The sequence below is a fragment of the Medicago truncatula genome, chromosome 4 (assembly GCF_003473485.1).
Source record: "Medicago truncatula cultivar Jemalong A17 chromosome 4, MtrunA17r5.0-ANR, whole genome shotgun sequence".
NCBI lineage: Eukaryota > Viridiplantae > Streptophyta > Magnoliopsida > Fabales > Fabaceae > Medicago > Medicago truncatula.
In genome coordinates, this window is record NC_053045.1 from 50008653 (window position 1) to 50152351 (window position 143699).

The following is a 143699-nucleotide window of genomic DNA, read 5'->3' on the forward strand; positions in this document are numbered from 1 at the left end:
AATCAAAATTTTCAAAAGTTGCACCACCTATATTTGATGGAGAAATCTACGATCTTAGGGCAGTGAGAGTAGGGATATGCTAGGCTATAAAACAAGATTACAAAGTTTCTTCGATGCCAGAAAATCTCGCAGTGGGTCGTATAAAATTTCATAAAGATAAATCATGAAGACAAATACATGTTTGTTTGTAGGTGTCTCAAAAACTCTATCTTCATCGGAATCGTGACTCACAAAACAGTAAAAATAATTTGGAATTACATAAAGGAGAAATATGAAGGAGATGAAAGGATTTAAAGCATGAGCGTGTTGAATTTAACGAGAGAGCAAGTAACAGAGAGTGAAGGAGAATAAGACAATCCAGGAATACTTATTGAGTATTTCTAATAAAGTACATTTACTAGGAACTTAATTTGTAGATTTTTGAGGAGACCCCCAAATTCTGATCTACTAGGTTACCTATCGAACTACCATCAACATTAATTCAATATGTAGAGCGATGAATAAAAATTTATGACGAGGCTTGTCTACATATCATATATTTCATATTTTCTTGTAAAAAAAAAAATATGTATTTCATATTTTTTGCAAATACAAACAGAACAACTCATCGGATGAAAAGTAAATACATTTTTAATTTTAATATTCTTTGTATTTGTTGCACTGTGTGAACCAAATCCATCATTTATACCTCTCACTTGAGACCGAGAATAGCTCAGATCAACCTTATCATTTATACATCGCGAGAAATATTTCGCAAATGTATCCCGAATATCAAATGGCTTTGATAACAAACAAATAACACAAGTCTCACACAACATTCAGGTTGTTGCCAACAATACAGGGTTAGTGTTATTGTTGTGCCGTGGATTCCACGAATTTTCCATTTATCTTTCGCTTTATAAAGCATTTCCGTTTATATATATTGAGAAGATTATAGTTTTTTTAAAAAGTCAACTTAGTTAAAAAAAAGGTTAGGCTATACTGCAATAAAATAGATCTATTGGATTAACTTAAACAAATATGAATAATATTTATTTCATTAATAATATTATTATTATAGTACATTTAGTGTTTATTTTCAATTATAAATCTGCTAACTAATTGATGTAAAGGAAATAAAAATTCAAAAATCACCCCTTACACCTAAGAGCGAATGAAAGTTGGGTGTTGCGACAATAAATAATGTCACATCAATGTAAATTTGAGAGAAAATTTTGAGGAGTCTACACCAAACCAAAAAGAAGGTAATTATAATAAGTGATCAAAATCGCACAAAAAAGTTATATATAAAATTCAAAAATTGCATAATCACGATATAAGAACGCCAAATATATTTTTAAAACATCAAACGTTAAGGAATGTTTCCTCAAAAAGAAATTAAGAGAGATTTTTTTACTGGCTAAAAATAAATGAAGAGTTTTTTTTTTAAGGAAAATAAATGAAGAGAGTTAACAACAATGATGTGATTTTTTATATCAAAGCAATAATGCGAATTTTGGTCGACCAAAAAATATATAATATTTAAATGGCAAACAAAGACAAGAACTTTGTACATATATGATGATATTTGTATTATGTGCCCCCTTCAAAACAGAATTTCCAATTAAGTCAATAATTATATGATAAAGAAATGAGAACACCTTGTACCAAATAATATATATATATTGAGAACACCATGCCAAACAGAAATTTGGAAGAGTGCTATTATAAATGATTACCATCTCACTGCATTTTATCTTTGAACATTAGTAAAATTTACAATCACATGCCAACCACCATCTCCAGAAAATGTAACTAAAGTCTCGAAATCTAACAAGGGGCATTTGAGTGGTCCTGCAGCGTAAAATAGAGCTAAACAAGTATATAATACATTCATTAAAAAAAAAAAAGTATACTGATACTACATAGTACATAGCAAGGGTTTGCTGCGTATTTGGATATATAAATCAAGAGGAGTGTTATTTGAACAACCATTTTATGGGACAACTTGTGGGACAACCAAAATATACAAAGAAATGTGAGTCTAGGCACAAAAATCAAAGCAATGAAGAGAGAAAATGAAAATATAATGTAAGTATGAGAGAAAAAGTTGTCATAAAAGTTGTCATAAAATGGATATTAAAATATATCATTTCTCATAAATTAATTACAAGTTATAAAATTGATAGTCGACAACTTTACACCTATAGTTTGTCAAAAAAAAATAAAATTTACACCTATATATATGTATGGAATTAATATAATATTAGATAAAAAAAACAAGCATATGTATTGAATTAATAATTAATGATTGATAATGATAATGCACTTCTAATAAATAATAATACCAATCACCCTTTGCAAAAATAATATATTTGGAGAAAAACTCGAACAAAGATAAGCCCTAAAATGTGTTTATTATAAATAGTGTCAATGTTTCAAGCCATTTTTAAAAGGGAAATTCTATGGTGAAGTCATTCAATTGACTTTTTTGGTGAAGTTATCCTACATTCAATAATAATACGCCACGTGTCATGTGTGTTGATTGTTGAATGGTATGTCGTATGTACCTGTTAAATATGTTCCACCGTAGACTAGCTTTATTAGATTTTTTGAACCATCAGATTAAGCATCTCACTAGTGTTATTGTGTTGCCTTTCACACTATATTTATTTCTTTTCTCCTTTTTGACTTTTTCTTCCTTCTATTTCAAAAAATATTTAAATAAACCTTTTTATAAAAGCCACATAGGATCTTGTAAAAAAAAAAAACACCACATATCCTTTTTATAAAAAATATTTTATTATTAAAAATAAATAAATCGAGGAAGATTATGAACATCATCACCATCTTCATACCTTCATCATCTTCTTTATTGAACAAAAATCAAAATAGCTACTCAAATACACCTCCAAATAACATGAATCTCAATATTATCTTCATCTCCATTTTCTTCTCAACACAAAAGTCAATTACCCTAATTTAAATCCAACACTTGATGGACATGCGATTAGTTGCAGAATTGTACATATTGAATCAGGAGCAGCTATCCTTCTAGTTGTGAGAGCAATTGGTATAAATCGATTTTTGTACAGAATTGTACAAAAAATGATAACTTTTTCAATTTTAATTTAAAACGATTTATATAATCATTCATTTTCGACGTTCAAAATTGGTATAAATCGCCGGGTTTAAGTTCGGGTTTTGATGGTCTGAAACGGGTTTAAATGACCCGGCTGTCCATGTCAAGGATTATCTCTCTAATTTACAAGTATTTTGTTTCATTTAGAATTTGATTGTAGGATAATATATTGATTGACGGGAACATCATGAATAAGTGACTATTTTCAAAATATCAATATTAATGTCCACCGTTAAAAACTCATGACTTTTTCAAAATATCAACATTAATAAGTGTTCTTTTTTTTTTTTTTGACAAGATTAATAAGTGTTCTTATTAAATGTTTTTTTATTAAATCAGATGACTCAGTTATATAACTCGGTCTCTATAAAAAAAATATATTTGTGTTAAATTGGATTAAATCCGGGTGACTCGACATTTTTTTTAAGAAAATTACACTTATATTCAGACTTTTCTTTTGTTCGCAAAACTGCTTCCTTTAAATTTTTTAAGACTTGGACAACTCATGCTGATTGTAGACCTTTATTGTTGAATATTTGGAAAAAAGAGGTTGTGGGATCAGGTATGCACCGGTTACAGATAAAGCTGTTACGAGTAAAAGATGCTTTTCGTGTTTGGAACAAATCAGTTTTCGGTGATGTTCAAAGGCAGGTTAAGCTTGCGACAGACGAGGTGGAGCGTATCCAAGCCTTGATTGATGTTGAGGGTCTGTACACGTCCTTGCACGCTCAGGAATTACAAGTACAATTGACCCTCACGAGAGCTATGAATTCTCAAGACCAATTTTGGAGAGAGAAGGCCAGGAATCAAAGCTTTATTTTTGGTGATCGCAACACGGCTTATTTTCATAGAATGGCTCGAATAAAATCTGCTATCAAGCCTATTACTTTGCTTCAGAATGGAGATGCCCGTATTACGGATCCAGCTCAAATGGAAGCACATGTTGTTGGTTACTTCCAAGATATTTTTGGCGGTTTTAACGATTGTATTTCTAATGGGATTGTCGCGAGAGTTGTCCCGACAATAGTTTCGGAGGACGATAATATTGCTTTGACTATGATGTCGTTAATTGATGAGATTAAACAGGCGGTGTTTGGTTTGAATGTGGATGGCGCCCCTGGACCAGACGGCTTTGGGGCTCATTTTTACCAATTTTTTGGGACATTGTGGCGGTGGATGTTGTGAGTTCGGTTCAAGAATTCTTCTTTACAGGTGTTCTTGCACCGAATTTGAATGCAAATATTCTTGTTTTGATTCCAAAAATTCCCGGGGCTTCTTCCATGGGTGATTTCCGTCCTATAGCTTTGGTGAACTTTCAGTTCAAAATTGTCACGAAGATTTTAGCAGAGAGGGTGGCCGTCATTTGTATGCGTATTATTTCCCCTCAGTAGCGAGGTTTTGTTAGAGACCGTAATATATCTGATTGTATTATTTTGGCTTCGGAGGTAATTAACTTGTTACCAAAGAAGCAATTTGGGGGAAACATAGCCATAAAGGTGGATATTCGAAAGGCATTCGATACACTTGATTGGAATTTTCTATTAGATGTCCTATGGCAGTTTGGATTCTCTCACTTATTTTGTAATTGGATTCTGGAAATTTTGCACTCAGCTCATTTATCTATTTTATTTAATGGCAATGTTGTTGGTTATTTTCCTTGTAAACAAGGTGTGCGTCAGGGGGACCCTCTTTCGCCACTGCTTTTTTGTCTAGCTGAGGAAGTGCTTAGTAGAGCTCTGGAGATGGAAAGAATTTCTCATTCCTTGCAGCCTATGTCTTATTGTCGGGGTATGTCTTTGCCGACTCATATTCTATATGCGGATGACGTCTTTATTTGCTGTGTTGGTTCGAAAAGAAATATTCGGTGCCTTATGCGAGTATTTCGCGCTTATTCTGAAGCTTCCGGTCAGTTTGTTAACTTTGACAAAAGTAAAATGTTTACTGGTGCTATGACTGTTGCCCAGAGTAATATGTTGGCGCAAATGTCAGGATTTTCGGTTGGAATTTTGCCTTTCCAATATCTAGGCTGCCCCATCTTCCAAGGCAAGCCAAAGTGCATTCATTTCCAACTGATTGTAGACCGCATCAAAGTGAAGCTTGCAACATGGAAAGATGTCCTTCTATCTATTATGGGTCGGGTTCAATTGGTGAAATCAATAGTGCATGGTATGTTGGTTTATTCTTTTCACATATACCGTTGGCCTGCTCGTTTGTTACATATGCTTGATAGGTGGATTAAAAATTTTGTTTGGAGTGGGGATATTAATACTCGCAAAATTTGTACGGTTTCTTGGAACCAAGTGTGCCTTCCGTGGGACTCTGGCGGTCTTGATCTTAAGTCGACTCGGTCTATTAATGCCTCTTTGCTTTTGCATTTGAGTTGTAACCTTTTTACTCAAGAATCACAATGCTCTAGCCTTTTTAAGCACCGCTTTCTCTCTTTTGGTCTTCCGCGAAGCCGTTTTTTTAAATCTTCTATTTGGCCGGGTGTGCGGGAGTATGTGTCTACGGTGTCTGAAAATTCAATCTGGATTATTGGTAATGGTGAAAATATAAACCTTTGGTTGGATAATTGGATGGGAGTCACTCTTGCATCAGCTCTCAATTTACCGCCTCATTTGTTCCCTCATCTTACCGCCAAGCTTCAAACTGTTATTACTGATGGTCGGTGGCAGCTTCTTCCTGCTATTCTTGCTTATCCTTTGGTGGCGGACAACCTTCCTAAAATTACGCTTCCTGTCACTCCTTTGACGGATAGGCGTGCTTGGTTACATGCTCCTGACGGTAACCTCTCTGCTAAGCTGGCTTTCCAATTCCTTCATCCTCCTCCGGACAACCTTGGTTGGGCTTCTATTATTTGGCGTTCTTGCATCCCTCCGTCACACTCCTTTATTTTTTGGCGGCTCATGCTGTCCAAGCTCCCCACGGATGAGAACTTGCAAAAGCGTGGGTGCACTTTGGTATCTATATGCGGTTTGTGCTACAAGCATGCTGAGACTTCTTCTCATCTCTTCCTCTCATGTGACTTTGCGGTTGCTGTTTGGCGGTGCCTGGGCCTGAAGCTCAACCTCTCTCTGCCCCTGTCCACGCTTCAGACCTTGCTCGGCTGCATCCTTGACCTCTGCAGCTCACAAATGAAGGACGTCATGGTTGCTGCAATTATTCACGCTATTTATTGTATTTGGCTCTCTCGGAATGCTCTTCGATTCAGCTCGGCTCGTCCTTCCCTTCATGCTACTATGGCCAAAATTACATCTTTTGTTGCTATGTCGGGTATGAATTCGAATGGTAATTGTCTTCCTTTTGAGGTTGCGATTTTAAATAATTTCTTGATCCCCCCCTCTTTCCGGCGTGTCAAAGACATTGTTTCCGTGGTTTGGAAGCCTCCAACCATAACTTGGGTGAAGGCTAATATAGATGGCTCGGTTTCTAATCTTAATGCTTCTTGTGGTGGAATTTTTCGTGACTTTCGAGGGACCTTTATGGGATGCTTCGCTAGTAATGTGGGTAATGGGTCTGTTTTTGAAGCAGAGCTGATTGGTTTGATTATGGCGATGGAATTTGCTGTCTGTAATCATTGGCCCCGTTTGTGGCTGGAATGTGACTCTTCTAGTGTTGTGCATGCTTTTAAAAATGTTTCTATCATTCCTATTCGTCTCAGGAATCGTTGGCACAACTGTTTGCAGCATGGTTTGACGGTCATTTGTTCTCATGTCTTCCGAGAGGGTAATTGTTGTGCGGATAAGCTTGCTACGTTGGGTCATGAAGTGACGGATACCATTTGGTATACCACCTTGCCTTCCCCTTTGGCGGTTGATTTTACTAGGGACAGAAATGACTTGCCTTCTTACCGTTTCCCTTAGTTTTTTTTTCCTTTTTTTTTTTTTTTTTTTTCTAGCTTTATGTTTCTGAGGGTTTTGGCCTAGTCCCCCCTCTTGTATTTATTTTTCCTTTTTTTAATAATATTACGTATTGGAAAGGCGGTAGAGAATGGGGGTCTTTATTGGGTGTCAACCTAGTTGGGATGCTTCAGGGTCCCCTTGATGCATAACCTTTCTCTTGGCCTTATCAAAAAAAAAAAAAAATGTCACAAATTATTGAACTAAAAAAATGGTAGATAAATAAGAAACAGCCAACATTTTTAATTGAATATAAAATACCTTACATTTAACACTATTTTGATGAAAATGACATTATTTACACTTTATATATATATATATGTTACTATTTTTTTTTAAGTAATGTCTATTACTAATTATGTAAATATAAATATAGTAATAATTTATTCAAAAAATATATATAAAATGGTAATAATAACACTACGTTATTTCTTATGTAAAAAAAATTATACTCATAACTAGCATTAAAAATGTTTGATATGCCATAAAGAATCAATTAATGCGCAACTGGCAATCTTTAACTAAGATATTTCATATAGCATTTCTTCAAAATAAAATAAAATCATACAACATATTTAATATGCAATGATAATTTATATTAATTAATTACGATTTAAAAGCTACGTGACAATTAAATAGATTTATGACATACATTCTTATGAATTAACCTGTTGTTGTGATGGTAAAGGAATCTATTGTGGGTATAGGTGTCATCGGTTTGATTCTTGCAAACGACCAATCTATTATTTTATTTTTATTTTTTTAATGCTTCATCTTCTAGCTCCAAAGGGGTCGTAACGACCCGGTTTCAACCCATGTGACCCGAAACTAAAAAAACTTACCTTTAATTCATTTTATCACAAAAAATTCAATTCGAACACATAATCATGAACAAAACAACATATCCTTTTGATTACAAACAATTTTCTGCAACTTTAAACATTCAAAGTGAATTAAATAATTTTTATTTGAACAAAAAATACCCAAATTTGGAGAAAACGAATTTGCAAAGGAGAGGTTAACAAATCGTTGATATCATGGAATAAGAAGATTTGGTGTGTGTTTGGATGAAATAGTTCTCGTTGTTGTTGTTTTTGTGGACGTTTTGGGATGGTTGGTGAAATGAGTCAATTCTATGTTGTTGTTCTTGACATTTTGGTGTGGTGGTAGGTTCATTTTGGTGGATCTGCAACTTCATAAAACACAAAACACATTTGCAAACGAGAGATTGAAAATGAAAGTGTTTTCATGGAAATGTTATTGATTGAAATATATATATTTTTTAATTATGTAATTTCATTTATTTTTTTTAAAATTTGGGTTTTTTTCTCCTCTCATGAAGATGATGAATATGATGAAGATGTTTAAGAGTGATTTAATAAAAATATGTAAAAGAGAGTATGAAAATGAATAAATAAATAAAGATAATTAAAGAGGAGAAAGAATTGAAATTAGAAGAAAAATCATGTGTAGATGGTATACCACAATAACATAGAGATCAATTAAATCTAACCGTTAAGATCATGTCCTTCTACTTACGGTACTGTAGACCGCCTACACTGTAACATGATGCAGTTTTCTGACGTGTCTAGGATTAAAATCTGATTGACCCATTCAAACGACTGCACCGAAGAAGTCATTTTCCTGACTTCTTCATAGAAGCTCCCTTTTTAAAAAAGTAAGTTAGACTGAACATAATTTAATTATGAATATTAGGGATAAACATCTTAAAAAATAGCATTTAGTTCGGTTGACTTGGAAAATATTGAATCAAATTAATTACGCTTAGTTTTATATGTTTGGGAAGACAAAAAAATCAAGTGTCACATTGAAAAGAGATAAGGACTGAAATGAATTCATCGATAAAGACTAGAACCTCTCATTGTACTATAAATCAATGTAAATAAAACCAGACCGAACATTGAACTCTCAGAAGAATGGGTTCAAATATGTGAATATACACACACGGATGAGAGCATTTTGCCACATCTTTGTACTATGAGGTTTTGAAAGCTCTTCGTGTATTTTTATTTTTTTTTAATGCCTAATATTTGTTTACAGCACGGCCAGATTTGATGTTAATAAATTTATTTGATTTGATTTTCAGATAAAGTCACATATTGACTCTTGCTCACCCTACATGTCATAACTTGGACTACGTTAATCCGATTGAACCGTGCGAGCATGCATTGAAAAGATGAGAAACAAGGATGCAACTTTCATGTTGAATCCTAAGCCTAGAGACAGCACGTCTTGTTGGTAAAAAATGCAAATTACTGAAGTCGTAGAGTTGAGCTGACTATGCTTTTGGACTTTGGAAAGTGAGTAATTCAACAAATGGAGTGGAGGCTATTAAGTGAGCTGACTATGTTCTGGTATTGTACTGATTGCTTTTGCCATCCTAATTTTAATTTGTCTTATCTTATTAGAAAAGCATCACAAACTCATTTATTTACACTTACCAAAATACTAATACAATCATCCTTACCCAACCATTCTCACAATTGCAAATAACATTATCCACATATTTTGTGTTGTGCTTGCTTACACAACCTATTCCTAACCAACAGTTTCTACCTTATCTTAGGCTTACCTGCTTACACATTATATTGAACATATAGGGAACAAGTTTTTATTTACACAAACAGCAGAAACCAGTGATTTCGCAATTCACGAGTATTCCATCATCTGAGAGCTGCTAAGATTGTATCATGTACTGTACCACACAAAATCAAGCACTATAAACTCTGTTTGATGGATGTAATAGCTCTAATTTATACCCACCACATGCTACCATGCATGCCTTCTCCATAGAATCCTCGGAAATACCACTGTTGCAAATGTTTGCAAATGCTCGCATGTGTTTCATCCCATACTGGGTCAGTGACCCACAATGAGTTTCAAACAACCGAACCTACACAACCAAATTGAAATCAATAACATGTTAATTAATAACAATTTACAACCATTGTATGTTATATACTTATTAATAAGTTATGAAGGCAGATATTAGACGCAAGACTAATATTGACGCGTCAACACTGATTATAATTTATCAAAAAGAATAATGTAATGTATCTACATTATGTCGGATACCAGACATGCCTTCAGGTGAAAGTGTCGTGCTACAAAAGTAATAATAACAATAGAGATAAGTTTTTGTGTATACCCTTGATTTTAAGCATTCCCAATCATCAACAAGAGGTAGGCCAGTCGCTCTTACGGCCTGTAGAACTGAAGAACCTTTTGTTGGACCAAACAGTAAAACTCCAATCAATTCCACACTACCATCTAAATGATTCCTATGTTTCACCGTCTCCGCAATCTTCTCAAGGATTTCTCTTTTCTTTTCCGTTTGATGATCTAATCTCTTATACTGTAAGGAAAGTGAAGAATTGTTTATATATCCTACTACACAATTATTTGTAGGATTTGGTTGGTAATACTAATAAGTTAAAGTTGAGGAGAATACCATTTCCCACATGAATAAAATCTCTGCATCTCTTTGGTTTACAACTTCCATTTTAGATTCTAATTTGTCATTGTGTGGAGGAAGGTTCACCGTTGCAGGATCAAAACCTTGGTACAAATATAGCTTTTCATCTGTAATGTTGGTATCACCATATTGCATCACATGAGAGCCTAATGCATAGTTGTTGTAATTTGAAGTCCGTTCTTTAACCTGCACATGAAATTAAAGCATAAATTGTTTCTTCACTTTCTTGTTCTTCTCACGAAATGCTAATAGGGATACTCAACATTGCTGTAACATTTAAAAAAAAAAAAAAAAAAAAACTTACCGACTTGTATTGTTGTTTCACCGTTTCCCTTTTTAGATTGTGCGACTCACTGCATAATTCAAAACAGAGGAAATGTTGGAAATGAATAGCCAAAACATAATCACTGTAATTTGATCATATAAATTTGTTGGTTATTAATTGGGCCTGCAGATTTTTAAATAATTTGTAATTAGGTCCCTGAATTTAGGGATGCAAACACAAAATATGCATAGTATATAGGTTGAATACATGAAAAAGTGTCACATTAATTTCAAATAGTTGGCAAAATATACCTGTCTTCCATCCAAGCAACACTATACAAATCCCCAAGGCAAGTGATGTACTCTGGAGGTGGGGCAGGTTCCACCCCAGGACAGTATGTTCCCCAACTACTCTCTTGTGCATTGGATGCAGTTGTCACATAAACATTAAGATCCTTTGGCATGACACCCTCAAACATGCTACCACTTTCACAAGCTTCAATGTATACAACCTATATAACCACAAAATCACACATCAACGACCAAATATAAAGTGACATTTTTTACAAGCATCATTTACCTGAGAAATGAAATCTTACCATCTTTTTGTAACCCCCAGATGCATGTTTCTTCTTCAAAACGTCGATAAAATCCATAGCATATACATACGGCATATTTGGCATCCCTATATCAAAAAGAGAATCACTTGGCTGTTATTTCTGCCCAAGGATAAACCTAGTTCTCGTTTGGTCGAACTAAGTTTAATCATTCTCATAATTCACATCAAAATTTAATTCATACAATTAATTTCTATACCATATGTTCAATGTATATATTTCGAAATTTTTACGTGCAAGGAGTGTATTAGTCCGCAAATTGTAAAACTTGCAATTTATCAGTGACATTATTGATTTCATTGTTATAGTTTAATGTAATTCTACCCAACTGATTCGTGTTCGCAACATAAAATAAAATTAAAACTCGTGCTTAAGTGCTTAATTGACTGACCAAGAACTCCAGGGCCTCCATGGTCGGAGTAATATATGAATATCCTATCTTCGGATTTGCTGTTGATGACCTTGCCACTTCCACCCTTTACTTTACTCTTGTCTCCAAGAATAACAGCGTATAGGTTCTCAGCTGTCACGTTGTCGCCAGTGTAATCCTGCAGATAAATAAAGAATAAGCATCACACAAGTGAAATAGTGTGAAAGAAGCTTTTCTCTAGGAAGAAGTAATAGTCCCAACGACAACCTTCGCTGTTGTACCCAAAAAAAACATCTATTTCGTTTGCTTATAGTACGTCTCACCCACTAAAGTCTTTTGGAAAACCCAATTATTGCTTCATGAGACCAATTTACGTTATCAAATCGAATACTCTATCTCGAATGAGAATATAAACAAAATGATCCAAAGATCAAATGCGCTCTCTCGATATAACGTGGAGAAGTGGAGTGCTCTTGTTTGTTTGGGTATTGGCTAATGTCTTTCTGTTATGGCTTGGTTGTAACCTTGTAACTCTTGGTTTTGGAGGTAGTCACTAGGGCACACCTTGTGCGTTTGGGACTGCCTTATTGTTTATATAATTCCATTTTTTGCCTTATTGTTTATATAATTGGCTTGTTAAAAAAAAAAATCATCCTCAAATTGAATGCTCTATTTATACTATCCTCAACTATAAAATGCATGAATTACAACTCTATCCTTTAATAAACTAATATGCACTACACTTTAATATATTTTAAGCTAAATAAATATTTTTATGATATATACTAATTTTGAACCACATCTAAAAAAAAAAAATTTATCCCCGTGAACTTAGCTCACTTGGTAGAGATATTGCATTTTATATGTAGGGTCCGGGTTCGAACCCCGGACACTCCATTTTTCCACAATTAAATTGTGTGAGCTCTAGCCACCAGTCTACTCGACCAAAAAAAATGTTAATGATAATTAAATTTAATATTTTGCTATTAAATTTTTAATTTAGAGTATAAAATTGACTTTTAAATAACTGTATTTTATTGTCTTTAGTAATTTTTTATATATTTTAACTTTATTTTGAGTTGTTTCATATTGTATAGAGTAAATTACACTCCCCTCTTCAAAGATGCTTGAATTACACTCACTTCTCTTCTTATGTTATGTTAAACTATATACTTCCCTCCATTCAAAAGATGTTAGAAAATATTTCACTACCCTTCTTCAAGAAGCTTGAATTACATTCCCCTCTTTTTTCAACTTTAGTCCCTCAATATTTTTTTTATTTCTAATAATCCAGAAGAAAAAAAAATCTAACACACTTCAAATAAAAAATAGCATTGCAGATACATTTTAATATACGTAAATTTTTGAATACATATTTTTCGCTATTTTCTATTCAAACCCTATTATAAATTTAAAATATGTGAAAAATTACTAAAGTCGATTCAATATGGTTATTTAAAAAGTGAATTTTATACTCTAAATTATAAAAAAAAAAAAAAAAAAATTGAGCAAACTCTAAATTATAAAATTAATAACAAAATAATTAAATTTGATTATAATTGATATTTAAATTATAAAGAAACGAATTTAAATAATGATTCAAAATTAGTTTAGATTATAAAAATATTTATTTATATTAAAATAGATTAAAGTGTAGTGTATATTTAATTATTAAGGGAAGGGGTTTGTAATTCAAGCATCTCATAAGGAAGGGGAGTATAAAATTTATTTTTTAAAGATGGGTAGTATATATTTTGACATAAGAGGAGAGGGGAGTATAATTTAAACTTCTCTTAGGTGAGAGGAGTGTAATTTACTCTATTTTATAATAGGGTTTAAAACTATATATTAATGAAATTATGAATAAAAAATAACGAAAGTTCAAATTTTGATTATATTAAAATAGATCCGCAATACCATTTTTCGAAGTGTGTTAGATTATTATTTTTTTTTTTGCTAGATTATTAGAAATTATAAAAAATTATTGAAAGAATAAAGTGTAGATTTCAACATAAGAGGGGAGGGGATGTAATTCAAGTTTCTCTTAGGGGAGGGGAATAAAAAGTTTTCTAATATGTTTTGAATAAGAGGGGGGAGGAGTATATATTTTAACATAAGGAGTGCAATTTAAGTATCTTTGAGAGAAATGGAGCGTAATTTACTCAAATAATAATAATAATAACAATTAATGACTGAGTAAATATAACAATTTTACAATTTAGTGAAAACAAAATTAATGTGGGGTAACTTCGAATAAATTACTTAATGTTCCCTAAAAAAAACACACTTATTTTGAAACAATATTTGTTTTCCTTTCTAAAGCTACACTTTTAAAACAAATAAAAGGATTTGATGAAAATTAGACTAAACTAAATACATTTGACTTTTTGAATATTGAACTTTATTTCGGATTAGTGAGTACTATTAGACTTTAAACTTCTTATAAAAAACTATTAGACTTCAAGTTATTCAACTCTGTCTCATATTAATCGACCTATTTTAATCATGTGTATTATTCGCATAATACATTTTGACTATATTTTTCTTCTAATATATAAGACAAATTATAACATATAAATTAATGTTGAATTTGTTTCGATGAATATTTTTAAAATATCAATTTTTTATAATTTATACTAATATACTCTATCGCTTAATAAGGGACGGAAGGAGTCAATTATGATGGATACAGCAAGGGCTCCAATTCCTCTAATTAATTCCAACGCCAGCGTCAAAGAGGACCAGAGGGACAAAATATTCTTAACATAAGTAATTGGTTAGTCAACAATTAGCTTTCAAGCAAAAAGAAATTCCACTAATTAAATGCTCCAATGCACTAGCCAACAAAGACTTAAGTAGAGAATATCCATTCAAGTGCGTTTCTTTTTGCAAATTTAATATGTGGTTGTTAACTTATTAGTTGTCGTCGTACCTTTTTTTAAGTACCACACTAGTAGTTGTATTAATTGATCGAAACCATTTTTTATGTTGCAAAAAATTCAAGCCATTTTTGTTCAACATAGATATGGCCAAACAAATCTCACATAATCCTCTAAGCCACGGTGCCACCTTTTTCTTTTTCTCAAAAGTTTCCCTTCCGAATCTAAATAATACCGGGTATTAATATATATATTTTTGTCATACAGTATATAGTTTCTTAAGAAAAGGGATTAGAAAAAAAAAAAAAGGGATTAGAAAGAACTAGACAAATTCACCAAACAAAAAAAAACCAGAGAGCTAGAAAAACTGTAAAAAGGAAAGAAAACTTAAAAGTTTGACTAAAATTTCAGATATGAACTTTTTTTTGTTGACAAGTTCAGCTATGTACTATTTGTCAATTCACAAAACAATGACTATTTTGACCATACTTGTAATGTCGATTCGACCATCAATTTGGCTAGAAAATTCTTTGAACAAAAAAAATTGGTTAGAGATTTGCAAGAAACAAAATAGTACGTACTATAGCACTTTACCAACAGAAAACATAAAGTACCTTAGGAACGCCGACATAAACATTGGGTCCCTGTGGATGGTTGATGATAACTCCAGGCCTAGGATTCAACTCGTTGTTAGCTATATCATCATACATAAACACAACTATGTTTTCTTCTTTCACTCCACCTTTTATCAACAACTGGTATGCATGACAAACATCTGCCTGTAATCAAATCAACCAACAAAAAAAAAGAACAACTTGTTAAAACATAACACAACATCAATTAACTCATTAAGGTAATTTTATGAAGTAAATATCGAAATTGTTACGTCAGACTCCTCACTCATGTGTGTATAAATTTTTATCAGTATTGTTATTTTGTCTATCTAAAAAAAAATATATTATAATTAAGAAACCGATCAAACTCACTTGATGTCTGTAATTGCCGTAACCACTTGAACCAGCCACAAGAACAGCCCATCGTGTTCCAACTTCATCCACCTCAGCATCATCCACCACCTCACCCGGCAATCTAATCACAGGGTCCCACTCTAGATGGTTCGGTCTTGCAACTAAACCGTCCAGAGTGAGCAGCAACAACAACCATGACCACAAAGATAGAACAATGGAAAACATGTTTTTGCTATGAACCGCCATAACCAAAAAAACGAAAGCAGAGGGTCATAAAAACAGGGGAAGGTACGAGAAGCTTGTTAAAGAATTGACTTGGTTGTTGTTAAAGACAAAGTGCCATGCAAAACAAGAAGGTGACACGTTATATATGGTGGATTGTGGAGTGAGCGCAAGGAAGTATTGTGTATACGCGTGTATATTATGTATGTGTGATTGATACTGTGAACCTACCTAGTAATCTTTTGTATGATATTTTAATTTTATTTTATGGTTGATGTCGTTTAGTACAAGTTTTCTTTGCTTCTTATTATTATTATGGTGTTTTGTTTCTAGTTTCTTCTTTTCTTTCTTAATTGGAAAATATTCGATGAACCTGAATGAGACCTTTGTTGGATAGAATAGAACTCTGTTGCTGCCGTATGTTGGTTTAATACATAAAATTCCACAGCTACCTTTACCTTTGCTTTGGTTCCGTGAGAATTGACACAAATTGGATTATATGGGACAAATTGACCCAAAAAACAAATACATTATTAGATGGTTATTTTTCCTCTTTTTTTTTCATTTTTTTTTATTTTTTTTTATGAATAAAAGGGGCTCCCCCAATACAATAATAATTTGAGAAAACCATTAAATTGGTCTTATTTATACCAAATTCTCAAATTGGTCCTTGACTTTATTAATAACTCAAATTGATGTATATCTTTGTCAGAAGTTTTTTAGATTCCCGATTCTATTAGTTGTTTTGTATTTTGAGTGATAATGGCTCAATGTTTTTTGAATATTATTTAGTGATTAATAGCATAATGCATTTTCGATCTTATTTAGTACATTAATGACTTCAAAATACAAAACAACTAATAGAGTCGATGACCAATCTGAAAAACGTTTGACAAAGACAGACAATTTTAAGTTAAAAAATTTGGTACAAAGATTGGAACCGGTTTACTCATAAGAATTTACTAAAAATGCATTGAAGGAATTTTGAGGGAAAAAATCACAATTTTTGAGTCTTGAAATCTCAACAGCATGGTAAATTAGGATAATAAATTTAAAAAAAAATAATCAAATGGATTAATGTTAGTTAAAATGTTCTTATGTAAAGTTTTTATTTATTTAAACTATCAATGTTGGTATATTAATAGTTAATTTGTGAGTTTAATTGTGGTGGGTTGATAGGGCAAAACAATTTTGTACACACAACCAATCATAATATTTTAAATTGTCACATCAATTAAATTATTGTTCTGTTTTTAATCATAGTTGCATTATTATTAATGTTGATGACAATTGTTTAGGTAATTCCATCAGAGTTGGATTTGAAGGCTTACGTCTTCATCCTTTTGGGTCATGGATTTTCAACTTTTAAGGTTAATTACATGAAAATTGCTTTTCTGACATTGAGAACTTCACAATGACATAAGTAATTTACTAAATAGCCCCCAGCAGTAGTTAACTACCTTTCATATTGATGAGAGAGAAAAGTATCTGCACTGCAATTCACTTTCTTCATTCTTGTGGGTTTGATTCTTCACACTTGCTGTTGTTGTTGCTCTTTTTTAGGAACAAGAATGGGTTTCAATCACATAAAATAAATACAAATAAATTGAATCAATGTCAACAAAACTTGAACCCATTTTTTTTCTTTCTGTTTTTCTTCCACTGACATTTTACAACCAAAAATGGTGAATTGGTTTTTTTGTGTCTTATGCATTTCTATTCAATATTAATAATTTAAGAACATAAATCAATCCTAATAAAATCCAATTGTTAATTCTTCCATGGCAGATTGTGATTGTGCTCTTCAACAAATGTTCCTCTTTTGATGGCTTTTAAATAAAAGTTGAGATTATGTTTTTTAACAATAAAATAAATAAAAAATAATGATTTCAATTTCTAATAGAGAAAGAAATGATAAGATGAAGAAATCATCCCACAACAACAACAACACGAGGAAGAAGAAAGCTGAAGAAAGAAATTTGACTCACCCATGTGTTTCTCTTTCCTACAATGTCACAATTTTCTTTTAAGTTGTATCTTATGAACGGTAGTTAACTACCACTGGAGCCCAGTGGCTGTTAACTGCCGCCGCTTAGTCCAACGATAGTTAACTACCACTGAAGGCTATTTAATAAATTATTTGTGTCATTCTGAAGTTTTCAATGTCAGAAAAACAATTTACTAATTACATTGCAAGCATATTTGACATCCTACTTGTTGTGCTTCATGTCATTAAATAAAGGTTGTTATTAACTGAGTTGAATTTTCAAGTTGTGAGTTGAATTTTCAAGATGTTATTTGCAACAAAGGTTTCCACCATTGTGTCCATATCCTCAAGGAGCCAACTCCTATATTGCATAAATATGCTATTTTGATTTAAGACATCAACGATCTTTTCAACTTTAATTAGCTTGCTTCCATTACTCACATCCTCCATGAAAGAAATAGTTGTGCCGACTTCCTAATTAAAATTGGTGTTTCTTCTGCTTTGAAGCTCATGGTTCACACCTCTCACTTGTAGACTTATCAAACCTCCTCTTTGCAGACCGTATAAAACTTCATTCCATAGAATATTATTATTTTCTCCTCATTTTACTGTCTTTTCTTTTTGTTTCTCTTAGTTTTATAACAAAAAAAAATTTGATAATGTAAAAAAAAAAAATTACGCTTAAATATATAAATATAAAATATTATTAAAATTTCAATTGATGTTTAACTGTATATTTTATTTTCTCTAAAAAAAACTGTATATTTTATTTTATTTGTAAATTAACATTAGCTTTTTTTTTTTTTTGAAATATCAATTTATGTTTAACCGCATATTTTATTGTCTTTACATATACGACTTTTAGTACCACCTATACTTTCTCTTTTGTCTTATACACTCAAATAAATTATATTGTCTACCAATTTTTTGTTTTTGAAAGATCGATTCTCTATCAATTGTATTCTTATGCTAGCTACTTTGTGCACCAAAACTATATCATAATTGAATAATAATAGTTGATAATGGGGATTGATTGAGTAGAAACTACTAATTTAGTTGGAATATTGTTTGTGAGTTGTCCTCATCAAAAAGCTGAAAACTAAGGGGTTAACTTTTATTCAATCAGCTGAACCGATAATTAGTCACATAATCAGTAAAGATGTGAAAAAACTCTTAATTCACATAATATAGCAAAAAAAGGAAGAAAAAAATATATATTATTTGTCAAAAAAATATTGAATTTATATAAATTAAAATGAACTTGGACACAAATAAATAATTTATATGGCGATGTTTTCACAAAAAAATAATAATTAAAGAAATCAAATTAGTTCATCAAAATTACTGCATGAATAATCGAACTTGAGACCTTAAAAAGTGAACACGACAAGTTCACAAGATGTTTTCACTCTCTACTATTTTTCATCAATAAAAATATAGAAAAAGAAGTTGTCTTAAAATTTATCACAAAATATCGTACAAATATCACAACTATTTTCCCACTCTTTTAATATTGTCTTAACCCTTGTGTTTTAACTACTCGTCGATCCTTATTTTTTCAGTTGTTTCTTTTGGTTCCGTGTTTTGTAAGACTTGTGTGTTTTTTTAGTACGCTTTGTACTATAAAGAATGTATATTTGGTATTAATGTATTTCATTTTAGTTGGTTAAATTTTTTTGTCTTACACCATCTTTCAATAAATAAATATAGATACTATATTCCCTTACCCACAAAGAAACTCATAAGGTACCATACCAAGTATGTGGTATATTGACTAGTTGAAGACGTACCCCCTAAGATGCTTTAAATTTTAAATCAATAAGCTAACAGGAGTGATAGCGAATATCCGGTTCCTGTGATTGGCGTTATGTTATGGTTAATTGTATTATTATTTTCTTGTCAACAAACGTAATTATTTATCAATATCTTTAGAAACTTCTACGATACATTTAGAAATTTTAGTATACCGGTACTCTTGTTTTAAAAAACTTATAAATTAACGATCATTTTTATGAAATAAAAAATTATTTGTTTATATTTATATTTTAGAAAACGTCATATCATAAGAAAAAACATCATTTTATTATTTATAAGGATCATATTAAAAAATTTATATTTTGTCATAAAAAATAATCAATATTCATTGTTATGAGTAGTAAAAATTTGTAAAAATTAAATTTTATTTCGTCGAAGCTTTTGGTAAATAAAATTTAATTATTATAGTTGTCAATGATAGAAAATAATTATTTTTCTTAAAAAAACAACAAATTTATTGGATGTACCATAGAATTTGCCATATCTTTACCCATTGATTTTAATTCTGCGGCCTGCCAACCTTGGTTGTGTTTTGTTAAAGAATGACAGCGACAATTATTAGAGCCACAATACAAAGTCTTCTTTTCTAAGCACAATAATTTTATCAGTAATCATTCCAACAAAGACATTTTAGTATTACGACTGAATTAAAATATGTGGATTTGTCTTTGAAGTTTTAACTAAAGTCTAAACACGTCACAAGAGTAGTTAAGAGTTTTTATTTGTCAATTTGTTTCAACTTATTATTTCGTTAATAATATATTTCATTCGTTCATTTTTAATTATCGTTTTTTAAATACTTATATTTTGTTTTCAAACTTCAAAATTATATTAACTATTTTTTTTAATTGTATATGCTTGTATCTTTTGGTATTTTATATCATTATATCGTTCTCTAACATATGGTGTTTTGATAGTTGTCGGTCAAATTTAAGGATTCATATAAAAGAAATGAATTAATTCATGCGTTAAAAATTCAATTTTTAAGTTTGTTCAAATTGCATGAATCAATTCATAATTCATGCTTAATTGAGAATTTATTCATGTAAACCATTTCCTGGGTCTAATAAGATACATTAATTATTTAATAAAAACATAATAAAAAAATACTTATATTTAAGACCGAAATATTAACTTATGTGTTACAACTCAAACATAACAAACACTAAACATAAAATATATGCTGTACTATTAGCCAAACCTATCCAATATTAAAAATGGACTCCACAACGTTCAATCTTATTATTGTTTTACAATGGCTATGTTTACAAGTACTTTGGTATGAATCCCTCAAAAAAAGTATTTTGGTATGAAGAAAGTCAATCGAATATGAAACAAATAAATGTTTAATTATAGCTGAAGTCCAAACAAGTTAATAGATAAACTCATGGAATAGTGGTTGGTCTTGACTCTTGAACATGTCTTCAAATTAAATTTGAGTTTTACCGTCAGAATTGGCTAGGAGAAAGTTTAAGATTGATTTGCTTTGAAAATAAAGAGGCTATGAATTAAAATGACAAGTCCTTGTGAGCTTAGTTCAGTTGGCAGAGATATTGCATAATTTATGTAGGGGCTGGGGTTCGAATCTTGGACACTCCACTTCTCCACATTTAATTGTGTGAGCTCTACCCACTAGCTATTAGACCATAAAAAAAATGTCAGTTAATTTGAAAGAGCGTGATGGAAAAAAACTTACGTGAAGAATATATCGCAAAATGGAAAATGACTTAGAATATAATCGCAATGGTGGAACTGTTTAAGATTGATTTGCTTTTAATATATCTTTTCGAATTTAAACTTACATGAAGAACAATTTATCTTTTCGATTTTCAATTTGGAAGTCACGATCGTTACTGTTACTTTGTTGAGCGATTCGTAACAGATCATATGTTATGCGTTGTTACACATTATAACGGATAATGATGGATTAGTGCGAGGCTTAGAGCGACGAAATTCAAGAAAAGTAGTTTTTTCTTGCAATCCGAAAGACGCACGAGAAATCAATATAGAGTGGAAGGAAAAAAAAAGGTCTAATATGTATTTGATCGGTAAATGGCCCCAAATCACAAGTTGTTCACTTTACAAAAATGGATGTTGTAAAAAAAGATAGGTTACAAATTGTAGACAATGATCGGTAAACTAATAAACTAAAAACTATAAAACAAAAACAATAAACTAAAGTTCCAAAGCATTATAAAAATAGAGAATGGAGGCTTTTACTGATAGATAAACAACACATAAAAATTATATTTTCTATATGGAGGGCTGATAGGCAATGCATTCAGCAGTATTTTTGCATACATGTGAATAAAATTTAATAAGAAAACTAACTTTTAAGATTATATTATAGAAGTAAAACGTGGTGAATCTGAATCACAATCATTGGAAGCAGGAAATGTACAATTTAGTACAAATGTGTAAATAACTATGGGTTCTTAAGATGGTTCTGCAAAATCCAAGTTTAAATGCCTTACTTTCTCCCAGAAAACAAAAAAATATATATACACCAAAATTTGTCCAGAGTAACAACAGTTCATGGAAGAAAAAATGTGTTTCCTTTTTTCTTTTGAATGTTTTCTTTTGGCTAACCTTATAATAGTACAATAAAAAATACCCCCCAAAAAATAAAACAACTATATGACAATGAAACATAATGCATGTATCAAAGGGAAGATAATCCTCCTGATTAGGACACCAAGGAAATCCATTAAGCAGCAACTTCTTGTCAATAATTTGTGGTAAGTTCATTCTGAATGTTTCGAGATACCGTATCAAACCTGTCAAACTGCATTGAGTAGGATGCACGGCCCTCTGTCAGCACCCTAAGTGTACCGACATACAGAAACATCTCAGCACCTGTTTTCACAACCACCAAAAGGAAGAAAACAATATTCAGTTCTAGATGATACAACAAACACAACTGAGACATTGACATCGATAATAATTTGAAAAATGGAAGAAATTGAATGTAACTACAAGTGTCGGACACCAGATACGTCTTTCTTTAATATGAAGCATCGGTGCTGCATAGCTTTCAAATAATTAATATCTTAAAATTTAATAAATGAACATGGACGATAAGGTTTTGTGACTTACGTAGAGTTTATCTGGTTTCTCACCAACACTTATGATTTGGCCTCTTCTTCTGCTGAGATCACCAAGTACATCTTCATAATGTTCTTCAGGAGTAACAACTTCAAGTTTCATTGTAGGTTCAAGCATTAATGGTTTGGCTTTTCTCATTCCTTCCATAAAAGCTAGGCTTGCTGCCAACTGGAATGCCTTCACACTTGAATCCACATCATGGTAAGTACTATCCACAAGTACTGCGCGTACACCAACAACCGGAAAGCCGGCTAGAACACCATTGCTCATGCAATTTTCCAATCCTTTAAAAACCCCAGTATAATGAATTCTTCTGGAAGTGCTTCTTCTTTGATTTTATTCTCAAATTTGTATCCACTACTTGGGTCCATGGGTTCAAAATGTATGGTTTATTGAACACATACCTCACTTCTGTGACTTCAGAAATGCTTTCCCTATAGTTTGCTTGGGGAGCACCAACATTAGCTTCTACCTGCATTAACAAACATTAGATATGTGATCTTCACAAAATTTATGCTATGACATAAAAACATACACATTCTTACATAAAACTGATGAAGATCGGAAAGAAAAAGGAATCATCTCAAGAAAGTAATCATGTAATAGGGGTAGAAAAATAGCATCAATTTACAAATGATCATCCTTGATCGGATGACAGACATGGATTTATTCAAGGATCATAGTCATGCCTCGTAAGCATTTTTTTTTTTCATGACGAATTCATTTGAGAAAATTGAGAGAGAAAAAACACAACCATGTTAACAGATACAGAAAATTCTCATAAACGAAACAAAGAATATAACCTTAAATTCTCTTTTGAGACGATCAACAATGGTTTCAAGATGCAATTCTCCCGTTCCTTGAATGATCGTCCGGTCCTCTTTATCTTGGGATACGCGGAAAGAAGGGTCTTCCTCTGCAAGCTTGATTAAACCAGCTTCCATCTTCTCCATGTCAGCTTTAGTTTTGGGTTCAATTGCAATCTTAATAACATGAACAGGGAAGTCCATCTGATCAAGCACGAATGGACCCTTGGGGTCACACAACGTCTCACCTGCTATAGTATCTTTCAAACCAACAAGAGTAACAATATCCATCCACTAGAAAATAACTAACAAAACAGAAAAATATCAATCTCCAACAAAAAGAAATTAAAAAAGGGTCATTTCATATGTGTAAGCTGATGCATAAAATGGATTGAGATTCTTTCATGACAAGGTTATAATAAAGTAATGTATCTATATTTTGATAGGATGTTATCTATTTAATAATATATGTAGATTGAAATAAAGACATGCATGCATGCACAATAAAATTTACAAAACACAAAACACTAGAGTGAAAAATATACCCGTAGACATTGTGAAAACTGAGAAATTTCTCCTTGTTTGAGGTTCAAGCAAGTTGAGGTGAAGTGGAGATAATTCAAGTAGTCTCAAAGAACTGTGAATAATTAAAGGAAGCGAAAGAGCGAGTGTGTGGACTGAAAGCCATTATCTCTTATCCTATTTTCCATGGTTGGAGACAAAACGTGGACTACAATTTTTTGGAACTGCGATTGGAAGTTTCCAAGTCCAGGCTTGAAATTTTGGGATGACATCTAATCTAATATTAACACTAATCAGGTGTTTCAATGAAAACCTAATGATACACTTATGAATTCTAGTTTTGAAAATGATGAATTTGGACCTATTAACTTATCATTAAACGTAATACTGTTTGATAAAAATAGCGGATAGCTTATAAACTGTCTGATAGCTTATAGTTGATAGCTAATGACTGATAGCTGATAGTTTATAGTTGATAGCTGATGACCAATAAGTTAGTTGAAGTGTTTGGTAAAATTAACGGTTCAATTAGCTGCTCAGTGTAAAATGACATAAAAAAGGTTTTTTCTAGATTACCTTTAAAGAATGGTGGGTAATTTACCCACCAACCAATGAAAATGAGCAATTTGTTGGTGGGGTCAAGATAGTTCATGGATACCACTTAAAAATGTGCTTATGTGGCTAATGTGTATTGATTGGGGTAAATTACCCACCATTCTTCCATGGGTACCCTAGTTGTCACCTAAAACTATTTGTAAAAAAAATATATAAACTAGACGTGAATCTCTCTAAAAAAAATAAAACTTGATGCAAGACAAGTTTAATATAATGGGCAAAGAATTTAACCGAACAAAATAAAAATAACGCCTTTCGAAAAAAATTAACGTAACCATATACAATTAAATTATCCTTAGGAAAATGTAAAATGAAATGCATTAGTAAAAACGAAATTTTATTAAAAAAAAAGTAGATCTTTTATTTGTGAGCATTTAAAACATAGATATTTTATTTGAAATTATAAAGGGTAAAACTGAATTTTAGAATAAATATTAAGGGTAAAATTGAAAGAAAAAATGATAAGCTATAAGCTCAAACGCTACTTGAAATAGCGTCTGAAAAAAAGCTTATAAGCTCGTGAAATAAGCTATAAGTTCGTGGTGAAAAAGCTTTTTTGGTCAAACGAGTTTATAAGCTACTCGCTATAAGCTTGTTTTTTTGTCTTACCAAACAGACCCGTACATAAACACATTTTAAGTGTGTTTGCTAAAATTAGGGTAATAGTGCAGATAATATATGACATAAAAAGCTGTTGTCATAGCAATGTCTTATACATTTATATTTTATATTGATACTGATATAGATTGGAATAATGATAATACTACTAGAAACCAGAAATTAGATGAAGTAAGCCAACATCATTCAGAATGAACATCACTTCTAATCAAAACACATTACCATGTTGACAAACTACAGATGTGTAAATAACTATGGGTTCTGCAAAATCCAAGTTTAAACGCCTTACTTTCTCCCAAAAAAATAAATATACATCAAAATTTGTCCAATAACAGTTCATGGAAGAAAAACCGTGTTCCTTTTTCCTTCTGAATGCTTTTTTTTTTTTTTTTTGCTAACCTTGTATTAGTACATGAAAAAATACAATAAAAAATACCCCCCAAAAAATAAAATGACTATAGAACAATCATAATACAAGTATCAAAAGGAAGATAACCCTCGTGGTTAGGACACCAAGGAAATAAATTATGCAGAAACTTCTTGCACTTTTGTGGCAAGTTGATTCTGAATGTGTTGAGGTACCACATCAAACATGGCTAATTGCATAGAGTATGATGCACGACCCTTTGTCATCCCTCTTAGTGTACTGACATACTGAAACATCTCAGCAAGAGGTACTAATGAATCAACCACCTGTTTTCACCAAAAGGAAGAAAACAATGTTCAGTTCTAATTAGTACAGCACAAGCACTTTCATGCTATGAAGTACTGACACTAATACCGACACATTGACATCAATAACAATTTTAAAAATGGATGAAATTGAATGTAACTACAAGTATTGGACACCAGATACGTCATTAATATGAAGTGTCGTGCTACATAGCTTTCAAATCATACCTTCAAATTTAATATATGCACATGGAGAAAGGGTTTTGTGACTTACCTTGAGTCCACCTGGTTTGTCACCAAAACTATTGATTTGGCCTCTTCTTGAGTTGAGATCACCAATTACATCTCCTAAATGTTCTTCAGGAGTAACAACTTCAACTTTCATTATAGGTTCAAGCATTCTCGGTCCGGCTTTTCTTATTCCTTCCCGAAAAGCTCCTCTTGCTGCCAACTGGAAAGCCAACACACTTGAATCTACATCATGGTAAGAACCATCCACAAGTACTGCACGTACATCGACAACTGGAAATCCGGCCAGAACACCATTGCTCATACACTCTTCCAATCCTTTAACAACCCCAGGAATGTATTCTTTTGGAACTGCTCCTCCTTTGATTTCACTCTTGAATTCATATCCACTACCTGGCTCCATTGGTTCGAACCGTACGGTTATATCTGCAAACTGACCTTGTCCACCTGATTGTTTCTTGTGCACATACCTCGCTTCATGGATTTTGGAAATGCTTTCCCTGTAGTTTACTTGGGGAGCACCAACATTAGCTTCAACCTGCATAAACAAGTTTAAGATAATGTGATATTCGCAAAATTAATAATATTATATATCAACATAACAAACAAACAAAAAACACATTTTTGCATAAAACTGCTGAAGGAAGGAAAGAAAAAGGGATTATAATCCCAAGAAACTTATCATATAAAAGGGGAAGGAAAATGGTATCAATTAACAAACAATCATATGCTTGATCGGATGATAGACATGGATTTAATCAAGGATCAGAGTCATGTCTCATAAGCATATTTTTTTCATGCCTAATTCATTCCTTCTCCTTATTTTTTTATCAGGATTTGATCAACATTGGATGTTTAACTTAAAATATATGAAAGATAAATTGAGAGAAAAAACACAGCCATGTTAACAGATATTGAAAAATTCTTAAAAACCAAATAAATATATGAAAGATTAATTGAGAGAGAGAAAAACACAGCCATGTTAACAGATATCGAAAAATTCTTAAAAACCAAATAATGATTATAACCTTATATTCTCTTTTGAGACGATCAACAATGATTTCAAGATGCAATTCTCCCATTCCTTCAATCACTGTCTGATTTATCTCTTCATCACGGGAGAAGTGGAAAGAAGGGTCTTCTTGTGCAAGCTTGACTAAACCAGCTGCCATCTTGTCAATATCAGCTTTAGTTTTGGGTTCAATTGCAATCTTAATCACAGGATCAGGGAAGTCCATCCGCTCAAGCACGACCGGACTCTCGGGGTCACACAACGTTTCACCTGTTATAGTATCTTTCAAACCAGCAAGAGCAACAATATCCCCTGTTAAAGCCACTTTAACGTCTTCTCTGCTGTTTGCGTGCATTTCTAAAAGTCTACCAATTCTCTCCTTTTTCCCTTTGTTTGAATTGAGTACATAAGACCCTGCAGTTAGCTTTCCAGAGTACACCCTGACAAATGTAAGGGAGCCTACAAATGAATCACTCATGATCTTAAAAGCTAGTCCAGAAAATGGTTCATCATCACCAGCTATCCTCTCTATTGTTGCTTCTGGGTTTTCAGGATCAGTGCCCTTCATTGGTGGTACGTCAAGTGGTGATGGTAGATAATCCACTACAGCATCTAACAATGGTTGGACTCCCTTGTTTTTGAAAGCTGATCCACACATCACTGGCACAAAAGTGGCTGCTATGGATCCCTTCCTGATTAATTTTTTTATAGTTGCTTCATCTGGTTCAACTCCTTCTAGATAGTTCTCCATAGCCTCATCATCTAGCTCAACTATGGTTTCTATCATCTGAGATCTGTAATCTTGAGCCTGCTCTAGGAGATCTACAGGTATATCTTCATAAGTAAACTTGGCACCAAGTTCTTCTCCACCCCAAACTATGGCTTTCATCCTAACAAGATCAATAACTCCCTTAAAGGAATCTTCTGCACCAATTGGTAGCTGAAGTACAAGTGGTTTAGCACCCAAATTTGTCACTATCATGTCTCTTGTTCGGAAAAAGTTCGCTCCAAGGCGGTCCATTTTATTGACGAAACAAATTCGCGGGACTCCATATCTATCAGCTTGCCTCCACACAGTTTCTGATTGTGGCTCCACACCAGCAACACTGTCAAACAAGCATATAGCTCCATCCAGCACCCTAAGAGCACGCTCCACTTCTAAGGTGAAGTCAACATGACCAGGAGTATCAATGATGTTGATCCTGTGATTATCCCAGAAAGTGGTGGTTGCAGCAGAAGTAATGGTAATCCCTCTTTCTTGTTCTTGTTCCATCCAGTCCATTGTTGCCGTTCCCTCATGCACCTCTCCAATTTTGTAGTTCCTTCCAGTATAGAAGAGAATCCGTTCAGTTGTAGTTGTCTTTCCAGCGTCTATGTGAGCCATGATACCAATGTTGCGATAATCTTTCAATGGAACAGCACGCTTCGCCTCTACAAACAAAGAAAGTTAAAAAGGGTCATCACATATGTAAAAGCTGATGCATGAAATAGATTAAGATTTTCACGTAATAAGTTTATTTAAAAGTATTGTATCAACCTATGTTTCAATGAACTTTGACAGTGTTTTATCTATTTAAGACCAAAGAAGGAAGAGACAGAGATACAAAAAATCTTCATTCGAACTTGTGATGAGAAGATTCATTCACACAACCTCATAATCATTTTCAAAAGGATAAAAGCAAAACTACTTAGAGGACTAAATTAGGTAAAATTTTCCTTTTACGATGCTTGTGTCATATCCTGTTTTGTGATTCATGAATGGTTAAACTCTGAAACTGTTTAGGTTTGTTGAGCATTTGAGGGGCTTTAACAACGTGTTCATTTGGTAACTGTGTTTGATTGCATCCATTACTGAAGACAGCGCAGTTGGCTATGTAATCGAGCATTTGGGAGAGGAGCATATTCCAGGTATACGTTATGATTAGTTTAGAATATGTTAGAGTCCATCATTCTCTTTTATTGAATGATTTTCTAATACTTAACTACCTAACCTAACAAAAACACATTTAGATTATATTAATAGATTGAAACAAAGAGAAAGACATGCAAGATGAAAACAGTAAAGTGAAAGAAATACATACCATCTGGAGTGGACATGGCGAAAACTGAGAAATTTCTTCTTGTTCGAACAAGTTGGGGAGAAGTGGGTTTAATTGGAGAAGTTCGAAAGAATTGTGATAATGAAGATGAAGAGAAAGAACGGGATTGTACTGGGCGAAAACATGTGCCCATGAAACGAAGTGGAGAAAGAAGGGTAGGTTTTCGGTGAGAGCCATTAAGACTACAGAGAGAAGAAGTTGCCACTTGAAATGATTCTGCTGCCATAGTTTAAAGCTTTCTTCTATCCCTTTGGTGTTTGGGATAAAGAAGAAAGGCCTCTAGTTTTCGGTAAGGTTGTGTCCCTCAACTCCAACCCCTTTTATTGTTTTTCATTTATCCTAAATTATTATCATTATTTTTATGTATATTGTATAAGATTGATAATTATTATTAATAGTTTAATACCATTCCTTCAAAAAGTGAAAAAAATATTTATAAACAAAGTTCAATTCAATTGGTAATTGCATATATGTAAAGATGATGAAATACATTGATTTGAGTTCGAATATGAGATTTCTCACTTCTCTGTATCAAAAAAATAAAATAAATTTAAGCTTCATCGCAAATGAATTTAACAAATATTAATAATGAAAAAAAAAAAGTTCTTCTCAAAATTATTAGTGGTTCGTGGAGTAGTTAGAGCAGCATAATAAAAAAACAAAATCAGGAGGAGCAACATAATAAACTCAAAATATCTTAAAGTGATATGAAACAAAATCATATACAAAATTGAATAAAAAGCAGGATAATATCATTAACTTTTTTTTAAGGGTGTACCATTAACTTTTTTATCATTCAAACTAAATAAGGTTACATGATTTTATTAATCTGTAAGAAATTGAAATTAGTTATGTTTGCTTATAATTTCTAAATAAAAAAATAGCATTACTTATTATTGAGTTTAGAGGAAGTACGTGGTTACCTTACATTATTTGAGTTTAGAGCTATCCATTTTCCATGGTTGGAGACAAAAGGCAACGTGGACAACAATCAGCCCAACCTTTTGGAGCAGATGACTGCGATTGGAAAGTTTCCAAATCTAGGCATGAACCCTGATTTATCAATTGAAATTTTGGATTTAATATTCAACATTCATACATGTACACCATAAATTTTGCACAAACTAATAATAACTTAAAAACCTCATTTTAGATTTCACCTTAAACATCCATCAATTAGATGCGCGACCCGTGCGAGCACAATAAATTAAAAGCATGTTAAATATAATATAATTGAAACTTCATTACAACATCACATGTGATAACTAATAACATTAAACTTTTTTATGAAGCTCCATTACAAAATTATGTTCGTATAATAAATAATCAAAATATAGTTTGTGATGTTTGCAGACTTTGGTGAGCATATATTTGAAGTGAGTGTCTTTCCTACCTTTGAAGAAAGGCGTTCCAATTAAAAATAATTTGAAACACTTTGTACCATTCATAGAAAGTTTAACCGTAGGCTGAGCATGGTTATGCAAGAAGACTGGATATGGCTTTATTCGATTTCCTAGAACTGAACTAAATGTTTACTTCTCAAGAAAAAAAGTAAGTGCATGAACAATATGCAATATCAAGAAACACTGAATTGTACTCATCCGGATTCTAACACCTCAACATACTAAGTATAATTGATATTTTAGTACAAAACAGCCACTACTCATCCATTTTGGTACTCAAAATACAAAGGGAAAATATAGCAAAAACTCATCCATGTTGTGAGCGAGATAATTTGAAATTCTTAATTGATATCAGGACAAAACACCAACAACAAAAAGGACCTTGTGATGCGTGAGTAGAACAGAAAAATAACGACATCACAAAGTTCAAATAAACTCAGATTACAACTCAAAATATTAAGAAAAAGGCGTCGATTTGCAAAAATGACAGTGATCCAAGAACCAGCCAAAATCCTGTAAAAATTCTTCAAAACAGCCCAACCATCATCAAAATAAACTTTCCCGTTCCTCTTTTCCACAGCTACCTCAATCTCATTCTGGTTTGGATCACGCAATATCACAAAAGGACCAACTTGCAAACCAAACCCTCTTGCAAAGCATGCAGGCAGCCTACCCTCTCGCTATACAAACATATGTTCATGATCAAATAAGTTAGTATTGTACAAAATAAACATCAGATATATTATAGAACACTGTTTATCTTATAAATATGACAGTCATGATATGCATTTTGGCCTTAGTGCCTCTTCTACATGTTTTGCAATTTACATACAACGGTCGTGATACACTGTCTTGAAATTGAAAACACTGGTTTACATAAGTTGATTTTCAAGAAAATTCAAGGCAAAAGATTAACCATTTCGTAGACTTATTTGAGTGAGAGAGTTTTTAGAATATGAGTGCAAGCAGTTAAGGAGTACCTGCAGAAGTATTTTTAGATTATGGCAAAATTGGCTTTGTGTATTTTGATTCTCATTGAGTTTTCAGAATTAGGTTTAAAGTGGTCAATATGGTCTTGTAGGTATCTAAAGCAAATTTGATGATTACCTCATCGTCAAGTAACTGACTGCATAAGCTTAACTAAATGACAGTGTGTGGTATTCTCCTATCCAAAGTTAAACCATATAGAAAACATAAGCAACACAGAAAAGTAAACCTCATAATCTAATGATTATTTAATCTTCAAGCAACTGATGTGTTAAAAAGTATAGGATACCAAGAAACTTGCCATTCACTAAAATTTACCATCAAATTATAAAGTACATTAATCAAAACTTGAACAAAAAAAAAAACAAAGTAGTATACTTTCCAAATTAAAGATGGCATAAAGAAAATTGTGGTCACAAATTCTTACTAACTATATATACATTACCATTAGTAGTAAATACCATATATTTGTCTTAGTTAAATTGTAGTATAAAACTTTAATTAATGGATACATTACTTTCCTTTTCATAAATCTAAGTAATATATGAATTTGATATCACTAAAATACTGCTAGCTGTGTGTGGAAACCATTTTTCTAGTCAATTCACAGATATATTATTAGTCCTTTTTTCTTATACGTTAACAAAATAATACAGTAAAGTATAGTCATAAGAAGGTATAATATATTTAAGTCTATTTCACTATGTTTAATTGAATCTTGACAACATGTGCTGCAGTGGAAAAACTATAAAGCTGATGGTATAAATTTGTTTCATTTTTTTCCTACTGAAATTGGATGTAACAGCCACAGGGCAATTGATACTCATGTGCCTAATTGTAACATATGCATGAACTCAAAATTGATAGCATTTGAAGTACATAATTGAAGCACTATTTTTCTTATATGCAAAGAATTGAGAAAGTTCATAAGGGACAAATGATATTCCAAATCTCATAATTATGAGAAATGAACTCAGATGCAGGAACTCAAAATTGATAGCATAAGAAGTAACAAATAGATAGCATATCAAAGACTACTTCTACCAAAGATAATGATAATTTTTCCTTAATACCCAACCAACTTGGTAGCAGAAAAGTACATAAGGCAACTAATAAAAGGACATCTCACAATTTGTTGATTACTTAATCATCAAATCACTTAAGTGCTTAAAAGTACAACTAACCAAAACAGTACATTTCTCAACTCAAAACCGTGTTTAACAAATAGAAGAACCAAACTTTTTTTTTTGAAACGGCTAAACTTTATTAAGGAAAAAAGGCAGCCTGCGCGAGACGCACAATGCAAGCGAAAACAACATACAAAAGGCACCGGATATGAGCGGCTAACCTCAAGACAATCACCAAAAGTATAAGCCCCCTGTCAATACACACACCCTACCAATCCCAGCTGCATACCCGAAAGACCAGCAGCACAGCTGAGGGAAAAACGGAAAAACAGCAGCGAAAAAAACACAGGAAAACACCAACAGAGAGGTTCCTGAAAAAACAGAACAGATGCTGTCACAGAAAAGGGAAAACAGCTCAGTAAAACACCGATCCCGACCCAAAACTCCACAGTTATCTTAGCAAGTAATCCTTTGGATTTCAACTCCACTCATAAAATAAACATGAAGGAATCCTGACTCTATGTAAACACCACATCTACGACATCGCCTTAATCTCCTCCGCCATCTCGACAGGCCCTTTGTTATTATTATTAAAAATTAATAATGATTAGTACATTCAGAATGATTATTACAGTTAATTCTAAAAGAAAGTAAGAACTCACATGTCACTAACTTCCAGCCATAATAATATGCATAGTTATCAAGTCATTATAATTTCAGAAATTATCAAACTGTAATGGCCTTTTGTCATTATTCAGTATGAATAGAAGTAACATGGTATCACATGTAAAGATAAGTATCATAAAACAATCATGCTTAACCACCCTATATGCAACCATGCTCAATGCATCAATGCATCCAAAAACAAAAACAGATGTAGAAACTCAATTTAAAAGTGAAATACAATTAGAAACTCAATTTAAATTACTTGCAACTTGAAATAATATGAAAATGGAAGACATTATACATGTAGAACATACTGTAATAGATAATGCTTTTTCTTCCTCATTTTCCTTTGTCCCTAGAAGCCACAAACTAAGCTTAGTCGCCTTAAGGTTCTGATCATTCTCATATGTCACTCTGCCTTCATAAAGTAATGCAAATAATGAGCAAACAACTATATAGAAATGATTCCTAAAAAAGAAACTATAGAGAAATGAGAAAATATTTGTGTCTTGGTCGAAGTCAATAGAGCAGAACATAGCAAAGTAGCTTGATATAAAGTAAGCTACAATGTGATTCCATAAGTATGCCCACTTGCAAAAATAAGTAACACACTTCATATGTTCCTGCCAGATAATTAGCAACACATAATGAAAAATAATAGCAGATTCATATGTTCATTTCAAAAACCAATATCATATGTTAAATAATTAAGAGGTAATTACATGTTATCAAGCAAGATAAGATACTACAACAAATATCAGCGACAGAGGATGTACTATAGACAAAGAAGTGGAAAACAACAAAATATATACAGCTTCAAATCAAGGCAAGCCTGATGCAAACACAATGTTTCAAAAAACAGGACAGAAAAAGGAAAGAGTTAAAAGTGAAAAACATGAAGGGGAAAGAAACTTGTCAAAGCATCACCTTCTCATCAAAGCTTCACTCTCCATCATCATCTTCAACATATGAACTCAAACCTAGTCACACTAACTATAAGAGAAGTTACAGTTCCTAAAGAAACAAAAAAAATATGCTGAGTATAAATTGTGTGAGAAGGAAATAGTAAAATTGAAACAACATTAGTCGAACTTGAGATTATGAGTGCCCCTTCCCCTTCGAAAAATATCCACCGCATTAACTATATAACCATTATACAATCACAAATGAAATACCTTCAACAATATAAATAAATACATTAATGATAAAACACAATAATAAAAACACACACACAAACAAACAAAATATGATCTTGCACGACACGGTTACAGTTGCAAAAAAAACACTTCCAAGAACTAAATATAGTATTATTGGGAGAACACAAAAGGGGATACAAACCATGAACATAAAATTGAACAAATTAAACAACAAACTATCATACGGCTTATGTCACTTTTCACAAGTATATATGTAAATAGTTAACGATGCTTGGAGGCAAAGTTATTAACCAAGGCAAGTGCATTACTAGTAACTTGAGAAACACCAACAACCTTAGCACCAATTGCAGCCTTCAAATTTTGATCCATATGAGGACTAGAAAAGTTGTCAACACAAGTGTTCTGATCAGTAAGAGCAGCACTAACCCAAGTTTGAACATTATTTATATGCCAAACCAAATCCTCTCCCTTAGCCTTACCCAAAAGTCCTAGCTCCTTAACCGATTTGTTAAGACGGTCCACGCTACTATCCATGTTTGCTTTGCAATCTTGCACAGCACTATATTCCCTTGGCTTAATCCCTTTTACCTTGGAAAATTTCTTCATGAATGATGCACTTGATTGAGTCCTTGATATGCTTACTGTCAAGGCAACGATGGCTAGTTTTTGCTCGTTTTCGTTAATCATGTTTGCATAGCCCAAGAGAGTTTGAACACATACATCAGGGTAACGAGTGGCTCTACACGAGGATTTGATAAAGTTTATTGAATTTTGGTTGGATCCTTTTGTGATTGTTGATTCAGCAGTGCTAGCCATGTAAAGAACAAGGTTCATCAGGACCATCAAAGAAAGCTTGAGTAATCTTCCTTTCATGAGCCTTAGAAGATTAATTACTTGATTTTTATTATCAAATGTAATGTAAAATGGAAATGTGGAGCTTGACTTATTATATAGGTACCAATGGAGTATGAAAAGTAATTTTTATATGTATTCGTCAAGTGCTTCCATACCTAAACTTAGTGTGTCTGGATGCTAATTCGTGATCAAGCTCAATGTGTTTAAAACGATATTCCTCAAAAGTTCAATATTTAATGAATGCAAACTAAACTAAATAGTAGTCCATTAAGAAACATATCCCATGTAACACAGCCAAACTTATATAAAATAATAATAAGATGTCTTTGTGCGGAATGTTGCCTCCACGACATTATTATTGACTAACTGTGTTTTTATTGGATTAGGACCCAACAAATAGAGAAAGTGTGAAAGATTTGGTAAAAATTAATCATCGCAGTCTGCAGATGTGTGCTGTAATTTCCAAGCGTCTTATTACTTTTTCATTATGTGATTTGAAAGTGAGATTATTTATGCTGACTGGGGATAGCAGTGTAGATGTTAGTATTTTTAGTTTTTTATGCAAGACTAGATGGGTATTAAATCTTGAATTTTGCTCTTCTCCCGTTTAGAATTGCTCGTTCTCGTAGAAAAGTCGAACGTGAGTTAACTCACGTAGATACATTTTCAACGTGAGTTAACTCACATAGGTGCATTTTTCAGCGTGAGTTAACTCACGTTGGATAGGAATGAGCAAAAATAGATGGGAGAAGAGCAATTCTCTTAAATCTTTCCTTAGCATTCAACTTTTTAACTTTTCCACCAAATCAGCATCATATTTTTGGTATAGAAAATTTATCGATTCGTAGATTGCCCAATCTTTTGGTATTAAATCTTTCCATAGCATCTTCTCTCTTGCGAGGGAGAAGATGAGAATACAAGATCACAAAGTAGGAGAAGTAGACTCTAATTAATAACCTCAAATCCAGATGGATTGCAAATCCAACTGAACTTTGGTACAAATTTGCATAGTGGACCAACACCCTTTGACCATTCATGTTATCCGTACAAGATGACATAAACATTTGTATGATTTGTCACCGATGGTCTGTTTGTAAAGCACACTACAAAATCATGAACATTTATCCAGTAGATGTTAGCACCAAACTATTTGAAGAGTACTACAACAAGGGAAAACCTAATTTGTTTATGGTCCAAGTTGATGTCATGTTTTTTGGCTTTAAGGACCAGTTGGACCAGATTGATGGTCGTATCAGCCACAGAGACACAAAAAGGATGAACATTGTTGAGTATCGTCTTCCATTGGTTGACACAGATGGAAGTGTTTGGTTCACTTAGATGAAGCTTTGGAACAACAACGACTTGAGAACCATGTCCTCTATATTTAGTCAGGATAGTTCGAAGGGATCGATGGAGTTAGACGCTTCCTTGGTCAGAGCATTCCAAGATACTCAAGAAAGTTTGATTTGGCCCATAACTTACGAAGAACATTTGCACAATATATGATGTGTTTAGCACATTTTAAACGTTTTCTTTGACTTTAGTTAAAGTCTAAGAACTTTTTAATGCTATAAATAGTCTTACATTCTTCAACATTTTTATTCATTCTACAATTAACAGTTATTTAAAAAAAAAAAAAATAGAGGATGCATAAAAAGAAAGTGCCGTGAAAAAAGAAACAAACATCATTTTCTTGCCCCTTCTCTGCCTAGTAAATCCAAATATTTTCCTAAGTTCCTATTTAGTCAATAATTCACACTTTGTCCAACAACAAAAAAAATCAATGATTCACATTACTTATTCTATGGTTCACGTTAACAAGTATTGTTAAAACACTTGTTAAAAAGGCTCGAAAAAAAGTAAGTTTGTATTAAAAACAACGTTTTTTCACCAACAAATTATTCTTCTTGTTCTTTATGTTCTTTTACTGTAATAAAAACCAAAACAAAAACAAATCAAACTACCGGTGATCGATCATCAACATATAGCCTAGACCCTCTAGTTAACACAACTTACACAAGTGAGTTGCATGTCTTCAAATAAATTACTAGTAATATCTTTGTGCTTTTTTTTTTCTTTTCTATTTTGAAAATAATATTTTTCATGTGATTATGTTCAAACTTCATCGTTTTCACTTGTGTGTGTGAATTTTGATGTAACCAATGATACGACTATTTAAAGATTTGTGGGAAAGATGTAAAAAAAGAAAAAAAAATTGTTGAAGTTTTAGTTAAATGAGTAACTCAGTACTCCTTTTTCTTATATAAGAAAAGAAGCTATTCTTACCTAGTCACAAATTCAAATCAAAAGTATTTGAACACGCATACATAAATGCAGATAATTAAAAGAAAAATAAATTGGTTACGTTATTTTTTACCTTTATCTTAAAAAAAAGTATCCATATATATGTGTATAAATCATTTTTATTTGTGTTTATGACAAACTTAGACTTTCTATAAGAAAAAACTAATAGTACTCCAACTGTTTGTCGATAAACAGCACTATATTGTATTGATCATTTATTCATTTAATAGAGTTATATGATTTTCGATTTGATTGGTTTCTACTTCCACATATGTGCTTCTGGAAATTTTCTGGTGGTCAAATTCAACTACCACTTTGTAAGGAACGGATTCATATTTCAGAGTAAACAGTTGAATTGAATGGTCATCATGTAAAAGTAAGACTATACCACGAGAATTTTTCTGTTCAACGGCATATAAATAAGGGAGATGGTCTTTAAAAAAAAAATAAGGAAAATGTTAATAAGAAGTTGGGAAATGCTAATAAATATTCTAAGAATATTTGATAAGAAGTTTAAAATGAAAATTTTATTTTAGGATTTGTATATTCAATATATTGAAACATCAAAAAGTAAAAAAAAAATTACATAAAAGTTATCAATTGTTTTCATTTTTTTTATCCTTAACAAATACCATTTTTTTAATCAGTTTTTCTATTTATATTTATATGGTTTTTAATTTGGTTTTAGTATAACGGCATCAAGATGATAAGGGTTTGTTCTGGAAGAAAAAAAATTATAAGGGCTTGTTTTTTTTATCAACAAAAAAAAAAGATGATAATGATTCATTACAATTTACAATGCATTAAATGGTTATCTTGAAAAATAAGACTTGAAGGCAGGCATTTTTACTATTAATAATCAATAAAGGCATCTTGGATGTTTGTCAAAAAAAGCATCTTGTATGAGATGAAAATTCAATTTGAATCATCTAAAGGAGTAAAGTGTAAAACTAAAGAGTTCATATTTAAAGAGTTCATAACGTTTGTTCTTCAGTTCTGCACCGGCCAACTGGCGCGAGTTAACTCACGTTCAGAATACACTAGCGCAACTTAAGTCACGCTACGTGACTTAACTTAGGTTAAAAAATACACTAGCGCAACTTAAGTCACGCTACGCATGTTAACATGCGCAGGTGTATTTTGGACATTTACTTTGGAAATGAGCGATATTGTTTGAATAATGAGCGATATTGTTTGAATAATGAGCAGAATTCAATTTTTACTTGACCAAGCCTTGTAAAGATGTATCATTCGTCACCACCGATAAACCTTATTAGAATACTCCCTCCGTTCCTTTTTAAGTGTCTCTTTTGGAGAATTTTTTTGTTTCTATTTAACTATCACTTTCAAAGTTCAATGCAACATTAAATGGTGTTTTATCAATATTACCCTTAATTATTTATTGCGGAAAGAGAAATATATGAAATAAGATATTAAATGAATAAGGTCATTACAGTAAAAGTATAACTTATTGCATCAAAAGTAGTAACAATTATTGATTGTCTTGGTTTGTGTTTAATGTCAAAATGTGACAATTAAAAAAAAACGAAGGTAGTAGTTTTTTTTTTTTGAAGGACTTATTAGAACATTGTTATCAACATTCAATATAACACTTTCTTTTTAGCACTGCTCAACCTTATTAAATGCAGAGCTAGTTTTTGGTGTTCATAAATCATCTTTTATGTGGAACAAGTTGATTCTTTTAAAAGTATCTATATTTGTTTGAAGTTTATTCCTAATAGATTGTCGATAAAGGATAATCTGATTCGACGTGTCATAACTTGTTTGGGTTCTTTACTTTGCTTAAACAATTGTGGAAAGAATGAAACATTAAATCATTTGTTCTTTGATTGTGATTTTTTTTTGGAATCTTTAGAGACATCTTAAAGTGGCTAGGTGTCTCTAGCGCATTTCCTATTAATCCTCGGGTTCATATGATTCGACTTTGTAGTAGTTACTTGTTCAATAAAGAGATTTGACGTTGTTTTTATGTGATTTGGTTGGCTTGTTGTTAGACTATTTGACATAGTAACATGTTGTTTGATCGTAAGGAGATGACACTTGTGTCTTTGCTTGATAATGATTAAAATTGAATGATAACTACATTATTCATCAACAAAATATAGATATAACTACTCGGATTGAATTGACACCAATCAAAATAATTCATTCGTCTTCTACTATTATGTTATAGATATAACAAAAACAATCAAACATACATGAATCAATTTGATAAATATCAACTAAATGTGGCAACTCTATTCATCTTTTATTATTTTATTATTGTTGAGGTATAAATAAGACTTTGTAGTGTGAACACTCAATTGAACACATAGAATTGATCAATAACACGGCGTTTGACTTGACAATTAGGCAATGTAACTACTGTACGTAATAACTACACAACTATAAAATAACAAAAGTTCACACATCTCTCAAACCTCACCAAACACAAAAGAGATCCACAAACTCTAAAATCAAATTTTAGAGTTTATTCAACAACAAAAAAAAATGGCTAGTCTCAGAATCATCACTTTTGTGTCATTGATGGTGTTGTTGATGATCAACACAACAGAGGCACAATCAACAGACATCCCTTCATGTGCTACAAACCTAATCCCATGTGCTGATTACCTTAATTCAACCAAACCACCTAGTTCTTGCTGTGATCCAATCAAAAAAACAGTTGAAACTGAACTCACATGTCTTTGTAACCTCTTCTATGCTCCTGGTTTGCTTGCAACCTTTAACATCAATACTACTCAAGCTCTTGCGTTGAGTCGTAACTGTGGTGTTACCACTGATCTTACCACTTGCAAACACAGTATGTAACTAAACTCTATATTTCATTTTTTACAAATTGGTAACTTCTTTGTATGATTGTGTCGGATTTTTTTATTGGTGGTGTGTTTCAAATAATTGAAACAGTTTTCTAGATCTAGTGAGAAAAGGCTAACAACTAGACATTTCATTGTTAAATAAAATTTTGGATGCCTAATTGCTAAGAGTGTGGTGGTTAAAAATAAATGAAATTTATTAAAGTCTAATGATATAGAGTTAGATTGAAGAGTCTTTGGTACAATATGATTAACCATATAATTAAACTGCATTATCATTGTTGATACACTTTTTTTTCCATCAATTTGCTGCATCTGGTTTAAGGCTAAGAATTAAGATGTTAGGAAAAACGTTGCCATCAGTCTCATAAAAAACATCAAATGTTTGCTGGAGTAATACACGTGAAAGCATTTTTTTTTTTTTTTTTTTTAAGGGAAGGTGAGAGCATTAATTTTTATTCATTATACACATTTATTAACCTTTTACCTTTTTGTTTGAATAATTTCAGATGGGTCAGCTCCAGCTCCTACTTCCGGCGGGTCCCCACCGGGTAAGAAATTTCTTCACATCCTCCTCAACTTGATTTTCACTTCTTGCATTCACACTTTGCATCAATCATGAAGGAATAGCATCTTGTTAATTCAATATTGATTTGACTTTTCAATTCTTTTATATTAGTCTATCAATTAGGGGTGGACATCGGTCGGTTTCGGTCGGAAATCGGTTCCAAAACCTCAATCCGACCAAACCTACGGTTTGAAATCATAGATCCATTTCCGCCCAAATTCTCTATTGGTTTACTCGGTTTCGGTTAAGTCGGATTTAGCGGTGAACGGGTGGGTTTCGTCGGTTTTTTACGAGATGAAATTGAGACAAACTCAAAACTTCAAGAAATATTGCAAACGATTAAAATGATTTGTAACAGAGAAATCAAGGAGAATAGTAAAGAAAAAGAAAATTGATGATTAATAGATGCAGAATCATCTTAAAACTCAGCTGTAAAATTATTCACATGATCAAAGGAGTGGAAGGGATTGTTATTTCTGGGCTTATTAAGGATGAAGAGATGATGAGGGAAAGTTGCAGAATGAGGAATCTAGACAAAGTGATGAAGAGGGAGAGAGAAATCAAAAAACGTAGATGGATTGGATTGGAATAGGAAAGTAATTTTTTAGAGAAATACTCCTAGTTGTCTACAACTGTAAATTTAATGCCAATAAATATATTAATTACTATATTATTCTTGTTGTTGAGAGAATATTTTATTAGTTAAAGAGAGAGTAGGTAGGAAGTCTTCTCTAGGTAAGCATGTAAAGGTCTAACGTGTATTGATGTTGCACTTATTAAATTAATTAATGATAATAATATCTATGTTGGGCGGTTGGGTGTGGTTTTCGCTGGGTCATTCCAGCCAACCCGAAACCGACCACTACAGTCCACAGAAAACCGTTGTTAATGGACCGATTTACCCGAGTTACCCGTTCAACCCGAACCGACACGCTACGGGCTTATTGGGTCGGTCGGTTTGGGCCGGATTGCAATATTTTGTCCAGCCCTACTATCAATTAGTCTTTCGGTTGCTTTAAAATTAAGAGAGAGAGATAATAATAATAATAATTTACAGACCAACTTGATGAATTGAAATTAGTGTATATCACTATATTTCAATAGAATAGAGATCAAATTTGAGAGAGAATAGTAGTTTGAGCCCTTGAGGGACAAAATATATTATTTATTAAATATAAAATTTCTTAAAATTTGTTGTGTGAAAATATCAAAAACGAAATTATTCCAGTGATGTTTTTACCTTAATAAAATTGAATAAGATTAATGACTAAAAAAATAATAATAGAAGAAGATTAAAACAACTATAAACTTTAGACGGTAGGCTAATAACATTTTAACACTCTTTTCAACTACATATATGATAAATTTCACCACAATAGAATTCTTTGAATTGTGTGTCTCCCTTCATTCATCAGGACCACTATATATATATACACATTATAATCAACTGTTACAGACTGTTACATATCTACAAGCCTTAGGGATTCCAGCCATTAATCACAACTATAATCAAGCTACTCCTAAATATAAGGTAACTGCAACACTCAGTAGCACCACATTAATCTGAAATAAATAACAATAATATCACAATAATCCCAATACCCCCCCTCTGGAGCATGAAGATCTCGAATGCCTAACTTGCGAAGGAGGAACTCAAATTGTGCTTTTCCCAAGGCCTTTGTAAAAATGTCCGCTAATTGTACTGATGTAGGAACATACAGTGGACAGATAATTCCAGCCACCACGGCATCACGGACAAAGTGACAATCAGCTTCAATATGCTTTGTTCGTTCATGAAACACAGGATTTTGAGCTATATGCAACGCTGATTTACTATCACAGTATAATTGCATCCCTTGGGAATGACTAACTCCCAAATCACCAAGTAACTGCTTGAGCCATTTTAACTCACATGTAGTCATCGCCATAGAGCGATACTCAGCCTCTGCAGAAGAACGAGAGACGGTTGGCTGTTTCTTAGTTTTCCAAGACACCGGAGAAAGATCAAGTAACACCACCCATCCAGTCAAAGAACGTCTCGTAAGGGGACAACTCGCCCAATCCGAGTCACACCATCCCTCTAGTTTCAATTCACTATCAGACCGAAGTAGAATACCTTGGCCCGGGTGTTTCTTCAAGTATCTAACAACCCTTAAGGCTGCTTCCCAATGCTCTTCACATGGTTTCTGCATAAACTGAGACAAAATATGTACAGAATAGGCAAGATCTGGTCTAGTCACAGACAAGTAAATCAACCTCCCAATAAGTCTTCGATATGGTTCTGGATCTTCAAGTGGCTTACCAGAAACCAATGCTAGCTTATGGTGCTGTTCCATCGGAAAATCTGCAGGCTTGGCGCCTAATAAACCTGTTTCATCAATAATTTCCAACGCATATTTTCTCTGGCATAGATAGATTCCCTCGTGATTACGAGCTACCTCCAGCCCCAAAAAATATTTCAAGACTCCCAGATCCTTCATATGAAAGCATACACCTAAGTAAGCTTTAAAAATTTTCAAGGCTGCAATATCATTCCCTGCTATAATCAAGTCATCCACATAAACTAGCACGTTGATCTGTATTTCTCCCCTATGCAAAGTAAAGAGTGAGTAATCTGAATAGGATTGAACAAATCCATATCGCTTCAATGCCGTTACCAACTTAGCAAACCAACAACGAGGAGCTTGTTTCAAACCGTACAATGACTTTTTCAACCTGCAAACTAGATTTGGGTCAGTGTTTTTAAAACCTGGAGGAACTTTCATATACACCTCCTCTTCCAAGTCACCATGGAGAAAGGCATTGTGTACATCCATTTGATGTACTTCCCACTTTTTAATTGCTGCCACCGCCAAGAAGGTACGAACAGTGACCATTTTTGCCACCGGGGCAAATGTCTCATCATAGTCTATTCCCTCTATCTGATGGTGCCCGAATACAACAAGTCTTGCTTTCAATCGTTCTATACTCCCATCTGAGTGATGTTTTATTTTATATACCCATTTACTTCCGAGTGCTTTCTTCCCGGGCGGCAGTTTCTCCATAACCCATGTCTCATTGTCTTCCAAGGCTTGTATCTCATTGCGCATTGCATCACGCCAACCAGAATCTTTTACGGCTTCCTTAAAATTATTTGGTTCTTTCCCTGCTGTCACAGCTGCAACAAAATTTCGATGTCTAATAGAAAATCGTTCACAAGATACAAAGTAAGTAATAGGATAAGGAGTACCTGAGGCATCTTCTTGGGCAGATGAACTTTTCGATGACTTTACTTTTCGGATCGTATGAGTGACAAAATCCTTGAGTTTTATATTCGGAACTTTGTTTCTCATCCCCCTTCCCATCTCAGATGCCACGATTGCCTCCCTCTCAGCAACCACCTCTGGCTCTCCGGGCTCCACATCATCCTCCTGCATCACCACAACATCAGCCCCATCAACTTCGTGTGCGGGTTCTACCTCGCCCTCTATACCACTTACACTTAATCCCTCATTGGCTGCCACATCAGCTCCATTACAGTCTCCGTGCAACCCCCCTTGGAGCTGTGTCTGCTCATTGTCTTGCAAGGCCATGGATGCACCCCCTCCTTCAAATGATGCATCATAAGTTTCAAACCCAATATCTTCAGTAACATACTCAGAATCAATAAAAGGAGTAGAATGAGTTGTGTCTAGTTGCACATCAAATGGAAATTCATGTTCATAAAATTTCACATCTCTAGAGACAATGTATTCTTTGGATTCCAAATCATACAATTTCCATCCTTTTTTCCCATAGGGATACCCCACAAATATGCACTTGCGACTTCTACTTGCAAACTTATCCCCGTCACGTCGTTGATTATGGGCATAACATAAGCAACCAAAAATCTTCATGTTATCGAATTTAGGAACTTTACCAAATAGTTTTTCATAAGGTGTCTTATAATTCAACACACTAGACGGTGTTCGATTAATCAAATAGCACGCTGTCAACACACATTCACCCCAGAATTGCATTGGTAAATGACCCTGAAATCTAAGTGCTCGTGCCACATTCATTATATGCTGATGTTTTCGTTCAACTCTCCCATTTTGTTGTGGAGTACCCACACACGACGTCTCAAACACAATTCCGTTATTAAAAAAATAATCACGTAGACAATTAAATTCGGTGCCATTGTCACTACGTACTTTCTTTATTTTCTTATCAAATTGTCTATCAACAAATGCCACAAAATTCAGAAACATAGTCTCAATCTCAGTCTTATTGCATAACAAATAAACCCAAACAGCACGTGAATAATCATTAACAATTGTCAAGTAATATTGCGCCCCACACGACGAACGAGTTCGATAAGACCCCCATAAGTCACAATGAACTAATTCAAACAAACTCGCTGCATTATTCTCACTTAATGGAAAACTATCCCTATGTTGTTTGGCACGAGGACAAACATCACAAGGTCTATTATTCTTGCTCCTACTATGCTGACTGACATGAGGAATGAACTTTAACACCTTTTCTGACGGATGACCCAAACGTTTATGCCATAAATCCATTGCTGAATCCCCTTCCACCATCAAGGCATGCACCTTCGGAACACCCCGAAAAAAGTAAAGTCCATCGATCCGTTCACCTGCTCCAATCAACGTCCTCGTCGTCCGGTCCTGTATTACACACAATGCATTAGTAAATTGAACGATACAATTAGAGTCATCGATTAGTTGAGTAACAGAAATTAAGTTGCAAGTTAATTGAGGCACAAAAAGAACATTATTGAGCCGCAATCCACCATCCAAAATCACACTGCCCTCTTGTATAGCAGTCGCATCTTTCCCATTCGGCAAGCCCACCGGAGTGTTTGTAATTCTTTTTCCGTTAATCAGACAAGAAAAATTTCCTGTCACATGGTGTGAGGCACCCGTGTCAATAATCCAAGAAATATCATTCTTACCGTGCAGGCGATCCTTGGTTTTGGAAATATTCAAAGCGTCAAGAATTTGTTGCCATTGCGCCGGAGTAATGCCTGATATACCTGCTGCCTCACTTGAGTGTGGTGGTGCATGAGACTGTCCACTATTACCACCAATACTACGGCTACTTGTCGTGGCTTTGTTGGCTCGTGCAAGTGCGTTATAGGTGCCCCTGCCACGTCCTCCAGAACGGCCTGTTGTGTCTCTCCCTGTTGTTGCTCCGCCACGACCCGATCCACGACCACCACGAGGACGATCTCCCCACCACTCAGGGAATCCATGAATCTGAAAACATGTGCGTTCGTCGTGTCCTTCTCTGTTGCAGTGAGTACAGAATTTGTCAGAATTGTCCACAAGTTTAGATTTACCTCGTGTATCGGGAGCAACTTTAAAAGCCATGACATTATCACGGTTCTGTTGAATTGAATATTCTCCTTGCCGCAACCTCTCATCCTGTATGACTCGCTGATATGCTTGATCAATGTTTGGTAACGGATCTTGAGAAAGCAAATTTGATCGAATTGTTGCATAAGCCCCATCAAGGCCCATAAGAAAATGATGCAGATAGTCTTCAGCACTGAAATCAGTGACTTGTTTGTTGATATCACAGATGCAACCTTCACATTTGCATGTTGGCTTTTTGACATAAGTCACAAGTTCGTCCCATATACGAGACAGACGGCCAAAGTAGGCCGACACCTCTTCACCTTTGCCTTGCTTGCATTCTCCTAGCGATGCCTTTAATTGACATATACGAGCCCCATTCACAACGCAAAAGCGCTGCTTAAGATGTGTCCACAATGATTCTGCATCATCATAATAAGAAAGAGTAGAGCGCAGTGATGGCTCGATAGTGTTGAGCAACCACGCTATGAGCATCGACTGCACTGCTTTCCAGTCCTCCAATTTCTCAGGTGTCGTTGGTTTTGGGATTTTCCCTTCCACAAAACCGTATTTTCTCTTTGCTTGGAACGAGGTTCGAATTGCCCTTGACCATTCATCATAATTCAGACCACGCAATTGTATTGGTGTAATCACGTTGCCGGGATTGTCATTAGAGCCGAGAAAAAAAACCAAGTCCACCTTCTTCTCGCTGTTACTACTGTTGTCGTCAACTTTCTTCCCGCCATCACCACTGTTCTCACCCATAATCTCTTATGGTGCCTGATCTGGTATGAGAAAAAAAAATGTGATTAATTTTCCCTAGGATATTTGCTAGCTCGTGATACCATGATAAATTTCACCACAATAGAATTCTTTGAATTGTGTGTCTCCCTTCATTCATCAGGACCACTATATATATATACACATTATAATCAACTGTTACAGACTGTTACATATCTACAAGCCTTAGGGATTCCAGCCATTAATCACAACTATAATCAAGCTACTCCTAAATATAAGGTAACTGCAACACTCAGTAGCACCACATTAATCTGAAATAAATAACAATAATATCACAATAATCCCAATAATATATGAACCCTTGCCATGCACAAGAAAATATTTACCCCTTAGAATTAGGAAAAGACAAAAAAACAATCCCAAATTTTAACTTTCATAAACAATAAAATGTCAATAGAGTGAAAAATTATATTGGACTTAACTTATCATGGATAGCTTGTGAATTTCATAAAATTATTTCATACCGGTGTTATCATTATCATTGTTTTCTAATTCACATAACTTTTGAATTTTCATTCTTGACTTATTAACTTATGAAGTACTTTATTTTAAAAAAAAAAAAAAACACTTATGAAGTATATCAAAAACTTCAAATTTGCATTTGCTTGTGTGTTAATGTTTTTCGTGAATACTCCTATCCTATATTCTTACTTGGACAGCTCCAACTAACCTGGTTCAATCAGAAAAGGGAAATGATAGATAAAACGAGAAAAAAAATCCCTACAATTTTCCGATAGTAGAATTGTTCAACACCTTTCCTAAATTACATCCCATTGCCTCCATGATTTTCGTCTAATAACAAATTTAATTGGCTGAAACTTTTTCTTGATCAATTCTTGATAAAAAATTTCTAGATAAATAACAACGCTCATCAGAAAATTTGTATGTATGGGCACATCTCTTTCAAAAGTTTGCATGTGTATCGCAATATTCGTACCCATAATACATTAAATTTAATCGATATGCATTGAACCAACGCCAATATTGTTAGATTAGATAGCATGGTCCAATATATCAACTGTGTGTGTGAGTTTTAAGTAATATTTGTCACCATGTATAAAAAAATTATACATGCACCCAGTTCCATTCTAATTTTTTTATTGTACCTAGAAGTATACATGTATAATCAATTTCCTTGTGAAGTACATCTAATCATGTATCATAAATCGTTGAAGCCACCAATTGCCACTTATTATTACAATTTCTAACCTCACAAACTTGCAATTCACCATGCAGCTACAACAGGTGGTAATAAAGCAGCTGCAAGCAGAGTCTCATTCACTGGATTCTCTTTTATACTCTTATTGGCATCCATGATGTTCAATTAGAAAAGTGGCTCTTTACCCTTCTTAAACCTCTACTTTATTTATTTAATTTTTCTATGTAATTTCATACATTGATTGGCTACTGAGCCATTTCAGAGTGCGTTTACTTTTCCTTCTTCGATTTTTTTTAGTGAACTCTGATTCAATTTGGGTTAAAAATTCTTATTTAGTGAAAGTGCGTTATTCTTGTGTTGATAAATCTATCTGTGGTGTTTTTGATAGCACCGTTTATATATGATATGATGTGGATTCTCGTTCTTATCGGTGTTATTATTAATTTATTATTACCACAAACTATTCTTGAATTTTCTTTTAGGATTAATAGACTACTGAAACGGTGTGAATTTGTTTAAATTATTTCAAAATGAGTTGGCAAACACGTCGTAATAATAGAGTGCTTTTTTATTAGAGGAATAATAGGGTGCTTGATGAAAAAAACAAAAAACCAATATACTATATAATTTGTATTTGGAAGACAATGGAATGGTTGGTGCGAAAGAAGTAAAGGAAATAGCGGGCAACGTAACATCCTCTAAGTAAAATACGAAAGAAATGGATTTATCTAAAAAAAAAAAAAAAAAAATATATATATATATATATATATATATATATATGTTTCGAAATCTGTTTTGTTACTACAAGGATTCATCCCCTTTCCATTCAATTATGATTTTACATTACACTCTTCTATGCCTAGAGTGCCCACTCTACAAGATTACACACTAGTACTCGGGGTGGATCTATACATTTGATATTGGTGTAACAAAACTTTCAAAGTAATTAAATTTTTTTTTTTAATTAAAAGATGGGATGCAGAGGAGTCTCCTGCTGCAGTACCCAAAACATATATTAAACGAAAGAAAAAAGTAGAAAGAAGAGGGGGGACAAAAACCAAAATCCTCCATAAAAGCAAAAGAAAACCAAAACATAAAGAAAGCCAAAAAAGCAAACTAATGAGGCGAACGGCTGGAAGCACCCACCTTGAATCCTCTGCCCGCCTCAGGTTGCTTCTTCTTGAGTTTCTTCTTTCCAGGGACCACCAATTGAAATGGTTGACTCGTGTTTTCGTCCAAATCAACAATTTCATTGTTCCGAGCCATGTTAGCCCATGATTCGCTTAGAAAATTCACCGTTTGTTGGGCCTTCATAGGAACAATTCCTAAAACTTGCATGTCATGAATAACAGATGCATTGAAGTTTCACAAGTCTGAGTTTGTCACCACAATGGAGTTACCTCCCAAAGGAATTGTATCTAATATTGCTTCCTCTTAATGATCATCTTGACATAAAATGTCAGCTAAATCACAACTCATGTCAATATTACCCTGACCATAAAGGGGTTCTGTACCTGCTAAATCACTCAAATTCTCATTACCTTGAGCAACCATGTCTTCTGGATGCATAGAATCAACAACATTAGTACCATTAATAAATCCCAATAGAGGATTATTATCTTTTTTTTTTTGAAACAGCTTATATTAATAACACCGAAATATACAAGCGGTACACATTACAGTGGAGGCCAAGAAGCCAAAAAAGGAAAAGAGCAGGACTGCAGTTGTAACACTGCAGAAAACAACAGCCAACCAGCAACCTGAAAAAACCAAGAAACTCCCTAAAAACTGAAAACAGAACACCGGGAAGTCAGCAAGCCTAAAACAGATCCTGCTATCAAAACATACGCCAAAACACAACCTGAACCCAGCAACCAGCGACACCAAAAGTCCCGGACACCTCTAAAACTACCCCACCTGTCGGAGCAAGCATTCCTTGGGGTTCCAACACCACTCAAAAAAGAGGCAGTGAGGACTCTTAAGTCTTGTAATCGCCCAATTCCAAGAGAGCACCTTAATGTCATCAACAATTTCCCCATAATCTTTCACAATAGAATTAAAAATCCTATCATTCCTCGTTTTCCAAATCGTCCAAAGAACCGCATGCCAAATCATCCAATAACCTTTACGAAGCTTTAGTCTCCCAATCTCCCCACTCCAACACTCAAAATGTTGGAAGAGCGTTTGAGGAGTAATAAAATTAATCCCCAACCGGCAATATACCATCGACCACACTTTGAAGGACATATCACAGTGTAGAAAAAGATGAGCCGCCGTTTCTCCCACTTGATCACAAAACACACACCTAACCGAGGACTCCGTTGGGAGAATACGCCGTTTCAAAAGGTTATCCTTAGTGGGGATACGATCAAGGAGCGATTGCCACGAGAAAACCACCACTTTAAAGGGTGTCGGACTCTTCCAAACCGAACCAAACACCATAGCTTTAGTATTCTCCAAAGGCTCCGGCGGCATTTGCAATTTCACATGAAGGGAATAGGATGATGAGACCGAGCAGATCCCTCCCTCCTCCAACTTCCACCACCAAGAATCCATTGGCTCGGAAACCTCCCGCCCCTCCAACTCATCTAGGAGAATATGTATTAAACCCTCTTCCCAAACAAACAGACTTCTCCTCCACGTTAGATTCCAATCACCATCCACCCAAACCTCCCCAACCATTGCTTCTTTTTGACTAGAAATTGAGAAAAGCCTCGGGAATGTTAGATATAGTGCCTCATTTCCCACCCAATGGTCTAGCCAAAACCTAGTAGTCTCCCCATTTCCCACCTTCCTCACCATCTCCCTATTAAACCAATTTGCCCCCACCACTCCTTCCAAAGACATCAAATCTAACCACCACCTCGAAGCCAATGATGACCAAGAATTATAGATTGGGTCCAAAAGAAAATTAATGCGGCTCCCATATTTACACCGAAGGACATCCTTTCACAACGGTTGTTCCGGTTGCACCAACCTCCACCTCCACTTAGCCAAAAGGCTAATATTTACCAACTTCATATCTCGGACCCCTAAACCTCCCTTATCACGGGGTAAACACACCGTTGCCCATTTCACCCAACACACTTTCTTTCCACCGTTAACACCTCCCCATAGGAATTCTCTTTGAATTCTCACCACCCTCTTCCACACCTTTACCGGCAACTTAAAAAAAGCAAGATAAAAATTAGGAATAGCATTCAACACCGCATTAAGAAGGACCACACGCCCTCCAAGACTCACATACTTATTTCCCCAAGAATTAAGCCTTTTCTTCAAAACATCCAACAACGGCTCCCAAGTCGACAACCTTCGCGGATTTGCCCCTACCGGTAAACCCAAGTATTGAAACGGGGGAGAACCTTCCCTACAATTCATAAAATTGCACGCCGCATCCATAAACTCCCTACCAACATTCACTCCTATCAAACAACTCTTAGCAAAATTAACCTTCAACCCCGAAGCCATTTCAAAACCTCTTAACAAAGCCTTAAGTGGCATTATTTGTTACACATTCAACTGATTCCTTTCTCAAATCATTCTTCGGAACAGGCGAAGGTTTGTTCCCCATGCGTTTATGCTTCTCATTTGTGGCCACTTTTTCTTGATCCACTTTAACAAGTTTACAAGACGAAAAGCATAACCTTCTCTTTCAACCCACAACTTATTATGTCTAATGTTATCAGATAAATCAATATCAACTAAAACTCTTGCAAAATGTCCAAAAGATCTCCCGAGAGGGCACTTACTTGTTTCAGCATCCAATCGCAAAGGCGTACCAAGACAGCTAGCAATTGCAAAGATAATATTATCACTCCAATATTCTTAATGCAATTCAAGAAAATGAACCAAACATTGAATTGTTGTCTATTTGTAATTATTCGAATTAAAGTCGGGAGTCCAAGCGAAAAGTTTGAGAAAACCAGGCTTTAGGCTCCATGAAAGCACCGCACGAACACGTTGGACATAGTAAAATATTGACACTATAAACACTACAACAAATTAGTTTGGGTGAGAGCATTTTACATGACAAATTGGTTCGATTCCTTGCAATACCCTTTTTTATATTAATTTAAAAAAAAAAATTGCAACTCACCGGGAGTTGAACACACGACATGCAAATCATCCACAACAAAGCATACTGCTAGACCAAGAAAGGTGAAGTTGAAGTAAATGGCACTAGAAGGGGGGTTGAATAGTGACCCTTTAAAAATTCTTTGTACTCTTAGAGAGTTTGAACTCTCAAGACTTTGCTTGGAGTAAGATGATTAGTAAAACAATAAATAAATTTGTAATACTAAAATAAACAAAGCAGAAAGTAAAGAGTAGAGTTTAAGAGAGATCACACAGAGAAGTTATCCTGATTCCCCCAATATGGGTTAGTCCAGTCCCCACAGCTTTTGTGAGATTATCCACTAGTTCTTGGGAGTTTCTTCCTCCTCTTTGCAATGTGCAAAACAATATGTATTCTCTAAGCCTCACCAGACTTACACTAACACTTGAGCTCTTGAAGAGCTTGAGGCTATACAACTATGTATTCTCTTAGCCTCACCAGGCTTACACCACTGATATTATTTGCTTCAGCAAGCTTACAATATCACTCAAGATTTTACAGGCTTGAGGATATACAATCAAAATGAGATTTGATGTTTGGATCCAATTACAACTTTCAAACTACTAAGAGAATGAGAGATTGTAGTTTGTAATACTCTTAGAAAGATGATCCGAAAATATGATTGAGTTCTGTAAGAGTATTTTTGATATTGAGATTGATTGATGAATTTATTGCTTGTGTGTAGGCTTATGATTGTATTGGAAATTCATGCTTTCTTTGTTGAGAGAAAGCTTCTATTTATAGCCAGCCTTCATCCTTCAATATTTGCAGCTGTTCATTCTTGTGTAGACGCCCTTGTTGTTGATAGGAATTGCAAAAGTGCCATTGTCCCATCTTTTGTACGTTGAGTTTGAGCTTGTCAGCCTTGACCTCAGATTTTAACACTAAGAGCTTGAGCTTGTCTTGGACCAGGAGCGTGTGTGAACAGTGAAAAGTACATGAACAGTGAAAAAATCTTTTCTTTTTACTATTGTTTCTTACTTGTTCTCCAAGATGCATCATTGTCATCATCCTTATCTTTAGTAAATGATTAACATATGACTGAAAGACAATTTTCCCTTGCATTTGCGCATGACATTCTTCGTAATGCTTTCTTGGATTAAATCAACAATTAATCTTTCTTGATTAATAATGAACTACCATCATATTCTTCTTGAAAGCTTGAGCATAAACATCCAAGGATACATGGCTTTAACAATGTGTGAGAATTGGATTTTCCTATCCTTAATAAAATTCACTCAAGAGCACACATTAAATAACCAAATAAAATTATAATCTTAATTTTAATACAAGAGTTTGTTTATCATTTAAAAACAATTTCAAAGGAATTTTTGCTTCAACAAAAGGAACTTATATCATGCCTTATGGTGGATCCGCCCTACTAGTACCTTACCGGTGATGTGGCCCCTCATTTTCTCTCGGAATCACGACTTTTGGGCGTTATATCTTAATTTTAGCATGACTCTAAATGATGGGATCTACGAGGGATCACTACAATGGGAAGAAGCATGCACCTTCGACAATATTTATGGGACAAATGCAATAAGTCGATAATGTGAACTGCTAGCTTTGTATTGGATGCAGCTATATATGCATGTGTAAAAATTGAATCAATGATCAAATGCACCTAAATATCCATATGACACCAATTAAGTTTTTTTTTTTTTTTCCTTCATGTTTACATCCAAACCCAACCATACTAACCAAACTCGATCTTTATTGATTCTGATATCGGTTTTACAAAATTAAGATTAATCATATGAAATTTGAACGAAACCATTATGTTTTATCATTATTTCTTTTATTTTACATTACATTAGTTTTTCTACACTAATTTTTTTGGTATGTCAAGGTATCATCCGCACACAACTCAGGAGACTAATCATCTCACAGTAATTGAGATACATTTAAGATTTGTTTTTAAAGAGAATAGGAGGGTTTTGGAAGGATGAGATTAGAGGAAACAATAGAGAAATCGTTCAAATTTTTTGACTAGAGAATGATAATTAATACATATAATTAATGTATTTTTAACTCTGAAAGTATTATTTTTTTGAAGAAGAAATTTTGAAAGTATTATAACAACATAGATTGGATTTGAAAAACTTGCATGACCTCCCCAAACCCTCCAAACTCCACCTCCAATACAATTTGTTAGTTCTTTTAAATAAGAGGGATTTTGTATTACGAAAAAAACTAAACCCTCCAAAACCCTGAACTCTCATAGCCCTCCATTATTTTCACATTTTCCTTCCTTTTTTGCAAACCCTCCCCTCCCCTCCCCTAAACCTCAGAAATAGAACCTTCAGGAATTGGCCTCATCCAACAAAAGTTTTTCCATACGCACCGACCACCGAAAATTGAATCTTGATTTAAATATATTTTTGACCAAATACCTCTTTTAGTCTTTATAGTTTGATAATTCTCAAGTTAGTCCTTTAAGTCTCAAAAGTTTTAAATAAGTCCTTTTAGATAATAAACTATTTCACGGTTATCCATGTTGTCATTCTCCGTTTAACTGATGCTGATGTGGGCATTAAGTTGCTGACTTGGATCAAAACGATGCGTTTCAAAGGCTCCAGGTAGTCAGAATGTTGCGTTTAATGGTCACAAATGATCATTTATAGAGCTAGAAAAGCAACTATTGACAACAAGAGTCTTCTTTCTAGCCCTATAAATGAACATTTGAGATCATTAAACGTAGCGTTTTGACACCCTGGAGACTTAAAACACAGCGTTTTGATCCAAGTCATCAACTCAACAGTTAAATCGACATTAGTTAAACGGAGACTGACAATAGGGGTGACAATGAGATTGTTTATCAATTAAAAAGACCTATTTAAAACTTTTGAAACTTAAAGGACTAACTTAAAAATTTTGTCAAACTAAAATGACCAAAAATGGTATTTGGTCTTTTTTCTTAACAATATACATTACTTTTAACTAATTAAGAGATATGTATAATGTTATGAAAATAATTAAATTATGTATGGCCTATAAATATTTTAGAAAAGATAGTAAAAGATAAAAGAATACTTCCAGAAAAATTGATTAGAAAGGGAGAACCATGAAGTATTTCTTTAATACACGTGACCACACTACTTCCTCTGTTTTAAAATTGTTATTTAAGGTTTTTTCACGTATATTAAGAAATAAAAAAAATTGTCAAAAGGCATAACCATTTTACTAACCTGCCCGTAATAGCTATTGGTTTATTTTCCATATAAGTAAAATATATGACTTTGAATCCAGAAGCCCTAGCTCAACTGGTAAAATGTCGAAATTTTTAGGTCGGATGCCATGATCGGGGTTCGAACCCCGGTACTCCACTTGTGTGTGTGAGTTTACAATGACTTTGTCATTTCATCTATTAAAAAAAGTATATGACTTTGAAATAAATTAATGTACACAACATTAATTAGAATGTATAATTGTAAAAGTTTATATTGAAAAGTGAAAAAAATATTTTTACTAAAAAATTATTTTAAGAAACTATTGATTTATTCATTCAAAAAAATTTATTTTTACTAAAAAATACTATGGAGGGAGTAATAAATTATGTAAAATGCTACTAGAACAGCAAGTTTTTGAAAACATAGCCAACCTATTAATATTTTCCAACCTAGGGTCTGTTTGGGAAACCTCAAAAAAGAGCTTTTAGCTTTTAGCTTATAGCTTATAAGCTCGTTTGACAAAAAAAGCTCTGTTTGGTAACACTTTTTCACCATGAGCTTATAGCTTATTTCACGAGCTTATAAGCTATTTTTCAGAAGCTATTTCAAGTAGCGTTTGAGCTTATAGCTTATAGCTTCTCACTTTTTCTTCCAATTTTACCCTTATTATTTCATTTAAATTGTATTTTTATCCATTATAATTTTTATAATAAGCTATGTAATAAAGACTATTATCCCTTTATTCCAATTTTTGTATATACATCAGCTGGTTTTTTTTTTTTTTTGAAAAAGTATATACCTTCGTTTTTTTTTACGAAACAAAATACTATTATTCTATTAGTGTTACTTTTTTTTTTTTTTGAGGTAAGTGTTATTTTCTTTATTCTCTGTTATTAGTATTACTCTATTAGTGCTACCTTTTTTTTTGTTATTGAGGTAAATGTTATTTTCTTTATAAAGTGGAAACACTTAAATGATAATAAATATAAGATAAAATTTTAGTGAATAAAATTTAATTTAATTTATAATACATAGGATATATTAAATTAATAAATTTAAAGTATTTTTTTAAAGAAAAATTAGTTTACAAAATTACAAATACTTAAATTAATGATATAATTTTTATTATGAATTAAGAATACCCATTATGTCATTTTACATTTATCAGCTAGTTGAACCGCTATTTTTACCAAACACTTCAGTTAGCTTATCAGCTATCCGCTATTTTTACCAAACAGAGCCCTAACCTCCACTCCTCGATGTTGAAAGTTTGACCAAAATATTTACAAAACAACGCATACGCATTTTGTGAATTTGCCAGAAACTTCCTTCACGTACGATATATCTCAAAAATTAGAAATATAGATGCCACTTGCCATTAAATTTAGAAATTTAAAATCAAATAAACTTGTTAGCGAAAAAGGTTAACTTGTGAGTAAATGAGTCTTTATCGCTCCAACTATGTTATTTTTCCTAAAAAAAAAAATCACTTCTATTTTAAGTTCTAATGAAAAGATTTATAATAGGAGAATCTTAGTTAGCTTGTAAGCCTATCAAATTCTTTTAATATTGTATTACTTTATCAATTAGTAGAACTTATGAAATAAACCCAAATATAGAAAACAACAACCACAGGCAGCGATGATAACTCGTGTTTATTCCACACTCAAGTCAAGAGAAATTGCATAAACAACGCAATAAATTATTTGAGGCAAAACAAGAGACCAAGAAAACTTGTATTTATTTGTAAAAAAAACACTAACCCTTTCGTCACTGGAGCAGCGGTGACCGGATGGGATGCATTTGCGGAGGAAGAGGACGGAAGGACAGAGTTTTGTTGCGGTGAAGACATGGTGATGACGAAAACGGTTAGAGAAGAGAAATGAATTCAATTTTGTGTTACTTTGATAGACTTTAATTTGGATTAAATACCAGTTCAGATTGATCATATTCACCACTTTATGGATCCGCGTAACAAACAATTCACAAAGTATTTAAGGAAAAAAAGCAATTTGAACATGTGAGGAAAACCAATTACATGACCTAACTTAGATGCATTTTAGAATTTCTTATGGTTTAAGTAAGATAAAAGAAAAAATAAAAGAATACGATACGATTCATAGCTAGAGTTACTATTATTTGACCTTCTTAACTGTTATTGGTATTGTGTGTGGAATGGATTGAAATAAAATTGGGAGAGTTTAAGTAGCATTTTATGTACACGTGGTGGATGGCCATTGGATATGTTCTCTCATAGCCACAAATTGCAATTCTATTACTAGTACCACTTCCATTTATTTGTACCAAAATAATTTAAAATCAGAGAAAAATATAATTTTTATTATAAAACTCGTAGAATAATAACAAAAATAGAGAGAATAGAGAGAAATATTATTATTCTCTAGTGTACTATCAAATGTACAAATGAGCTATATTTATAGGGAAATGAAGTAGAATTTTGCTCTTCATCCAGCACATTCGTTCGCGCCCTGAATGTTTTTCAAATATAACCCTGCGTGAGTTAAGTCACGCTGCGTGACTTAACTCACACACCTCACAAGTTCTGCGTGACTTAAGTCACGCACCACTGAGCCTCTACGCGAGTTAACTTGCGCAAGTTGGCCGGTGGTAAAAACTGAAGCACAAACGTTTTTGGGACGGTGGTCAATGCTTTTGATTGGTTTTTACACGTTTTTTTTTTAGTTTTTCACACGTTTTTGGACCTCACTAAGTGCTATCTACCTTATACCACCTATAAAAACCTCACATACTTCCTCTTTTCCTCACATTTTCTCCTCCCACTCTCTCCCCCTCTTTCTCTTCTTCTTCTTCTTTGTTTCTATAGTCTCTAGGGTCTTTATACCCCTTTAGGTAAATATCGGTGGCTTTTGGGGGAAGTAGTGGTCCGTTAGGTTGGTGAAAAAGACATCATCCCTTGAGGTAAAAGTAGGTTTGCTTCCTTTTACTCCAAAAATCTTTTTACCGTGAGTAAAAAGAATCATCATGGGGGTATAAAAGGAACCAAATTTAAATTTAACTCGAGGTATCTTGATGTCGTTTTCCCCAACAGGACAGTTCACTATTTTCCCCAAGAGTTATTGGTATATACCGAAGAGGGTAAAATATATGTATTAATTATTGTAATGTTTGAATCATATTAATAAAATGAGAGTTATATTTATTAATTTTGTTTTTTATTTATATTCATTTTTGCATTTATTTTATGTTTATGATTATGTATTGAATCAATAAAATCAAATTTATTTTTTAATTTTGTATTTAATGAATAAATAAATTAGAATAAAATCGAATTTATTTTAAGTGCATAAATAAATTAGAATAAAGTGACTAAATAATTTAGAATAAAGTAAATAAAATATTTTAGAATAAAAAAATAAAGTAGTTTATGGATTAAGCTCAATAATCTAGTAGTATGACCCATTAATCCATTTGCTATTTGGACATCCACTATTAATATTTATAACATTCTCCCTTGGAAGCTCATTGAGGATATGCCTCATTAAAATCTTACTAGAGAAAAACTTAGTGGAAAAAAAAAATCCAGTAAAGGAAAAATAGTACAATAACCATTTTGTGTGTGATACTTTGATTCATTAAAAACCTTACTAGGAAAACTCAATGGGATAAAACCATGGATAAGGAAGAAGAAAAAAAGAGCAAAACACATTGATGTTTCCCCCTCATAAAGACAATCATATTTGAGAGGAAAAAAAGTCAAATAATATTTGTTATAGAAACTCAAAAGTTTTAATTGCAGTGACTTTGTTGAAAGATTTGGTTTGTCTTCTTCATATTAGCATTGCTTGAGAAGTTCTTCCTATTGAGTTGTTGCAAGAGCACCTTTAAGAAATCAACAAGTTTCTTGTATTTGTAAAATCATCATCTTTAATAAAAGATCATTCTCCACTTCATTGATTATGTTGTTTCTCTAAGATACAAAACGTATGTTTGACTTTGTTCTGATGACAAAAATAAAATACCACGATACATATAATTAACAAAATACATTAATGTCCTCGTTTGAACTAAAATATGATCTTTAGGACCGATTCAAGTAGACTTTTTTAATTTTTTTTTTTTTTAGAGAGAATGATCTAATAATTCCGAGTTCTGTAAAAATACGAAAAATGAGAGAAAAAGAAAAGTGTGGATCTATCTAGAACAAAGCCGCAAGCAAGACAAAAAAAAAGGGAAAGAAAAACACCTACCCCCAAAAATGCATCTTCTGAGTTGAAGAAGTATAAACAAATTCACAAATAAATTCCAGTAAAATGGCATTTCTAAGGTCAATAGCAACAACAGCAACTGCGATTTCAACCTTAGCTTTTTCTTCTTTATCTTCTTCTTTCTCTCACTCTCATCATTCTCCAAACACTGACTTATCTTCCAATCCCAAATCCAATAACTCCTTCCGCCTCGTCAAAACATTCGCTACATCTCCTTCACCTCTTCTAATGGACCAAAACCTCTCTTCTCAGGTACCTTAATTATTTATTATTCATTTCTCTCTTAATTACTTAATTACAGCATCTAATCATTTTTTATTTTATTTTCTTTCTTTCAGACACAAACCGATCATGATGTGTTGCCTGAGTTACTGGTTAGTTTTAATTAATTCTAATTTCTAATTTTTTGTTTAGGTTTTTTTGCTATGCTAGATTAAATACTTAGTTAATATATAATTTTTTTTTTATGTTGTAGACGGAGTATATGGTGGATATGAAATGTGAAGGTTGTGTTAATGCGGTTAAGAATAAGCTTCAAACGATTCATGGTACGTGTTTTTGTTTCAGTTTAAGTGATTATACCTGCTTATGCGATACTTCAGTTATTCGGTGAACCTAAGAAGTAAATTTTTTCTTATAATAGGAACGGAGGGAGGGTGGGAGGGAGTATTATTTAAGGTATTAGAATTTAAGCTATTAGACATTGTTTGGATAAAGATTTTAATTTTCAGCTTATGCCTTATAGCATAAGCTCATATCTTATAACCTCATATGAATAAGCTATTTCTATTACACTAGATAAAATAAAATAAAATTTGTTTCTGTATAAGCTATAAGTTGTTTTCATGAGCTATCTTGGAGAACTTGTGGAAATAAGCTGAAACAGCTTATGAACATGTCATAAGTTCTCTCAAACAGTCTCACAAATGCTTATGTGCCTATGATAGCTATGATAGTAGACAAGTTCAAGTAAACCGATCCAAATAACTTCTGCTTTCAACGTGCTTGGGATCATTAAAAACATTGAACTAAATTTTATTTATTTGATTTGATCACAAATCCTATTTATTCATTTATAGGAATCAAGAACGTGGAGGTGGATTTGAGCAATCAGGTTGTTAGGATTCTTGGTTCAACACCGGTAAAAACCATGACTGAAGCTTTGGAGCAGACTGGTAAAAAAGCTCGATTAATTGGACAAGGAGTGCCAGAAGGTTCACCATTCTTTTTTTTTTTTTTTTTGCTTTATCTTGATTTCTGGTTACAAATTCTATGATAGTAATCTTAATTTTATAGATGAATTTTGAGTATGACCATTCATTGTCTTGGCTTGCTCATGAATTTCTGCCAAATTGAAGGTTAGGACAGTAGTTTAAGGCTGGCCTCAGATATTTTAATTCTTAAATTTTATTTATTTGCATGACAATTGGAGTATAATATTGACAAGTGTGAGTATATTAGTCTGTTCATGTTCACTGTGACCACGGTCTCACTGATGCATATCTTGTTTAAAAAAATTACTTTTAAACTGAGTTTGTATTTCATACGCTCCTTTAAACAGCATCTCTGCACGATATTCATTTTCCTAGCATCCTTTTATGTATGTCACGTAGAAATTCTTTTAGTGACCCACACTATCAGTCAGACATGTTTATATTATTAGTCAGACATGTTTTCTGCATTAGTGAGACCGTATATTATTATTATGAACTAGAAATTCTACCTTATATTATTATGAAGGAATATCAAATAGATCACATTGTACCTCTCATTAACATTGAAAGTGTTCCTGCCTGGTGCTACATTATCATCAAACCTGGTTTCCTTTTTCATTTGTCTTAGCTTATTGTTTTGATTCCATTGTCTAACAAACACAACATACCCATCAGAGGCTATTACACCTAGGTTCAACAATTTTTGAATAATTTTCCACTGACCTAATTTTTTTAATGTTTGCTATATACCCTGTACTGTTACAGAGACATTATTTCTTTTGGTAAATGAATGACAGTTTGGTGATTGGAAATCATCTTATCTGGGATACTGTTGTCTTTCTATTATTTATTTCTAGCTTGCACCACCCTTATTCTTTTTTAGTCTCTTATTATTTATTCTATTTATTTTGTGGTATGTCAGTTTCTTTTTACTGAAGCAGTTGAAGACCTAATGTAGATATATTTTTTTTTAATACTTGTGATCAATTGCTAGTAATAATAGAGTAGACACAAGGAAAACTAGATTGCTATTTTCTTCAAGCCCTTGAACATTTGATCGTATTAATTTTCTTGGAATCTAATTGTTCTTCAATGAATGTGACCTATTGGGTGTTTTTATTATACAATGAAAGAAATTGCTTGGTTTTTCACAGCTGGCAGCATAGTTTGTCAGAAAAATAGAGTTGCAAATCAATGTGGTATTCAATTCATGAATTTACGATGATTTGTCCATTCACCCATCCTAATCTCAACACGTTTCCCCTTCTGTTGTTATAGGAACTTGTCTATATGCTCTCGTTATTGACCTAATATGACATGAGGTTATTTTTGCTTTGACTGCAGTAGATGCTAGATGATCTGTCAATTTTCGTTCTCCTTATAATATCTGTTTAGTTGCATGATGTGTCTTGATTTAGTTGCATTTATTTATTGTTGTAACACTCGTCAAACAACTCAAATTCAATCAATTTTTTTCATGGTTTCAGGCGTCTTATACTCCTATCTGTACTGATTTCACCGAATCTTTCTTTTGCTTTACAGACTTCTTAATATCGGCAGCTGTCTCTGAATTCAAAGGTCCGGAAATTTTTGGTGTTGTTCGCCTGGCTCAAGTAAATATGGAACTAGCTAGAATTGAAGCAAACTTCAGTGGGCTCTCACCAGGGAAGCATTCTTGGTCTATTAATGAGTTTGGTGATTTGACTAGAGGTGCGGCAAGCACCGGTAAAGTGTTCAACCCGTTAAACGAGGAAAACACTAAAGAGGTTTGCTTTTTCTATACCTTCTGGACGACTTCTGTTTTGCCGTAAAAAATTGCTTTTAAGGATTGATGTCTGGTATAAATGTTATTTATAAACGCTAAAATGGATTGGAGATTTATAAAATTGCAGAAAGTGAAACTTTTAAATCATGAAGGATATTATGAAAATTTCATATGATGTATTAACGTTTTAAACTTCTGATTTTGTTGAGTTGGATGGATTTGGTTTTAGTTTTAGGCTTTGTTTGGTAAAAATAGCGGATAGCTGATAAGCTAACTGAAGTGTTTGGTAAAAATAGCAGTTCAACTAGCTGAAAAATGTAAAATGACATAAAGGGTATTCTTAATTCATAATAAAATTTATATCAATTAATATTTAAGTATTTGTAATTTTGTAAACTAATTTTTCTTTAAAAAAATACTTTTAAATTTATTAATTTAATATATCCTATGTATTATATATTAAATTAAATTCTATTCACTAAAATTTTATTTTATATTTATTTTCATTTAAGTGTTTCCACTTTATAAAATAATTGAATGTAACAATATACAATTACCAGAAAGTATTATTATTATATGTATTATTCATGATAAATGGATGTAAATAATTTCATTTAGTTCAAAATAACGAAATTAAAATGTAACACAACTAATGGTATATTTTTGAAAGATTAATCAGAGAATAAAGAAAATATAACTGAAAGTATACTGTTTCGTCAATTTTTTTTAAGGTATATTGTATAAAGAAAATTACAAGGAAAGGCCAGAGAATAAAGAAAATAACACCTATCTCAAAAAAAAAAAAAAGTAACACTAATAGAGTAATAGTATTTTGTTCCGTTAAAAAAAAAACGAAAGTATATATTCTTTCAAAAAAAAAAAAAAGGTCAGCTGGTATATATATTAACAAGGGCCGGTAATATTTTCCCCAAAAAAAAGGATAGTAGTATTTATTACGTAACTTATTATAATAAATTGTAATGGATAAAAATGGAACTTAAATGAAATAATAAGGGTAAAATTGGAAGAAAAAGTGAGAAGCTATAAGCTATAAGCTCAAACGCTACTTGGAATAGCGTCTGAAAGATAGTTTATAAGCTCGTGGTGAAAAAACATTACCAAACATAGCTTTTTTGGTCAAACGAGCTTATAAGCTATTCGCTATAAGCTCTTTTTTTGGTCTTACGAAACAGACCCTTAATGGTTGAAATTGATATTTTGGCATTTATTAGTCTATTAACCATTTCTAAGTAAGGGTGATAAAGTTAGTGATACAAAATCAATTCAAAATCTATTTTCTAAAATGAGTTTAAAATCAGAGTTAGTTCATAAGCTATCGTTAACAATTTCAAACACAACTTAAGGAGGTTGCTTGATTGTATCTTCAGCCACTTGGTGACCTGGGAACACTAGATGTGAACGAAAAGGGTGAGGCCTTCTTCACCGGGGTCAAAGAAAAGCTAAGAGTGTCTGATCTTATTGGACGAGCTGTTGTGTTATATGCAACTGAAGATAAATCAGAACATGGTATAGCTGCTGCAGTGGTTGCTAGAAGTGCAGCAGTGGGTGAAAACTACAAAAAGCTCTGTACATGTGATGGCACCACCATATGGGAGGCAAGCGACGCAGATTTTGTTCCTAGCAAGTTCTGATGAATTAATTTACGGAAAACAGAATATTGTAATTTATTTGTCTTACTGTGGCTCTCCAGCATTTCAAATTTGGAAAAGCTCTTGTATTTGTATACCATTTTGAAAACAATGTGTCTGTCATATACTTGTTACATAAATTATACTAGTAGTTATTTTATGGACTGCATGCTATTTAAGATAGCTTATTCAACTCCCTCCATTTCTTTACAGTTATTGTTTTAGAATTTAGCTGATTCAAAATTATTTGGTAGTGAGGATACGTATTTGTTTCGATATGTCGCTACAAGATTCTCCGTAAATGAGAAATTGATTTTAATATTTCTCAATTACTTAGGAATAATATTGACCACATTCCTTGGCTTAAAATTTCTTGCGCTCCAACATTTAAAAGTTGTGATCAATCCCAAGAATATAAAATATTGGAAATTAGTTTTACACCCAATCAAATTTTAATTGCAATTGTTCCAATGCCTTTTTCAATTCCAACTTTGGAAATGACTGTTATGTTTAGCTCTTGTAAAAGATCTTGATTTATATAAGTCATGTGGTTTGTGCAACCACCGTAAATAAGTCATGCTTTTGAGAATTTGTTAGTTGTAAAAGTTGACATTGAAATAGTTTATTCCTCCTCCTCTTAATGATCAACAATGATAACATCATCTTGCTGTTTATGAGACTTGCATAGCTAGATACCGAAATGTTGAAAGAACCGTGAGCTATCAGCAATGAAAGCCATCTTTTGACGAACAAATTAACATTAAAACATATAAAATGAAAGGCAATAGTGACTTGTCGCATTCACACTATTGTTAAAGACTAACTGCTACAATAGCAAGACCTCTTCCATATGATGTGGTCTTAGAATTTGGGTTTTTCACAAGTTCACACGCTCAACACTATTGATGTGTGGATCATGCAGTGAATGATCTAATCCACATGTTCTGTATTATTTTAAATACATCTCTCGCATTCAGTAATATTTTACTTAGTGGACGATATGGTGAGTGAGTATTGCAGTTTTTTCCCAATAAGTTATAGAAACAATAAGAAGGAGCTAGACATAATAATAAAAAAATGAAAATTACATGCAACAAATCATCCAAAGCAAAGTCTCTCTCTCCAATAATCTCTCCTGTTTTTAGTCATTTTGTAAAAAGTCTTTGCTCTGCGTAGCATTACAATTAGGTTGCCAAAGAAGGCAATAATCCTTCATTCTTGGCCATTTCTAACAGTGCAACAGCCACCAGAACCTTGCAATCTGCTGTTGTGCGCCAAAGGTTCTTGTATGGTACCACACGCACCTTAATCAGCTCCCCATGTTCACGAAGGCCAGTCTCTTTACCTTGGAGATGTGTGATGATCTCTTTATCAACACGCTTTCTGCAGAGAAAGATACTGATCTCTTCGTCACATCCTCCCTAAGTACACCGAAAAAGAAAGAGAATAAGAAAAGCAATATGCACCAATTTTGACAGCTAAATGTATAATATGAGACTAGTAGTGAGATAATTTCAACAATCTAATAGTATAACTGTTAAATATTTTAGTAGTCAATTCATTTGATACAGATCTTACTTAAATCTAGAACGTAAATTTCAATTAATTCATGGGTCAGTGAAGATTTATATGCAATTCTGCATGATTTACTATTAGTACTCAGATCAGCCTAAAACGACCAGAAGTTTAACTGCGTGCTCATTGATTGTTAAATGCAATGTTTAAATGTAAACCAACAATATCATGATTCTAAACAATACTCATATTTACCATGCAGAAGTATTGCAATGCATAAGACTATTATTAGTTCTTTAATTATTATTATTTTTTTTAAAAAAAAAAAAACAACTATAAACAGAGCGTAGATCATGAAATTCGCAAAAACAAAGAATGCAATGAGGTTCGCATGCAAAAAGCTCAATATATACAGGAGAGGGGAAAACTGTGCTTCCAGTTGAAGAGTCCAGGAAAGCAGTGAGGTCAACCATGTCTTCTACATTTAGCTTGATGCCTGTCTCTTCTTCAACCTGTCAGAGTCACAACTTCACAAAGTTATGAATAGTATTGTGAATGTTGTTATTTCAATAAGGCAAATAAATATGTTTGGCTTGCAACTAAAAGGCCACTAGTGATGCAAATGAAATAGGCACTTTCATATACTGCTAGAAAGAGTAAGATAGAAATAGACCTCCCTAACTGCTGTGCCTACAATATCACCCTTGTCATCGTCCAACATTCCAGCAGGCAATTCCAAAATAATTCTTCCCACAGGAACTCTTGCCTTATAAAAATATCCAGCATAAGAATAGGCATGAAATGAAATTCTAGATATAATTGGTTTGGTTTTTTATACAGAAAATATTGTTATGGTTGTACGATATCATGTAAATATAGTGAATACCATAATATTAGTCATTTAGATTTATTGTATATCAGTGTACGCGCAATGCACATTGCTTCATTTACTTATTGTTTTTTTTTTTCTCAACATAATATCTAATGAGAGGCAACTCTGATCCTTAAAAGGTAAGCAACTTTGTCACCGACTGACCACTTACAAACAAAATATCTGGCACAATGCAATGATCGTATTGTAATATCTCTGATGAAGTATGTAATGGATATTCTAAGGGAAATGTGTTTGATGAATACTAAACTTGTTAACAATATTATAGATTCTGATCCAAAAATTCTTTGGATCAGGCGGAGTCACTTTTAGCTCCAGTGTGCTACAAAATAAACACAAACAAAATCATTTCACTGTCACCCTCTCTTATGTCTCCTTTATTTTTAGTGTGATAAGCGCCATTTTTTTATTGGCCTAGTGTAATTTGTACCTTAAAGTAAAAAAAAACGTCATGAAAAGGTCTCATCTATGATAAACAAGAGTCACAATAAATCATGGCACACTCAAATGTTGATTGGCAGACACTACTACTGCTGGGATACCCACCTCTGAGTATTGTATGTATATTCATTAGGGTAACGTTAACTGCCGGAAAAGCAATAAACAAAATGATGATGCCAAGTCAAGAACAAAATCCTAATATAGAGACATGACAACGGCTAGTTGTGAGCTGATATGCCCAACATAGTTACCGTGGGAGCTTTGATTTAAGAAGGTTGTGCAGATAACACTAATTTGAGATAATCAAGTTGTAGGGCATATCGCCTGATGTCTAGTGATTTAAGTGAGGACTAAGCAAAGTGAGATAGATTACCAATTCATTATAGAGATCATTTCATCTAAAAACATCATCACTGGTCTTATTATTTTAAATGATCAATTACCAGATGTCTAGTATGTGTGTGTGTGTGTATAACAAACTTGGTGTATATGATCTATATGTTTTGGTTTAACAGGGAAGTACTAGAAATAATGTACATTTTTTTTTTATAGCAGAAATAACGTGCATATGTTGATAGGGTAGTTACAGTAATACAGTAACATTAATATTAATCTCATTTATTGTGAGACATACGCAAACACAATAAAGCGCTGATATGCAGTACACACAGATTCAGTCACATGCGTACTCGTCTTTATCTTTCTCAACAAACATAGAAAGAAGATTGCAAGAATCCAACATATACCTGTTCAGTAAGAACAGCATAAGTCTCACCCTCTGATTCCAAAAGTATCAGCATAGCCACAGCTGGTCCTCTTGCAAATACAATACCTGGAACCTGATCATGATTTACTTTACTATAAAAAGAAAGAAATCAGCATTAGGCGTACTAAACGTAGATAAATAAACTAATAAATATATGGTATAACACATCCTGGGTTCCAAGGATTTGGATCCTATGACAGATGTTTGCAAATTTGATACATGTATAATAGACATCTCAAATCCCTCATGACTTCTAGACAGAAAAATATGTGTGGGCATGTGATGCCCTTTCAGCGTATGGAAATCACATGTCCCTGCATATGATACCCTCTTCGTTTGACATTTAAAATTTCTAAGCGCAACAAGAAGCACCAGACATTCCTGATTGTACTCAACATGGGAATCCTAAATATTTATGCATCGACTTATATCCAGGATGCCTTGAAAGGTAAGATAAATATGAATAAATTTTTCCTGAGGAATCCACTCTATATATTGTAGCACAGCAATAACCAAATAATTAAGCAGGGTTATACTAAAGCATGACGGGAAAGAACAAGAACCAATTCCACCAATCAACACCTTTATTTAAATAACTGTTTTTTTTTTTAGATTGGCAAATATTAGTGGTTAACTTGTTAGGGAGAGGGGAAAATTTTAGTAGCAGGGATTGAACTCGGAACCTCCTAGATAAAACTACTTTGGTGCCCCAACACATACCACTTGGCCGCTCCTTTGGGAAACTTTTATTCAAATAATAACAATAACCATAGTCATTGTTTAAATAACGTTGGGAGATCCGGATAGGCCAATATGTATGCGGACACGGTTCTTAGCTCAGTGAAGTGATTAAGACATGAAAATTCCTCAATAGACTAATAATGAAAACATGTTATGCAAATCATAGGAAACCTTGTTCCCTGTTTCTTTGTCAATAATCTCAGCTATGAACTTGAGAAATCCAATGCGCTTTCCAAACATGTCTACTCCCTGTTTATACCCAAAAAAATCCACCAAATTTTGTTATTATGATTGTAGGATACATGAATGAACAGACCAGGAATATCAATTGAATATCCTTTTGATTGAATAGACATGTCAACAGTTCTCGAAGCCTAAATTATCAGAAACAGTATGCTTGTTGATAGTTAGAAATCACTTAAAACTATGTTTTCTTGGTTATGTTTTTAGAAGAAAACATCGAAAGAAAATACCTATCTTGACAACATCAAATAAGTTTCGCTCGACAGTAAGGATCATTAGACGCCATAATATTGTATCATGACACGTGGCTTCATATATGATACTAAGCTATACTATACTATACCACTCTATAATTTACAATAGTTTTGTATATCAATTTTTTTTTTTCTCTTAAAGATAGAGATTATAGTATTCTACATCATATATTATAACTGAATCACCTGAATTAGAACTTGTCTCAAAGTCATTGTATCATTGGCTAGAATCCCATTCTCTGTTTGCAAATTATGCAACCACTGCTTGAATAAAGATGAATCAATAGCACTCCTACAATAGTTTTTTTTTTTTTTTAATATTCTAGTTAATTTTAAAATAACTAGGAACATGTAAATGACAGTAATGTATGGTTCAATTAACATAATAAATTTAATTTTCAAAATTATAAAGTGTAAAGTAGAAAATGTAATATGAATGACCAGAAATCAGAAGAGGAGACACCGGGAGCAGCGAGAATGTGAACGGGTTCGGATTGTTTACTCGGAAGCGTGATGGAGTGAGTCAATGACGGTGACTCGGTCGACGACGACATTTTGTAGAAGAAACCGTTCTTCTTCTTCTTAGGAATCAAATTGGGAGCGTGAAATGGTTTTAAATTTTTCAGAGCTGCAGATATAGTGCGAACTGTCACTGCCATCGAAGAAGCTTAAGCTTCTGCGTTAGCAACTATAGAAGGAGAAGAATCACTTCGTTTCTTTCGTTACACGTGTTCATGGCTTCTATTACAATTTTTTCTACTCACACCCTTTTTTTTTTGTTACACTCAAATTTACTTAAAATTGTCTTTTTATATCAAAATTTTTTAAAATTTTGATTTCATTCGTTGTTACTCTAAAATTTCATCATCTTTCACCTACAAACAATCACGAATGTTCTATCGATTTCTATAAGAGATTTAAGAGTAAATCAAAACATCTTTCATTCATACTATATTATATATAAGTAATTGAATTTCTTCTTTTTGTACAATGATATTAGAGTTTATATTTTGTTCAACGTTATGTTATGAACTCTGGTGCAGTACGCACTCGTTAACGTTAATTAACATTATTGAAGTTAACTTAAATTTAGTTTAAGTAGGTACATGTAAACGTAGTTTACATAACCTACTTAAACTGAGTTTACATGTACCTACTTAAAATAAGATTATGTATAATTATTAAACAAGGTTGAAGGGTTTAGAACAAAATTTACTTTTTAGTATGTACGTTTAAACTCAGTTTACATGACATACTTAAACTCAGCTTACATAACCTACTTAAACTGAGTTTAACATTAAATTAGAGTAGAATCAAGTATTCTCCATCATTAAAGCATGCCTTTCTTTTCCTTTAGATTTCGTTTTACTCAATTTCGATTACAGTATAATCAAGTCTTCTCCATCGAAGGGAGAAATTTTGCTTGGAGAAGTATGATTTTGGAAGAGGAAAGAAGGAAGAAGCATTTTCTGAGTTTTGGAAGAAGAAAGAAGGAAGTGACGTTAGTTTTCTATGTGAATTTGTAAATTAAATTTTATTTAATGGTAATTTTGTCATTTTGAGATGTAACCATGAATACATGGGTGTAATTAGAAAAAGACCTTAGCGGAAGTTAACTCCCCGTTGACCTTCAAAGACAGTTAATCGACGCTCGGTAAGTCTCTCAATGGCAGAAAACTACTGCTGATCTATTCCAAACAACGGCAATAGTTTTGTCGTTCTTTCAAAACAAAAATGAATTTCTCCCTCCAATCTCAATGAAATTCAATTTCTTCATCTTCAAGCAAATCAAGTTTAACTTCAATTCAACCTCAACTACAAGTAAGTGTTCATGATCATTTTACATTGGGAAATGTTAGATTTTTATTTTAAAGTTGTGAAATGCTGGTTTTTTAAGGTTTATGAAATTGCAACTTTTTTTGGTAGTTAAGATCAAATACTTAGAAATTATACTATAGATGTTGATTAGGGTAAGTTTGACTATAGTGTGCTAGTTTAGAGATTAAAATAACACAATAAACCCATGATGTATATGTTGAACTCCAAGTGTTTAATTAAATGTTTCAATGAATTGTTTATTGATTTTTTTTTCATTGTTTTTTGTTGTTGTGTAGATATGTCTTACACCCCAAACAAGCGCCGACTTGGCAAGGAGACGATGATAAACAATACACGCCATGAGAGAATGGATCAGAACCCTCTTAAAAGGGGACGCATATGTAGGAGTAGCACAGAGGGAATGTCCTAGACGAGTGCATCCTAGATAGTGGAATCTGATCCAAAGAAACAGGGTTAAAAACAACAGTTGATTTAGTGCAGTAGGGATCACTGTAGGGATGTTATTTGCCAAGATCCTCTTCCATTAACGACCCACGTTGGGGGGGGGGGGGGGGGGGGGGGAATCGGGGTTAGAATATTCTAGTCCTTAATTAACCATTAACATTGTCTTATCATTTTGATTCTAAATTAACCATATAACTATTATTTAGAACATTTTGGTCCTTAATAAATTACTTAAATACTTAACTGCATTTTATCCAGAACATTTTGGTCCTTGATAAAACAATTGTCTACTCCCTACATCTCATAATAACTGAGTCATTTGCAAAAAATTATTGTCCCGAAAAAATTGACTTGTTTCACATTTCAATACAATATTAATTACTTTTTTCCAATTATAACACTAATTAATATTACTTTCACCACTTCCAATTCAATATATTCTACTTTGCATTTATGATAAAGAAGAATGCATCAATAGTTTATAAGGGCGCACTCAAACCCATTTTTCTCTCTCTTTCACTTATACACTTTTTCTTAATAAGTGTGAAATGAGTCAAGAGCATAGTTAAAATGGAACGGAGAGAGTAATATCTAAGACATTACTCCCTCCGTTCCTTTTTAATCGTCACTTTTAGAGAAATTTTTTGTTCCTATTTAACTGTCGCTTTCAAAGTTCAATGCAACATTAAATGTAGTTTTATCAATATTATCCTTAGATATTTATTGCGGAGTGAGAAACATATGATGTGAAATTTAAATCAATAAGGCTATTATAGTAAAAGTAAAAAACAATTGTATCAAAAATAGTAACATTTATTGATTGTTTTGGTTTGTGTAAAATATTGAAAAGTGACAATTAAAAAGAAACGAAGGTAGTATAATTTTATTTGTCTAACCTCTCAATAATTTCTTCAGTATATAAGTTTTGTAAGTTGGAAGACTAAATTTTAAAAATGTCACAATTCAAACTCTCTTTGTGATCATTTCATCCGCTTCAATGGAGATGATACCCGATCCATAAAAAAAAATAGCAACAATTTCATGCGGTTCTTCTCTACTACATCTTGTTATACATAACCTCTGTATATAATACAAACTCTATACCAATATACATACATTGAAAATTTCAAACTACTACTCCCTCCGTCCTAAATTGTATGACGTTTTAGGCATTTCACACGTATTAAGAAATTTAATTAATTTTGTGTGAAAAATAGATATTATGAGTTGTTTTACAAAATTGTCCTTAATAAATTGTATGGAAAAGATAAATTAAAGAATTGAAAGAAGAGAGAGAGTAATAAATAATTAAGGATATAATGGGAAAAGTAACATTAATGTTTCATTGGTATTTTAAAGCGACATATAATCTGAGATAAATATTTTTTCCAAAGCGACATACAATTTGGGACGGAGGAAGTATTACCTAAAATTAAAATCAACGTGGAGTATGCATTAGTCTTGCCGTCTCAACTCTCAACATCGATAGTGCAGTTAATTCAATTAAATAATTACAGTAGTATTTTATTTATTCTCTTTTGAGTTGATAGTAAGCAACCAAATGGCATAATACTGACTATATTAAATTGTTACTAGAGTCCTCCGTCTCTCATTCACACAGACACTTTGACTCCCTAGGATCATACAAAATCACGATTTTGGTGGATCATGAGATAGGCCTAAAATTTCTGAGCAGTAGTCAAAGGTCTTGCACGATAAAAAAAACCACACATTCAAACCCAATGGAGAGGTTTCTTCTTTCTAAAATTTTGAATCAAGCATCGACTAGAGTTGATTAAACATATTTGTTGACCTCCTTCATCACCGAAAAAATAATACTCCGCTTAGTTGTTGCACTTCTCCAATTCCAAGACTCAAATCTTCATTGAAGAATGATTCAAACTATGTAAGAAAAAGAAAGACTTAATTAATGTAAGATAGTTTGACAACTATTGTATGATAAAAGTAAAACCAATCTTTTTTTGTCAGGTAGCCTAGTGGCTAGAGCTCACATAATTTAATTGTGGAGAAGTGGGGTGTCCGGAGTTCGAACCCCGACCCTTGCATATAATATGCAATATCCCTACTAACTGAGTTAAGCTCATGGGAATAAAATCAATTTTTATTACCGTAAGAAATGTAATTGTATTTTCAGCAAAGAAGTTATACTATTTAATTTTATCTAATTTAAGAATATACGTAAATTTTAAAATGGTTTAAAATAAATTTTATCTAATTTAAGAATATACATATATTTTAAAAAGGTTTAAAAATTAATTGCACAATTTTTTTTTACATAATTACTATTTAATCAAACACGAGCTGAATTAACAGCCCATTTTTAATAGGTCGGAAATCAGTGCAAAAATAAAAAAAATCTCACCATGTGACATCATGCTAAATTTTGCTTGCGTTACTTTTTTTCCACAAGAGTTTTACTCCGTTGATATGCTCTTTAGCTATTTTAAAAAATATAAATACATTACACAATGATGTCAAAATTTATAGATACAAAATATGTAATAAAAAAGTACAAAATCAGGTGAACAAAAACTTCAAAGGATCATACAAATGACAAAAAGACATACTCTTTTTTGTCTCTATTGTAAGAGAAAATACACTTTTAAAGTTCATTTAATAAAACAAGAGAAACTAAATTTTTAAAGTTCATTCAATAAAAATATATATGATATATATTAAATGAATCTAAAAATTAAATTGTAACTCAAGCGACCTTCAACCTTTATATTTATATACACTCATGTATATAATCCAATCACTATATAACAATGACTAGAGGCGGTATTAACTAATCGCTACAAGCATGTTTCATCTTAAAAAAATCAAGAGGAATGATATTTGGACAATCAATTGCAAACAATTTTAGTGACAATTTTTTTTTTTTTTTTTAAAAATTCGATATCTGATTCAAGAACCGACTAATCTGATAGACCAATCTGACCACCCACTTGCAGGGGTCCCATTTAAAGTTAGATCAAACCTTATACCTTGATAGGAACAAAAGAGAAAGAGAATGAAAGTACAATGAGAGCATGAGAAAGAGAGTTGTCACAAAAATTATTTAAAAATAATTGTTCAAATATCATTTTCAAAAATTAAATAGCGTTGATCAATAAAATAAAAACGAAAAATACTAACAATTGTCTTTATGACATTTATTAAAAAGACTAAATAGAAAATATTATTTGAAAATGATGATACATTGAACACATTAAAAATAAAAAATAAAAACAAATTTCTAAATATAAAACTAATAAATTATTTTTATTTTAAAATCCTTGATCTAACTAGCAAAACCCAATAAAAAAGAATGAAAGATGAGAAATGAGAGACACAAAGGTCAAGAGGAAAGAAAGCATCCAATCCAAGCATTAATAAGGTATCCCCCACTCATGACTCATCGCCGACACTCAACCTTAACCAAACCATGTGCAAATACCTGCACTCTCTATTCTAACCTATCTTTTCCAACCCCAAACATGGCCCACCATTTCCCACAGTAGAAGAATAACCCCTGTTTTTATATTCCCCCACTTGTTCCCATTCTCATCCAACCCTCACAAACCTCCCTTAACCCCAAATCTCAATCCTCACCATCCAATCATCATCACTATCACCACCCCACCCAAAAAATAATATTAATTAATAACACCTCCTTCAGTCTCCCCAATCTCAACTCTTTTTCAGTCTCACCCTCAGATCTGATCAAACCAAAACTATATGTTATTACATTTATAACAACAATTTCTTTCATATTTCATTTTTACTAACTTTTTCTTGCAATGGTGGAAGCACAAACATGGACAACAAGAAGAATGAGCAACCCAAGATTACACACATTAGACACAAACGACCAATTACAATTAGACATACCACAAACACCACCAAGTGACCAAAGAAACAATGGATCCAACATCAACAACAACAACCTAGTAACAACTTCACTTATAATAGCATCATGGTATTTTTCAAACATAGGTGTTCTTCTCTTAAACAAATATCTTTTAAGTTTCTACGGTTACCGTTACCCTATTTTTCTTACAATGCTTCACATGCTATCTTGCGCCGCTTATTCCTACGCCGCCATTAACGTTGTTCAGTTTGTTCCTTATCAACAAATCCACTCCAAAAAACAGTTTCTGAAAATATTTGCTCTTAGCGCAATTTTCTGCTTCTCAGTTGTTTGTGGAAATACCTCATTGAGATATTTACCTGTTTCTTTTAACCAAGCTATTGGTGCAACCACACCATTTTTCACCGCGATTTTCGCGTTTTTGATTACTTGTAAAAAAGAAACTGCTGAGGTTTATCTTGCTTTGTTACCAGTGGTGTTAGGGATTGTTGTTTCAACAAATAGTGAACCTTTGTTTCATTTGTTTGGGTTTTTGGTTTGTGTTGGTTCAACTGCAGGGAGAGCTTTGAAGAGTGTTGTGCAAGGAATTATATTGACTAGTGAAGCTGAGAAGCTTCATTCTATGAATTTGTTGCTTTATATGGCTCCGTTGGCCGCGATGATTTTGTTGCCGGTTACTTTGTATATTGAAGGCAATGTGTTTGCGATAACGATTGAGAAAGCGAGGAGTGATCCGTTTATTGTGTTTTTGTTGATTGGGAATGCTACTGTTGCTTATTTGGTGAATTTGACTAATTTTCTTGTGACTAAGCATACTAGTGCTTTGACTCTTCAAGTTTTGGGGAATGCCAAAGCTGCTGTGGCTGCTGTTGTTTCGGTTTTGATATTCAGAAATCCAGTTACTGTGATGGGGATGACTGGTTTTGGGATTACAATCATGGGTGTTGTGCTTTATAGTGAAGCTAAGAAGAGATCTAAAGGTGCATCTCATTGATGTTGGATTGGTGATTGGTGAATGTGATTATGGATTCAATTTTTTTTTGGATTTTCATAAAGGCGTAAACGGGTATTTCTTACTTGCTTCTTATTATTGTTAATTGTTTGGGAAGTTTTGATTTTGATTCAATTGTATCTCTGTGGAATTGGATTTGATCGGATCAAGTTACAACAATTGGACTGTATAGGAAGAAGCTGAGAGGGAAAGGGTTATTTAGTTATGTTTGTTTTTCTATTGCCGGCTGTGTAACCATATAAAGTGCTCGCTTCGATGCCCTTTGGCAACATACATTAATGATTTATAGGAAATATAAAGCTACATTGTATTTGGTGAGGGAGGAAAATTCTCCTTTGCTTCATTTTGTTAATTACATTGTCCATTGTTTCATTTCTGTCCCTTTATTATTTGCTATTGTGAAAGCTTGCTAGTTTTAATTTTGATTCATTTGAGTGCTTAGAGTTAATTGCTTATATGATTTGCTGCTTCAGTTGATAGGCGTCTAGGACTAGGTTTTCAATCACCGTTGTGTCACAATATTTGATATTGCGGTAAGTTGCAGTGTAATGTGCTTGATGATATAATCTAAATTTTTTGTCGTGTTGCGGTCATGTTGACTAGGAAACCCATGATTTTACGGTTACAATTGCACAGACAGTTTTCCAGAATTCAAACTCCGGGTTTGTTTCTTTGTGTTTATTTGTTGATATTGAATTGTATGTTCTTTTTGTATTGATTTGCATTTCATTGCAATTAATGAAATGATCACTAAACTCAAGCCTCCAACTTTTTTTTTTGTTCCTGTGATTTATTATCTTCAGCTATTCAGTTTCAATTTCAAATATATTATTTTTAAAATGATAGTTTTGAGGAAGAATAGAGAGTACCCTGAAATTTATCCTAGTAGATTGCTTAGTCTAGACATTTGCTGATCAATATTTTGCAAGTTAAAAATGATCATTCAAAGAAACTTCCAAGAACAGGACACTTGTGAATGCATTTGATTTTACAGAAATTCAATTGACAGAGTCAAGTTTAGCTAAATTTAGTAATAGTTTCACAGTGTTGAAAGAGTCAAGTTTAGCTAAATTAGTATAGTTTCACTGTCTTGACAGAGTCAAGTTTAGTTAAAATAATTCAGCAGTGTTGCGAAAATGCCGAGACAACCGAACCATGGGCGGATTCGGTGCCAGCCACCATAGGCAACAATTGCTATTATATCTACCATGTTTCTGCTATTGTGCTGTATTTATATAGCGGGTTTTTGGTTGATCGCCGCAATTTATCATCCATCAATGATAACACTGATTTGCATGCCTTTAGGACAAACGTTGCTCAATTTTGAACAAATTAAGTTGGTAGTAATTTATTTAGTTCCTATTAGAAGGTATAGTTGTTGGTTCTTGGGGTGAATATACATGCCTATTACTACTATTAGTATTTACTATTTTTAACCGACAGTGCAAATTTATGCTTTTTTTTTGCTTTGATGCATCAATGGTGGCTGCTAACTTAGTATAACAGTGACATCTCTGCAAAGACTACATCTATGCAATTTTCACCTCAAGGTAGTTCATACTTTAACACCATCCACTATTCAAGGCATTAAAAAATGACATTCTGTCCTTGCTTTTGGCTTAATCTCTTGAAAACTGGCTGCTTGCTAGTACGCTATCTTTGTCTAAGGGGTTGTTGGTTGGATTGTAATTGTATTAATGTGTCTTTATCAATACAGAGTATTTGAAATCTTGGCTGTTTGAAAAGCTAGACATTCGGCGGTCTTAATATACTGTCGCTCGTTGGTTGTTTTAGGACTAACATTATGGACCAGACTTGTGTACTTGAGTAATGTTAGGTGTGTAGTGCTATCACTACAGTTTTGACCGCTTTGATTACGTGTGACTTCTTACCAAAAATAAATAGTAAATAAATTAGTACATTGTCAATTAATTGAACTTGTTTGGGTAAACAGACATTGTCATCGGTTTGAAATGTCTCAATTAACTAATAAAAAAGTTTGATGATCAAAATTACTAACTAAAGAGACACTTTAAGATGGATGAATGTATTTGTAATTTTGATACATTTAACAACTATAAAAACAAAGCTTCATATATTTAGGACGTAAAATACTTATCCGTCCAAAAATTAGGGAACAATTACTCGAGTTTATCTGTGATGAGGAAACAATTCATAACCAGGATTTATTTACCTGAGCACTAAATAATAGTCTAAGAACCATTTTCCTCCGAAGAACTGTGGGTGAAAACAAAAAATCTAGTGCTAAGTTGTCATTTTTAATTTTAATTTTTCTTAGAAGATTTGTAATTGTATTGTTTGCGAGAGATTTGATATGAGATTTTGGTTCTTATTGTATATTATCGAAATCAATTGAGCAGTGGTGAACTGTAGAAAACAAAATTTAATGTTTGCTATTCTTTTGGTTATCAACTTACATTTTGGTGTCTAACAATTAATCTATCAAAATCCATTTGTAAAACAATGAATAATGTAAACACTTCATACTCGCTTAAGTAAAACAAAAGAGTGTCATTGTGAGTTTAGCTTATTTGGTATGGACAATGCATAATACATGCAATGTCCGGGGTTCAAACCCCGGCCACCGCAAAAAAAAGTAAAACGAGTTTCTCTTGCGATTTTAATTCATCTAAGGCTAGAACAGGAAGTTGCTTCAAATCCAAATGGAATTCGGATTGAGAATCAGTGATTTTATGATGGAAAAGTCATTGTAACATTGGAAAAAGATACATAGACACACCAATGTCATACACCCTCTTATACCACCCATGACATGGCAATGAATACTTTAAAAAATTGATCTTTAAAAAATAAAAAAAAAATAAAAAACAGAATCTCTTTTCCTTCTCTCTCGTTAAACCTTTTTTCCTTCCTTCTCTCTCCCTCCCCAGCGAACAAAACCTCCATCCTCCTTCACCACCATCCCTCCGCCGACGACATGCTCTTCTCCCCACGCCGGCGACCTCATCAGGCACGCCATCAATGTTTTCTTTCTTTTAAGTCATGACATTCATGTGTCCTCTGTCTCAACCCATGGTTATCCTCCGAACCGATTTCAGTCTCCACCCATCGTCCGTCACTCTGCCACCGTTCTCCTCTCAATCTCATTCTCTACAGTTTTTTGGTTTAAAGTTTTCTAGATCTTGAGTTGTTCCAATTTTAAGTTGTTAGCTTTAAGATCAAAAAAACTTTATGGGCGGCTCTATCTCCGGTGGTGGTGATGGTGGTGATGCATGAACGGAGGCAATGTTATTGTGTTGGAAAGATGGAAGGGAAAACATAATTTTTGGGGTTATGTTTACTGGTGTGAGACAAAGGGAGGTTGTATGGTGGTTGATGGGGTTGACAGCAATGGTGGTGGTGGAAAATGTTGGCGGTGGTTGTGGTGTTCTGGGAGAGAAATAGTGGTTGTTGGTGGTGGTGGTGTGTTGTTGATAGTGGTACAGATGAAAAAGGGACGGAGGGAGAAAAGAGAGAGAGCAGTGGAAGATGATGAAAGAGAGAGTAAGAGAGTGAGAAGAGAAAGTTGGACAAAATTATCCTTTGTTTTTTTTGTTAATGACAAAATTGTCCATGCCACATGGGGGTGTAGGATGATGGTATGCCAGATAAGGTGGTCTACCTATCATTACTCGTAACATTAGTGTATTTTGATGATTTTAAGAAGAAAATGATGAAAGATAAATGATAGATAAAATGGGAGAAAGAGGGAGTAGTATGAGAGAGATAAATCATATTGTTACAGCTATTTTTGAACAACTTTTAGACAATTCTCTCTCGTACTTTATTGTATTTTTTTTTCTTTCTCTATATTGTTTTTTACCAATAAAAAGAGAAGGAAAATGTTGTCAAAAAAAAATTGTCACAAAATAGTTGCACGACTATAAGTTGTCACCAATTTTAGTTTATAGCTAGTTGGCAACTAATGTTAGGGGCGTAAGTGGTTAGGACAAAACCGATGAAACCGAAAATCCAAACCGAAAAAAATATTCGACCTTCTTTGGTTCGGTTCAAAACCGAACTGAACAAACCTAAATCGATCTACTTTGGTTCGGTTCTTGGTTTTTAATTTTGAGATCCAAAGAACCGAACCGATGCTAAACTCACTCCTCATTTTAGTAATATTATACCTCCTCACACACACTTATGATTAATCTCAAAATTAAAGTCCAACATAAAATACTCCTTAATGATTCACTTTCTCTCATCATCATCTCATCTCATTACTCACTCTATTTCTTTTCTACTAAAAAAGAATACTAGCCACTGGTCACACCTAACCCATCGTTCCTCATCGTCGTTGGGATCGTCCATGTCGTTAGTTTTTTCATGTTAGTTATACAAAGTAGTTTGAAAAACAGATAACATGTAAAACAAAGTTCTATGAAATATTTCAGTGTTGTATGCATGAAATACAAATTTGTGAAAATATGAATTTTTTTAATTGTATTTTCAAACAAACCGATCAACCAAACCAAATAGTTTGGTTCGGTTTCTTTTTTGAAAAATAGTAAAAACCAAATCAAACGGAACCGATAAAGATTTCATCGGTTAGGACATTTTTTGACCAAAAACCGATCCAATCCAAACCGTTACACCCCTAACTAATGTTGTATATGTGCCGGTGGGTACATAATTTTTGTAATAGAGAAAAAAAAATTATAATATTTTCATGTATATGTTTAGTGTTAGAGGAACAATCGAAATTCGTATAATGTAAAGGTAAATCAATACCAACCTATTTTATCTTTTATCTCTTGTAAGTGCCCAAGGGATAAAATTAGTTATCAATAATTGTTTTCACTCTTTTAATTTTTTTTTTTTTTAAATCGTAAGATTGTACCAAATTAGTGTTATTTTAATATTAAATACAAAATAAAATTGTGATAACCAGTTTGCTATCATAAATCATGCATGACATCTCTTTTCTCTATTTCCTTTCTATCTCTCTTCTTTCAACGAGTAAAATGGGTGCCAAATGATCTTTTAAAAGTTTACAAGTGAAGTAATAATATATCAATATTATAATTTTCCTTCAAAAAAAAAAATATATCAATATTATAATAAAAAGTTCAACAATAGATAGAGACAGTGGAAGTATAAAAGCAATGGAAAATATGATGATACATGAGAAAATCATATACTCTTGAGTTTGATCCCGTGCTGTGTTTCTCATGTTAACACTGCTTTCAACTTGCACTTAACCATAACTATACGCCACAATGGCACAAACCCAAAGTCAAAAAAATAACTACAAATTTTCATTCACGAGATGTTCGTCCCATAACACCTACTCTTCACTCAAAGCAGTGGCTTAGCTTCCACAAACAAACCATCAACACAAAAAGTCACATTTTCATGAGGTATATGTGTCCCTCCCATTACACACATATAAAAACTATACCAACTATTTATTAAAACTAAGAATCCAAATTGAGCTAGCTTAATTGTTTTGCTAAGCATCTATTATAGACAGCAAAGTAATGGACAAGAAACCTGTGAATTCTTTCCCAACTCATTTCATGGACATACATGATGAAGTTTTATCCGAAGGAGACGAAGAAGGGACAATAAAAAACGAGGAAAATGAAGAGAAGACCTTAAATAAACCAACAACGAGAGCTCGAGAAACGAAGAGAAACCATAGAAGTATTAACAGACAATTTTCACTTGAGACAGGATTTTCTGTTCTCAACAGAGAAAGAAAAGGGAAAGATGATAGAAAGGTTTTGACAAGAAGTGGAACCAGCTTAGGAGGGGCAAATAGGTTTGGTTTGGAAGGACATAAAAGAGATTTCAGTATCTTCAAGACGAAATCTACTCTTAGTAAGCAGAATTCTTTGTTGCCGAGGAAAATAGAGAAGGAGTTGGAGTCTCAGAAGATCAATGGTGCTTCTGGTGTGGATGATGATTCTGTTAATGCAAGTGTTCCTGCTGGTAGATACTTTGCTGCTCTTAGAGGACCTGAGTTAGATGAAGTCAAGGTGAGACACTGTTACATATGTTGTACACTTTTACTTCAACTTGCATGCATGCATGTTAGCTAGCTATATGATTTATATCTTTCTATAGATTCAGTTTAACATGATCGGATATTTTATATTTCAAAAATCATTTTGAAATTTTGTTGATGCATATGTCAAATTGTCAAACACCTATAATTTTAGAAGCTAAATTTGTGATTCATTCATATTTCTTATTTCAACTTAGTCTGATTCATTCATATTTATATAACCGTGTGAACGTTGTAATCAATGGAATTAACTATAATGAGCAAAATCACCGATCCAAATAATATAATTATTTTATAAGCAAAACAATTCAATGATATGAATTTGGAGCTAAAAACAGAAGGTGGGTCACCACTCAACAACAAGGTGTAGCACAGATCATAGATACTTGGGCTCGTTAATCATTTGGTCCGAGGTTTGGCCCTGACTACTGTGAATAAAAAAAATATTTTAGAAGAGGTCAAACCCTTAAATAAATCTGAGATATCTTAAGAATCTAAGGTACATACTTGCGCAAGAGGATACATTGGTTTGCCAAAAAAATAAAAAATAAACAGAAGGTGTGTCAAAGTTTAGCAATACAAAGTCCAAGCTTAGTATCATCAGTTATCAAACAATTCACGAATGAGACAAAATCCTTCACTATGCTCAGTCTAAGTTATTGATTTCACACCCGAAAGGAAAACCAAGTTAAAAGGATATCTTATATAGCTGTAATTTTGAAATACTAAAAATTAATGATGTGCATACATTTGACACAGGACTATGAGGACATACTTCTCCCCACAGATGAGCAGTGGCCCTTTCTGCTTCGGTTTCCTATCGGATGCTTTGGTATTTGTCTAGGACTAAGCAGCCAAGCGGTTCTATGGCTTAACCTGGCAACAAGCCCTGCCACAAGGTTTCTCCATATCTCTCCGGATATCAGTTTTTTAATATGGCTGTTATCCTTAGCAGTGCTAATAGCAGTTTCTATTACCTACATTCTCAAATGCATATTCTACTTTGAAGCAGTCAGAAGAGAGTATTTCCATCCAGTTCGAATCAACTTCTTCTTTGCCCCTTGGGTTGTCTGCATGTTTTTGGCCATCTCTGTACCCTCTAGAATAGTCCCACAACAAACCCTTCACCCTGCCATTTGGGTCACTTTCATAGTACCATATTTTCTCCTTGAACTCAAAATATATGGCCAGTGGCTTTCTGGAGGCAAACGACGTCTGTCTAAGGTTGCAAATCCCTCTAACCATCTTTCTGTATCTGGTAACTTTGTTGGAGCAATTCTAGCTTCAAAAGTGGGTTGGAAAGAACCTGCTAAGTTCTTTTGGGCTGTTGGCTTTGCACATTACCTTGTGGTGTTTGTTACATTGTATCAGAGATTGCCAACAAGTGAGGCATTGCCTAAAGAACTGCATCCTGTGTACTCCATGTTTATTGCCGCTCCCTCCGCGGCTTGTATTGCTTGGCAGAGTATCTATGGAGAGTTTGATGGGATATCCAGAAATTGCTACTTCATTGCCTTGTTTCTCTACATTTCACTTGTCGTCCGGATCAAATTCTTCACTGGTTTTAGGTACAATATTTTCACCATCAAAATACAATTCAACTTTGGTTAAATTTCAACAATCTAGATTTTGGGAAAAAAGAGTTTACATGATTGAAGGTGTGCAAAGGAATAACTATGTATTGTTTTATTTGACAGGTTTTCAGTGGCGTGGTGGGCTTACACCTTTCCGATGACAACCGTATCAGTGGCAACCATCAGGTATGCAGAGGCGGTCCCTGCCTACATAACTAAGGGTCTTGCTCTTGGCCTTGCATTTATGTCATCAACTATGGTCTCTGTTTTGTTTGTGTCCACTCTTCTGCATGCTTTATATTGGCGCACTTTGTTCCCAAATGATCTTGCTATTGCTATAACGAAGAGGAAGCAAGGTGGGGAGAAGAAACCCCTGAAGAAGGCCTATGACATAAAACGTTGGACAAAGAAAGCTCTGACCAAGAACTCAGAGAACAAAGATAACAGTAAGAATAATGGCTACAACAGCCAATGCGATAATAACAGTGTTGTGGCCTAGGATGAGTAGCAGAATACTCCAATATTGCCATTATAATTCTAATGTGGGATCAGTTGTGGATTTATCTTATCTTGAGCATATTATGCTCGACAGAGTTATATTTGAATGGTGTTTGTGTTTAAAAAATTTGAAATGACTCATATATAGATTAGCTAATTGTCTAATTTTAGCTACTATTTCATTTGTTAGACTTTAGCTACCTTATCAATTTCTTTTAATCAGCACTCCGCTCATTGGTTAAGAGATTGATAGAAACAAAGGCACGAAAATCACCAAACTCAAAGTCAACCAAGTGAAACTCATGGTTATTGATCCATCAGAACTCGATCAATTTTGTTTTTGAGGAAACGGTTCAATCATTAATCACATCATATTGATGCATAATGATTAAATAATTTCTTCTTTAATATGAAAAGTCTACAACATATGGTCAAACCAAACAAGAGTAAATATAATTCCTTCTTTTTTTGATCAAATAAATTACTTTAAAAACAAAGATAAGCTTAAAAACAATGCAACTCTTGCCTTTAATGATTTACTTTTTCAATTGATTTAATCATTGTGAAGCTATGATCAGTATCAGTCAAATACAAGCTATGCACCTTGACATGTTAATTTCTAAAACTTTCTAAGATTCTTTTTACAGTAAGAACCATCTCTCATCAGAAAACAGTTAGCCATCTGTCAGGTTCAACTATGTACCGTCAATCTACACATACATCAGCAGCAAAACTTCAAGTCAGATGCCCATACCAAAGCTGGTTGCACATTACCCTCTCACTGTCACCGAATTCCCAAGCTCCTGGATCATATTTCAGTTAGGAAGCAGAATATAAAAGGAAACCTTTTTCTTTTTGCAAGGGGGCATGAACAATCAAATGTGTTAATTAAACACGAAAAGTATAGAATCAGTGGTAAATACCTCCTTGCACTTAACAGACTGTGGCAACCACCATTCCCATGATGAATTTGCTTTGTCCCAAAAGTAAAAGTCTTCTCCTACAAGATTTGGGTCAGCTAGATCATCAAATTTATCATACTTGGGGTAGTACTAAAGAATAGAAATATATTTTGCAAAAGAACAACAAAAATGTGAAAAGAATAGACAGAAGAATAGGGCTCAGCAAAATTCATGCTCTTCAGAGTTCAGACACTGCTATACTTAATATTTACCTCTTGATCTGGACGAAAAGAATTTAATATATTTTCTTTTGAATCCTTGCCCTAAGAAACAAATGACTCAATACAATGCTAAGAGAAATGGAAAATAATCCAAAGAGAATTACATGTAATTCAAAATTATAGAGGGTAAACCTTTCTGCACATCCTGGATTGTTGAGGCAGTTTGAAATGAGATCCATTATTTGGCTGGCCTTCAGATGTCAGAGACAACTAACATCCAAGAAAGTAGAATGATTGAGAATAGTGGAAGTTGTGTATCGTTATGATGGCACTAGAATTTATTCAAGAAATTGCGTCAAGAAAAAAAGGTAGCTAAATAAAAGAAAAGTTCACCTTGCTAAATAGTTCAATAGGAAGGTTATGCTGAATCCCCTTTTCAGCGTGTGAATTAAATTCCTGTATGAATTGTAGCAATATGATTAATAAAATTTTCTATGGGAAAAAATATAATAGGACAGTAAAACAATTTTCTATCTGGAGAAAATATAATAGGATGCTAAAACCTATGATAAAAGTATGCCTCACCATTTGATCTGCTGTTTCCTTGTTGGTATGTAAAACACCAGCATGCTCTTTATTAGATAGTATCTGCATTCAAACATTTTGGAGTTAAATAAAGCAAATCAATAAACAACAGGGGAATGAGAGATAAAACTAAGGCTTAAGCGTCTTTTTCATCTGTGCATGTATACCAATTTTTGCTTTTAGTCAATGGAAAATTCTCGTTTGTTTGTGATCCTTGAATTGTCCAAAGAAGAAGAAACCCTAATGCCATGCCATCATCCAACTTAGATGTTATGTGGCTTCACTAATCTTTCATGTGGTGTATGATCATATGGACATTTGTTAGTCCGGCTAGCATTTTCTTAATGAATGTTGAGGGTAAGGACCAAACTAAAAGCAAAAACTGGTATATGTGCAATGATAAAAACGATATTTGCACTCTACGACACTTCACAAAGCCTTTTTGGTCATCCCCTTCACAGGTAGCCCCTTCTGAGCCACCAATAACCATGCATGGATACCAATTGACAAGTATCCAAACAGTTGGGGAACCCTCCCTTAAAAGATAGCTCTCAGGAGGTAGAACAAAGTCACTTTAATACTCTATCAAACATCTCATAGTGCGGCTTGGACCCCCATAATACCAAGTCTCCATCAGAATACTATTCTAGAATATAACAGTTTGACAATAATAGGTCTAAGACCGAATTGTAAACTAAAAGAATGAGATAATAATCAATTTTTCATGATAAAGACATTAAATTAACAATTCAAGTTTTGTTACATTTTTCATTGAAGTCTAAGATTGTATAAACAAATTTAAATGGAGAAAACATGGTTAAAATAAGAAATTTAAAATTATAACTCATCCATCATTCGAAATTTTATTCAAATGCATAGTTTACTCCATGTTATCTTTGCCAGAATTTATAAATGATGACTCATTACCTTCTTATTAAGAGGTTGAGCTTTAAAAATATGATTAAAACCCAATCCATCATGCTTTGGGGCACCCATGGCAGTAGGCCTATAGAAAGATATAATTCTGTATTAGCACCATAGTTTTGTGAATTGCCAAAGTTACAGTGAGCTTTCATGATGGCATCTGTTACCTTCTGGCATCCTTGATTTTATGTTCAACAGAAGTATGCTGGTCCCAACCCTGCAACAGGAGAACTTGGTTTCTAAAAGGCCATTCATATCTATCATGTAACAGGAAAATAAACATAATATGCAAATACATCATAAAAAAGTAATAAATGTTTCTCCTGTATAAACTTCAACTAGATATAAGAACATGAATGACATGCATGTTGTTAAAATTATAACAACTAAATTGACCTTATCAGAATCATTGCAGTGATGTGAAGCTGAGGTAGCAGATGTGTGTTGTATGGCCCTCTCCAAAGTCTTCAAGTGAAATTCCTGAGAAGTTGACATAGAAAACATTGAGCTTCAATATTTTTAATGCCGAAAAAAATTGTTTTCCTGATTAATTGCTATCTCGGTTCTTTTCCTTTTTATGATAATGAAATTATGATATAGATGAGAGGATAGAAAGAATAAAAAAAACTCTATTCTTACTCGAAATTCTGGCAAGCGTGGAGTGCTCCTTTTGGGAAGCGGCAAGGAAGGAGCATCGAGAATCTAGAATATGAACATAATTAGAGAAGATGATGGCAATTATGCATGTACTAATAGCAATTATATCTACAGCATGTACTAACCCTCCTATTTAATGGACGAGCTTTGAACCTGGGGGCAGCCACCGTCATGTGCTCTGCTTCTCCAACAATTTTGGGTCTGTTGAGCACAAATATTTCTCATTGTCTAATTTCTATTATCTCAAGAGGAAAATTTATCATCCAAATTTCATGAAACGCTACTCATCCAAAACCACAAACCTTATCCTTTGTGCTCTGTGTGCTGTTTTTAGGTCAGGCTCTCTGGGAATAGTAAGCTTCAGCTTGGAACAAGCATAGTTTTGCTCAACATTTACAGCCTGCAACAGGTGAATGTATAGAGTGGATCAGGCAAATCTCTTTCACACCTTTTAAAAAACAAGACCCTTTAGAAGATAGGAATCAGTCTGGCTATTCCAATTTGAAGTTTAGGTACTCAATAGAGGATCCCTTAATCATTGAAAAATTTCCACTCAACAATAGTCCCGTATTAGGACAGCAAAAATAATACATTTTTTATTTCATACGAAAGAGTACTTGGCAATTTTGCCAAGGGAGGATTTAAGAAATATGCAGTAGGATTCATACCCTCATAGGTTTCTTGTGCACAAAATTAGTTTGCTGCTTCGCATCAGTAACCTGTCACAGAGAAGATATAGTAAGAATTTCAAATCCCATTCAAAATAAATACAATAAAATATTATCTAAGCCCAATTAAGCATGGGAAACTAGATATAATGCCACTCATGTACTTTGGTATGAGAACAACACAACCCATCTTGCCAACCCAATTAACCCAGACTATTTTCTACTACTCACATCACACTTTTTTACAGTGATATAGCCGTTTTTCCTCTTGGTAATGTCCTAAAATTAAAGGAGATAAATAATCATTGTATTTATAGAGGGAAATGCTAATATACATATGATATATTTATCAACTGTATGAACTTGATTCTTTGACCACTGCTATGTAAATGTGATGATATTATTTAGCATATATTTCAGATCAACCCAGTTCAATCCTCATTTGTGCGTCGTTTGGATCTAGAGAAAGTGAATGGATGGAAAGTATGAAGAATGGAAAAGTTCTTGAAAATTGGGTTTCCACTGTTTGGTTGGCGTGTCAGACAGGAAAGGAAGTTTCGTTTCAGTGGGTCCCATGCCAAAAAACCTTTCCTCTGAGATTGGACGGAAAGTAGGAAACCAAGAAATTTCAAATAAAATGACGACGCAGTCTCTGCATTTGATGCCTAATTTTTAGTTAAAGTGCTCTAGATTTTCAAATTGATTGGGTTAATCACTACATGGCCTTCGTTGTTCCAGTTTTATATTGTTATTTTATTTTGTAGATACAGTTATTTTCTTTAGCGATATACCGCCAATATACATATATAATAAATATATAATATTCTATTTTAATGTAGGTATATTCATGTCATTTACTAAATACACTATCTTTCCTTTCAATTTCTTTCCACTTTCATTCATACCAAACAACTAAAAAATCATCTCACTTTTTATTCATTTTCTATTCACTTTCATTCCTTTCACTATCTTTTCTCATCCAAACAAACCATGGACGTCTACATCATCCATTTTTTTTTCTAGTCTATGCTCTGGTTTAGGTCTAGAGAATTAGTCCAATAAAAAGTTAGGGGCTTGTGAGGAATAAACAAAACCTATTATAACTAATCCCACTATCACCCCTAAATGTTACACGATGTTGGGCGTTATTTGGAACTTACAAGGAAATGCACAAAATTTTACTGCATTTCATAGTCAACTTTATGATCAATCTCTAATATATACTGCAAACTGACAAATATAAACGCAGTTTCTTCAAGTATTATAAATTCAGAGGAGGGAGAATATAAAAATTTACAGACCTTGCGCAAATGACCATCCTCTAGTTTTTGCCGTTTTGCAGCTTGGCTTTCTACTCCAGAGGATGTAGATAAATTCATTTCATTCTGAGTTAGTGGCTTCCGATATCTGAGAATTGAAGAGTTGACGACATAACATTGTGCAGGTTTTTAAAGCACCAGGAAAAAGGTAAAGGAACAAATGTAGTAATACTTACTAAAAAAAATATGACTTCAAAAAGAATAAAGAATAAAATGCACACCCAAGTTACCAGGCACTTAAATTGATACACCCGGTTGAGAAAACAAAGGCGCTGTGGGAGAATGCATTAATAACATGGAACATTTCAAAAGGAATAGCAATTTACAGCGCACTCTGCTACCACATTCACCCCACCCCATGGGCTGCAAAAAAATCATGTCTATTTAACTATGAAAAAAGGATAAGTTCTTCCAGTAATCACCTAGAACCAACATTTTTAGCTGGACGAATTTGCCTAGCCCGTTGAGTAGCTGTAGGTTTCATTAATGATGAACTCTTTGGCACAGCAGGTTTAAAATTAGAATTCAAACTGTTACCAGTTGCTTTGCTGCCACGTGTATGTCCTAGAAAAGAGAGAAATAGATGTCATGAAAAAGGGATAATGTACAAGTTAAGGTATAGGAAAAAGTATAGTGACATGTGTGTGCGGAGAGAGAAAGCTAGAGAATAGCAAACACATAATGATAGAAATAACAAAAGTAGAGTCTAAAACATGGTTATGTGATAGATATAAAACCATTCAAGTGTGTCTAGTTTAACACCTTAAGCTTTTGGGAAAACTAGTTTTTGACATAGTTATAAGTTTGATCCTTGCCGCCAACATAATTCATAACTAAATTACATTTAAACACAGCATAAAGTGGACTAATACATTCTTCCTATCTTAAACTTTTGGGAGAGTCAATCCACAGTGTCATGGTACTTTGGTTCATATAAAAATTACCATGGTACAAGAAACAAGTGCAATATAAGAACCTTCAACTGTAAATTGAGTTTAAAGAAAGGTATTGATGGTGCTAAAGTTGTAGTTGTGTAACTAACAATTGATGGTTGGATTCACATAAGGATTATAAGATGCTAAGACACTAAACAAATCTATCGTCCTATCGTTAGAACAAAGACCATCGTGTCATACTTATTACGCAAAGGTAATTGCAGTTGCCTCATACCATTGTCATATAAAATCGCAGCCATCAAGCAAGAGATCTTTTAAACAAGTGGTTTCAAATCTAACAATTATAAAGTAGAAAGCACCATCAACAAGCCAAGAGTCGAGCCTTTCTAACTAAACCCTAATATAATACTGAAAATGTTTCTGAAATCATCAAATGTTAAAGACAAATGTATTATGATTTGTTAGATTATAAAGTAGAAGGCACCATCAACAAGCCAAGAGTCGTAGCTTTTCTAACTAAACCCTAATATAATACTGAAAATATTTCTGAAATCAACAAATGTTAAAGACAAATGTATTATGATATAAGCCCATTATAGAACAAACTTCCCCAATTTACTGCCTCAGTAGTTTTGTTCATATGGACAGATTACAACCAGTTATTTCTTCCAGAGGAATTGGCATTTATACTGAGAACAAAATCACTGTTGCAGTTATTTACGAATGATGGTGAATAATTAAAACATTAGGCTAAGACTTATGCAGATCCAAAGCAGGTACATTTTATTAGTGAAAAAACATGGAAACACCTCAATACACATTCCATGTGATTAATCACATGAATAAAGCACCAACACAGGGACCCTACCAGAGACCCCGGAAAAAAAGTTATTTCCTATCTCCTAGTTTTAAAACACTAACAGAAAGAAACAAACAAAAGAAGGTGCATTATACAAACAATGATATTATATGTCATGATATTTACAAGTATATCCAATTCAGTCCCTGAAATTGTTGGACCATATGAATCTAGTCCCCACATAATCAATTTTCTAAAATGACCCCTGAAATTTTAAGATAATAATCAAGCCCATTCCTCCGGTGGGATTTGCAGGGACTATAAGGGCATTAAGTTGGCAATGCCGGTGATACATTTAAAATTAAGTGAATGATGTCGTAGATGCAATTGATAACAAATCAAGATACATTCCTACAATTTTGCAATTTTAATCATCATTTGGAAATATTCATAATGTGAAGTACTCGGTTGGTACATTCCTGCAATTTCAAGGACCAAATTAGGTATTTCCTCTTTTATATATCAATCCACAAGTCAATTTCAGTGTAAAAATCAGTTTAGACCAGAAAACTACAAATCCTAACTTCAAATTGGAATCAATTCTACTCAAGAGCAATCAAACATGTCAAAATAAATTCTACACCTCATAGCTCTCAATTTTACACCTCTAGAATCAATTATGGGCCCGTTTGGATTGGCTTATTTTTGAGCTTACGTAAAATAGCTTATGCAAATAAATAAGCTTTTATGTTAATTCATGAGTTGTCACTAACGAAAATTGCATCTTGGTAAGCAGCAAAATAAAAACTGTATCTTCAGAAGCTATTTTTACATAAACTACCATGACAAGCTTCTGAATAAGCTTAATTATTTGGGTCTCAAGAATAAGTCAATTAAAACGGGCCCTCTGGGTGTGAATGCAAAGATTAAAATGATAATGTGAGTAACATTGTGGGATCATAGAGTAATTTGAAGAGAACAAAGAAACAAGTTACCATTAACAGTGTCGGAAATTTCCATCTCAGTAGAAACAGTAGGACCATGTTGTTTATCATTATCATCCACATTTTCCGTACATTCAACATCGTCGTAGTCAAAATCCTCTCTCACCGCTAACTTCGTCACAAAAGCTGAAACAGAACAAAAATAAATAAAAAAACATTTCAACAAATAAAATATAAAAAAAAAAAAAAAAAAATGAAAAATAATCGAAGAAATGAAAAAGAAGAAGAAGACTAACGAGAAGGAGGGTAAGTAGGAGCATTTTGAAACCAGAGTTCAGCTTGAAGAGCTTCGGAAGAAGATTCAGGTTTAGTGAAATCAAAGAAACGTGCTGCGTCGAATTCGTATTCAAGATCAATTTCATGAGCTATGAAAACGTGTGGTATTTCGGTTTCTTCGTCTTCTTCCATCATCATCATCATCATCGTCATCAATGATTCGTAACGAGCTAACTCTATTTATCTATCTGAATGTTAATACTGTGTCAGTGAAGTGGGTGAAGTCATAAACCGGTTTGTGTTGTGGAGCCCCGAATCTGACCCGAATAATTGAAATCAAGACTATGACGACGATTGAGACTTTTTCTGACTGCTCTGTGTCCTCTCAGAGAGTATTTGACTACTAGTGTGAGAGAATGAGTTCATTTTTAAACGCCAAATTTCAATTATTATTATTATTAATGGTAAAAATTCGAGTCCTCACGCTGTTTGTTTTGTGCTTTTTTTATTTAATTTTTTTTTTTTTTTTTGGTAGATAGACGAAATGGTAAAGCCATTATAAAACTCACACACACAAGTGGAGGTACCGGGGTTCGAACCCCGGTCATGACATCCGGCCTAACAATTTCGGCATTTTGCCAGTTGAGCTAGGACTTCTGGATTTTTTATTACATTAAAGTGGGTAAATTATGAACAATGTTTTATATAAAATTTTAATTTTGATAAAAATATAAATATTTATATGTATATATATTTAACTTTTAAATTGTGGCAAACTAAACAAATTATATTTATTTTTTTAACGACATCATTAATATGTATAAATTCTTATTTTTTTAATAACATCCAGGATATAATATTATTATAGCAATATTTGTTTAAGGGTATACTTGGAATAATAAAAAAGTTCACCCCAAAATCATAAACCATCCTAATTAGAATTTTGGTTATTTGTTCTCATGAGCTTAACTTATTTGGTAAGGGATAATTCACAATATGTGCAGAGGTCGGGGTTCGAACCCCGGACACTTCACTTAATCATCTTTAAGGTGAATTTCTCTAGCCGCTGGGCTACTTGACAAAAAAAAAATGGCTATTTTGGTTTAATAGACGCACCAAATAAATTCACGTTTTAAATGTTTGGGTTCGATGCGAGAGCAATCATCGAGTCTGCAATAGATTGTTTAGTTTTTATATCAAGGTCATGTTATTCAAACTACTTTATAAAATAAGTGGCCTAGTTTGACCATGTAGACTATTTACGTAACATATTTTGATCATATTTTTCTACTAATATAGAAAGACACATAATAACATATAAAAGTTTATTAAATTTGTTTCAATGAATATTTTTAAAATATCAACTTTTTATAATTTTTGCTTATATGTAATTAAATATATCAAAGATCAAAATGACATATGTAAAACAGTCAACTAGATGGTCATTTTATAACAGAAAGAATATTATTTATGTTATGTTTTTCTGTCAAGAATATTATTTGTGTTTGACCATAATGTTATTTTTAATGGGAGTGTTGTGTGAAGAGGAAGGTGACTATTCTTGGAATTGAGAAGAAGGGAACAAAACGGAGAGCGCAAAGAGGTGGTTTTATATCATTTATTAATTTTTGTTTTATATTGCGCCGGTGTCTCTAATTTGTAATTGTACCAACACAAAGTCACAAACACGATGTTTATGTTTACATAAACGAACAAGGATCCAAAATTTGAAAATACTATAGAGTGTTTTTATGGGACCGATTTATGGTAACCAGTGCTTGAAATTTGAATCAAAATAGAGTATAGGTATGGGTCACATTTTGGTAGTACTTTATTTGTTCTGAATTGAATACCCGTGGCCGTGTGGGAAGCATGGAAGGTGAGGAATTCCGTTTGTTTTGTCTTTGGGAATATGATGTATCACTGCTCTGGTGGGGCCATGGGGGGAGCTTGTTTTACTAGTACTCTCTTTTATAAATTTTAAAAAATATATTGTTTATAATTTTTAGAGGAAAAAAATATATTATTATTGGTTTATAGTTTTATACTTTAACTTATGAAATTCAAAGGAATATTAATCAACACTACTGTTGATTTGTTATTTCAAGAAACTGTTGTTTTGTCCGGTCAAAAACAACTTTCTTTTTTTTTTGAATCAAACTATTGTTTTCTTGAAATTATCTTTAACCGTTTATTATAAAGAGATAAATATATGAAGTAAAATACTAATAAAAAATTAAATATATTATTAAAAAAAAGATAAATAGTTTCCTTATCAAAATTTTACTCTAAATAATACAATTTTGAATGAAAAAAAATAAACTAGCTTAAGTTAAATCATAATATTATAGGTATGCTCTTAAACGTTCATCACTTCGTGTTTTATCGTTTTGTTTTTAGAAAGCTAATTGTTTTTTTTAATATTATACGATTAAAATATGACAAAATATAATTAAATATAAGTATAAAAGTTATTTACACTTTTAATGATTATCACTAAATTAAACTCAATAAATCCAAATAAATATAAATAAATAAAAATCATAGTCTTTGTATGGGATGATACATGTGTCTCGCTTGTTTGAGGTATAAGCTTCTCAAGGATGATCAGAGCTCTATCTTCTCAATATAAACCCACGAATAGGAGCAAAGAGTTTAAAGTTGTGATTGAAACATTCAATCAAATATTAGTCTTATAGCCGGTCTAAATGTTTAGAATTTATCGAGAAACTATAGAGTATGAGTGAGGGGTCAAATGCCTTAATTAAAGTAGTTTCTACCTAGAACAGTAAAAAAACAAAGTGTATGTAAATAAATAAATTAGCAGCAGATATTGATCCCCAAAAGGTCACGTAATTGAGTCGTTAAGGAGAAAAGTGGGAACATTGTTGATCTTATTTTGAAAAAATGCTTATGTGAATAACAATACTAGCAAATATTCGATCAAACAAAAATTGTCACATGAAAAAACATCAAAGAAAAACTATGCTAGTGTCGAAAATTGTACGAGTCTATCTCTCAATACATGTCACCACCCAACATCATTTCAACATTGTAACCTACCAATGCATTGAAAAAACAAATGTCAATCAGACACCCATTGTTCCTCGCACAGTTCATAATTCTAAGGACATTGCACGTGCCTCTCCACCAATCGTTGAGATTTTGAATTCATCGAGGGCCTTACAAATTCTCCACACGAGATTTTGAATTCTCTAAGCTATTCTTGCATTCCAAACACTATTATAAGCTCCATTAGGAAAATCCCCTATCACACTCCTCGTAGTTCTCGTAAGAGGTTAGTAACCCGATTCGATTTTATAGATACCAGAGGTGGACAATTACGGATCGATCTAAATTCATCCTATGAACCTGATGCAAGTTCACACATTCAATTTGGGTTAAAACGGGTCACAAGTTGGTCTTGTGAACTTTGCGGGTTATTATGGTATATTCAGTTCGGGTGGTTATTTTGGACCTGTTAGAACCCGAACCAACCCGACCGAACTATTTTTTTTTTATTGCTTACGATACATAAGCCAATACTCCTTAAAAAAAAAAACACAAGCCTAAATATTTTGGCCATGTAACATCAAATGATATATGCTTTCCCTCACTCTCTTTTCCCTCATTTAACTCTCAACCACCATCAACAAAACAAACCTCTCTCTCTTTCATTATACTTCTTCCTTTGGAAACCTAGCCTCCATTTCCAACACTTATCTTCGTCACACAACCTGTTTCTTTCTCAATTAGTCAACCACCACCCCATTATCTCATCAGCAATGACTACATCTCTTCTTCACTTTGTGCTAGATCTGTGTTGTTCTTTTGCATATTCATCATGTCGGTATTAATCATCCACCGTGAGTAAAAAAGTAAAAAATATGAGGGAAAAACATTATCTTAGATCCAACCTCGTTCCTAGCATTTTAAGGGTCTTATGCCAAGTTTAATAAAAGGGTCCCCATAAAAATAAAAATAAAAGGGTCCCCTGACATAATACATCATAATTTTTTTTTTCTTCTGTTGGTGACTAGTTTTCATGTTCTTCGTTGTTCTCTACAAGATATTTTTTTTCTAATCACATGAAGCTTTGTTGAAAAGGTGGACTCTAAATTCATTTCAAGCGTAACATTTTTTGCAATATCCATATTTTTTTGTAAAACCTATCTTTCAACAGATTTCATAGATTATAATTGTTTTATGGTAGCATCAATGCACATAGACTTAGATTATAATTTTTTACAAACCGTGTCGATAGTCAGTAAAATACATTACCAAAAAACCATACGAGGCAAAAACTCAATTTTCAAGTGCATTGATCAAACTCTCCGCGCCCACTATTCGTCGTTGCATCATTATCACAACATTCATATAATTTCGATAAAGTCAATCTTCATTTAAGAATATTGAAATCTAATGGCTTTAACACTCTTAATTGCCTTTCCTAATCTTATTTTCTTCTATATTTTAGGTTTTACTTCTCAGTTTTTTTATTTTGACAAATGAAATACTAGGGGTGTGGAATTTGGAAATGAAAGCTATTGAGATGTGAAAAGAAAATTTTGCTAAGCTGGAAAAAGAAAGGCTGAAAGGATGATGGGTTGGTAAATGTTATGGTCCTCATAGTGCTATTTGCTATATTCACCCTATAAAACAAGGATTAATATATACATCCTCTCTACAAAAAATAAAAAATAAAAAAAAAGGGCCCCCTAGAGACATGGGCCTTGGGCCATCACACCCCTGGGCCATGCCTTGGGCCAATCCTGCTTTGATCTCGAATCTAATTTTTTCTTAATCATCTTTTTTGGAATCTAATTTCTCTCGGATCTTTTCATATGAGACCAAAATAATGAAACTAAAAATGAAAAGATATTTCTTCTCCCGAATCTTCATTTTCTCTCACAGTAAATATGAGGACAAAAAACAGATTTAAAAAAAATGACCAACAAAAAAAACCAGGTCGGTGAACCCAAAAACCAAACCCGACTAATCCAAAATTTTAAAAGGTTATATTTGGGTCTTTGTCCATCACATGTGGGGTTGGCTAGGATTTTAAGCTTTTTGGGCCCAAACGCAAATCGAGCCGACCTGATGCCCACCCCTGATAGATACCATTCTTTTTAGGCAAAATACATCTTTTGGTCCTTTAAGTTTGACAAACATATTGAGTTAATCCTTTAAAATTTTTAAGTTTCAAATAAGTCCTTTAAGTTTTTTTTTTAGTTTCAAATAGGTCCTTTAAGTTGTTAATTTAGTGCACATATTTGAAGTTTTTTAAGTTTAAGTTTCAAATTGGTCCTTAAAAGGGTAATAAGGACCTATTTTAAACTTAAAAAACTTAAAGAAATAACCCGATACTTTTGTCAAACTTAAAGGATTAAAAGAGGTATTTGACCTTCTTTATTGTCATTTCAGGTTATTGTATCAACATTAACATATGACACAAGAGGTGTTGAAATAGTATCTTGGGCAACAAAAGTAGGGAACATTGCATGAATATTTTCCAAGTCTCATCTTCTTCTCCCTTGAATCTTCAAATTACCCCTAACTCATGAACGTCTTGAGACTGAGGAGATTGAATCCAACTAGAGCCTCCCCCTCGGAGCCATGGGTCCCATCACTAAGCCTCCATCTACAACCATTGAGAAGAATGTGATGAGACGAACAAATACTATGTCAATAATAACTAGGATCATGACTTAGGCTAGAATGAAGGAAGGAAATGTTGGGAAAGTATCTTGCCTTGAGAGTTATATCAACTAGACTTTTCATATTTCTTATAATTTTCCATCCTTGTTTAGTAAGCATAGCTAAGTTGAAATCCTTCAAATATCAAAAACCCATACCTCTCTACCGCTTCGGAAATACAAGCCTCTCCCAACCCATCTATTAAATATATTTATTACGGCTACCTCCTATCCATAAAAAATGCATTCAACATACGCTATATATCAATAAAAATTGAAGATTTGATTGAAGGCCTGACTTTATCATAATCTTTTTACCTGTTCTAGATAGCTCTCTACCTCTCCAAGAATTTATCTTCCTCCAAATACAGTCTTTGATGTAAGGAAAAGTGTTTTCATTACTTCTCACTATAGAGGGTAATCCAAGATATTTACCCGTCCCAACGAATGTCAAACTCCTAAAATTCCAATCAAATCCTCATTCGTGGCATGGTTGACATTGTTATTAATGATGAAGACCTTGGTGTTTTTTTTTTTTTTTTTTTTGACGGAAATGAAGACCTTGGTGTTAGAAAGATTAGTATGGTGTCTGAATGCTTCCTAGTATTATTCTTTAAGAATATTAAGGTGTCAGCCTTCATTAGCTTTGGCCATGTGAAATAAAGAATAGTACTCACTCCGGTCCTTATTATAAGAAATAATTGATTTTTTTTGTTCATAGAATAATTAATGTATCTTGTTATAAATATAGACTAAATACATCACTTACATAATGATTCTAAAAAGTCAAATGTTTCTTATAATAAAGACCGGAGGAAGTAGGTTACATATAGGAAATGAGATACCATAAGGGCATCCCTATTATTCCACGGATGTCTTTGCATGTTATTTCTCTATTATAAGAGCAAATAACCCCTCTACCACCAGAATGAACATGTCAGGAGATAAAGGATATCATTGACAGAGTCCTTTACCTGGATATATCGGGCCAACCTTATCAAAATTCACCAGCACTTAATAGTTAACATAGCTAGTACACAACATCATCCAATGAATCCACTTGTCATCAAAACTGAGGCTCAACAAAACACCCTTAAGGAAAACCCAATCAACTTTATCATATGTCTTCCTAATATCAATTTTGAGAACTACATCCCCTCTCCACTCTCTAGTTATACTCTTCATAGCATGAATCACATGGATAGCTATTATGGCATTGTCATGAATTGATCTTCCTTCAAAGAAAGCCGATTGATCCTCCAATATACATTTATCCAAGGAAAATAGGTCTTAAGTCCTTCGTTGAGGTGGGATTAATTGTCATATTTAGAAATGAGACAAATGTTAGTTTCGTTTTGTATCAAATATTTTTCTCAAAATAATATCACTATATATCAAATGTATCAATTTAAAATTAAATGTGAATATATGTTAAAATATGCTTGTTGTCGTTTTAGAATTATTTATAAATTTAATTTTTGGTCTGACTTTGCTTATCTCTTAATTGAAATTCGAATTATCCTCATTTCTTCTAAGAATCAGAGGGTTAACACACACAAAAAATAAAATATTTATGCAGAGGGTTAACACACAAAAAATAAAATATTTACGCATACTAAGAAAAATAACATTTTTTGTTAATTTTGATGGAATTATTATTTTCTTAACTCATATGAACTAGTTATTTCTCCGTTTATTACATCTTGTATGATACTCATTAAATACCGTTTGCATTCTTTGTAGTTTGTACCCTTGTGTCTCTATATTTTATATATTATATTTGTCACTAAAAAAGGTATACTTAAGAAAGCAATTTGTCTTTGATTCGCGGGTCTATAATTAGGATGATAGTCCTCTATTTGTGTGAAAAAATTAGTTGCTCTAATACCGATTCTATGACTAGTTTAATCTAGGGTTAATACATCTTTACCCCGTCGTAATATTAGCGATTTTCGGTTTACCTCCATGTAAAATAAAATTGTTTAGATTTCAACTCTGTAATTTGAAGATTTTTGATTTTTGACCTTCATGAATTTTGTAGGTACAAAATTGATGATATGACAGAGGGTAAACTGAAATATCGATGATATGGCAGGAGGGTAAATCGAAATTCTCTCAAATTACAAGGAGCGAAAGTACCTTAAATTTTGTAATTTGATGCCTTCAAGGTCCAAAATTAAAAGATCTTCAAATTACAGGATTGGAATCGGATAAACCGAAAATTGCTAATATTACATGGGTCATTAATATATTTATTTTATTGAGTTTGAAATCTGCGACGACTAAAAAAATCACGTCTCAATGCACTTTTTGGCCATGGAATGAGAAGTTGAGAATTCCAGCATCACTTCAAACACACCATCACTTCAAACGTCCGTTTTGCCCTTCTCACCACTAAACTAAACGGACACTAAGAATAAGAAGAACTCCTAGAAAAGATAATGGTGTTCCCATCCGCCAACAAGGGGAAAGAAACAAAATTAGGAATAAAAAATACAACGAGGAGTAAACATTTGTAAACCAAATTTGATAAAAGCATTGGCCAGCTTCACGTAACACATGAGCCACGTAAAAGTCTCCAACCAACGAATGTGTTAAAATATAGGATTAGCCACTAAGAAACATGGATGTCTAGTACTGCACCCGTCAAAGTACTACATACACATCATATTCAATCTCGGTGTCTCAAAAGCCACGACCAAAGACTAAACTAGATCCCCTTACTCACAACCTAAATTTCTACCATAGTGATTGTACAATTCAAATGTTTTTGTTGTGATGGCAAGCGAAGCAACTATTAATCTTATTGCAGCCAAACTCAAGAGGGGACCATTGGATAGTCGTGGACTAATCACCATTAAATACCAAATATCTATTTAATATGATTTGATTAGATGTATTTATAAAAATATTTCAGTGGCATGAGTTTTTGACTCGAATATTTTATAATGTTCTAAACATTGATTGCATCATGTAGGGTTTCTTGGGTTTGCGTGCTGTAGGAGGTTGATTAAAGGCATTGCAGGTGAAGCCTTGGTGGATTTGAAGGAAAAAAAATTGTCCCATTGTGTGGTGCTTTACATTGTGGAGTTTTAGAGCGTGTTGAAAGAGTTAATGGTTATGGTTTTTTAGCACTAGAATTATATGTGGGTTCAAAGGTAGCGGTGCAAAACATTAATCACGCGTCTATGGCATTGTTACTGGGTTGAGGTGGATTCAAAAATTTCGTATACTTCTTCAAATGGATTGGGATGTAAAGATTTATTATGCTTCTCGTGAAACGCATAGGGGTACAAATGTTTTAACTACTATGAGATGTGAAGGTGACTTCTCTTTGATGTCTTATGAAAGAATTCTTGTCCAGATAAATCTCTTTTTATTATCTGATTGTAATAGAGTTTTAACTCCTCGTTTGATTTCAATGTAGTTTTCTTTTCTTCGAGCATTTCGATGTAATTTTCATTTCTTTTAGCTTCAATCCTCTCATTTTCCTAAAAAAAAAAAAAAAAAAGAACATTAACCTTGGCGATGTCTCCTTCGCTCAACCAAAAATAGAAAAATGCTTAGTGTGCGCACTTAGAATATTGATTAAGGAAACAAATTTTGAAAATTTGACTTTATAAAAGTTTAAAAATCATTATTTTCAATGTAAACCTACTGCTTTTAGTTCATTAACTAACACCCACACCTGTTATTATGACCCCTAAACATGATGTTTACCTTCCTGTTCCTTAAGTCACTATCATATATTGTGTCATAGTTGAATGTTATGTTACATGCGAGGAGCATTTATGTATGTCTGTCCGTGATGTGAACTCAGATAGTAGTACTACTACTATTGAAGAAATGAAACTGCTGGTCATAAATTAACCTAGCATTCAAAATCGACAAAGACTTTAACAACATTATTCCAGTAACACAAGTTGGCAATTCAACAAATAGTGAAGCATCTGATTTACACAAACGAATCCTGCCGACTTCAAATCAAATCCTATAAATAAATTCATGTACAGTGATATAGAAGCACTAAAAAGTAAAACCATATTGTAAACGATTTTTGTTGTCAAGTTAGATTGTTCCTTTGATATCCTTTGTCAACCCTTCCCACCAATGTTATAATACATTTGCCGGTCAACCCTTTCTATGGATGAAGTTACTAGATAAGTAGTAAAACCTCTCCTAGCAGTGCAATGAGCACCATTTGCTACTTGCCAGTATGATATACAGTAGTATGTTATAGCTGCTTCATACTGGAAACAATCAAAGCCCAGACTAAAACTACTGGACTATTGCAGCAGCAACATCTTGTCCTCCTCCTGCAACTCCTTCAGCCGTCTCTTGGCATAAACGGTGATAATGACAGTTGTAACCACAGTTAAACAGAAGCCTAAAGCATTGAGAATGATCTGCTGGGCGGATAGAGACTGTCTTTCATTTGAAGCATCGGCCAATGTCTTTATCAAAATTCCCCTGCAGTAAATAGCTGATAAGTTCAATAAGGTCCAGATATTTTGCATCATTAGTTTCTCTATCTTTATGGCCAAACTTAACATCGGAAATGGGTAACTGGAAATAATAGGGGATTACCATTGCAACATAAAATACTTGTGAAATGCAAGGAATTAATGGTGAAGTCATAAATATTATTAGATAAAATGCTTTTGCCAGAAATAGATTATAAACCATACAAGGTAAATTCTTAAAAAAGATCTTGACTGTGAATAAAAGAAGAAAAAAGGTCCAAACATTAAATTGACATAGACAGCATTAATTAAAGATGCCTTTCAAAGCAAAAATTCATCCTGTTTCAAGGTGAGGGCATGCTAAAAGCCTTGGTGAAGGGCTGCAACGACGCTTACAGATGGGCTACCACCAACGCAATGCAAAACCACCAGCATTAATCAACCACAGAACTTGTTATCGCAGCCTTACCCTGTTTTTACACAAGAGGTTGTTTCCAAGACTTGAACCCGTGACCTTTCAGTCACATGACAACAATTTTACCGTTGCGCCAATGGAACAGACAAAAAGGATATGTATAATATGATTTAGTCAAGAAGCCACACATGCCATGCAGTGAAATAGAGCAATCTCTTACATCTTTATAAATTCTTAGAACAGATTGTAATGGGATGATATTACTAATTAAGATCTAAACTAGAATAAAGACACGTGCTAACTAAACAGACAACTGCTCCAAGAAAAAAAACTATAATTAACTTCTTAGACAAATTGATATTCCTCCAACCCTTTATATTTCCTATGTTCAAATTCGAGGAGGAATGGAGGATCAAAACGAGAGGACACAAATGAAGATACTCAGTTGTTCACACGCAAAAACCGCCCTTTTTTCAAGTACAAATTGAAAAATCAATGAACTTTGATGAACACAAACAAAACCTTGAACAGGATTGGAAGCATGCATAAGGAAGTTATATTGTAAATACAGCTAAAAGCCAAAATGCAGAAGACAAAAGCAATGTCCCACCTCAGAGTATGGAAATAATTATGAAGGAATAGTTCACTTTCATCGACATATTAAAGATTCATCAATTCACCAAAACATTTCTAGATCTAGTGCATGATCAATAATGATGAAAACAACATATGGCAAAAAAGTGTAATGTGAAACTAGATCTAGTGCATGTTCAATAATGATGAAAACAACACATTGCAAATGAGTGAAATGTGAAAACATGGTAAACCAAGACGAAGAGTCTGCAGTACTCTCAATTACATCAGCTATTAAAAATCTAAAACCATAAAAGAAATCTAACTGAAGCAACTTTTACCATATATGAAGGTACAAAGTATGCAATTTATTTTTTTGAAATCTAAACGAGGGAAACGTGAAAACATGGTAAACCAAGATGAAGAGTCTGCAGGACTCTCAACTACATCTGCTATTTAAAATCTAAAACCATGAAAGAAATCTAACTGAAGCAAGTTTTTCCATATATGAAAGGCATTAAGCATGCAATTGTATTTTCTTGAAATCTAAACGGGGAAACGTGAAAACATGGTAAACCAAGATGAAGAGTCTGCATGACTTTCAACTACACCAACCATAAAAGAAATCTAACTGATGCAACTTTTACCATATATGAAGGCATAAAGTAAGCAATTGTATTTTCTTGAAATCTAAACAAGGGAAACGTGAAAACATGGTAAACCAAGATGAAGAGTCAGCAAGACTTTCAATTACATAGCTATTTAAAATCTAAAATCATAAAAGAAATCCAACTGAAGCAACTTGTACCATCTATGAAGGCATAAAGTAAGCAATTGCATTTTCTTGAAATAACCATATTCTGCAAAACATACTCGAGCCAATTACATAACCTATATTTACAGTATGGCATGGACATGAAAAGGAAGCAAAAAATGGTCGATGCAGCCTTAGGCATACATGAGAACTTTCGATCGCAAAATAATATATTCAAGAAATAATCCACATAAAACAATATGAATTCATTGCATAACAAAAAATGATCGGAGAGTGAGTGAGAGAGAGCATACGTATAGATTGCAACAAATATTTCTGGCACCATTCCAACCAAGGATCCAATTATGTAAGGCCCGTACTTAACATTTGTTGCCACAGCACAGTAATTGAAGACCATATAAGGGAACGGAGAAATCCTGATTAAGGCAACAGCTCTAAACTGATGAAACCAGTTTCCTGCACCAGCAGATTTTAGAATAGAAGCCTTCTTTGGATACTTCTCTAACCATCCCTGCATAGATTTATGAAACCAAATTAGTACATGTGAATCAACACCCGCATACAAAATCTCAATGGCACAACACTTACTTCAATTTTATGATGGAAGATTGAGCCAATGATAAAAGGGAGTGACACACCAATAGCTGCTGCAGTTATTATTAGCAAGAACCCAAATCCATAACCAAGTGTCACTCCAGCCACCCACATAGAGGGTGTAGATGGCAAAAGTATAGTTGGGAAAATTGCTACCGAAGCAAACAACAAAATAGTAAGCACTGGAGGACTGAAAGTCTCTGTCTCCCAATTTATTATTGGAATCACCTCCTGAAAAATTAAAATTATGCAACCCATTAGACATTCATTTACTCAAAATTACTATAACCAATACATTAAACTAATTGAGAGCAAAGTATTGCTTTCACTGCAAGCAAAATTTTCAATTTCAATGCAAGTTACATGTTATATGCAAAAGCAGTGCATAATCTTCATTCTAAAAAACAAAACTTAACAACGGAAAAAGCCCTGAATTCCACAAAACAATCCAAATAAAAAAACAAACACTTGAGAAGAAAAAGGTACAAACCTTGTCAATGAGATAGGGTCCAACCCATTTGAGAACAGCAACAGCCAAAAACCCTAAACTCAGAAACAACAAAACCATTTTGACCCAATACCACACGACGGATCGTCTCGACGGAAGAGAACACTCCTCCACCATCTCCACCGCAGTTAACGGTAAACACTCATCGGAGCCAGGTATCAATTTGATATAATCCCCTTTGTTATCATCATCAGCTTCTATTGTGATAGTTACGTCCGAAACAACCTCCTTTTTCCATCCACCACCACCACCGCCACCGCCACAGTCATCGGTGTTATCCTTCATCGAAAATGCACAAAATTTCAAAACCCTAAAAGTGAAAACAGAAAAAGTTTTTTTGATTATGAATGGTTGATCATGTTTGGTTTAGATGAATCGGTTTCAATAACACCATCACCACCACAAGTAAAGTAAGAAGAGATTAATGAATAATGGTGATGATGATGAGAGAAACGCGTTTGGTGTGACTCGAGAATTGGGAGAAGGTGCAATTTGCAAGAAGCGCTTATTTTCGGTTTCGATTTTCTTCTTTTTTTCAGTACTCTGTTTGTTTAAAGCGACGTCGTTTTGTGATGGGTGTGGCAAAGCAACGGCATGGATTGCTTTGAAGTGAGGATATCACTCACCGTCACCGTTACTGTTACGTGGATGTCACTTATTAACATTTTTTTATAATGATGTCTTTTGTTTTGTATAATTTCTTTTTATGTTTAACTTATACTAGAATTTTTTTTATTATTTGATTATGACTTTTTTTTATAACATATGATTATGATTACTACTATTTATAATGACTAATTGCTCATTAGAAAACAATCACAATGATTAGCAAGCATGTTGTTGGTATAACTTGTGTATAAACGAATACTTGGTTGGGAAAGGAGAATTTATGTTTAACTTCAAGAGCAATTAGTTGTTGTTGCACAAGTGATCAATATTCAAACACTTTTTTATAGTGAGGACAAAAGCATAATTTATATAATATGTTAATAAAAAGTATTTTCAAATTTTTATAAGATAGTAGTAAAATAGGATAAAAAAATATTAAAAGCATAATGGAAGTCTTCATTATTGATGTTCTTACACTGTTTTGATAAAATGGAAGGAATTCGCTTATCCATACTTTACATACATAACGACTAATTAGTGGTATGAATTGTTTTTAATTTCACTGGGTGATGCTAATTAATTAAGCTGCTAAACATCTGGCTGTGTTGGCTTGCCGTATTTTTAATTCCATTTTCGTGAGTATAGTATTTGAAATATTTGATCATTGAGGGTTGTTATGCTGGCTTGTGATAAAGGTATTATTCATTCATTCACCAAACAATAAAATAAAAAGCATTGTACCAAAAAATAAAATAAAAAAATAAAAAGCTTATGATAAAGTTGGATAGGATAGAACAAAATCGCCGACATCAGGTTTCAGGAACCAACGACATCTCAGCAATGTTTGAGGTGTATCCAATACAAAGTGGTCACGTCATGAGGTGCCACCGACTGGGTGCACGGTGGGGTAAGCAAATAAGCAACTAAGAGTTTTTTTTTTTTTTTTTAACGGCTAACTAAGAGAAACTTTAACGGCGCAGTTCACATATCAAATTAATTTGCAGTCTTTGGAGTTTGGACCCATAGATGAAAGAATTACTCGCTCCGTCCCAAATTGTATGTCACTTTAGAAAAAATATTTGTCTCAAATTGTATGTCACTTTAGAATACCAATGAAACATTAACGTTATTTTTCCTATTATATCTTTAACTATTTATTACTCTTTCTTTTTTCAAATCTTTCATTTATCTTTCCCATATCATTTATTAAGGATAATTTTGTAAAACAACTCATAATATCTCTTTTCCACACAATATTAATTACATTTCTTAATATGTGTGAAATGCCCAAAACATCATACAATTTGGGACGGAGGGAGTAAATAATATTCCTTAAATTATTATTTTTTAAACTTTTATTTGTCTAAATAAATTTGATTATAATTATGTCCAATTAAGAATTGCTTATCAAACTACTCCCTCCCTCCCTCTATTATTTTAGATATCAACTTCTCTTCGTGAACTAAGCTCAGTTGGTATGAACAATACATAATATTATTCAAGCTTCGAAGTTTGAACCCGACCACCACCAAAAAAAGATACCAATTTAAAAATGCAATGATTATAAGAAAGATTTTCAACTAAAATAAAAATAACATGTTGAAAATAACAAGCCCCCTTACCAAAAACGCAAATATTAAGCCCCTTCGTACCAAATTATTCCCTCAGTCCCATATTACAAGCCTCCTTGACCAAAAACACATATATTGTATTAAGAAAGATAAGTGTTAAATTGTGTCCTTAAGTCGTTAAGAAGCTAAATAAAAAATTATTTTTTTGAAAATTGTGTATTCAACATTACAAAAGTTTAAATGTTTATACTTTTAATACATTTGACTTTTTTGATTCATTACATAAATGATGTATTTGGTCCATATTCAAGACAAAATACATCAATTATTCAATAAATCTAAAAAGTCAAATTTTTCTTATAAATAGGACCAGAGGGCGTATTTCTTATTTACACTATCAACATAACTCATTAAAAAAAGTTGACAGTGTAATTAATGTGTATATTTTGTGTGTGAATGTTACTAAATTGGACTTTGTTGTATATTCTAAGATGATGAATGATAACTTGACACAAAAAATAAGACACACAAATGACACCATATAACATTCCACTGTTCCTCAACACATCTCTTTTTTATGAGTAGTGATGTTTGAACAACCATTTAATATAACTTTTGGTGACAAATGTTGTAACCGTTATCCCATGTCTTTTAGATAAAGTTAAATTGTTATCGTTAGGTTGGCTGAAAGCAAAAGATGTCATGTTTGTTTTTGGCACGCAGAGGTGGTGGTCAAGCCCTTTAGCTTGTTTGGCTATTGGCTAATTTCTATTTTGCTCTCTTGTAGCTTTGAACATTCTTGTTGTACTCTAGTAGGTCTCTAGGCACACCTTGTGCTTGGGAGCTACTGTTTGGTTTGGTTATTTATAATTCCATTTTGGCTTGTTCAAAAAAATGAAGAGAGAGAATAAGAGGATAATGTGAGTATGAGAGATAAAATTGTTATAAAAGTGGTTGTACAACTATCATTTCTCCTTTTTTATTTTACTTTATCTCCTTTTCTTTTTTTTCCCTTCAAGGACGTATCATCTCTCTCACCGCGTCCTTGGTCTCACATGCCTTAAATCATCAACACTCTGACGCCCACCAAAGACATGTAGGTTCTCTACAACTTCTCTCACACATCGCTTCAACCACCACCTCCTTGTTCTCGCTCTCTCTCTTGGTTGTAACCATCATGCTCTGACTACAACATCACTGCAACCGCTAGCTCCGCCGTAAATTAGGACATGTCCAGTGGAGGAGACAAAGGGTGATGATGGCTCAATCGAACCATTGACGATAAGATACCTCGCAACAGTGGTTGGATCTCATGTCATTCTTTGTCGTCTCAAATCCAGTCATTATTTTGCTCTGGTCGTCTTAGATCCACATTATATGATGTGAGTTTTATCCTACATGTTTGTTTTTGACGCTGTTTTGTGGAGGAGAGAGAGATGAAAGGAAGGTGGTGTTGTAAAGAAGAGGATAAGCCAAACATAGAAGGGGAAATTACAGTAAAAGAAGGAAGAAGAAGACATAAAATGACAAAATTGCACTTCTGATTAAAGTTGAAATGATATGATTACCCTTGATGTATGTATTGTGTCCAAAAAATATGTGTTTTATTATCATTTATGTTACAAGACAAGTTAGTAGTAGTATTAATTATGGTTATGTTCGAAAAAAATAATAAATGTACATAGTAATTTGTATAGGGACTTATATTTAGGGACTAAACTTTTTTGAAAGGGTGTTTGTAATCAGGGACGGAAAGAGTATATGTCATTCTAGCAAAATCTATTTGTTCCAAGTTATATGTCATTTTACAATATCAAAGAATCGTTATTTAATACTTTTTTTATTAAGCCCCTTACTATTTAATTCTTTTTATGTTTCTAATTCTTTTAATTTATGTTTTCCACACCATTAACGAATGATATTTTTGTAAAACAACACACAATTACTCTTTTCTATACAACATTAACTATATTTAATTTTTCATGTTAGCACTATGTGAGTTAAATTACGTTGCCTTTGACGTTAGTTAAGTCATGTTGGTGTACCAGATGCGAGTTAACTCATGTCGGAGATATTTTTGGTAGTTTGGGTGGAAATAAGCGAAATCATATGGGGGAAAATCAATTTTCTTGTTTATTTAAGACTAAAAAAAGAAAAGCTCAAACTTAGAGCCTATCAACCATGACCCAACAGATTGGAGTAGAGCGAAAACTCAAGGGTAGAATGAGTATAATCAAAATAATAAAACTTCTCTAACTTGCCACAATTTTCTTACATGAACCCTTACCTAACACAACAATCTTACACCTAACCAATTAAAATCAAACACTTCATTAAAATAATAAAAAAAATTAATATCAGAATTTTTTCTCATTATTTTTAACATTTCTCTCTTTTTTTTCCACTTTCTTTAACCGACAAGAACCGCCCACACCATTCATGTTTTCATTTTCTTAATTAAAATCACACTTTTTTTTTTTAAGTTAATAATACGTGTCATATTTTGTTTTTTTTTTGGTCAGGCTATGTGTCATAGAATAATGTGTTGGGCAATAATAAAACTTCTCTAACTTAGCCACAATTTTCTCTCACAAACACATCACACATTCGCGCATTGGAGGGAATTCTAGGGTTTCATTTCTACATCTCCATCTCCATACTTTCACATTCAATCAATCAGGTGCGTTCTTTCATGGTGCGCGAATTCACGTTGCTTTTAGATCTAGGGTTTCAGAAAAAATGAGTTTTTGCGAATATTATTGGTGTTCTTTGTATACGCGATTATGCTGTGATTTTAACGTTACTACGGCGATTGATTGTTTGAAATCCTCGATTGAGGGTTTTTTATATTAGAATTATGAATTTAATCTCTTTGTTGATTTCGAATTTTGTAAAATGGTATAAATTATCTAGTTTTCGTATGGATCGGAATGATTTAGAATATGATATAGCTGAAAGCTTGCAAAGTTCTGGATTTTCTGTGATGATTTTGATCGAATTGGGTGGGAATGTTTGGGATAATCTTACATGATTTCTGTTTTCATTTGTTATATAATACTTTTTGACCAAATACAAATTTATAAATGGTTACCTGTATGTTAGAGATCCACATATTAAATTTGAGGCAAAATGGAGTTCATTTGGTTTGGTATAAAAATCTTTACTTTTATTAGTAGCATGGTAATCGTCAGATTTTGAACTTTTTGCGAATGCTTTTGTTTTGAATATATTTGAGGATTGTATAAGTTATCTCTATGTTAGCGAAATAATTTCTGAAGTCTTGACATGTTATGCGATGACCTCAATTTTATTTAGAGTTTCCTCAACATGTTTAAAATTTTGCAAAAGTTACTCGATCATGTTAGAATTATGTAACAGCCTCTGACATGCGCGAAAGTTACATTACAATTTACAAAGCAGTTTTTGTCACGGGAATATCCAGTTACTTGCATTTTTATTGAATGGAAAGTGTATGGTTGATTCCTTATTCTCCTTGTACAATTATATCATGGCTTATCCCTCACCCCTAATTTGCTAGTTTTCGACCAGTGTTATTAAATAGAAGCTATTGCTGCGCTATCATTATAGGGTAGCGGAATTTGAACAAACTGCCGTTGTTCGGCAATACCATATTTAGTACAAAATATTGTCAAACAGCGGAGTTAGCTGCTATAGCCTATAACTCTTTTGCTGTGCAGTTTTTTTTGTTAATTTGCTATTTTTTGCTATCTGCGATTGACAGCACTGGTTTTGGACGACTTGAATGGATTGGTGTTCCCCTTCGTATAGTTCAATTGCGTTCCCTATTAATTAAGGAATGATGTGCTCGTATCCTCTTGATTGTACAGGGATATAAGGAACTTGGAAGTCTAGAGCTTCTATCGTTTCTTTGCACTCTTAGGAATTATTCTTGAAAGTATAAAGCTTCTTATAGTTTTCTTTGTAGTTTCGGGTAAGTGACTGGACAAGACAGCAGACTTTGGTGAAGTACTAGCATTTATTAGCCAGTTCATACCACTTGATTCCATGATTCTCCCTACAACTTTCCTCTGTTTAGACTTGCACATTCTGCATAATTATGTAGAATTGGTGTTTTCCTTCTATGGATTTATAGGATTGGTAGCGGGAGGAAAATGCAGAAAGAATAGTTTCCTTCAGTTTTGGAAGTTCTTTGGTTAATGCAATAGTGCTTAGTTTTGAATATTGGGACCAAGATTTTGCATACATTTTTCACATGGTAAACTAGTCGAGATACCCGTGCTAACATGGGTAGCGCGGCTTCCCCGCGTGGATTAAATATTTTGTGGCGGTGATTATGTAGTACAAACTATGTAGTACTAAGTAATAGTTATTAATTAATAATCTAAATTTGTCTACAGTTGTATTAATAGTTATTTTGTGCCACAGATTAAATAATCTGTGGCGGTAAATGTCTTTGACTTGATAGTCTTAGGTTATGTCAGTCATTCCTTGGTAGCTCAAGTGGTGCATATATCTCAAAATCAAAGTTTAGAGGGAAGTGGGAACTACAGAGAGTAGGTCTGCAGAAACCCTACTCAGGGAGGGAAATATGAGCTGGTATGTTTAAACTAAGACTCAAAACAAATTACATAAAGGCAAGGAGTCAACTTGAAGCAAACTAGTGATACCTAAAGAACAACTGTATAAAGAATTTGTTTTTGCTTAGTTTCTGTTTTCAATGTTTTTGCAACTGAACTATTTTCATGTTTTTGTATTATTGAGTTTGGACAGAGGTAGTGAGAGCCGAAAATGGTTCCACAGAGGTTTAGAAATAATGGCCACAATTTAGGGATCTAGACCTATAAGAGAATTAGATGACTAGTACTTTTGAGAACATGTGCTAGCTTACTGAGTTTGGTAGAGTTGTCTGCAATTTTGGTTGAGGGTTTCATCCTACATTTCAGATATTTCTAAGAAATTACCTGAGCTTTTATAGAAAGACTAGTCCTACATGGGCATCAGTTTTTTTATACAGAGATGTGTAACAAGTATTTAGCTCTTTTGCTGTAGCTTTTCTCCTAATGTAAATTAATACATGCTACTTAGTAAGGGACGTTACCTATTTCTGCATCGTCTGTATGATATTGTGATATATGATCACACATTTAGTATGAAAATAATGCATGGTTTTACACTATCCATCCTTTTGTTTTCGTTTTTCCACATTTGGCATTAGTTCAAGGCTTACTGTCATTTTATCTTGGTTTTTTGAGATGGAGAGAAAAGGAAAGAGGGGGGATCTTGATACAATATATGTTTTGTTTTGTTCCACTTCATTTTATGCAATGTTTTCTTCTTTCTTTTTCCTCCTTTTACATAGCTAGGAAAAGCATTTATGTGATAATTGTTGGCCATGTGCAGGATGGCAGAACCAACAGAAGCACCATTCAGACCACGAGAGAAGCTTATTGAGAAGCAAAAATATTTCCAGAATTTGCGTAAACATACTCACTTGAAAGGGCCCTATGATAAGATTACGTCTGTTGCAATACCACTTGCTTTGACTGCAGCTTCACTTTTTATGATTGTAAGTTCATTTGTGATATGAATTATTTTGCTTCATATTTTGCTGTTGACAGTGTGTCTCCACTTGTTTGTTTATAGCCATATCCTTACAAACAATACTTTATGCATTTGTTCAGGGACGAGGGATCTATAATATGTCACATGGAATAGGAAAGAAGGAATGACTTGACTATTTCTGATGGAGGAGGTGGTTGTTTTGCAACACAGACCGAACAAAACCTCCTCATGATGGACTTAAGATTTTCTTTGCATCCATTCTTTTCTCTTTTAATAAAATCGCATAATTGCAGAGTTTGACCACCATTGTTGGTTTATAACTTGGGTTAAAATGTTTCTTTTTGTTTGATATAATCAATTGATGACTCAAACTGCTGGTTTTTTTATTTGGGTCTCTTGCTTGTTTATGGTAAACTGTTCCTTTAGTTTATGGTTCTTGATTTGCATGCGGTTGACAAGACAAGCTTAACAGTTTATTTTTCATATACATTGTTATACATTTCAGTCTCTTACTGGTGGCTTATAGCGTGGAACCATCATTAAAGGTGATTCATTGAAGACTGGCAGATTTTACCTGTCTTTCATCGAATTTCAGCAGGTTTATAAAGTTGGATCTTGCTAACTAACAAGTGCCCCTACAGGTTTATCTTGAGGGAAAAAAATGTTTGTTTTGAAAAGAATAATTGAGACTTTTAAGGAATTGAATAACAATTTCCACAGAAGACATTTGTTAGCATTTTTCAAGAGTTTATATAAGTCCTACATGTTTCTTACATGAAACATTTCAAGATAACCTCTAATTCCTGGACCACTCCAAACGTCCCTAAATCTCAGCAAGAGTGTTCAGGTGCTATCTTAGAATTTTTTTTTTTTGAAAGGTGTTATCTTAGATAACTAGAGAGGATTAAGATATTGGAATTGGGTGTTTATTTCAAGGTATAAAATTTCAATGAATGATATTTTAAGGAATCCTATTATCAGAAATATTTTTCTAACAAAATGTTTGGGAAGTTATTGATATTTCTAGCAACTTCCTTAAAAAGTTAACTACCAAACATGGAAATAGATAGTCAAAACCTTGCATTCCAAAGTTCATTTTGTAATGGGAAACAGTCACACCCTAGAAATGATGGTAACCCTATTACTTATGATTGCCCAGAGTCATACGTGACCTCCAGATTTTCAAACAAAAATACCGACATATTTTTAACCGATGAATCACTCACTCCATGACCCATTTGATAAAACAGAAGAAAAACAAAATGAGTAGATTTTTTAATAAACTGCATTGATCACATTTTTCTTTTGGATGGATTGATCCTAGGGTCAAATCTGAATCACGGTGTTCAATATAACAATTTTGATATTTGTCAGTTGAACTAGGATTTGTGAAAGCAACGATCACATTTTTATATAAGTTCTTGATTTTTCAATCATTACAATTTTCTTTAAATTTAGAGAATTTTACAAAAACGAGGAAACCCCGACTTTACATACCTTCTTCCCACATAGAGCGCCAACTATACTAATTCACAGAACAAGTCTTGCTGAAACTGCGGAACAGAACCTGCATATCAAGTTGTTTATGGCTAGTATCTAACTCTAACACAAAAATTGAATGAAATCAACTGTAACAACTTATTATTGAGAGACACTCCGATCAACATGTGAATTTTGGCCATGTCATAACAATAGTTTGAGGTGCCTTATATTTTTTAGCAGTACAAAATGATACAGTTTTGTAATCAATTTTTCGCTTGGATAATGATTTAATAATTTTATTGTTTATGTATAAATTAAAATATTTCAATATAAATATTTGTAGAATTAGTATATTGAGTTTAGCATTTGCCTTCAAGCTTTGTTGTAGGTATTGCCATTACCTGCTTGTTTTGTTGTTGACATTTATTTAAAAAGTAAATAAATTGGGTGGAAGAAACTACCGAGAAGCAAACATTAGTTTGTACAGTACAACCCAGGCGTGGCAAGTTTCCCACGACAAATTTGGAGTATTAATGAATGTATTAAAGGTTGTGAAAATTGTTAGAGATATAGGAATAGAAAGTTATAGATTATAACCATCTCTTCAACGTGGATGTCATGGCTCTACCATGCTTATGCTTATGCTTATGAAAAGGTGTTGAAATATCTCTCTCTTTCTCTATCACTGGCATTCAAATATCTCTATCAGTATCACTCCAAATTAATCAAATCAATACTTGTCAGTGTAGTAACGAATGCACTGAAATTGATATTTGAAAATTGGAAGGTTAATGCATTTTAAATTAGGTAGAATTGCCCGTGGATTATGATCTACTATCAATTCTTTAGTTGCAACAAATTATCAAAGGCTTAATGCAATCTAAAAAGGACTAACATCAATCATTCGTAAAATGGTAATTAATGCGTAAAAACTAGCTCTACTTTTCAAGTTCTTGTCAGAATTTTCACAATTTTCTCAACAAAAAAAGGAAGATCTTTTCCTTCTCTTGTCAAGACAGCCTAACAAAATTTGGTTCCTGCTCTTGTTTGTAACTCGTTTGTTTTGTGAGTGTTTGTAAACACATATATTTCTCTTTTTAATTAAAGAGATCTGCAGCAGTTCGGAGAGTAGGCATTATTGGCCGAACTTCGTTAATAATTTTGTGTCTTATTATTTCATATTTATTTCACTTCCACTTAATCTGACTATGAGGAAATTGTGCGTAGTTTCCTAATACTCATCACATTTTAGGTATAGTAGTAGTAGTTTATATCATGTAAATATTTTTAGAACAATGATGAATTAAAATTAAACCTCAATAGTGTGTAATTTTTTAATTTTAATGCAACTTTTAATTTACATTTCACTTAATCATCTTGTCAATAGAGATTCCTATAGTGGATCCGTTGATCTCAATAGCCTGCTGGAACGAACGAGTGTTTTTCAAGACTTCTGATATAATAATACCCACATGTGATTAATGCACATATATGTATATAATATGGGAACTTCTACGGTACACTCACAAAATGAGGTGTATCGGTACTCTTTCTTCATAATTTTATAAATTAACGATCATTTTTTATGAAATAAATAACTATTTATCAATATTTATATTTTATAGAACATCATTTCATAAGAAAAAACATCAGTTCGTTGTTTATAAGAATCATAGTAATTTTTTTACATATTATCCTAAAATATAATCAATATTCTCAATTATTAGTGTTAAAAATTCAAAAAAATTAATTTTATTTCGTTAACACTTTTGATGAATAATATTTAGTTATTATAAATATAAATGATAGAAAATAATATTTTTCTTCAAAAAACAACTCATTTAACCATTAATTTAAAGAGTGAGTATACCGGAACACTCAAATATATTGGGTGTACCATAGAATTTGCCATATAGTATACCCAACCTCTCTGCTTCATGCTTTCTCTGAATTATTTATTAATTATTTGTTTTTTTATTCTTACTAAATTCAGTTTATTTTTATGTTTATAGCTAAAGTGTGTCTATCATACAGGAGCCGTGGCGTCAATCATGCATATGTGCATAACATTAACATCTACAAAATTATTGTAAGAAAAAAGAGCAGTGATATTTGTATATTCAATTGATGATAACTTTGGTAACAACTTTGTTTTTCTCTCTTCTTATTGGTTAAAAATAATAGAGATAGAAAAAGGAAAAGAGAAAATAAAAATATCATGTGAGCATGAGAGAGAAAATTATTCAAAAATTGTCACATAATGATTGTACAAATATCATTTCTCAACAAAAAAATATCTCAAAATCTACCCCTCACCCTCACCTCCTACTTTAGTTCAATTAATTAAAATCACGTGGCAATATTGTATAGCTTTAGAACTTTAATAACTCAACAGAAAACAGCTGGAGGTTGATGTGGTAGTTTAGATTCTACTTTTGGTTAGATTTAAAAGATAGTTGTAGGCCTGTAGTGTTAGCTTGTAAATTAAGAAAGATAAATTATCATACGTCTAATATATTGATTAATATTATGGTGTCTATTTACTAAGTACAAGGGTGGGTGGTGAAGAATTTTCAGTGAAGAAATGACCTTAGACATCCTTAAGTTTCAAAATGCCATGTACCAAACACAAAAATTGTAATAACAATGTAAATAACTTTTTTTTTTCTTTCTATATAAGGTAATCATAAACAAACATGCTAAATTTTAATTATGCTTGTTTTTTTTAAGGCACGTAAATTTTTTTTTTTTTGTGTATCTACGAAAAAGTAAAACACGTAAAAGTCCAAATTGGACAAGCCATGTCCAAAATAAATTTCTTATAGTTCGGATTAAACATCATTTTTTGCTCTATTGAATAAAGGGTAAACTTTTAATAAAATAAAAAATGGTAAGCAATGTTTGGTTTTTTCTTAATGGAAGAGATTTTATCCACTTTTTATGCATGTTACTGCGTTAACTTTTTTTTTTTTATTTATTTATTTATAAAGTACCACTTATAACTATTTTACGATTGTATTTCGAGATAATTTATACTTTGTCCCTAAAATTACAAAGGTAAATTCTTGCTATTGAATTTGAACCTAACACGTTAAGTTTTATAAAAAAATTGTACTAGATAAGTACATAGCGGGTATTTGTGATAATGGAATTTAATATTTGTTTTCATGTGAAACTTTTTATTTTACATGTTGATTTTTCAATATTTATTTTTTCGTTGCTATTAAATTTTTATTAGAAAAACTAGGTTTTTTTGGTTGCTGTTAGTTTTTTTATTATATTCTAAGTAAAACTTTCTATTGTTTTTTTTAGGATAATGTTTCATGAACATCCTTTTTTTCATACACACTATGTACCACTCCTATGTGAGAGTCTGAAAGTGAGTTTTTTGTGTGTGTGGGGACCACATGGACACATGTCACAATTGTGCATGGGTGTATAAGTGGTACATACCACCTAAGGTGGTCTATGTATCATTACTCTTTTTTTTTATTTGTGTGAACGTATGAGCTAGGGTTTTGCATAGCATAACGAACACCAGCTTGTGCCGCAAGATGCATCACGTGCGTAAACGGAACGATTAGATTTTTAATAATAATACTAATAATAATAATAATAATAATCCCTCCGTCCCAAATTGTATGACGTTTTGGGCATTTCACACGTATTAAGAAATGTAATTAATATTGTGTAGAAAAGAGATATTATGAGTTGTTTTACAAAATTGTTCTATGGGAAAGATAAATAAAAGACTTGAAAGAAGAGAGAGTAATGAATAGTTAAGGTTATAATAGGAAAAGTAACATCAATGTTTCATTGGTATTGTAAAGTGACATACAATTTGGGACAAATATTTTTTCTAAAGTGACATACAATTTGGGACGGAGGGAGTAATAATAATATACGGTGTGACAATTTATATAACTAAATCTTCTTTTTTTTGTGATGAAACTAAATCTCTTTCTCCATAGAGTTTTGATTTATGTGTTTAAAATAATATTTGAGGTGAACATTACATTAATTCATGATATTTGGAGATATATTTGTGTAGAAATTTTTTTGATTCAATGAAGATGATGAACATCTTCATCATAATTTTGAATTTTTTCATTTTAAAAAAATAAGATTATGTATTTTTTTAATAAAAAATAAGAAAAATGATGTATATGTGCTTCTATGAGAGATAAAAGACCTAAACGGAAAAAAATAAAGATAAACGACCAAAGTGTTACAAATAAATAAGATAAAGGACCTATAATGTAATCATGTCTATAATTTAATAAAAACTAAAAGTATTAAAAGTTACCTTACGATTAAAATTGATTTTTTTTTTTTAGAAAAAATTGACTCATTTATAAAATTTAATGTTGTCAACATATATTACATTTTGATTGGTTGATATCATGAAGGGATAAATACCCTCTAAATAAAAGAGATAATCCGGTAAAAATACCTATCATCGTGTTCTACGGCTTCTTTTTAGCCAACCCGGCAAGCTTATACGTAAACATGAAGCCTACAAGTTCAATTACACTAACTCAGACTCTTATTAATCCATTTCCACTCTCTATATAATTATCTACATTGTTATTGGATTGTGGCAATGCCGCTAAAGTAGCGATGAAACTGAGTCCCATCATATAAATTGATCGTTGTTGAGGTCCATATCTCTGCACACATAAATAAATAATTATGAACTTAATAAATCCTTAATATATTAAAGTAAATCTTATTTTTGGTGTAAAATATTTTCCAGAGCGAATTTGATTTGATTTTACCTATAGTATTTTTAAATTAGAACATATTGTCTTCAAATTTATTTAGTTTTACATGTTATTGCTATGTGATGTGATGAGTTTGTAATCAACTCACTGATGATGAAATCATATTTTTAATAGCTCATGATGGAATCATTGATTTTAAAAAATTAAGCTTTACAGATAAATCAATTCATTTCTCAATTTCAAATTAAGAGATGCACGAGAAGATCATATAAGGATCGGACAAGAGCAGCGGCGAAGTTAGTAAATTTTTTACGCAGGGCCATCTATATACATATATGTATATAAAAACAAATTAAAACCAACCTAATAAATTGAAAGATAAAATATGTTTTTAGTCCTATAAATTATAATTTTTTAGGTTTAGTCTTCACAAAAAATTTATTCAATTTTTGTCTCATTTTTTAAAATTTTCCAAAAAAAACAAAAATGTATTTAGTCTTGGATTTTTTAAATTTATATTTGTATAATCTCAATATTATTTTGTTATTTTATGATCTCTAACAATTGATAAATAACGTCTATATTAAATATTATTTTCAACATGCGAACCCGCGCGCGCACTCTCACACACACACACACACACATATATATATATATATATATTAAAAATGTCGCAAATTTACACATGATAGAAAAACCTTTTAGATATTATATTTAGTTATTATTATTTTTTCTAACTCTAATGTGACCAATAAACCTTAAATTTGTGTGTACACCAATGCGATTTCTAGTCAAATTTTGAATTTTTTCCATGTACAATATAGTGGTGTTGAATTTTAAAATCAGAGTTCAGATAAAAACACACTCTTTGTTCAAAAAAGAAGATAATTTTTTTTTTCTTCATGTTTGGCGCGAAACTAACTAGACTGCTTATTATTTAATTAAAAATGCTCTTCATAATTTAGATTGCATATAGATTGAAGAGACTTCACATTGTATTTCTGCAGTCTTCGCTTTTGATTTATTGGTAGACTTTCGTTAATGATTTTTTATTTAAACTAAAAAAAATTATATTTGTAATGTTGTTTGATAAATAAAAAAAGTAAATTTCTTTTTAAAGAAAAAATAGGAAAGATTTTTAATAATATGGGTTGGTGTGGGATCGGTGCAAACCCATCCATCATATCATGCATGTTGAAAAAACGGGGGAAGCATTAACGAGGACTAAGGTCACACTCACATGGAGTGGCATGCCCCGTTTCACCAACCACTCACCATCTTGAGATTTTGCTTCCACGTTTTAACATGTACGATGTCCTCGTGTTTGCTTGCATTGCTGTCTCTTACAATATTAGTTGTCATACTACCCCCAGGGATTATATGAGAAGATTACAATACAAACTACAAAATGCGTGGGTAGTGAGCCACATTTTTTTTACATGTAAATGATGTCTATTAGAACAAAACAAAATACAAGTGAAGGATTATTTTTCGAGCAATAGAAAGAATAAAATGTTAAGGTTATCGGTTCATTTTGTATCAATTTGTAATTGTTAATGTTGCAAATGAAATTGGGTTAATAAACTAACCTAAAAAAACTACTAAACCATTATTTTGGTTGAAGTACATAGTCTTTGATTTTATTGGGCAATTTTTTTGACACTATTACTTTAGCCAAACTAAGAAAGTAGTCTTAGAGTCGCCCGTAGTAATGAGTTGACTAATATCTCGAGAATGAACTGTAAATAAAACTATCATTATATCTTTCATGTTTATTGATACTGATATGAGGTGAATTAAAACGAAGACCTTTATTGAGCAGCAATCCGCTGAGGCTGAAGTTAGGATACCTATAAACACTCTAGCACTCAAGTAGTATAAGATCAAATAATAGGATGTATTAATAATGGTACAAATCTTATGTACCTTGAGTTGATGTAAAATGATGTCTTTTATAGGCGTAGGCGAGGACTTGTTGAAGAGTGTATGAAAGGTCGTTACAGACGGCGCCCCATCAATTTTAAGCTTTGTCGTCCATTTACGAGTTATTGAGACGTTAAAGATCCATAAATTCCAAAGTAATTATCAAGTGACAAGCATGATACTATTTTTTAGGAGACCTTAATCAATACTTTTAAAACACTAGTTAGCATGACACTTTTTTTATTTAGAGACAATTAAGTACTTTATGGCGAATGTGTACTATAAACTTAAACATGTGTTTATATTCACTTTTTGGAAGGTCAAAAGTAATTATAAAGTAATTATAGGTGTTGTAGTGTTGATTTTATCATGTTTGTATGATTTATAGGTGAATTGATTTAATTTAAAAGAAGAATTTATAGATTTTGGCCTCTACAGTTGATTTGATCCTTAAATTTATTGTTAAACTCACTTTAAGATAAATACATTTAAACATAAATTATTTTATGCTCAACTTTGTTTTATTTGTAATCAAATTTATAGTATCGTCGTAAATTTGGACTGACCTATTTAACAATAATTGTTTATATTAATAGACATTTGAGAGAATCAAACATAAAACTTTAAAAGAAACAAATCATAAGTCAACACCACCAAACCAACTTGATTCATACTCCCTCCGGTTTCAAATGTAATCAATTTTTTACTTTTTAAGTTCATTCAATAAATAATGTACGTGGTTCATATTATTTACCACATATATCAGTTATTGAATGAATCTAAAAATTGTTTATATTTGAGACCGAAGGGAGTATATTATATTCCCTCCGGTTCTATATATAAGAAAATTTTGAAAAAAATTGTTGGTCCTATTTATAAGAAGGGTCTTGTTAACAAGTGCCCTAAGGGCATTATTTATGGAATTCACAAAAGGAAATTATGTTTTGAAAATAAAAGTCAAATACTTGTTAAAGTCATAACCGTATAATTTCTAATGCAAAATTTGCTATTTAGATGCTTAAACAACACCCTTAAGGCACTTGTTAATAGTTGTCTTTTTAATATTAATGTGTTTATTTAATGCTTCACAATTTTTTTATGAGGATATATTTGTAAAATATTAAAAAAATAATAATAATGGCACCAACTTATAATAAAGATCGGAGGGGAGTATCACACTTAAGCGTACACTTTCACAAACTTAAAAACCAATTTAAAATTATAAAATAAATCCTTACAAAAGTTAAATTAAAAAGAATCGCACCAATTTTAAATAGTTTGTGAGGAATAAAATGAATCATGTCCCGCAAACTCGTTTTGGAATTAGGCGCCAGAATATGTCAACGGTCAAAAAGCACCGCAAGTGGATGTGATACCCAAGAAAATGGCGGGAATTACGAAACAAATCAGAAAATGAAAAACAGGAAAGAGTGAAAAAATAGTCCCTAAAAAGGATCATTCTGAGCTGTCATTTACGTGGCACCACTCTCACTCACTCAAACTTGGTTGGTTTCTCATCGTCCCTTCCCTCGTTTGTGTTTGTTTTGCCCTTTCCCTACTATACAGCCAAAAGACGCGCTTCACGTTGTGGCTACTCCAACATCTCTGACGCCGTTCCATCTTTCATGCTACCATCAATTTTTTTGAAACATGGTCCCACGATACTTTTCTTTTCTAGCTTCGCAAAATCTACAACGATAACGACCGGTGCCTGATTTGGCGGGAATTTCGTATGTTCCCGCTAGCTACATCTCTTCGAATAGAAAGAAACAACCATGTCTTGTCTTGCTTTTTAACATTAATAAACGGTCGTTTGTCTCTTACAAACGCTATTCCTATATGCCGGCTAACGGTGTTAAGAGGAGACTTGCTTTTAAGACGTGGTTGTGTTACATGTGATTTGTGTCAGTAAGTCCTATCCTTGTGGCCGTGCGTGGGTCCCTTTGTTATATGTGCTGTGCTGTGCTGGAAGCTCACTCCCCATTTCAAATTCAAAAACATACTTAGTCAAGTGGCTGCTACTACCAAAAATACCCCACTTTCATATCCATACAATTTGTGGTAATACAGCTACGGTGATTATTCCTAGTCAAGTAGTACAATATGCTCTACAGAATATTGTATCACTTTTGTAAAAAATAAAAACTATTACAATGAATTAAATATTATTACTCTCTCCGTTATCAATTTATATTCATTTAATTAACGATGTATGTGGTTTATATTATAAATCACATACATTATTAATTGAATGAATCTAAAAAATTAAATTTATTTATAATTAACAATGAAGGGAGTACCATTTAACGCATCAACTCAAAACAAGTTACTTGATGAAGAGACATTTTGATTAAGGTGGTTTAATTTTTGAGAGACTAATCCTTAGGTATATAAGGAAGTTCTCTCCACTCATCCAATTTTTCTTCACATGCAAAGGTTTTTTAGCACACACCAAAGGATCTTTTAATATTTTAATGTCATCTTACTTAGGTCATAAACTTACGTTATTAAACTCGTTTCTTCACATGCAAAGGTTAGAGATCAACCTCTAACCACTTATTTAAATTGGTAGAGCGCCCTTTTCACTCAAACCAATTACATTTTGCTAATTAATGGAAGACATTGAAGACAAGTGATTGATGATTTTGATATTTTTTTGTATACAAACTTTTTTTTTACTCCCAGAAATCAAGGACGTAATACGATCATATAGAATAGATATTGTTCAAGTAAGGTCGTGAAAAATTTATGAGGTAATAGATCGAATAGGTGACCCGAAGCATACCAATTACTCCCTCCGTCCCGCAATAGATGATCCATTTGAAAATTTGCAATTTTGACCTAATTTAGTTTGACCATATTTTTCTACTAATATACAAAGATAAATAATATCATATAAAATGTTGTTAGATTCGTCTCGATTAGTATTTTCAAACTATGAAATTTTCATAATTTTTTATAACATATTATTTAAGATATTTAAGCTCAAAATTATGCATTTGAATAGGTAATATGGTCAACTGTATCATGTATTATGGGACGGAGGGAGGATCTTTTTTGCATACAATCAATTTAAAAGACAAAATGATTTGATTATTTAAACCTAATAAAAATGATTTGAACTTATAAAATTTGGATTCTTTGTTTTTGATATCAACGGTATGTGTAAAAGTTTTTTGTTTTTCTAGTTTTTTTATTTTATTTTGAAAAGATAAAAGATGATCTTATTACTTCCTTCGTCCCGGATTAACTGAACCATTTGTTCAAATCATACATATTAAGACAAATGTATAAATGAAGGAGATAGAAAAATGATTTTAAGTGCTCTTGTTAAGTATTGGTCTATTATCCACTATCATAAATACAAGGTGAAATATATTGAATTGAGAGTGATGAAAGTAGTATTAATTAGAGTTATAAATGGAAAAAAGTAATTAATGATGTATTGAAAAGTAAAATGACTCACTTATTTTGGGACATTTTTTTATTGAAAATGACTCAGTTATTATGGGACGGTGGAAGTAGTAATATAGTAGTAAATGATTGTAGTATTTCAAAAGAAAGAATCTCAATATTCCGAAACCAATTAAAGACAAATGCCGTTTTGGACGTTGTTAAGGCAAATTAATTACATTAATTAATCTATAATGAAACTGAAAACACAACAAACAGGAGACAAAATTATAGTAGATGAAACAAGACTAAATTTAGGGTTATAGACAAAGAGTGATCCAAACAAATTAACATTAAAATTGAGTGGAAGATACACAATACATTGATACAAGAAGACGGATACAACAAAACCAACCGAAACAAAGAGACGGAGGAAAAGACCATAAAAGCGGCTTCGTCATGTTCGTACGTCATAACCATTAACCTGTATAAGCGTATTATTACACCTTAATTACCAAGATTACTCGAATGTTACCATGGTCCCAGCATGCCACGTGGGTTGACCCCTCTGGTTAATTAAAGAATCAACAACAACTAATCTTCTAATTCTATTGTTGCCGCTATGTTGTTGAGTCTAAAACACGCAAAGCAACACCTGCCGATCCCACGTGTCGTTCCACCTGGCACGTTAACTACTTTCATTGGTGTTAGTCGACCTGTTGGTAGTAAATAGTATGTCTGATCAGCTCGGGCAAATTCCATCAATGAAAGTTGATGCAGTTGATAAATATTTGATTCATACTTAAATTTTTGAATTCAATTACTCCTCTCGACGTAAAGTGGATGATATGTAATTACTTTTGTTTTTGTTGAATTTTAGAGTGTGTTTAATTTGTTAATAAGTAAGTGTTAGTTAAATAGAACAAAAAAAACATAAAATAAGGCCGGAGAGTTGAGAATAATCTTTTACGACAATTTTTTGTGGATAAAAAACTAGTTTAATATTTTAGACAAATACAAAACTAAAAATTGTGATGTGATTTACGGAAGACTTGAATTTCAATTTTAATCAGGTCGATTGTCCTCAATTTTTCTGTTCCTAAAACAATTTTACAAATGTTATACTCTTTCCGTCCTTTAATAGATGACCTAGTTGACAATATACATTATTGACTTGACATATTTTCACAAAGATAAATAATATCATGTAAGATGTTGTTGGATTCGTCTCGATGAATATTTTTAAAATATTAAATTTTTATAATTTTTTTTAGTAGAGAATTAAAGATATCAAAGATAAAATATATGCATTGGTACGTATGTCAGAGTCAACTAAATCATCTATTGAAAGACATAGGAAGTATCATTCATTTTTTTTTTTTAGTAAATCAAACACACTCTTAAAAACTCTATTCTAACCTACTTGAAGTTCACCTAAATGTTTTGTTAAAAAAAAAAAAAAAAGGAGAGACGTGGATTCCAATTTAATAAAACAAAACAACAACAACAATAAAATAAAATAATAAGGGTTGGAATAAAATGTGGTAAATATATAAATGAACGCACACCTAAGAGAAAAGAGGGAGAGTTAAGATCAAGGCGAGGATTGCGTTTGGAAGAGAGTGGAAGATAGAGAAAGGACAGACAGAGTGAGAAGGAATAGGAGAGTTTGGTAAGAGTGGTTTTATGACGATTTGATCGAAGGTGTGTGTAATGCATTAAAAGCCACCGTTTGGAATTTCTAGTAACTTTCCTTCTATATAGATAGGATTTGCTCTTAAACAGAGAAAGATTCATACACAACATTCATCAAACGCTGTGTGTCTGATAACCGTCGTTTCAGGAAGCTGTTTTTACTACTTTAAAACCACCTCCTAAATTGAAGATTATTATCAAGCTACTAAGATGGAATGGTCAGCATGTACGGATGAGTACGAGAAGCTTGTTTTTCGCATGAGCACTCCTAGGTTTGTGTCTTTCTTCTTTCTCTTTTCAATCTTTTTAATTTCCTGATTCATTTGCATTTAACTTATTATGCTCTTTTCTGCCATTTTCTTCATCCTTCAATCAAATTTTTCTGAATATTCATAATTCCAGATCCCTTAACAAGATGTTAATTTCAAGGCTCAAGGGTTTCTATATTTTTAATATTTTCTTTCTCTTGAGATTTCTTCTAACCACCGATTCAAACCTCTTTTTGCTTGCGTACCTAAACCTTATAATTCCGTAGTGTGAACTAAAAGTCATGATAATCTTGAAGCTTGAAGAAAAGTAGATTTTCCTAATTTCCACCAACTTTTCTATAATTGATTTGTACCGACAAAATTATTTTTAACAATTTTCTGACTTTTCTTTTGCTTTTCGTGTTTGAAAAAAACAGGGTCGTCATTGACAATGCCGTTTGTTCCAATTCAACCATAGTCAAGGTAAATGCGCAAAGAAAATTCCTTAATTAATTTGGGTTTACATGTAAAAAATGTAATTAAGATACTAATCTTTCTGTTTTGATTTAATTTCACAGTTTGATAGTGCCAGAAAGCATGGAATTCTTTTGGAAGCTGTACAAATTCTCAGTGATTTAAACCTTTTTATTAAGAAAGCATATGTTTCATCTGATGGAAGATGGTTCATGGATGGTAAGCTAATTTTTCAATCTCATTCTTTGTTGTGATAATTTTGATTCTGTTTTCCCTAATTTTTTTGTTGTTCAATGTTCAGTTTTTCATGTCACTGATCAAAATGGAAACAAGTTAACAGATGAGAGCGTTTTAAAATATATTGAACAGGTACTTATGGTTTAATCTTCGTTAAGTTATTATTTAAAATTGATTCATAACCATGAAACTAAATTCTTTGTTTCTGCTGTTTCAGTCACTCAGTAGCATTTACAATGGTAAAACAAATCACAGAAACGGTCTCACTGCGTTAGAATTGAAGGGCACGGATCGCGTTGGTCTTCTTTCTGAGGTGTTTGCTGTTTTGGCCGAGCTGCAATGTGATGTGGTGGAGGCTAAAGTTTGGACTCACAATGGCCGAACGGCCTCCTTAATTTATGTTAAAGACAGCATCACTGGGACATCTATTGAGGATTCTCAGAAAATTAATCGGCTTGAAGCACGTTTAAGATATGTTTTACAAGGAGATAGTGATATTAGGAGTGCAACAACATCTATCTCTGATGCTGTTATACATCCTGAAAGAAGGCTTCACCAAATGATGTTTGCAGACCGTGATTATCAGATGAATCCAATTTTCAAGTTTAGTTCTGAAACGCCGGTAGTGACTGTACAGAATTGGGCAGAAAGGGGTTATTCAGTTGTTAATGTTCAGTGCAAGGATCGAGTTAAGTTGTTGTTTGATGTTGTGTGCAATTTAACTGACATGGAATATGTTGTGTTCCATGCAACTATCAACACAAGGGTTGACCAAGCATACATGGTAATTACTTTATTAAACATCATAATGCAATGTTTTTTTTTTTTTTTTTTGGTTTATTGCTTGATTATGTGCCTAATTAATGATGTAAAAATTATTTTTATTCCAGGAGTTTTACATTAGACACAAGGATGGAACCCCAATTAGTTCAGAACCGGAGCGTCAACGTGTGATTCAATGCTTGCAAGCTGCAGTAGAGAGAAGATCATGCGAGGTATGGTATTTTTATTCACATTTTTTATTTATGAATTGTTATGAATTTGTGATATGAACATATTAAGATTTATTAATTGTTAATTTCTCGAATGCAGGGTGTTAGGCTTGAGCTATGCACCGAAGACAGACAAGGGCTTCTCGCCGAGGTGATGAGAACATTCCGAGAGAACGGATTAAATGTGACTAGGGCCGACATAACTACGACTGGGGACTTGGCTGCAAATGTTTTCTATGCAACAGATGCCATTGGATACCCAGCTGACCAAAAAATCATCGAATCAGTTCGTCAAAAAATTGGTTTAACCAATTTAAAAGTAAAGGAGTTGCCTTTTGCAAGTCATCAAAAGGTAGAGAGGGAAGATCAATCAGTTGGAGTTGGAGGGGCAGTGTTATTGTCTCTTGGTAGCATAGTGAGAAGGAATCTGTACAATTTGGGTTTAATCAAATCTTGTTCTTAAAAGCAGAAAGATAAGAGCGTGAGGGAATTTTTTGAGTGTGGAAGATATTCACTACTTTTTATAGCATATTATTCCTTGCTTCAAGTTTGGGCTTTGTGTACATATTAAAAAGTAAAGGGTGATAAGTTGTTTTTTTCTTCACTTGGTTGGATTGGATTCATTTGGTACGTGGAAAATGACCTTTATACAGCTGGAGGGATGGACCCTCTCCATTTTAAATGTGCTTTGCTTGAAGGAAAGAAGGATTTGCATTTTGAAATAGGTTGTTATCCATAGTAGGTTGTGAAAAGGGAATGTAGAATATGATTCTTTGGTGGCACAGAAAGGAAGATTAGGTAGAGGGAGGAACAATTTGGATTGGGTTCATACATCTTTTTGTACATAACGACGTATCAATTATTATTATTAATTTAAGTCTTTGACTTTATTCTTTAATTTAAATTTGTTCTCACTAACTACCATCCTTATGCACGCTCGTGAAAGATTGCTGTGTTTTTTGGTGATCTAATTTGTGCCGCATCGAGATCCAATAGGATTGGGATGTCCAAGCAAATACTAACTCTTAGGTAAATTGTGGCTCTAGTGATCATTTTTTAATGCTTTATTATTTGTGGCTACAAATGATCTTCATTGTTTGTTAAGAAGTCCTTGAGAAAAATTCTGAGATACAAATGATCATTTTTTAATGCTTTTCCGGAGTTATTGTTAGTTCACTGTTCCATGAGGGAGCAGACATACAATAATTCAGATAAATGAGAAGAAAATACGTCAATGTTTTTTTTATCCAATTTGACACAAATTTAACCTACATCTCGAAAAGTAAAATCTTTTCAATTCACTGTTAATGAGTACTTTATAAAGAAAGATTAAAATGTTATAAGAAATTAACTTTCAACTATAAACCTAATTTCTAAGCTTCGCATGAGTCTCTTCTTTTGGCAAAGAGACTAATGATTCACTCATCAAGGTGTTTAAATTGTTTCTCAACCCTATAGTATACTCTAAAGGTACCCAATTCTTAATTTTTGATCTCCTAAGAATCTCCTCTTTTGATAAACCTTAGTTTGTCTCATACCTCTATCTAAAAAACTGTTGAAAGTACCTTTTTATAGACCTTACCGCGCATTTGCGTCTGATTTCTAACGAGTTGCGCTTGGGCGTAAGACGACAACCTAAAAAATGCCTCTGGTAGGTCTCTTGTGTCTGGGCGTAAACAAACAAATAACCGAAAAACAAATTTTAAGGCGCTTTTCAACAAGTCTCCACCTTGTCGAGTCCCTTAGAGTGTAGTTTATCGAAAAACAGGAGAGTTAAGCTTATCGAGGAAGTTGAGTCCATTAGTTTAGGTGATGCACAAAATTAGAGTGTAGTTTTGTCTTCATTCTCAATTTTCACTTCAATGATCACCAAATAATCAAGGATTTTGCTAAATTTTGTCAATTGACCCAAAATAGTTTTTGACTCCACTATCCTAAATGAGTAGAGTTTTTGTTTTAGGAATTGACTATGAACCAACGACTTGGTCATGTATAATGACTCTAACTTAGCCCACATTGTTGTTGCAATTTTCTTCTGTGACTTCTCTAAAAACTTTGTCCCTTAAGCATAAGACAATGACAGTGCTGGCCTTGTCTGGTTATGACACGGTAGCCGACAACGCAGCCTCGCATTTTAGTGCCTCTACACACCTTTGTTGAATCAAGACTACCTGCTTTTTCACCTCTCACAACCTAAAAGTGTTGCCTCGATGAATTTCTCGATAATCCACTTGGTACTCATGGTGCTTGCATAATGATTTGTTCTAATTGCCTTACAGTGGACGCCAATTATTGTGAACTCGGACAAAAATCCCACCAATACTTTGACGTGTTGAGAAAAATTAGCATCAACCAAAACCGAAGTGATTAAACAAACACCAACAATAAAACAAGATAGATGAGAAGAAGGGATGCACAATGATATTTGTTTACATAGTTTGACCAAAGTTCGACTTATGTATGGAGGAGAAAAATCTCTCAAAGTTGATGACGATGAGTTATTTACAAAGAGAAATCAAAATATTGTTGGTGTGACCTGTCAACAATAGAAAGAAATCAGATACACTTAATTTTTTCTTCTGCTGGTGGTGTTAGGCAGGTTCAGGCCTTTTCCATTTCTTTTCTATTGGATGTGTGCTTTTAATTGGAAGACCTTAGGCTGTTAGACATTTTCGGTTTTGGCTTCTCTGTGTACTGTGTTTTGGCTGCTGTGATTTTCGGTCAAAGGGGGTGGAGGTGCTGCTACCTTGGTTTCATTCTTTGCTGCCTTCGGCAGCTAGGCGTGCAGGGTTGTGATTCTTAGTGAGGCAGGGGTATGATTGGGTTGTCAGTGCTTGTTTGGCCTGTCCGCATGTATAAGTCGGCCTCACTTTTTGGGATGGTTTTTTTGTTTTGGGTTATAGGCATCCATGTCTTTTTCGGTGCCTATTGTATTTTCTTTTTCCATCCGCTGAGTGATTGTGCGACTTGCATAAACTCGACGAGAATAATATTTGCCATTTAAAAAAAAGATACACTTTATTGTCAAAATCCCTCTTTTAAGGGTCAACCATGATATTACGAATAACCTTTAATAGCATTCTTATTTTTCTCCTTGTACAATTATTAAGAATAACCGATATATGTAATTTTGTATCGCCAATTGTAATACACACAATAATTGAAATTCTATTATTCCTTTTTGACATGGTGTTAGAGCAGAGATCTTAGGGTTTCTGCTCTGCTCCTCAGGCCGACTCCTACCTTGGCCAACAAGGCTCTTGACATCACAAGGTGCCCAGTCAAGCTTAAATCATGTTTGACAGCACAAGGTGCCCGACCAGAATATTATATGATTAAGTGAGTGTTTGGTTTGACGTTCCTCTCATCTTTTCTCGCGTTTTAGGACAATTCTGCGTGGAGATAGAGAAGCTACACCTTGTAGATTCAAGGTGGACACACATTGACTAGAAGTTGGACGTGAAAACAAAGAGGTGTTAAGCTTATCGAGGAAGCTGAGGCCCTTAGTTTAGAACTCTGCTGCCGTGTTAAAAATAGTGACAAAAAGAGAGACTGTGTTTTTGAATGTGCTTGAATTGCATAGCACCCAACAACATGCTTGCTTAATTTATACATATATACGTTAGCTATAATGATAGGAAATGAGAAGTACAATTTACAAGGGAGCATTTATGCTAGCACTGCTTTCTAAGATGCATTGAACTTGTTCTACTTTCTATACAATGGATCTAAACTATTTGGGAAGTGAAGCACTAAAGATGTCTACGAAGTGAAACATGAATGAGTTTTTTGTTTCCAACACAAACAAAGAGCACTAAGTGCTTGTTTGGTTTGATAAAACAAAGCTTTATAATTAAGCACTCAAGTTTGGCAGCCTAGTGTTCTGTGATTTTTCTTGTATTAAAGAAATGAGAAAGTGTTGTCTTGATGAGTTGGTGGAGGAGATAAAAGTGTTGTCTTGGCAATGGAGCTTACAAAGGTTGAAAATTCCATCGTGTCTCTTCTATGAGTGGACTTGGCATCTTAAGATTTTCCTTCTTAGATAGGGTTGTTTTGAGGGTTTTGCTGGGCAAGTGTTCCACTGGTGCAGCCGCTGGTTTCTGCCTGCTGTTTTTTTCCCAGGGTCTGCTTCTGTTTACAGCTTAGGCTTTTCTGCGTTTTCTGTGGGGTTTCGCTATCTCGGGCCTTTGTTTTCGCTGTTCCCTTATTAGCTCCTATCGTACGTCGTGTATGGTATTTGGTGGTTTAAATATATAAGTTGTTTAAAAAAAATAAAAGAGAAATCCCAGATTCTTGTCTTTGAAGAGTCATCATTCATTTCCAACGTGATGGTCTATCAGGCCTCATAGGAGTTCTTATCTGCTGAAGTGGTCAAAGGTCAAGTTCATCATCGTGGGAAAGGTGGTTAGTTAATTATTCTGGCTTATCTATTTATCTAATTGAAATATTAGTAACATGGTTATTGGACTCTTAGTTACGTTGCAAGGCCACTCCATGAAATCAAAGAAGCTACAAAACTACAAAGAGCTCGTGCTTGGAAGGCTGCAGAGGCACTCCAAATCAATTTGCAGTTTACGAATCCATCATTTATCAAGTCAATGGTTTGGTCTCATGTTTATAGCTGTTTTTGGTTGGTATGTTTCAATTCAGAATATTTTTCTATATGGCCTGCACATTCTTATCCATGTTTTATACATTCTTTTTAAGATTAGATTATTAATTAATAAAAAAAATATATATATTTATCTGTCTTTATTCTTTCAGGGTCTTCCTAGTAGGTTTTGTGAGGAACATCTTCCAAAAACATGATTTGAAAGGATGAAAATAGCTCAGAGTATAATGCTGTCTATATTGGCAGTAGAAGTGGGCTAAGTGGTAGCTGGAGAGGATTTGCATTGGAACATAAATTGGATGATGGTGATGCACTTGTTTTTGAATTGGTTGAAGCAACAAGATTTAAGGTAATTTCTGTTGTCATTTCTCATTCAACTCTTTTTAACTTCGAAGGTGAGATGTGACCAAATTAGTACCTCTTGAGCTAGCTTTTGGCGTTGAGTTAAGCCTTATTCCAAATTAAGGCTTGGAGTTCTACAAAATTCTTCAGCCTAACTATGATATGCCAAGACACATTCCAAATGAAGCCCGAGTTGCAAAATTATTGAGCCTAATAAATATGCCATGACACGCTTCATTTGTCTTGAGATTAAAAATTAAAACGAGCATTCTATTTCAATACATAAGTACCTTAATAATCAAATTAGAATTTTGATATTTATATCAAATACAACAACTATACATCATACTCTCTTTTCCACGTTTTCTATACTAGAAAATATTGCTTTATGATTTGAGAATATAATGAACATTTATTATAAGTTGGAGCTTCATTCTTGTATTTCTCAAAGCATGTTTCATGCTTTATATAACAAGAAATAATAATTCTAACAATAATATACTGCAGATTTATATTATTGTTAGAGCATTTGCAAAAATAGATGAAGAGGAAGAAGAAGAAAATACGCACACATCTAAAGCAGCAAAAGAAACTAAGGCTGCAAGTGATTGTGAATCCATCAAAGAAGACTAAAAAGCAAAAACAAGCCATTGTATGTGAAACTAAGGAATCAGAGAGTTATGAAGAAAGTCTACCAGAAGGTAACATTGACAAAGCATTCAAACAACAGAGGGAAAATCCGAGTAGAAAAACTAAATCTTCTCATAAAAAAAAATACAAAAGAAATCGAAACTACCTACTACTCCCGACTCTGGGTCAAAAGCGGAAGCAAAAATGCAAGTGCTGAAACCAAAGACAGCTATAAAGAAAACTAAATCTTCTGAAAAGATATATGAAGTAGCTTCTACTACTCCTGATCCAAAAGGGGAAGCACAAATTGAAATTGTTGAACTAAAGGAAGCTGCAAGGAATACTAGATCTTCTCAGAGAAAAATGCAAAAAGATAACTGAAGTATCTATTACTCTTGAGCCAAAAGGGAAAGCACAAGTTGCAGCTATAAAGTTGTCAAACAAGGTAAGGAAGTCAAAAGAAGGTAAAAATGAATGTGAAATTGATGAATCAACTAAAACTAAGCAGCTTCTTTTGGAAGATAATGCTGTTAATACAACAGATCCTAACACGAACAAGAAGAATGAGCATGTCTGTGATGAGGATATTGAGTTAATGAAAGTTAAGCCAGATGGAGAAACAAGCATAAATAGTTTGAAATTGCAATTAGCCCAACAGTTAGAACTGCAAGATTTGAGTACTGTTCGATATTTCATGGCATACTCTCATAGAGGTGACCATTTTGTCAACATCCTTCTCCAGACTAATCTCTTTGCTACTAAAGTAGTAGATAATTCTCTTGAACTTAATGCTCGATATACATCCTCTGAAAATGTCCCTCTTTCAGACCATATATTATGTATTGAACTCAGTGTATTCTATCATCACTATTACTATAACTAAAGTTGCTTATCATTTCTTCATTGGAGTTGCGTGTTTATCGAATGTTAATTGAGTCGGTAATTCCATTAATTGATTGTAAGTTTACCCACATGATTTTGCATTTTTTCTTTTCTTTCTAGGAGACTCTCATTTCTTAGAAGAGTAAATAGTTTGATTGTGTTAGCATATCATTGTCTCTCTTTCTTGACCAACTCCAATATATTGTGATAATACAAATGCCATTCAAATAACTTGCAACTCAGTTTTCTAAGAGCACACAATCTTTTTCTTAGGTCACTATCACTTTCTCCTTTGTCTCTCTCACTAAGCAGCTCTAACCATTTTTTTTTTTATAATCAAAAGTAATCAACGAAAAGTGTAAGGGGGTACTCCGACTTACAGACATGCAAGGGGTTTATTACACCAATTAAGTAGAAAGACAATATCAGAAAAATAATGACTTTTTTTTGACAAAGGAGAAAGACAATATCAGAAAAATAAAGACAAGTTTTTTTTTTTTTTAATGACTTGATAACCATAGATTTGGCATATTTCTATCCTCAATGTCATATTTGTCCGGAAATTGGAGCGGTATTGACTAATTATTTTTTGGTTACATAAGAAAATCGGAAAAACAAAAACAGAAAAAAGAGACTACTGCGACGATAAGCAACATCTATACGGTCTATTATCAACAACAAACTAAGTATATAATCAATAGATTACTTGTAGATTTAGTTCCAATTTTTGCTAAATAGTCAGCACATATATTACCCTCGTTAAGAGTGTGACATAAATTAAAAGTTCAATCATTTATCATATACTTTCTGATAATAGCTATCTCGTTTCCATAATGATGAGTGGAAACAGCTGCAAGTTGGACGAGATGGATAGTATTTATGGAATTATTGGCTAATTTATTTGATCATGTGCCTACCAATAAAAAGTAAAACATATTTATTTCATCTATCGCTTTTATGGGTTAGGTCATTTATCAATATGAAATAAAGGAATATACAATTATTAACTATTCAATCTTGTTAACGAGTGCCTTCGGAACACTCTTTAAAATTCTAAAAGAAGAAATTATTTTATTAAAAAATCAAATATTTTGATTTTCGATACATTGATTACACATATTTTTATGATAAATTACCATTTAAAGACTTTAACTAGTGCTCCGAGGACACTGGTTAACATTTTCCTTAATTATTATACAGAGTCTGTCAAAAAAGATTATTATATACTAGGAGTATTATATTATAAGAAATTGGAATTTTCAGGGCATATACGCAGAACAATGTAGCCAATGAAAACAAGAAAGCAAACAAGCCAATTCATATAAAAGAACTTGTAGTTACGGAAAGTAAGTGTGCAATCAAGACTCGTCACCATATATTATATTGTTAATTTTGAAAGAAAAATAAAGCACTGAAATCAAAAGAAAAAAAAAAAGAAAGAATAATTTATTTTTTTTTTGAGAAAACCCTTTCTTCCTTTCTCTCTTCTCTCCTTCTCAAACTCTTGCCGTCATCCTTTTCTTCTTCTTATTCTTTTCATAGGGGTGATTTAGGGTTAATTTTGACAAAAAAATCACTTTCCGAATTATTTTTCCTTCTATCCTAATTTAATAAGTGACTTCACGTATTTTTTGTTTTTTTTTTCATTTGTTTTTGTGATTTCGTCGTCTCTGAATGACTCTGTTTGTTTTGATTTCCGTCTTTGTGCGGTGTATTTTTATTTTCCCGTCTTAGTGCGGTGTTTATTTGATTCAGGTTGAAAGATTATCTTTGAGCAAGTGCAGATCCGATCGATGACAATGACTTTGGTGTCGTCAACGTTGCAAATCCGGAGACATGAGTATTCCGGAGACATGAATATAGTCGTATTAGTCATATTTGTAGGCATAGATACTTTGTCGTTTTATGCTATTGACATGGATGTTGTGAGTTTGTTCACAGATCCATCCTTTTTGTTTTTAGCAAATTTGAATTTGTATTGTATCGATGTACTCTATCAATTTGAATGAATGAATATCGTTTATTTTTGTCAAAAAAAAAAAACACTGAAATCAAGTTTTTTTTTTTTTTTTTAACAAGATCAAATTTATTCTTATCTCATCTATCTTTCTGAGACATTTCTCTGAATAAATCATATTTAGGCTCCAAATAAGTCAGATATTGTCAATTCAAAAAATAAATAAATTTGAAGTATATAATATAAGAGATTAATTTTTATGTACTCTAATTATACAACATTTTACACAATCTATATAATAATTAAATATATGAAATTCGTTAATTTATTCTATAAAATATTTTAAAATCCGTCATATTAGTATCTAATTTCTTAATTGTAGGAAGTAATCAATTGACATGTTTTTTGTTGGTGAAAAAAGAAAACTAGTTACGGCAATTGACATGTTTTCTGAAGTAACTACTAATCAATTCACTTACTTTTACATACTTAAGATAGTAGTTAATTAGATGTCGATCCCTAACTTCTTAATAGCATAAACTAGTTAAGGCAATTCTTACGAACAATAGACCGTTCAAAAGATTAGGGACTTGTGTTTTTTTTTTTTTTTTTTTTTGTGGTGGCTGATGTTTGAATCTGGAAGTTGCATATTTTATGCATTGTTTATACCAACTGAGCTAAGTTCAAGAGGACAGAGACTTGTGCCTTTGAGCATATGTTATGGGTTTGATTTCTAATTCACGCGCATGGAAAAGACTCGGCTGGGGCCTGGGAGGAAAGAATTGAGTGTTCGCGGTGCAGTTTGGTTCGATTTTGAGGTTAAATGTCATCATAACCGCAAGATAAAAAACATGCGGTTTTGTTTTGTTGACTTTTAAAATAAAATCTGAACCAAACCAAACTAATGTGGTTTGAGTTGGATCAGTTTGTGCAATTTTTTTAGATAATATTTTTTTTTTGTTTTCAACATTAAAATCATGTTAAAAAGTTAAAACACAACATATTTTCGACAATGTTTTAAATTTAATCCAATTCTTTTTTATCCAACATAGATCAAATTATTGCTAAAAAAAAAACATAGATCAAATTAAAAACGTGGACAAAACATACATATTCTATAAGAAATGCAAAAGACTAAAATTTTATTATTCTCTAAAAGTTCAAGTAGCACATAAATACATGTTTGAGGCCATATGCATTGGAACAACTTACGCTTGTTCTAATTTTACAAAATTATTTTAAATAGTTATTATTTTATATAATAATATATGTGCTAGATTTATATAATTAAATTAAATTTCATAAAATATTACTTACCTTACAAATTTCTTCTATTACTTACCGGTATATATACAAGTCTTAACCTTTTAATATCATATATTCACCTATGGTGTAGTAGTCAAGCTTTCAGAAAAGGTCACCGGTTCATGTCTCGCCAATTTGCAAAAAAACATTGTATGATGGACATCTACTACAAGACGGAAAGGAAAAAATACATTAAGAAAGTGAGTCATACATCTACGACGAGACGGAATAAAAACTTTGAAAAAGTGAGTCATTTAGGTAAATTCCTCATCTTAAAGCTAAGATAATTACGGTTCAATATGAACTTTCATGCCGTGTTAATCAAGCTGGTATCAATTAAGACCCTATTTTAATAGTAAAAATGAGAAGGACTGTTTACATAATTTTTTTTGAATACTAATTGATAGTTTCTTTTTTGAGTAAATAACACTAATTGATAGTTGGTGATTGATAAAAGTGGTGCTTAGAATTTAGGAAAAATCTATGGTGAAATCATAAGAATGATTTTTTTGGTGAAGTTAATACTATAACATCAAAAATGTAATGAGTAATACCCCATTATTTGTAGAATGACATAAAAAGTTCAGCCCTCATAGTATCATCAATTCATCAGATTAACAAGACTACACTTAATATAATTTTATCATACCTTGTTCTAAGCATAACACCCTACAAAGTGTAACACTTAAGACTATCACATAATATCATAAACTCTATTTGCATGTTAAAGATTCCAACGATAAAATAATACCTTGTAAGTCCAAGATGTTGCAAGCATTACTAGATGAATATACTACTGTTCATTAATCAGTAATCAATAATTTAAAAATTAATCAAACATCAAAATCAAATTAACTTTTTCAAAAAGGTCAATTTCCTGATTGCACCGTAGAAGCTCCCTATAATTTATCTATATAAAATTCCTAACTTTCCTTATTAAGTGATTGGTGTTCGGATCAATCACATTCTAGGAAGTATTTGAGTTGTACATTTAATAATCCAAGAGTATTTAGAAGAGATGGTAAAATATATTTCAGCTTAACTAAAAGGTCTTTAATTCAAATTCAATTGTGTAATTATAGAGTTTTATCATCTATTACGATCTTACTCAGTTTAATAAATTAATCTCTATAATTATACGCGGATGATACCTGATTAAAAAAAGATTATTTTCTTTGTAAGCCGAGAGAGGATTTATGAATGACTTGCTTTGCAATTCATTCTAGTCATAAATAAATATCTGTTTAATTTAAGCGTGGAAAAACAAAAAGCGAAAGCGTGCCCGTGGATTCATAGTTCCTTTTTGTTGTATTTTATCCGTTTTAGATTAAAATACATTTTTGGTATTTTAATTTATTTTTAGGTGTCACTTTGATTTTTAACTTTTTTCTTCATCTTGATCCCTTTAGTTATAAGCATTTTACACTTTAATCTCCACTATTTTATTTTATTTTGAATCTTTAAATTATACACGTTAAACACTTTCGGCCCTTAAATGATTAACCATAGATAATTTTGTCCTTTAAATGACTGATTTTAGACATATCAATCCTATAAGAGATGACTAAAGAGATGGTTAAAGTGCCTAACATTTATAAGTTGAGAGATTGAACTGTCTTATATTTATAATTTAAGAGGCCAAAATAGAGAACTTACAAAACTTATAATCTGAAAATGAAACGTTATAACTAAAGTGTCCATCAATTATAAATTAACGAATCAAAATTGAACAATATTAATTTTAAAAGACTAAAGTAAAATTTAAATTAACTTATAGATCAAAAATATAATTTAGCTAAAGATAAATAGCTTAATGGTATGTTTTAAAAGTTTAAGAGGGACGAGAGGGAAAGACTTGGAAAAAAATGGAAGGATGAAGTGGAAAGAGTGAAGATTTTGGAAGGTTAAGTATGTATTTTGAAATTACAATATAAAATATAATTATATTATACTTCTAACACACTTAATTTATTTTAAAAAATATTTTATAGTGTCCATAATTTTTAAAAAAGTGAGTCTAACCCTCCATCCAAACATATATCGATATTGCTAGATTAAATATATTCATTCGGATCAAAGCATGAGATTTCATATTGTACATGAGATTTCACATTTACCACCTAAAAAGTCCTAGCAACGCAGATTGCTATCTGTTTGTCTTCTATTCATGTGTATGTTATCCTTTATATATATAAAATCATCATTTCCATGTGAAAGAAAAAACTATGTTTAGTGACAAAGAAAAATGCATCACTTAAAAATAAATTTTTAACTGACTTAAATAATATCTCAAAGAAGTTAATTTTTTCCTTCTGTCTTTACTTTTTTTTTTTTAGTCTGGTCCCTCATTTTAAAAATTTATCAATTTTAGTCAACATATCTAAAATAGATAAATTATGATAAAAAAGATTGATAAACTAAAATTGATAGATATAATATAAGACTAGTATGTATGATTCAAAGTTTGGCACTTAGAAATATAAGACTAAAAATACTTAAGACTCAAAAGTATTTTTCAAAAAACAGCAGAATTTTAAATAAATAAAATAGAAACAAAGGACACAAGAATACCACCCTACCCCTTGAAATGCTATTATATAGTCATACATGGCTTGACCTTGGAGACTACCTACCAAGCTTTCCTTTCAAGGACAATTTCTTTATTTTTAGGCAACCTATATTACTTTTTCATTGGTCTAATCTAATCTAATAAACTCATAAGGTAACATGTGTGGTGATTTTTTCTTTTCTTTTTTTATTTTTCCCATATTCACACAAAATATATTTTAAAATGGGGAAGGAAAAAGAAAGCCCTCCCAACAACTTTAAAACTATTTTATATATTTCTCCACCAGATTCCAACCATATCTAAATAATTATATCCATTAAATATTATTCATTGATTTAATACTAATTCATAGAAATAATATTTTAATTTCCAATTCAGTACCATTTCTCCTTTTCCTGTTTATTTTTTTAATCTCTAATTTGGACAGTCTTAGGAAAGTTAGGAACTCAATTACCTGAACTACAAAACAAGGATTCATTTTATAAATTTAGACATTTTCATTTCCTTTGTAAACTCCAAAAAATCAATTTTCACTCTTTCTTTCTACCAAAATATTTTCTTTCTATTTTCTGATAACCAGACTATTATTTTTCCTCTTTCAAACTGTAGATTTTTTTTTTCTCCATCTAACACTACTATTTATTTTTATTTTTATTTAACGATGAAATTTGTGCAAATTTGAAAACTATTGTTCTTGTTTTTTGCTCAGTTGCTCAAGCTTTTTAATTTGATTTTTTTAGCTTAAAATTTTAATCTGTTAATTATTTTTCTTTTGAAAATAAAAAACTTACCAGTGAAGTTTTGAGTGTTATATGAGTTAATAAGTGTTTGAAAACATGGAAGCTAGTGGCGGTGTTAGTGGTGGCGTAACGGTGGTCGGATCAGATGCTCCGTCGGAGTATCACGTAGCTCCGAGAACAGACAACCAAACTCCGACCACTGGATCAGCTGTTCAGCTTTTAGCGGCGGTTCAAGCTGGTGCTCCTCCGCAACAACCGCCGTATACGGCGGTGTTAACGGCAGCTCCGGCAGTAACGACGGTGCCAGAGAAGAAGAAGAGAGGAAGACCGAGAAAGTATGCAGCGGATGGTTCGGTGACGGCAGCGTTGTCTCCGAAACCGATATCATCGTCGGCTCCGTTGCCGCCGGTGATCGATTTCACGGCGGAGAAGCGTGCAAAAGTGAAGCCAGTTAGTTCTGTGAGCAAAGCGAATTTTGAGTTGGAAAATATAGGTACTGCTTCTAACTAGAATATCTCTATTTTGTTGTCTACTTTTTATTTTATTTTTGAAAAAATTGAGTGTGAAATGTTACTGTTTTGGATTGTGTTGTGTAAGTGTTGTGGCGTGTTTGGTTTTCTGTTGTTAGTGTAGTTAGAAATTTGGAATCAGTGTTTGACTTATGTTTATAGTTTGTGTGGAAGTGAATTCAGATTCAGATGTGGGACCTCTGAATATAGTTGTGGTCTACTCTTGATAATGTGAGGTAGTCCTCAAAAGTGGCTTAATGTTTGGAAGTAAAATCTTTTCAATTCTAGGTATTATGTTCGAATGACGCTGAGTTTAACTAAATCACGGTGTCACCGTAGTTTTTTTTTTTTTTTTTTTTTTTGTTAAAATTACGGTGACATATTATAATTATGTGAAATTCACCGTCAATCCAAACATGCAGTAAGTTAGGCTAGAAATCTGCAACTGATGTTTAACACTTTGGATTGAGTTGTTGAATTGAAAGACTTAAATATTATTGCGGGATGTGTATTGTGTCAAGAGGTCAAGTTGACATGTGTTCCTCTTTTGGTCTTTTGTGGTCAACTCTATTTACTACTATTATTAGTAATAGTTAGTTGATACAGTTAAGTGGTTCTTCATTCCATTACAGCTTACTTGCTGATATGGATTGTTAGGAACTTATGATACTGATAATCTTGTCCTATGATTTAATTAAATTAAATGGGATACTAACTATTTGGTCGCAAAGTGTAAGCATTAACAATAGCTCAAGAAATTTGCAATTGCCTAAGCTTCATAGTCAATATTGGTAAAATTTCTACAAACTAGTTTTCATATAGTAGTAGTATTGTCAGAAACACGGATAAGCTAAAATGGCTTGAGTCGTACCCGACACGCATACATGCCGACCGTGATATGCCGTTGATATACCTCGATATACCGCGATACAGTCAATTCATCTCATGAGTGACCAGTTTTCTAGTACATGAATCAAACTTTCCTCCTCCTTAATTACTCCTTTCTCCTTTAATTACACCCTCTCTCTCCTTTAATTGATACATGTAAATTGTGATGTATCTATACAATTCCACGGTTATAAATTGCCAATTTTCAAAATTGGTTTTCCCATGATCCTATTACTAATTGGCCGTTCAATTTTATCCAATTGCAAATTTCAAGATTCACCCATGTACTTGATATTTAACCATTGCACCTCCTACCATTTTTCTCAACTC

The 143699-nt window shown here is 32.8% G+C and overlaps 14 protein-coding genes, 1 long non-coding RNA gene and 1 pseudogene across 28 annotated transcripts in view; 8 read left to right on the forward strand and 8 right to left on the reverse strand.

Annotated features, from left to right (window-relative positions):
* Window positions 1-9442: 9442 nt before the first annotated feature.
* LOC11405547 (legumain) lies at window positions 9443-16079 on the reverse strand. Its single transcript, XM_003608718.4, has 9 exons — window positions 15633-16079; window positions 15261-15425; window positions 11789-11945; window positions 11380-11465; window positions 11093-11292; window positions 10821-10869; window positions 10493-10702; window positions 10190-10396; window positions 9443-9934 (listed from the first exon to the last, which is right to left on the reverse strand). Exons 1-9 carry the CDS (start codon window positions 15858-15860, stop codon window positions 9752-9754), a joined length of 1485 nt encoding a protein of 494 aa, XP_003608766.2. The 5' UTR covers window positions 15861-16079; the 3' UTR covers window positions 9443-9751.
* A 5919-nt stretch (window positions 16080-21998) lies between these two features.
* On the reverse strand, window positions 21999-24324 carry LOC11405548 (elongation factor G-1, chloroplastic-like; annotated as a pseudogene).
* A 1249-nt stretch (window positions 24325-25573) lies between these two features.
* On the reverse strand, window positions 25574-29655 carry LOC11405549 (elongation factor G-2, chloroplastic). The gene is made up of 4 exons (XM_003608722.4): window positions 29319-29655; window positions 27254-28668; window positions 26251-26763; window positions 25574-25997 (listed from the first exon to the last, which is right to left on the reverse strand). Exons 1-4 carry the CDS (start codon window positions 29560-29562, stop codon window positions 25830-25832), a joined length of 2340 nt encoding a protein of 779 aa, XP_003608770.1. The 5' UTR covers window positions 29563-29655; the 3' UTR covers window positions 25574-25829.
* A 979-nt stretch (window positions 29656-30634) lies between these two features.
* LOC112421176 (21 kDa protein) lies at window positions 30635-35758 on the reverse strand. 7 transcript variants are annotated; one of them, XR_005645637.1, is made up of 4 exons: window positions 34447-34535; window positions 33834-33937; window positions 33075-33224; window positions 30635-31904 (listed from the first exon to the last, which is right to left on the reverse strand). XR_005645637.1 is itself a non-coding variant. In XM_039832898.1 (3 exons), the coding sequence occupies exons 1-2, from the start codon at window positions 35547-35549 to the stop codon at window positions 34525-34527; spliced, it is 549 nt and encodes a 182-aa protein (XP_039688832.1). In that variant the 5' UTR covers window positions 35550-35758; the 3' UTR covers window positions 30734-31904; window positions 34447-34524. The 7 variants fall into 7 exon arrangements, 1 of the variants encoding a protein (XP_039688832.1); XR_005645638.1 differs by having other exon boundaries at window positions 33834-33933; window positions 34447-34529; XR_005645636.1 differs by having other exon boundaries at window positions 33834-34142; window positions 34447-34529.
* A 4457-nt stretch (window positions 35759-40215) lies between these two features.
* On the forward strand, window positions 40216-48964 carry LOC11407924 (non-specific lipid transfer protein GPI-anchored 7). Its single transcript, XM_013602178.2, has 3 exons — window positions 40216-40659; window positions 41182-41223; window positions 48617-48964. The coding sequence occupies exons 1-3, from the start codon at window positions 40347-40349 to the stop codon at window positions 48706-48708; spliced, it is 447 nt and encodes a 148-aa protein (XP_013457632.1). The 5' UTR covers window positions 40216-40346; the 3' UTR covers window positions 48709-48964.
* On the reverse strand, window positions 45712-47661 carry LOC112421312 (uncharacterized). The gene is made up of 2 exons (XM_024782587.2): window positions 46177-47661; window positions 45712-45889 (listed from the first exon to the last, which is right to left on the reverse strand). Exons 1-2 carry the CDS (start codon window positions 47342-47344, stop codon window positions 45855-45857), a joined length of 1203 nt encoding a protein of 400 aa, XP_024638355.1. The 5' UTR covers window positions 47345-47661; the 3' UTR covers window positions 45712-45854.
* Window positions 48965-59935: 10971 nt separating the features above from the next.
* Window positions 59936-64895, forward strand: LOC11407925 (copper chaperone for superoxide dismutase, chloroplastic/cytosolic). Its single transcript, XM_003608727.4, has 6 exons — window positions 59936-60325; window positions 60412-60447; window positions 60549-60621; window positions 61153-61287; window positions 62830-63053; window positions 64441-64895. The coding sequence occupies exons 1-6, from the start codon at window positions 60119-60121 to the stop codon at window positions 64702-64704; spliced, it is 939 nt and encodes a 312-aa protein (XP_003608775.1). The 5' UTR covers window positions 59936-60118; the 3' UTR covers window positions 64705-64895.
* An 841-nt stretch (window positions 64896-65736) lies between these two features.
* On the reverse strand, window positions 65737-70307 carry LOC11426348 (nudix hydrolase 14, chloroplastic). Of its 2 annotated transcripts, none has more exons than XM_003608728.4 (7): window positions 69995-70307; window positions 69740-69845; window positions 69228-69305; window positions 68296-68388; window positions 66890-66982; window positions 66630-66728; window positions 65737-66122 (listed from the first exon to the last, which is right to left on the reverse strand). In XM_003608728.4, the coding sequence occupies exons 1-7, from the start codon at window positions 70210-70212 to the stop codon at window positions 65886-65888; spliced, it is 924 nt and encodes a 307-aa protein (XP_003608776.4). In that variant the 5' UTR covers window positions 70213-70307; the 3' UTR covers window positions 65737-65885. The 2 variants fall into 2 exon arrangements, with proteins under 2 accessions (XP_003608776.4, XP_039688961.1); XM_039833027.1 differs by having other exon boundaries at window positions 69740-69814; window positions 69995-70171.
* Window positions 70308-75287: 4980 nt separating this feature from the next.
* On the forward strand, window positions 75288-77094 carry LOC11410697 (probable sugar phosphate/phosphate translocator At1g12500). The gene has a single exon (XM_003608731.4). It carries the CDS (start codon window positions 75640-75642, stop codon window positions 76702-76704), a length of 1065 nt encoding a protein of 354 aa, XP_003608779.2. The 5' UTR covers window positions 75288-75639; the 3' UTR covers window positions 76705-77094.
* A 4925-nt stretch (window positions 77095-82019) lies between these two features.
* Window positions 82020-85059, forward strand: LOC11411017 (guard cell S-type anion channel SLAC1). The gene is made up of 3 exons (XM_003608733.3): window positions 82020-82727; window positions 83516-84324; window positions 84454-85059. The coding sequence occupies exons 1-3, from the start codon at window positions 82227-82229 to the stop codon at window positions 84827-84829; spliced, it is 1686 nt and encodes a 561-aa protein (XP_003608781.1). The 5' UTR covers window positions 82020-82226; the 3' UTR covers window positions 84830-85059.
* A 273-nt stretch (window positions 85060-85332) lies between these two features.
* Window positions 85333-93440, reverse strand: LOC11409499 (protein TPX2). Of its 4 annotated transcripts, none has more exons than XM_039833487.1 (17): window positions 93040-93440; window positions 92795-92929; window positions 90527-90668; window positions 90087-90192; window positions 88786-88836; window positions 88420-88517; window positions 88243-88318; window positions 88100-88162; window positions 87857-87940; window positions 87628-87677; window positions 87469-87542; window positions 86537-86601; window positions 86345-86407; window positions 86144-86221; window positions 86003-86053; window positions 85752-85828; window positions 85333-85631 (listed from the first exon to the last, which is right to left on the reverse strand). In XM_039833487.1, exons 1-17 carry the CDS (start codon window positions 93230-93232, stop codon window positions 85613-85615), a joined length of 1425 nt encoding a protein of 474 aa, XP_039689421.1. In that variant the 5' UTR covers window positions 93233-93440; the 3' UTR covers window positions 85333-85612. The 4 variants fall into 4 exon arrangements, 3 of the variants coding, with proteins under 3 accessions (XP_039689421.1, XP_013457634.1, XP_003608782.1); XM_013602180.3 differs by having other exon boundaries at window positions 86537-86599; window positions 87464-87542; XR_003011754.2 differs by lacking the exon at window positions 86003-86053 and having other exon boundaries at window positions 86116-86221; window positions 86537-86599; window positions 87464-87542; window positions 93040-93439.
* Window positions 93441-102599: 9159 nt separating this feature from the next.
* On the reverse strand, window positions 102600-106651 carry LOC11406383 (transmembrane protein 64). Its single transcript, XM_003608736.4, has 4 exons — window positions 106026-106651; window positions 105530-105766; window positions 105235-105452; window positions 102600-103185 (listed from the first exon to the last, which is right to left on the reverse strand). The coding sequence occupies exons 1-4, from the start codon at window positions 106326-106328 to the stop codon at window positions 103002-103004; spliced, it is 942 nt and encodes a 313-aa protein (XP_003608784.1). The 5' UTR covers window positions 106329-106651; the 3' UTR covers window positions 102600-103001.
* A 4096-nt stretch (window positions 106652-110747) lies between these two features.
* On the forward strand, window positions 110748-114236 carry LOC11406384 (uncharacterized). 2 transcript variants are annotated; one of them, XM_003608737.4, is made up of 3 exons: window positions 110748-110903; window positions 113606-113771; window positions 113887-114197. In XM_003608737.4, exons 2-3 carry the CDS (start codon window positions 113607-113609, stop codon window positions 113932-113934), a joined length of 213 nt encoding a protein of 70 aa, XP_003608785.2. In that variant the 5' UTR covers window positions 110748-110903; window position 113606; the 3' UTR covers window positions 113935-114197. The 2 variants fall into 2 exon arrangements, with proteins under 2 accessions (XP_003608785.2, XP_039689787.1); XM_039833853.1 differs by having other exon boundaries at window positions 110763-110896; window positions 113603-113771; window positions 113887-114236.
* Window positions 114237-126855: 12619 nt separating this feature from the next.
* LOC11407451 (ACT domain-containing protein ACR8) lies at window positions 126856-129833 on the forward strand. Of its 2 annotated transcripts, XM_024782398.2 has the most exons (8): window positions 126856-126993; window positions 127133-127256; window positions 127670-127715; window positions 127811-127925; window positions 128008-128075; window positions 128161-128727; window positions 128834-128938; window positions 129036-129833. In XM_024782398.2, exons 2-8 carry the CDS (start codon window positions 127195-127197, stop codon window positions 129396-129398), a joined length of 1326 nt encoding a protein of 441 aa, XP_024638166.1. In that variant the 5' UTR covers window positions 126856-126993; window positions 127133-127194; the 3' UTR covers window positions 129399-129833. The 2 variants fall into 2 exon arrangements, with proteins under 2 accessions (XP_024638166.1, XP_003608787.1); XM_003608739.4 differs by having other exon boundaries at window positions 126857-127256.
* Window positions 129834-133051: 3218 nt separating this feature from the next.
* On the forward strand, window positions 133052-135518 carry LOC11411018 (uncharacterized). The gene is made up of 3 exons (XR_003011325.2): window positions 133052-133569; window positions 133700-133896; window positions 134397-135518. It is a non-coding gene; the product is annotated as an uncharacterized lncRNA (long non-coding RNA).
* A 6121-nt stretch (window positions 135519-141639) lies between these two features.
* The window catches only part of LOC11408694 (AT-hook motif nuclear-localized protein 1), a 5093-nt gene continuing 3033 nt past the window's right edge, over window positions 141640-143699 (forward strand). Inside the window, exon 1 of one of the 2 annotated variants that reach the window (XM_024782755.2) lies at window positions 141640-142465. In XM_024782755.2, the coding sequence (XP_024638523.1) occupies window positions 142069-142465 (397 nt within the window). In that variant the 5' untranslated portion in view covers window positions 141640-142068. The remainder of the gene's footprint in view (window positions 142466-143699) is intronic. The other variant, XM_003608742.4, reaches the window with a different exon arrangement.

Bases quoted from the DNA above. Each gene is read 5' to 3' on its own strand.
- LOC11405547 (XM_003608718.4), bottom strand. From the start codon at position 15,860: ATGGCGGTTCATAGCAAAAACATGTTTTCCATTGTTCTATCTTTGTGG. The intron at 11,466-11,788 runs GTCAGTCAATTA...TTTTTGATATAG, and splicing joins TGGAGGCCCTGGAGTTCTTG to GGATGCCAAATATGCCGTAT. The intron at 11,293-11,379 runs GTAAGATTTCAT...GTGGTTATATAG, and splicing joins CTGGGGGTTACAAAAAGATG to GTTGTATACATTGAAGCTTG.
- LOC11405549 (XM_003608722.4), bottom strand. From the start codon at position 29,562: ATGGCAGCAGAATCATTTCAAGTGGCAACTTCTTCTCTCTGTAGTCTT. The intron at 26,764-27,253 runs GTTATAATCATT...TTGTTTATGCAG, and splicing joins GTCTCAAAAGAGAATATAAG to GTTGAAGCTAATGTTGGTGC. The intron at 25,998-26,250 runs GTAAGTCACAAA...TGGTGAAAACAG, and splicing joins ACAAACCAGGTGGACTCAAG to GTGGTTGATTCATTAGTACC.
- LOC112421176 (XM_039832898.1), bottom strand. From the start codon at position 35,549: ATGAAAGGAAGATTACTCAAGCTTTCTTTGATGGTCCTGATGAACCTT.
- LOC11407924 (XM_013602178.2), top strand. From the start codon at position 40,347: ATGGCTAGTCTCAGAATCATCACTTTTGTGTCATTGATGGTGTTGTTG. The intron at 40,660-41,181 runs GTATGTAACTAA...GAATAATTTCAG, and splicing joins TCTTACCACTTGCAAACACA to ATGGGTCAGCTCCAGCTCCT. The intron at 41,224-48,616 runs GTAAGAAATTTC...TTCACCATGCAG, and splicing joins TTCCGGCGGGTCCCCACCGG to CTACAACAGGTGGTAATAAA.
- LOC112421312 (XM_024782587.2), bottom strand. From the start codon at position 47,344: ATGGGTGAGAACAGTGGTGATGGCGGGAAGAAAGTTGACGACAACAGT. The intron at 45,890-46,176 runs GTAAGAATGATA...TGTGTAATACAG, and splicing joins AACCAAGGATCGCCTGCACG to GACCGGACGACGAGGACGTT.
- LOC11407925 (XM_003608727.4), top strand. From the start codon at position 60,119: ATGGCATTTCTAAGGTCAATAGCAACAACAGCAACTGCGATTTCAACC. The intron at 60,622-61,152 runs GTACGTGTTTTT...ATTCATTTATAG, and splicing joins TAAGCTTCAAACGATTCATG to GAATCAAGAACGTGGAGGTG. The intron at 61,288-62,829 runs GTTCACCATTCT...TTTGCTTTACAG, and splicing joins TGGACAAGGAGTGCCAGAAG to ACTTCTTAATATCGGCAGCT.
- LOC11426348 (XM_003608728.4), bottom strand. From the start codon at position 70,212: ATGGCAGTGACAGTTCGCACTATATCTGCAGCTCTGAAAAATTTAAAA. The intron at 69,846-69,994 runs GTCATTCATATT...AAACTATTGTAG, and splicing joins GTCTCCTCTTCTGATTTCTG to GAGTGCTATTGATTCATCTT. The intron at 66,983-68,295 runs GTATATGTTGGA...TATTTTTATAAG, and splicing joins ATGCTGTTCTTACTGAACAG to GCAAGAGTTCCTGTGGGAAG.
- LOC11410697 (XM_003608731.4), top strand. From the start codon at position 75,640: ATGGTGGAAGCACAAACATGGACAACAAGAAGAATGAGCAACCCAAGA.
- LOC11411017 (XM_003608733.3), top strand. From the start codon at position 82,227: ATGGACAAGAAACCTGTGAATTCTTTCCCAACTCATTTCATGGACATA. The intron at 82,728-83,515 runs GTGAGACACTGT...CATTTGACACAG, and splicing joins CTGAGTTAGATGAAGTCAAG to GACTATGAGGACATACTTCT. The intron at 84,325-84,453 runs GTACAATATTTT...TTTATTTGACAG, and splicing joins AAATTCTTCACTGGTTTTAG to GTTTTCAGTGGCGTGGTGGG.
- LOC11409499 (XM_013602180.3), bottom strand. From the start codon at position 93,232: ATGACGATGATGATGATGATGATGGAAGAAGACGAAGAAACCGAAATA. The intron at 88,837-90,086 runs GTCTGTAAATTT...TCTCTGTGACAG, and splicing joins AGGATGGTCATTTGCGCAAG to GTTACTGATGCGAAGCAGCA. The intron at 86,408-86,536 runs GTGAGGCATACT...CAATTCATACAG, and splicing joins AGGAAACAGCAGATCAAATG to GAATTTAATTCACACGCTGA.
- LOC11406383 (XM_003608736.4), bottom strand. From the start codon at position 106,328: ATGAAGGATAACACCGATGACTGTGGCGGTGGCGGTGGTGGTGGTGGA. The intron at 105,767-106,025 runs GTTTGTACCTTT...TTAATTTTTCAG, and splicing joins GACCCTATCTCATTGACAAG to GAGGTGATTCCAATAATAAA. The intron at 105,453-105,529 runs GTAAGTGTTGTG...AAATCTATGCAG, and splicing joins TCTTCCATCATAAAATTGAA to GGATGGTTAGAGAAGTATCC.
- LOC11406384 (XM_003608737.4), top strand. From the start codon at position 113,607: ATGGCAGAACCAACAGAAGCACCATTCAGACCACGAGAGAAGCTTATT. The intron at 113,772-113,886 runs GTAAGTTCATTT...GCATTTGTTCAG, and splicing joins CAGCTTCACTTTTTATGATT to GGACGAGGGATCTATAATAT.
- LOC11407451 (XM_024782398.2), top strand. From the start codon at position 127,195: ATGGAATGGTCAGCATGTACGGATGAGTACGAGAAGCTTGTTTTTCGC. The intron at 127,926-128,007 runs GTAAGCTAATTT...TTCAATGTTCAG, and splicing joins TGGAAGATGGTTCATGGATG to TTTTTCATGTCACTGATCAA. The intron at 128,728-128,833 runs GTAATTACTTTA...TTTTTATTCCAG, and splicing joins GGGTTGACCAAGCATACATG to GAGTTTTACATTAGACACAA.